We start from the raw sequence: 141,132 nt of genomic DNA on the forward strand, positions 1-141,132 counted from the left end.
TAAACAGATTCATGTGCATGAAGGCGTGAGAATTAAGCTGTGCTACACTAGTTAGACAGAAACTCCTTCCATCCTGCTTGATGATCACAAAACCTCTGAAACAGAAGCTTAAGAAAGACATCAGTAGGAGCTGCTAAAAATACTGAGCCTGAAATTCTATTGCTTTAATAGTTAAAAGACTGGCTGCAGTCACTGAGTGCAAAAGACCGAGAGTATTGTATCTGACATATAACTTTTAGCCTCCTCTGCACTAGAGAACTTCAGGGAGCAGGTCCATCAACAGCACACAGTACATTCATCTCCTTTTAATGGGGCAGGCTGCCCATTTTTTTCCCTCTACACAGGGCTTTCAGTCACAAATGTTATATAAGGATGAACATTAATTACCAAGTGGAAAAAGTCCTACAAAAGAACTCCAAAGAAAAGTGTTCCCAAGCATTCCAGGGAGCCGGTATATTTAAGTGTAGCCTCTAATGAGGAAAGGGGCTCCTTCAAGTCATTTATTCCCAGTTTTGAAGGAATCTGATGTTCAGAATTTACACCTTTCAAAAGAGGAAGATAAAACCAATTTCTTTCTGGCTTATGTGGGTGTGAGATCCATTATTCTGCACCCTCTAGCCATTCCACAGGATCACAGCAGAGATGGATGAGAGAAAAGCCTTGAACTCAGAAAGCACAAGTTGAGCAGGAATTTATTTCTTAAATAATACATTTTTAAGTATGAAAAACGAAAAATACAGATTTGGGGCCTTACGGTCAAACAGAGAGAGCAAACTCTGCAATATGCCACATACTGGCACAGCCACAAGCTCAAAGCAGCTTAAGATAAGCCCAGTTTACGAATACTTTTTAAAAAGCAGATAAAAGCTAATTCCCTGCCAGGAAATTCATCACCAAATTCGTATTGTGAAAGCACTTCTGTGTTGCCTTTTACTTGACTGAGTTTTATGTATCTTCCAGTACAGTTTGAGGTTTCTACTGTTTGCCCTCACTTCTTACGTGCGCATTAGTAGCTGAGTTTCCACTAGAAATCCATTACTCCATAGCTCAAGAATGCAAGCAGGAAAACACTTAATTTCCTCCCATCTTTAATATCTTTAATGCTATTTCATGCCATCTATTTTATGTTATGTCTAGAGGTCTGGGTAATATAAATGACTCATGTATCCCATGCTTAGCAAAGGAGCATGCTTTCTCTGGGTGGATAACCTGAACCATAGCAAAGCTATCTGACCCTTACACCAAACTCTAAAGAGGAATTTCTCTGCACACTCTGCTAGTGTTGGGTGGTCTTTGTACAGGGGGAAGTTTTATAGGCTCAGCTTTGAATCTGAAAATGCACTAGAACAAGCAGTGCTTTGGGAGGAGCCTGGTAGTCTCAGAAAGCTTTTACAGACTTCCCAAGTGACTGAGCAGTAGTTAAGATACAGCCTCGCTCCCATTAAAGCTGTCTCTTTTTTCCTAGTAATGCACCTACTCCACAACAGGCAAATCCTGTGGGGTCCTTCCTTGGCAAGCACAGCTCTGGGCACGGTGAAAGCTGAGTTGGTTCAATCCATCGTGTGGCCGAGCCTGCAGGAAGAAGTATAGTTGTAGAAAGTTTTCTAGAGATGCTTTTTAATAGCATTCCCCTTAAATATGTCCACAGGGGACAATAAGGGGGAGTGGGTTTTGCCTCCCTGTTCAGGTCCTAAAAACTAGGAGAGGTAATGGGATATACAGAAGGCTGAAGCCAGCTAGGCCAGTAGCTTAGGGCTTTTGTCAGCTTCATTCCAGCAGGGACAAATTTCATACTGGAGTTCACAAGAAATGGGCCACGCAACTGCAAATGTCACCTCTTTCTCAGCCAAACACAAACCCCAAACTGCTTCTCAAGGATGAACATGTACATGCTGTATCTCCATAACAAACACCAAGTGCTCCTCTGCATATGCATTAGAGAATGGAGCCAGCTCACTCATCGCCTGATGTGTTACTCTTATACAATTTAATGTACAGCTGACAGGCGCTCAGACACCATAATGATAAGTACAACCAAAAGACCAATGTGAAACAGAAGAGACCTATTTCTTTATGCAACAGTGACTTTGTTACTCATTGGAGCAACCTTTTTATACTAATACTAACCATCCAAGTGTTCATTCTGGATTCGAGGAGCTAACATGAACATAAGCCCTAAAGATTTTACAGTGCTACTGCAGCAAACAGGCAGGGGACAATAAATCCAGCTCTGCAGACTTCCAGAAGGAGCTGGGTCATTCTTCTACAATGGTATTTACAAATGGCACAAAGAGGATGTCTGAAAGCAGGGAAGTTGGGACAATCCCAGGCGCAGCTACAGGTTGGGCAGAGAACAGATTCAGAGCAGCGCTGCAGAGAAGCTTCTTTACACATTGTGTAAATAACTGTAATTGCCTCACAACTCAGTGTGCCACCATGAAAATGGAGCACTTTAGCAAATCCTGTTTCTACACAGTAAGTCTCAGTGCTAGGGCATTTTCGGCCATGGCTGTTTTTAACAGCATAACAAAAATGGACCAAGTCCAGTTAATGCAGAAGTAATGCAGAAGTAATGCAAGCCCAGGAAGCCATCTCATCCCCTTCTGCCTCCACCCCTGACATGTTGAATCAAGGCAGTTTTATGGCAGGAAGGTGCAATAACAGGATTAGTGATTATGGCAAAATCACGAGCCTCAAACCAGTTTCATCTCAGTCTCATCTGTTTCTTTACCTTCGTTCTTCCATTTGCTGCTCTGTATTTCCATTTCTTTAGGTTAATCTTCTTCACTCCTTGCTTTGAAAAGTAGCTCCCATTCCTTCCCTCTTTTCCTCATGCCCTCAATTCCCCAGATTATACTGCCTTTACCTCCCAGCTTTGATTCAGCAGCACTTCATCAGCACTGCCTACCACACTTTGACACACAGGAGGAAGTTATCATGTTGAACACTCACACAAATCATATTCTACATGCTTGTAAATGGCACAGATACCCCTTCTCATGCCTGCCAGGAAGTATATATAGATATTTAAGTTTTATATATATATACAAATATATATATATGTTTATGTATAAATTGGCATATATACCAATCCCCATCTTACCGATTCCCATTGGCATAGCCCAATTGACTCCAGTGCTGCTACCCCACCACCAGCAAGTGGAGGTCATTACTCAAAGCCCACAGGAAGGCAGGTTGGCATCCACACGGCCACCCACCAAGGTGGGATTTGACTGACAGCATTTGATTCCTCGACTCCCATGCACACTTCTCTTAATAACCATGCTGGCTTTGTTTTATGTCAGCTGTGAAGCCAGCTCCACGGTTTGCTTTTGTGCTGGATGGCAGCCATAAGAACCCACTTGACTTTAATTATGTGGTATTTCCCATGTCCAGCACACTGAGGCCATACGTACTTGGGAGTGTTTAGAGTGTTCTCTCCTTTCACTAGAAGTGTTACTTCTGCACAAGGTAACTTTGGGTCTCTGATTCAGTGCTGCACTGCAGGACCTCCCTCCTTTCACTGGCCCTCCAGCACACTGTTGTTTTGTTTCCATTGCCTATGGGATGTTAATGCTAGCTGCCAGCTTGCTGGCACAGGCTGGAGTGGTTCAAGTTTAGCTCAACAGCTGTTGACTCATACGTGAAGTATCAATCCCAGGTCTGGAAAAGCAAAATGCTCTCGTGGAAGGGCTTTTCATTGAGAACAGAGAACACCGCTTCAAGGAGCTGTGCCAGGCCCCTAACAGCAGCACTATGGCCCTGTTGGGTTGCACATCATCAGATCTAAGGGCACTGATTGTTGCTCCAAGCTTAGAAACTGCATGATAACAGGTACTTAGGTCAGGCAGCTGTAGTCTCTGAGACAGGACACCTTGTCTTGTTATCAGCCACCAACTCACCCCAGCTCACCCATAAATCAGAACTGGCATCTTATGCCAAGGGAGAAGATGCAGAGTGCCTGTATCAGCTCCTTGCTGGCCACAACACACTGGGCAGTCTGCATTAGTGTGGGGCTGATTTCAAGGGGATTATCATAATGTGACAGCTCATAAATGTGTCCCCTTCTGCATATGCACTACTGAAATTGCTGCTCGTATTTGGATTTTGCCTTTATCTTTTAGAGTTTCACATACTCTCAAAAAGCACTACTTTGGCTGAAACTACATATCTGGCTACTCCAAGAGGGCAAATGCACCAGCAATTGTTACCCACCCATTTCCCATACCGCTATAGTCCAGCCTAACACATAAAAGAAGATTCTGTTCCCATTGGCTCTCAACAAAGGTGCCATTTGGACAGTGAGGTTTCAGTGAGGTCTCTGGCAGCCCAGCAGCTAACCTGATGTAAGGCAACTTGGTCAATGCAGCAGAGGACTGCAACCTCTCACTTATATCTTAGAGCAAAGCATCTGGTCTTCTCCACTAGCTCATGCTGGACTGAAAATGGCCTTAGCTCTCCTTACAACTTCCTGATGTACCCATAACCTGAGCCCCTCTCACCTCCCCCTAAAGCTGTAAGCAGTAAATCAGACAGTCCTCTGGCCCACCTTTGGCAGGATTTTAACCAGCAACCTATAACTATTTCATTACCAAACCCAGACTTTCAGGCCCTAAAAGACACTGCACTTTACAGGGAGATGCTATGCTGAGAAAATCATCCCTGGTTTTCCACTCAAGTCATTAAGGGAGCAATAGAACAGCTGTATTCATTTATTTAAACTGTTAAACAAGTGAGACAGAAGGAAGCAACTTATACCCATATTTAGAACCATGCAGTCTGCTCCACAGATCAGTTAGGGAGATGAATTTACAGCAGACAATATCATCCTAACAGTGGTTATTTAGCTCCTATTAACAACTAAGAAGTGCTATCGCATCGAAACACGAGACGGAGCTTTCTTTCTAACTTCTCCACTGATTGACACACTAATTCATCAAACAAGCTCGACTCTTCCTGAACTCATCCAGCTGTCTGACATCAGTGTGACCCCCCCCCCTCCTTAGGGGTGACTCTGCCAAGCCAGAATCAGGCTTTTGGAGCTGCCATTCCCTCTTGTGGGGAAAGGAGGAAGTCTTCCAATGAAACAGGGTAACTGTACCTTAAACCTGTGGCAAACAGCCTCCATGAAACACCAGATTTCAAGAGGTGTTATAATAAACAGGCCTGCTCCACCCAATTTCAAAGGTCAGAAGTCCTGCCATGCTGCTTTATTGACTGCTTAGAACCAGGCTGATATATTTAACTGAAAATCGATGGGGAAAATAGAGGACTGCCTGTTTGACTCAGAGTTTCATTCATGGAATAAGTGAGCCTAATGAAGCAATTCAGTATTCAAAGAGAGCTATTAGTGATGAAGGAATGAAGTGGTTTTGTAACAAAGTGATGAGCTCTGAGTGCAGATGGAGGAAATGGTGTTTTGTAAATTCAGAATCCGGGATTTTTTTTCCCCTAATCTTTAAATACTTCATTTATATGCTCTCTGCAATATTTAGCATGATTTAGGGTCTCATTCATGGCCATTTTTTTCCCCCAGATGGGGCACCTGCAAAAATATGCTTGAAGCCAGTGGAAGTACTTGCACACAATTACAGCTCACTTATTCAGATGGGCATGCCTAGTACATCCTCTTGTAAGAGTCAACATTTTTGAGACTTTAGTGCTTCCCCCAACAAAATAAAACAAGTGAAAGAGGCCACGGGCTGGCACAGCTATTATTTGTAGCTCCATCTGGATAGTGATTTCAAGTAATGCTGCATGATGGTCATGTTTTTAGCCTGAGGGTGAGGATCCAGAGAGGGCCTGAGCAAGGCACAAGTCTGTCCTTTCAGCAGGCTTAGATGATGGTGTGAGGATGGGCATTTGAAATGGCTCTAATCAGTAAACTCAAGCCAGCACCAGGCAAAGATCCTTCAGACATCTTCCTTCTGGTTCTTAGAAATACCTGTTGGTGTTCAGACAGCATCAAATTAATTTCAAGTATTTCCTGAACATCCACATCATTGTCACATCTTCATTATCCTTTTTGTTCTTGAATGCCTCAGCTTGCTCTTCTAGAAAACTGATCTGATCCGTTAGCACTGACTCATTACCTGTTTGCTGACTAGGTATTCAGATAATAAACAACACATCCTCTAAGCAGAGATGCCTACAAATACAACACAGCTCAGCAAACACTGGGGATATGCACTGACTGCAAAACACAAAGCTTGTCATCAAAAAATTATTGGTTGGCCTTTTGGGGTCATAAATCTGAGCAGATTTGTCTGTAAATGTGCTAAATAGCAAAGTGTTCCTTGCATCAAGAACCTGGTACAACCACGCTACTGTAGTAATAAAGTCCTTTTGTGCCTATCACACAAGCTGTCCATTTTGATGTCTACAATGAAGGTTGACCAATGCTTTCTATTAGAGGATCCTGCTCCCATTTGGTTGCAGATTCACAGGGCTTCATCTGAATGGAGAGTGCTTGGGGTCCACAGCCAATATGTGAGGAAAGCGCTAGGCATCCTGTCATTCCCAGCTCTGCCACACACCTTGCTAACCTGGCCAAAACCAGGGCACACATCCACTATCTGCTCTACCCACCCCGACTCCAGAAGAGGAGACCTGCAAGAACATGGCACAGCTCTGTTAGACATAAGCCAGCTTGAGTAGGGAAGCAGTTTAACTGGGAGGAAAGACTTTCAGGAGGAGAGAATATTCTTATTCTATCATCATAAAGCTTTGAAAACACACCTTTTCAGACTCAAATCTCCCCTTGTCCTTGGGCAGCTAACAAACTCCAAGCAATGTCTGGCGTAGCCACAATTACTTTCAAGGTCTGGGTATAGGCATCATGCTTTTTCTTCAGAAACATTAGCATAAAAAGCCCCTCCTGTCACTGCTCAGCCCTCATCTCCAGGCTGCAGCCACCACTGTGCTTCACTTCACCATGCTGCTTTGACGCTGGTCTCTGTAGGGAGCACTAAACTGCACTACTGAAGTGCCTGGATTAAGGAGACCCCCTTGTGCCTATGAAATTGGTTCAGAAGACAGGATTTATCTAGGGGATGGGCCTCTGGAAGAAACAGAAGGCAATGGTGAAATACCCCCTGAGCTGTAAAAGAGGAGGCAACACAATTTTGCTTTTCAAGTTTTAGGATCAGACTTCAGCATTTCCCTTTAGGATGATCCTGAGAGAGCAGAAGCAGAGAGATGGTTTTGTGAAATCAAACAAACCAAACCACAAAACCAACCCCACATGCTTTTCTCCTTTGCAACGGGGTATCTGTGCCCCTTTACAGATGCCCGGCACTTCATTCTGTGGCCCAGTGGATGCCCCATCTGGAGCACTGGATGACATATCACATTCTAAGATAAGCATATACAGGCTGTGTGAATTGAAATGATTCTGTTGGGAGGACATTGATTACAACTGCTAAGCAAGTGCGTTTATTGTTTGGGCACAGCTTGGCTCTGCTCGGAGTTTTTTGATCTGCAGCAATTTTGCTTCTGGTGATGACTTGCTTTGATTTTTCTCTTTTTAATCATATCTGTGCAAATGCTGCACAGCTTTGGAGCAAAAGTCCTTTAAAAGAAAAAGAACTGGTTAAAAGACAAAGCAAAGGGTAAGCTTTTCACAGTGGAGAGGGATCATCAGCTGATTTCCTCAGGGTACTGTGCTAATATTCAATCTGCTCATAAATAAAAGGTAAAAGGTGAGAAAGTTTGCTGCTGCTGTTATTCAAGAGAGTAAGAATGAAGGCAGACTGGGAAGAACTGTTAAGAGGCCATACAGCCATACAAGATTTGGTGGCTGGGCAGTAGAATGGCAGATGAATGACAGTGTAGGTGACAAATGCACATAGAGAAAAAAAAATAACAACTTTGCACAGGAATTGAACGAATCAAACCTGACAATTATCAGCCAGGAACAGCGTTTTGGCATGAGGATTGTTAGATCCATAAAACATCAGTAGGAGTCAAAATAGCACAAATAGAAGACAAGAAAATAAAATATGTATTATCAAGAACACCACAGAAAACCTGATTATGTGACTGTATGAAACTGTCTGTGGCTTTTCCACACCTTCAATATAGCGTGTGGTTCTTGTTCCCTCATGGGAAAAAGGCTGTATTAAAACCAAAACCATTCAGAAACAGGCAACTACAATGACCACAGCTACGGAACGGCTTCCACCCAAGGAACAATTTCCTTCTGTTCCCTTTGGTTCAGAAAGAGGTCATCTTAGTGTGTGAACGATATTAGTCAGTAAATCAAGAATGGACAAGACAGGCAGGCATCAGTTATGCACTGTCACTTCTAATACAAACATTAAGGCCATAAAATGAAGCTAGAAGAAGCAAGCCTCAAAGTGAGGTAAAGGAGAAGGTTCTTCATGAGCATGAAAAGTCCTGCCAAAGGATGTTGTTGTTGCAAATAGCTTAGAGGGGTACATGAGAAGATGAGACACTTACCTGGGAGAGAGATCTACTGAGAAGAAAAAGGATGCAAAAGTATAAAGTCAGTGGAAAGTCTTGCATATCTATCCTACACATATCTGCCAATGGCAGAGAATACTGTGGCAGGTGACCTTCATTTTGGACAACTGCTGCTGTGCGCTCTGTTGGGTGACACAATATACTCCGGCTGTTTGCTTTTGGATGAATCAAATGTCTCGTTTTTATACACCCTAACGAATAAAACCTGAAATTATTTCAAGAGCTCCTCTTCCCCACTGTGAGGATGGCAGCACAGACCCAGGAGGGACTTGACCTCATGCTTGGAACGTCTGGCAAACTACTTTGTACGGAGTTGATGATAATGAACCCAGCAGCTCCTTTTCCTGAGAAACAGGAGCTCACCATTCCAGTAGGAAATTCATGGATAAAATGTTCAGCCTTGCAAGAGAAAGCGAGAGAAACAAACTTCAAAATGAAAGGATCCCTATTTAGATATAAAAGCCATCTGAGTCAGTAAGCATGAAGCCTTTTAACTCTTCCACTTTGTGAACCTATGAAGAGGCTTTACCTAACCCTCAACAACTTGGTACTAGAATCACCATGCTGCTTCCTCATGAACCTCATTAAAATCCTTACCCTGCTGAGGAAGCTGAACATACACAGATACGCCACACAGATATTCCAGGGTAAATAACACGGAAAATGACAGATAGAGCAGAGTTAATGTCAGTTTTCCAACTGAGGAAAACCTCTGAGGGCGAAAAGGCTGCTATTGGAAACAAATTCATGACTGAATGTCAGTGAGACAACTTTCACAAGGGTTCTGCAATGCAAAATTAAAGTGAAGATATTGGCAGAGCTGCAGTCGCATAGCACCATATCAGGATACATCAAATGAAATATGTCTTACCTTTTTCAAGCTCTGGCTGTGCCTGGCCTGACAGGGAATTAGTGAGACATTTCTATCTGCTGACTTATTTATTACTGAGACACTCTTGTTATAATCTTTGAAATGTTGTTCACAGTTTTAGCCATTTTCTGACTTAAATTCAGTGACAGTCCTGCAAAAACATTCAGAACCAAATGGCCATAATATGTTCTGCAGACATACAAAATACCCTGAGGAGGGAGTTAATGGGAATGAACATAATAAGACTTTTTGAGGAAAGTAAGATGTGGTATATATTTTATCATAGCTGATTCTAACTCCCTGAAGGTTCTTTATGTGGGAAAAGTTTTTCTGTTTAAGTGGAAGTCGAGCTGAATTTGAAAGGCCATTCTGACTTTGTTATCTCCCTCCAAGAAGAGCATTGATAGAATTGTTCTATGCCATTTTGGTTTGGGGATTTTCTACCTTGACAGGGCTCCTCTAGATGCTGGATAATGTTCATTAGCAGATACTAACGCAGAAAAGAGGAATAGGAGCATTCAGATTTTGAGCCTTTCCTTTCAGGTCTCAGTTTCTGCTTCCGTAACACAACTTTTGTCACTTGTAGGTCAGCATCACTAAGGATTCAATTCAAATCCCAGTGAAATGAGTGGAACAGATCTTCAAATAGAGAATCTCAGGAAAGGCAGAACAGCTGAAAGGGAGTATCCCGTCTACCCACAACTGGAGTCCAACACAGTCTTCCCTTCCAACCCAAGGGAGATGCTAGGAACCCGTAATGCTGTTTCACAAAGACCAAGACCACCCTTTTCAGGGGCACTGTGGTTTCAGACTGGCTTACACAGGGCTAAAACACCACTTTCAATCCAAGCTTAGCACATCTTTAACTCTACCCCTAAAGCCTCTGGGACACTGAAAAGGCAGCCTTGCAACACTCATCTTTTCTTCCTTTTTATAGGGGACAATAACATGCGCAGGTGACAGAACACCACAGGGATCCAAAGCACTTCATGGAGGACAAGTCAATGTGGCCATGCAGTCACACAGCTATACTGTGCAAAGCCACTGGGTATTTTTGCTCAAGACAGCTTGGATGTATCTTTTTAAGCTCATTTGTAACATGCATTACTGACAGCTTCGCTACCTAGCTCATATCTATCACTCTTTTCACAGATGTGCCAATAGCCTGATCCTACAAATTCAGTCTAGAAAAATGCAGGACTCTCAGGGGTGTTTCCTGTGTGTTCTGTCTATCCTTCTACTTGCAGTGCATCAAATGAGCTCTACTATTCATAGCTTCATGTTCTACATCAGTCAAATGGAGAGCTAAGGTAGCTACGCTGGTTTAGCTTGCATGGTTTTGGGCACAGCATACACCTTTTAGGTCAGTCAAAGGTTTTGACATCCCAACCCGTGGTGCTTTATATAGTGAAAATACTGAGGTTCAAAAAAGAAGTATGTGGCTTAGAAACACGGTGAGCAGGCAGCAAGGTAAGTGCTCAGTGCTGCCTACAGACCCAACAGCCTGCATCAGCATCTCCTGCATGCACTATAAAATAAAGCCTGCTTCACCTTGGGCTTACACTGGTCTCTTTCCTACAGGCTTCATCTCTCTAGTTAGGGACCTGAAGAATGTAACCTCTGCATGGTAACATGCTAATTTCAAATGCCACAGGTTGGTATCACTCACCTCTGAGGTGAGGCCATGATTGAAAAGCACGAAGATAGTCCCCACGCTCTCAAATATAATGGGTGCCAGTAGAACCAGTAAGTATCATCATTGTGAGGATGGCAAGAAAAGCTTTCCTCTAAGAACCACAGGGTTTCCCAAATCTTCATGGGGTGTGCATCAAACACCCAGCTGCCTCTTTCTTGGGGGGCATCTAAGCACCTTCCTCTACAAATGCCTTTTTCCATCATAGAATGGCTTGGGTTGGAAAGGACCTTAAGATCATCAAGTTCCAAACCCCTGCAATGGGCATGGACACCTCACACTAGACCATGTCGCCCCAGGCTCCATCCAGCCTGGCCTTGAACACCATCACCCAGCATCCTGACAATCCCAACTCACCTCTGCAAAGCAGTCTCATTCATAACACCTCCAAAGCCCTAGGGCATCCAAACCTAGACACAAGCACATGGGTAGAGAAAGTGACAAGTACTCTGGGCAACCCATTCCAGTGCCTCACCACTCTCACAGTAAAGAACTTCTTCCTTATATCTAACCTGAATTTCCCCTGTTTAAGTTTGAACCCATTCCCCTTGTCCTATCACTACAGTCTTGTTTCCACAGAGTCACAGCAAGAAAGATGCAAAGTTCACAGGACAAGAAAGGAGACTGCAATGGGGAGATATATTCTCTGCACTGGCCTGAACACTCTTGAGGTCTGACTGAACCCAAGCAAATCCCTCCTTTGACCAGTGGATCACTTTGACATTATGACAGAGGTGACATTATATTCCAAGTCTTATATTCCATAGGGTTCTGAGAAGGGCAGCCTCCTTTCACTCTCTGCGTATGCTGCACAACATAAGGCAATACCTGCTGTTAGATTAACCTCTACATGCAAAGCTTACCAACTGTGCTGAGTTCTTTTCTCAGCATGTTCTTGTCCCGGCCAAGCCAGCTGGCACACACAGACTTACGGATACTGAAAGGGTGGGAGGAAGGGGAAAAACTTTGACAGAATTCTTCCCAGTTCTATATTGCAATGAATACACACAAGCTTTAGCTTTGTGTAATAACTGGATCTCAGCAGAAGCAGCACCCTCAGCCCTGCAGGAAGCGTGTTTCATCCAGCTCCAATTAAACTGCTGGGAGTCCATCGCGCACTGAACTCACAGAGCTTCAGGCAAAACTTCTCATGAGGCTGCAAAACAAATCCAACACCTGTCTGATACATTGCAAAACACCCTTATATGGATCTTCTCACTGTCATGACTACCCATCCCTTGTCTCTGTGAGAAGCTGCTGCAATTCTTCTGTGATCAGCTGCCAGTCAGGTGGATGCAACACAAAAACTATCACCATTTTAATACATGTTATTTCTCAAATAACAGACAGCTATGAAGAAACTGAACCTACTCACACATCTGTTGGAGAGCACCTGAAAAAATGGATGATGGGCTGGCTTCTCCTCCCATTGTGGTGGGTGACTGCAGCAGTATAACAAGATTGCTTTGCTCTGCAATGGCAAACCCACACTGCAGCACTCATCCTGTTTCTTTGGCCCACACCACCAGGCAAAGGGTCAAACCAAAGCTGCAGGACACCTAAAACCATGGGACCTCTTTGGAACTTCATGCTGATGTCCCATTGCTATAACTGCAAATACATATGTGTAATCATAAGCCTTTTCTTGGAGATGTACACTTCCAAAAAGTCATGCTGCAATGCAAACGTCTTTTTCTTACTCTCAGTTGCAACCTTCAGTACAACATACGCTGCCAATCTTGGAGATTTAACACAATGTTTTCAAGAGGTCTCTCACTAGATCTCACTAGAGATCTCTGACTAGATCCTCTACCCAGTTATGGTATGAATTAGCAAGGTTCCAAGGGGAAAAGCTAATCCCTTAAAGACCAAGCACTATGCTTCCTGCTTTCATGTTCCAAGCCTCTCAAATGGTTTCACTGCTCTGAAGAAGGAGTGAAGGGTGAAAGCCAAGCGAGCTGGAGTGTATCTGTCTTCAGACCTGGACAATCTCTAATGCACAGCAGACCCAGGGCACAATGCAAGATGCAGAAGGACACTTCCCATCCCCTCCAACAGGTTCAGGCCTGGCATCCTAGAACATACTATATGATAGAACGGTTTGGGTTGGAAGGAACCTTTAAAGTTCATCGAGCTCCAAGCCCCTGCCACGGGCAGGGACACCTTCCACTAGACCAGGTTGTTCCAAGCCCTGTCCAGCCTGGCCTTGAACACTGCCAGGGATGGGGCAGCCACAGCTTCTCTGGGCACCCTGTGCCAGCGCCTCAGCACCCTCAGAGGGAAGAGCTTCTTCCCAATATCTAATCCAAATCTTCCCTCTTTCATTAACATCTGCCCCAGGCATAAATAAAGATACCCAGTGCAGTGGAAATGGCTGGTTTCCTTCTGGTTTAGTGAAGCATTCCAGGAAACTTGTCTATACAGTTTCATCTGTCTTGTAGTAAGTTTCTTTTCACTAATGACTTAACCTATAGATGACAGTAAAAGCTTCATAAGCTCACATAATGCAGGCAGCCAGAGCCTTTCTCCACCCACCAAATGCTAGAGACTGATACAGTCATGGTCCCCTGTCTCCAAGACAGAGATCTTAATAATGGCAATTGCTAACAAACCTCCTGTAAAAAAATGCAAAGCACACAACCTCCAGCTGCACAGCTTCAGCTCTCATACACAGACAGCTTACCTCTTCAGGCTTGTACTGGAAACCTGGAGATCAGGTGCCTTGTGTTCATGCTCCATTACACTAGTGTAAATCAGAGTAAATCAAATCAAGCCCCAGCTGCACAAGTAGCAACACTGCTGCCTCCCTACTCTGCTCCACCTAACAAAGTTGGTTACCACCTGTGAAGCATTAAACATGCACATGGTTACCGGGTTGTTCCGGTATGGAACAGGAGGAGACAGAAGAATTGGTTTCCTGTGATTTATCTGGATGTCTTTCAAGTCTCCCCTCCTCGTTCTTAGATTTTCGCAGTGCTAATTCCTGATGGCAAAGCCTGTTTTCCAGCTTAAGGTGCCAGATGACAGGGTGTTAATTTTGCCTTGCTTACCCTTTGAAAATCATATTACATTCTGCTTCCCATACTGCATTGACTGCTTATAACCTGGCATTTGGCACAGGAGCTGATACCTGCAACAGGATGCTTTCCTGACTGAAGCAAGGACTTTACCCATAGTGCAGACAGCATTAGAAACAGGCCTTGTAAGGAACAGCAGGAACTCTTTGGTAGTCCATAGTAATGCTTGTAAGAAGATACTCAGCACTGAATAAAGAAATGATAATAAAAGATAATTTATGTGGGTGGTTTTTTAAAACCAGCGTATCCATGTGAGCTATAAAATGTGTTAAGGGACTGCAAATAGAATCCAAAGACATAGATGCGAATGCATACACAGTACGGGATGTGTAGGAAGTCTTCTGCACTTCTAGATGGGAAATGTAGGTATTAAACAGCAGAGGCCAGTCAAGACTCTCCAAGTCTTCAGCTTCCCTCCAGGTGAAGAATTTGGCCAGAGGCTGCTCTCACATGAAGGCAGCAAGCATGCTCTGTGTGCTTGGCCTCTGAATTCCAAGTGATAAGACAGTTAAATGGGTTCCTTCGGCTCTGTGAAACGGCTCAAATTAATTAATGTTTCAGTTTGCTTCTAATGCACAATAAGATGCATGCAGTGAGGAGTGAATTAAAGGAAAAAGTGCAAAGGACTAATGATGTTCACAAGGCTGTGCTGAAAAGCAGCAAGAGAAGAGATTATATAAGTGCCAGAATCATCTGAAAGACCTCTATTTTATAAGAGATTTTTTTTTACTCTTAACAGAAAACCCAAACACTGTGATTTGTCAAATAGTACCAATGAGCTACAAAATTCTTCTCAGGTAGCCTCTTGGCCATTAAAAACAGATAGTTGAAACCTAACAGAATTCAAGTTTGTTGGGAAAGAACTTACCACTAGTGCAGTATATCCCAAATACTGAGGTTTAACCTAGTCCAGAAAGCTGAAGTGATATTGCTACCACTAGAAGCAAGACTGGACACCACACATTCTCCCAGCGAATCATCTGTCACAGCTTGTAAAATTGAGGTCACAGCACAGAATCGTATCCTACGCTGGTTTGGGTTGGAAGGGACCTTAAATCTCATCCAGTTCCAACCCCTGCCACAGGCAGGAACACCTTCCACTAGACCAGGTTGCTCCAAGCTCCGTCCAGCCTGCCCTTGAACACTGCCAGGGATGGGGCAGCCACAGCTTCTCTGGGCACCCTGTGCCAGGGCCTCAGCACCCTCACAGGGAAGAGCTTCTGCCTAAGAGCTCATCTCAGTCTCCCCTCTGGCAGGTTAAAGCCATTCCCCTTGGCCTGGCCCTACAGGCCCTTGTCCAAAGCCCCTCTCCAGGTTTCTTGTAGCCCCTTTAGGCACTAGAAACTGCTCTAAGTTCTTCCTGGAGCCTTCTCCAGGCTCCAGACTGAACAACCTCAGTCCTGCATCTTCAAGTCCTATGCTTCTTTACAAGCAAGTTCAATTGCTTTCCATACATTACTGAATGAAGAGGGAAAAAAGCATATAAAAAAAGGGGGAAAGACACAAACACTCCCTCCCCCAGACAGTTGTCTGCGGTTAGACAGTCATGGGGTCTATACTTGCAGTTTCCTGGAGTTTCTCTTCTGGGAATGCACCCCGAGCAGCTCCCAGCACTTGCACTGTGCTAAAGCAGTTCATGGAAGTCACTCATCCCTGTCTCAAAGTTCAGGACCAGCAGCTCACTTCCATCCTCCTCAAGCTGCGCACCTCCCAGCACACAGCCAGCCTGAAATCTTATTTTCTCTTGCTTTCCATGACTGTTTTCCCTGGCTGCCCCTGTTATACCTTTAAACAGCTCCCTGGGTGCCTCTGATACAGCCATCAGCTCCATCACACTCCTTCCGTTTTCCCCAGGATCAGGCCCTTTTGTGCTCAAAGCAGGGAAACGTGTGACACACAATCAGACTGCTGCACTCTTCAGATTTCACTGCAATTTTTGGCAAGTCTTCTGCTTGTATCTCAACTCTATGGCTATCATGACATCAGCTCTCTTCAACCCATTAGCAAGCTTGTCAATAGTGTTGTCACAGCCAATGTGCAATGAAATAGAAATTAAAGTTTATCAGCCTTTCCACTAGCAGCACCTCACTAAGACATAAAAATTCACAATCCCTGTTGTAAGAGCAGCACTAAAAGCGTCCCTTCCATGACCTTGAGGTTTTATCACAAGGCAACAAAACAAACCTTTGGGAAACCTTTGGGGGAAAGGTTAGGAATAAATAACATGTATTTCTAGGGAGGGGGTCTACATGGATCACACACAGACACTCCCCCTGTGCTAATGCCAGCTTAATCTTTAATGTATGCTTTAGTTGCAGCAGAACCCCTTTTTATTATTAATAAAGGCTTATTTTTATTGCTGCATATTCTGCAGCCTCCAGACCACATCCAGGACACTATAAAAACACATCAGAGTACCCTTGACAAACATGTTCTGTGAGATGGTTCCTCTCTGCCCTGAGGCATGACTAAGCTAAATAGTGTGGAAGGAAAGCGTTATTCCCACATTCATTCTGAGTGATGAGGGTCTGAATTCTCCTCCTTATTTCTATGGAAATTGCATATGGAATTATTCATTCTTGGTCACCTAGAAAGCCACTAGCAGAAGCAGAACCCAGATTTAATTCTAATCCCCCTTCCTTTCATGCTCATCTTTTAAGATTCAGATTATATCTATCACAAATATGTGACAAGAACATGCCAAAATAACACAGACTTCTCCCTTCATTAAAGAGAAGGGAAACCAGACACTGAATAGATTCAGCGACTTGCAATACTTCACAAATGCAAGATCCCCTTAGAACTTCCCAAGGGATTTGCCCCCAGGAGCCCTGTGGATGTTCCCCAGAGAGGTCTCTGCGGGGGGGGCTCTGTGGAGCACTGCTAGCTCTCTCCAGTTTGCCATCCTGTGTGGTGGCCACTGTACTTGGTGACACCTCACCAGCCCACAGTGACTGTGTACCAGTGGTGCTGGAGCTTTGTGGCACTGGAAGATACCCTGGTGCTCTGTGCTACCTGCCATGGGGAGCTCTCCTGGCATTTGAAACGAAACAGCATTATCTGGGTAAGCAAAACCCACACTCTGTGGGGTCTTGCCTACCCTTTGTGCTGGTTTTATTGTTGAATGCCAAGATCAGGACCCCACCATCCCCACTTGCCTCCTAGATTAGTTTCACTTGTACTTGAGCATTTTTTATTGCGTATGTGGTTGGTTTAGCCTTTCTTGGGGTACTCTGACCACCTTGCTCTTTAAAGGCACTTCCTTAGGGTTGGCTTTTTCTCTGCTTAAAACCTCTCTAGTATACCAGAACTGCAAGACCACCAGTGGCAAGCTTGGGGAAGTTAGCTATCCCCTTTATCTGGTAAGTCAAAACCACACAAACCCACTTAAATGCACACAGTCTTGTTTTGTTCAGGATCACAAAAATAATAAGTTTTCAATGCCCTCTTCACTCTCCAGGCATTGACTCCACTCTCATGCATTTTTCTGAAGCAGAGAATAAACAGACTTCATGTTTAGTCCTTCACCTTGGCTTGGATGGCCAGCTCAGTACACAGACCCAGTGATTGCTTCCCCTGTTGCCTGGCTTAGGCAAAAGTCTTGGTCAGGAGCTACATCTCTACCAGCACCATGGAGATGCTTCCATCCTCTTTCTAGTGCATGATGCTCCTCCCTCTGGGTTCTTGTAGGTTACAATATGAAACAGCACCATGTAAGCAAATGCACCTTCAAACCACAAGAACCATGTTTCAGTCTTAAATATGTCATTCATCTAAGCAATAAAGCATTTAATATATGCTTGCAATTCTGAATGGAAACACGGGCCTCACTCCACCAAGGCATCTTCATCCTTTATATGATTTAGAGCATACAAATATTCCCTCTTTACATCATCCTATGGGACTAATCCCAAACTGGTCATCAGAAGAAAAATCATCAAGTAGCTGATGATAAAACACACAATTCACCAAAATCAAACCGAGGAGAGTTCAAGCCATCAGGTCCTGCTGAACATGTGCATGAGGAAAGCAATTTGAAACCTGCACTGACGAGCTAAACCTCTGGCACTGAAGATAAAAATAAGTTTTTCCAGCTCTAAGTGCATTGGGTTACATCTGGAAAAACTGAGACTGGAATGTCCTTGAAGCGAAATGCCGAGACCCATCATTCCAATTCCAAACCCAGTTCCTCTTGCAGAGTTAAAGCACAGAGTTGTCTCCTAAATATAGATAATTATTCTCAGGAATAACTGAAAAGTGCACTGTATTGACTGCAAGCAAATAGGAGAAATGCTATTCCAGATTTAAGGGAGACAGGCTCGTAAGAACCATTAAGAGTTCAGATAGTGTTAGCTTCAGGATTCTGCTTCAACTGTTTTTGTTGTTGTTTGAGACAATGAACTCAAGCAACCATTACAGTCTATATAGTAACAACATTATAAAATGCAACAGCATTTCAGACGCGTTCTTCACCATTTTGCCTGGCTCAGACTTGTAGGTACCCAGAACAGAAGAAAGGGATGGTCCTGGTATTAGGACTTCTTGGGATGTTGACCCAGCATACAAGAGACATTCCTTACAGTTTCCTGTCTGCTTGGAGCAGATTTTAAACCTCTTCCCCCACACGTGCGGTTGACCTCAGTTGCCTTGGTTCAAGCTTCCCCTTGGCCCTAAAGCTGAGACAGTTTTTGCCCCTTACCCTTCCAAAGAGTGATATACTGCACTTCACTAGTACAGTGCTTAAGAAAATGCACCGTAATGCCCATGATGAACATTTTCTATCTGTTAGTTTTTATCTTGAAATACAGGAAACCTTTGGATTTGGAAAAGATAGCAAGTGAATTCAGCTACTGCCCAAGAAAAACACCATACGTTACCTATCATCTTTTACTTTCAGTAGCCTCAGAACGCTCCCTCATCACAATTCTCAAGGGATACTGCTCTAGATACATTTCCAGAATGCACACTGGAGACAAGAAAAGCACACTGTGAAAACACATGTGTTCTTTTTATTATCAGAATTGACAAAATCTCACTGTTAGTTTTATAATAGCCCGCTAAAGCCATAAAAACGGGAATGATGGGGGACAGCTGTGTGTCAGTGCTTTGGCGTCAAGTTCACAGTATGGACTATACAAGCAACTGCTCTTGTCTCAAAGCTCACTGCAGAATAATATCCTACAGTTATCTGTCAAGCTGCACATACTTTATAGATACCCTGAAGAAGAGCTTTTCCTCATTCTAATATATTGAACTTGTGTATGGGCCTGCTCAGAAGAAGACTGGGTAATAGCTTCTTCTAGCATCTTCATTTAAGCAAATGCTATTGAGTTTAGGCAACAGACTGATTCTTTACCAGGCACAACATTATCTTTGTAAAAGCACGTAGATCTGATGCTATTTTCAATGTGCTTCCTAGATTAAGGACAGAAAATGCCATCTGCTAATCTGCTTCTGCTGCACACAAAGAGCCACTGCGTGCACTGTGTCTGATGGTTTGAGGTTACAGCCTTTGCTGTTCAGGAGAAGTATGCCACACATACCATAAAGTCAGTTACAGTGGGTTCTTTGTAGTTTATCCCACTGTGCCACTGTCTGCCAGGGGGTTTCCTGCTCACCAACAGCCAGTGAAATGGTTCTCCAGTTACATCTGGTGTGGTGACCTAACCAGCTGTAATGGTTTCACCAGATACTGGTATTTAGCAACACCTTCCAACTGCACAGCTACCTGCTGTGCTGCCAGAAGCAAGTGCTTATGCAATTTACCTCCCTTCTTCTGGGCTCCAGCTTGTCCTTTTGGTCTGGCATGTAAATGGATGAGGAGGTACAAATATTACTCCAGGACATATTCTGATCTTATAGGCCTTTTATTTCTTTATGAGAAATAAATCAAACCACCCGTTTTGAGCTTCTGGTCATCATCAAAAGATGAGAGAGGAAGAAAAAGTAGAATGCAGATATGAATATTTCCATAGTGTAACTAGAGCAGGTACATCTGGAAATGGGATGAGCAGAGAGGGAGGATTGTTCTATTAGTTGCCTATCTCCAGTGATCAGCTGAAAATCAGGACTCTGAACTGTCTCATGCCAACTATTGCAAATCACTACTTTGAAAATCTTGACCTAAAAAGCAAATGTGTCTTTTTAAATAATTAATAGCATTCTCTAAATGGAATTTTCCAGCCCCAAATGAGATGTACAGCTGAGATCCCCTGAGAAGAGGCATTTAGAATGGAAACATTGACACAACTGAAATGATAATGCACTGAGTAGCAATAAAGCTTAGCACATGCTTAGTCATTTCATTCTCCTTATCAAATTGGACCTGGTTCCACAAAACCATCATGGCGCTTGGCTTGTTTGCTTGACCTCAGTTTGAACACCTCTACAGCTTATAAAACAGCACTGCCAGTCCATGTGCTTTTAAAGCCTAACATTAATAAATACCTTAATACATTAATACATAAATACATTAATAAATACTTCATATATATATGAAGAATAAGGCTTGCACCCAGCAAAAAGGGCAGTGTTCTGGTTGCCTTTGTCCTAACTTTGGCACAACTATCTGGGAATCTTCCTCTAGAGCCATCATGTGTATATACACGTATTTATGGAATCAAAAGCACAAAACACCTTTTGGAAGACTGCAAGAGGTCAGACCCAAACCTGAACAGCACCATCACATTTTCTCCAGCCCTATAAACATCTCTGTAGGATCTGTCCTCCCCATAGGTTGGAAGATGGGTAACCTGGACCTTTACTAACTGAGCTTGCTTTTGAAACTGGATCTCCTACCCAAATCCTACTATCTGGGTCAAAGCTGGTCTAGGAAGCCCCTGAAAAGACAGAGGACAGGCTATAAAATGTATAAACCTACTTTTAGGACTGATCAAATTGGAGAGTATAACAAAGAACTGGGAAAAGATCCAGAGACAAGCAAACTACAGGCAACAGCTGACCAAAGCATGTGAAGTCTTAGGATAATATATAGATAAGCATAAGTGAAATATCTGTATCCTTGCAGGCAACAGGATGTTTTCATTCATTTCCATGGTCAGAAGATCATTCCCTGCATTTGTCATGACTTGGACACATGTGAAGAGAAGTGAAGCTGGAGATAAAATTTGGAGAGTAGCAAAAATTCCACCAAAAAAGGACAATTTTCCAGCCAAAGATCCAAACACTCTACCCCAAGCCTTTAACAGCATATATACTTCCTGCATTCAGGAACCAGAGAAGATCCCACCTCACATTAGCCATACTTCCTCATTAAAACATATCTCAACTATCTACCAGACTTACCATCCTGCTTTCAGCTATGGGCTCTTGGGTCAGACACCTTTCCCATGATAAGACATGGTTTCCTTTTTGTGATGAGAACAAGCACATCCTGAGAAACCCACTAATTCATTCATCACATCCAAGATGAAATGTTTTCAACAGACATAGTTCCCCTCAGAAACTTCATGGTCTTCCATGAATACAAAACTAGGTGGCTGCAAAAGTCTGTCTAGTCATCAATCATCCATTCTCTTCCCATTAGACTATATTCTATATTAGACTATATTATTCTATTAGACTATATTATCTTCCCATTAGACTATATGCAAGAATCTTGTATTAGATCAAACAGGAAAAGGAGGAAGGCACTTCTGTATCTTAAGTATGCTTTTATTTCTTTCAGGAAAATAGTCTCCTTCTGAAGGATGATGTTCAGAACTCCAAAGCCTAAAAGCACAGACTCACCCACTCCGATAGAGACCATGAGTTAAGTTATTGACCAACAAAATATCCTTGTTTACAATAACACATTTATTCCATCTAATGCATTGGAACAATAATTCTCAAAGGTGCATCACAGTGGCTGCAGGCAAGAAATTCCTTGAGTGTCAGAGAAACAGGGAAAGATGAGTCAGAAACTTCTACATCAGTGTCATCTTCGATAACAAAATACATGCCCTAATATTTCCCAGTGGCACTCTGAAGACAGTCAATAAGGGGAGGAAAAAAACCAATGCATTTTTACCTTCATAACATCAGTTATTAATATACCATTTAAATTATATTAGTGACACACACTGTGGATAAATAAATAAAGAGAAGATTAGAAAAAGCAAAGCCCAGCAGGTTTTCTGGTGACGTGAGGCCGGGATGTTTTATTCATCTGATGCGGAGAGAGGAGCTTGCAGCTACCCAGGGAGAGCTGTTACAGACACAGGATAGGGGAAGGACAGGATGCGGCTCAGGGAAGCTGTTAAGCAGCAGGGATGCAGGGGGAGGAGTGGATGGGAAAATAGATATTTTTTTCCCCTAACTGTTCAGGTGGATATTTATTAATCAAGGCAAGATCTATTTATTCCAGCCAGGAGGAGAGATGGCAAAATACGGAACACTCAAGATGGTGCAGGCTGCTGTTTCTGCCCGGTGGCAGGCATGTGGTGTCCCTAAGCTATGCTCTTACTTAGAGCAAATGGACAGCAATGGGGCCAGCTGCCTTTCAGTTTTGTTGGACTTTCTGCTGTCTGAGATGCTTCTCTGGTTACATGAGCACAGCAGGGTGGAGGGGGATCCAAGCACAGCATCACCCCCTGTGATGGATCCTGACAGTAATATTACCTTTGCTACAACTGTCCCAAAGGCTCTGGACTTACCCTATAAGCTATGCAGCACTCCACAGAAAGCTGCCACTACAAAGGAGACATGCATCCTTTCCCATGTCATTTATTTTTACACATCTCTCCTGATCTTCTCTAGAATAGAGAGGTACCTCAAATTGAGGGAAACTCAAGACACATTTCTCAGGCTTGTAACGTGCCTGAATAGATGCGAGACCAGAACACTGAACTGATGCATGGTGTTTGCTACAGCATGAGATGCAGGTTTGTGGATAACTGCTACATATATTCCCTGTGGGAAAGATGCTGTTTCATAAACAGAGCACGCTGCAGTGGCAGAAGGCATCACAGCTTCTGTAAAATAACATTTCAGAAACAGTGGGCAACAGAACTTCCCACTGAACTCAAGAGCAGCTGCTAAATCTCAGCCCTTCAGAGAGGCAGGTCACACTGCAAAAGCAGTCATGAACCTTTGGAGATTCAAACACCCCAAGGCACAACCTGAAGAATACAGATGGTAATAATGAAAAGAGAAATAAGCAAGGAAATCTTTGCTGGGAAGGACTGGTAATAGAATGCAATGAGGAGTTCACTGCTGATTACAGCATCAACTAATCTCCCTTGTGAACCAGAGGCAATAATATCTGTAAGACGCAGAAAAAATACCTGTGTCTCTGCTGACCTTATGCTCCACCTCACTGATGTTCCATTTTATTCACGCTAGCCACACACAGGTGTAGCTGCTTGAGGGGACTAATCAGCACCATTTAAAACAAAAAGGAGAAAGAACTGACAGGGGAAGAAAGGAAATGGTCATGCTGCCACCAGCCAGGCATACAATTCATATTCATAACCTCCCTGTCTGAGCAGCCAAGGAACAAATTGTAACAGTAGGAGGCCATGCACTTCTACAGGAATTCTGCAAAAACACGAACTGTACTCCAACTCCTACAGCACCTAAGCTGGACTACAGCACCTTAGATGCAGACAAGAAAGAAATCAGTCAAGTCACCTACTTGATCCAGAGCTGGCAGATTCTGGCTTCATGTATTGCCAGCAGAGAACAGGCAGCTTACCCAGGGCCCCCAGAGGTACAGACGTTGGGTACCCACCTCTCCTCTCTTCCAGGCTGAAAAGACACAGTCTTCTGAGTCACTCCTGTCACAGAAATTATTCCACATCTTTGGTAACACTTTCACACTTGCTGCCCTTCTCTGAACCTTTTCCAGCTTTAATATACCCTTTAGAAATGAGGGGAACAGCACACTGTAATCAAAGTGTGGGTGAATCACAGACCTATACAGTGGCATAGAGACATTTTCAATTTTGTTCTCTATTCCTTTCCCACTCATTGCAAACATTTGATTTGCCTCTTCAGCTGCTGCTCAGATACAGGTATCCCCAAATGAGTGGTATGAAAAGTTCTCTTCTATGCTACTCTTAGAGCTCACCATGGGCAACGCTGCAGAAGAATGTTATTACTTCACAAAAAGGAACGTTTCCAGGTATTTTTCTCCTTCTCTTTGGCTTTGAGTATAAAGAGACAACAGACTTATTAATTAGAGCATTCCAAATGCAACAAGGAAAAATACCAGATGAGCCTCAGCTCTCTAGCCCTGGCATTAAGTTAGAACTTCTGAGGACAGAGGGGTGGTGTGACTAGGCAGCTTGAACTTGCATCACTCATGGAAGTCAAAGCATAAAACTGAGGTGTGGTAGGCCTTCATTCTGTGCACTCCACTGGTTTGCCCCATCCTCTGCCCTTCTCCATGCTGATACCCCCAGTGCCTTACTCTGGACAGCAGAGCTGTGACACAGGTCAGTCACAGCACAGGCAGGGCAGGGCAGAAATGTGGCACATAGGTAGGGACTGATGGGACAAAGGGCAATGAATTTAAGCTGAAACTGGGGAAGTTCAGGTTAGATATAAGGAAGGAATTCTTCCCTGTGAGGGTGCTGAGGCCCTGGCAGAGGGTGCCCAGCAAAGCTGTGGCAGCCCCATCCCTGGCAGTGTTCAAGGCCAGGTTGAACGGGGCTTGAAGCACCCTGATCTAGTGGAATGTGTCCCTGCCTGTGGCAGGGTGCTGGAGCTTTAAGGTCCCATCCAAGTCAAACCATGCTATGATTCTATGAAGAAAATAACAGAAATGGTCACAGTAATGTTCCCAAGCCTCCTGACTGTGTGAAACACTGCAGAGCTATGATCTATCAGCAGCACCACAGAGAAGACTCCATACTGTGCACGGTTAACTATAAATGGGTTTACACCACTTATACTGCTGTCATTCCCCAAAAGTCACAGTCACCAAGGCATGTGACAATTTCCAGACAAGTCAATGCTATGCCGGTACATTTCATTTACAACCTTCCGTCTCAGCATAGTGTGAATTTAGTTTCCTGCAGCTGAGGGATATGATTGAGCAATGATCAATGAGTGCTAAAACCCGGCAATGCAGAAAACAACCTAATAGAAGAGATAAAGAAGCAACTGACAGAATAAACCAGTTACACGCTGAAGCATCTCCCCTTAGTGCATATAGGAGCCAAAAGCAAGAGACAAAGACACACAAAGAAACACTTCTTCATCACCCTTGGGTGATGAAGTCCAGGCAATGATGAGAGCAGCTCCAATAGGACAATGTGAGAAACATCTTGTTTATTTGGATTTCAGCAAAGTAATGAATCCTTTGCAGAAATGGACCTGTTTTGCCACAGCTGACAGGCAATCTTCCTTTAAAAGCCTGATGTTCCAGCATTACCCTGACAGCCTCTGCACTCCCTGCTGCCTGGGCGGTGAGGCTTTGGGAGCCCATTTCCCACCACCCACACAGACATCAGAGGCTGCAGTGCCAGGCACCCAGCAAGGGGCAGGCAAAGGGATTGTCCTGTGGCCTTCCCAAGCTCTATGCTCAGGTGGTCCCATCGTGCACTCTGATGGGATTTACCTCCTTCCGAAGGGAATTCTGAACAGAAAAAAACATCTGCTTTCTGTCCCAAAAAAAAAACCTGCTTTCTGCCCCTGCACCTTAGTCCTGAGTGGCGCTAAATCTTCCCACTTGGTTCTGGTGACAGGACCCAAGTTGTGCTCTGCACTGCAGGTAAATGGCCTGTTCCCTCTGTGTGCTGGTTCCCCATCTGCAAGGCAGGCAAGAAGTATCACACAGAGGTTATTAACTTACTGACTGGCATTCATAGTAATGGAAAGACCAAGGAGTTACTATTACTGTTCTTTAGAGAACCATTGTCCACCTAGCAGCTGAACATGACCAGATTCCAAATGACCTCATCTTCATTACGCTGGGCTCCTTTACACAACACAAGAGTACAGATGCACAATAAGGTAGGAACAGATTTTATTACTTGCAGTTCAGAGTCCCTTTAAACTACTCTGAGTAACATAAAGGGACTTTTCTGTGAAGGAGAATCCAGTCCATCAGTCTTTTTAATGACCATAAGGAGGTGATAAGAAGCTGCAGTGCACTTTACAGATGGCTGGCAGCATGTAATACAAAATAACACACTGCAAACAGACTCACTACTTTGTGAAGTGATCACGTGCTGTAAATTGTCAGTGGAATAATGCTTTTAGCAGTGAACTTTAACATGGGGTTTAGGTTATGCACCAGCTCTCAGCTTTCACATAGGAAACTGTTCCTAACAAATGCAAGATGGTCACTTGGCCTTAACTGAGTAGTCAGATCAGGTGTATAAGGAAAATGTGTTATTTATGGTATTTTAAAATACTATATAGTAACCATTTTGCTGTAGGCCTTCAGCTTTTAACCTGTTCTGGGCATGAATGTGATTAGCAGAGGTACCACAAAAGCCCTGGTACTTCAACAGACAGCTCTCTCCCTTTCATTCAACCCATCTCAACTTGAAAGGGCAAAGCACTGTGGTTTCAGATTGTCCATGTATTTCACCAAGAACGGGAAACACAGTATATCCGCTCGCTTTAGAAATACTTCAACTGCTTCAGATTAACTGGTTATTTCAGGCTTATCTTGAGCAACAGCTCAACTTCAACAGAAAAAAAAAAACAAGTGAAATACACCAGTCAGATAAGATAGGAAAGAAGGGCCCATCTTGTATACTCTCTAAAAGGATTGCTGGTACCTTCATCAAATGCCAGTGAAGCTTCTCCTTGCCTCTGTGTGTTCTCTGCATTGGTTCAGTTATGATCCTCCCTTTCACAAGGAATGCTTCCCTGTTGCCATAACAGAAAGTGACCTTCAAAAATCAACCATGACAAGCCTTTACAGTAACAGGACCTCTGTTTTATCAGCTTAATCAGTAACTATCTTACCTCCTGTGTAGGCCTGTTCATGCTCCAAAGCTGTTATTGGCTGCAGTGAGCCTTCTTAAGGCTCCAGGATTTGGGTTCATGAAAAGCTCTTGAAAAGGGCATCCTTAAGTTAAAAAGCCCCTTACTGATTAATCCCAATGTAAAAAAAAAGAGAGGTATTTTATACTATTTGCTTATTGGAAGCCTCCTTCCAATGGGGTACCACCATACCATAGAATCAGCATCATAACATTTGCTCAGAAAACCTTTTCCATGTGCATGCACTCTCCTCCTGCAATCTGTGTGTTTCATTTGGCACCCTCTGGTGCATGAAGGCACAAAGCAAGCTCTTCTTGCACAAACAGCCACAAAATCTCAGCCAAAACAATTAAGATTGGACCTGCATGATATGAAGTGAGAATGATATGAAGTGGTCTGTAGCTGGTCCTTCAAGCCACAATGAACATTATGGTTTACATTTGATTACAACAATACTGATAAAGGAGTGCTGTGATTCCTGGGAGATTTCTGGTGGTTGACAGACCCACCGGTATAAACAACACCTGTGATCTGAGACAACACATGGCCAAACTGGGCTTTGTTACTTGCACTAAAATAAAACTTCACTGACTATAAAACTCACATTTGACTGGATGTTCACATTTCATCCTCATGGGTGAAACCTGGCAACAGATGAGGGCTGGTATGAGTAGTCCTCTGAGAAAAAACCCTTCTGATCTTCTTAAGTGTGAAACCAGGTTGACAAGTAAGACATCTCTTCCTGAATACGTCAAGTAGTAACATACAATTTTCATAAGTCACTTTGCCATTTGAAATTCTAAATCCTGTTGCCTTTCAGTGAGAATTATCATCAAATTTTCATAAGCACTTAGGAGTTTATATGTACCATTCTCGTAAGTTAAATTATTATGAGCTTAAAATGATGTGCAATGATGTCAGGCCAGAAAACTGAGTTCCTTTACCACTGCTGAGAATGGAGCAAAAGGATCCTAAAGCCATCTCAAGAGCTGTGGAAAAATTCACACAAGAATCTCTTATACTAACCCAATCACTTGAAATATTTTGTCCTCCCAAGTGCCCTGTATAAATCTGACCACACTGGCCAGGTCTTCACAAAGAAATTAACTTAGAACGTAGTAAGACAGATAGCCTTAAAAACCCAATCCTTGCTTTTCCAGCTCCACCTCATCATGCTGATCTATTAGCTCCATACATCATTCTGGCACTGCTCTCTCAGTGACGACTTTGGCAGCAGCAGCAAGGACCTCCAGGGAACCTATTTTCTTTTGATACTGTTATTTTTCAATGTTATAAATGAAGTATTTAATTAGAACAGAAGAACATAGCTCAGAGAACCAGGAGAGAAAGACACACGGATTAAATCCTGGCCCACACTCTAGGTGGCTCAAAGAACTATGAAGCCTCAAGCTGATGATGAAAAATAAAGGTGATGTGGTAGGTCACATTATGAAATGATTTCACAGATTTCACCATGGACAAACTCTAATACATGCCAGGTATTTGCAATTTCCTTTCAAGCCACCTGTCCACTCAGTAGTAGTGGGGGGTAGACCTGAGGTGTACAACTGATCACATCATATAAGCTGTACAAACAACTAAAAGCACCATGGATAGCAGCATCTCCCTCATAGAACGGTTTGGGTTGGAAGGGACCTTGAAAGCTCATCCAGTCCAACTCCCTGGAATGAGCAGGGACATCTTCCACTAGACCAGGTTGCTCAGAACCACATCCAGCCTGGCCTTGAATGTCTCCAGGGATGGCACATCCACCACCTCTGTGGGCAACCTGTGCCAGTGTTTCACCACCCTCATCATAAAGAATTCCCTCCTCACATCCAGCTTGAACTCAGCCACAGCCAAGTGCAAGTTGCCTTTTTATTCCACCAGAGTACATCAGTGACCAGACTGATTGTGTGGTGATCAGTTTATAAAAGTGAAACCTATCTTAAGCCATCGTTTGAGATTAAACCCTGCTTTTGCCTGACACCAGCCCTTCAGCTGTTCAGATAAGACAGCAAATTGGGTCAAAGTATAAATATGCAATAGTGAATTGTAAGTTGTTGATAAGGAGAGTACTTTAGCTTTCAGCCCTACAGAACTGTGTTTCTAGTTCACATGCTGGAAAGAAAATAATCTTCTGATGCAGGTGTGGCTGTAACATACTTATCCTATTTAAATCTGGGAATTAAATGCAGTTTGGTTATCAAGTACAGTAAACAGCAGTGCTCCTCAAGCCTTTCATCTTCCTGCAGATCTGTTTTTGATCACTACATTTCTCTACATCATGATTTCCTCCAATCTGATCTACCAGTGAGACTGATTTCAGCAAGAAATCAAACCAACACTGTGAAAGGTGCCCATGCTGGAAAAAACAACACATATTTCAGAGCATTCTTGGAAGAAAGAATGTGTGTACTTCAACAGACAGCTCTCCAGGGACAGGGAAGAGATACACGCTCTGAACCAACTTGCCACAGATAATAAAACAGGATTCCACTGGACTCATCATTTCAAGCCTGGCTGGAGTTGAATCCATTTAATCAATAGTACACATAGCACCAAAAAACTCAGACAATATATTTAAAACCTGCATGCATTGCTGTTCATTATATTTCAGGTCCTCATTGACATGGTTTAGTGCTGGTCTTGGCAGTCCTGGGGTAATGGTTGGACTTGATGATCTTATAGGTCTTTTCTTGGACTTGATGATCTTATAGGTCTTTTCCAACCTGGCTGATTCTATGATTCTATCATTCAGTTTTAAGAGATCCAGACATAAAATCTAGTGCCTCTTAAAAGCACTGGTCATTCTTGGCTTCCTTGACAGTTTCTGCCCCTCTTTTACCTATTTTTGTGAGCCTCCTTTAACCTCAAGCTCCACACTTTCTCTTTAAAATTAACCTTTCTTAATTCTCTTCAGTTTTGACTGTTTCCTGTCACAAATGTGTGCCAAGTGTAGACTCTCCAATTCTGAGCTAGATGCCTGAACAAAGGCAGGTTTTTCAAGGGCAAACCCTTCAGCAATTACAAGTGCTAGAAGAACCCAACTGCTGTCAAGGCCACTTTTCACATCTTAACCTGTGGCTTGGTTTCACAAAGGAGCTCGTAACATACCACTAAGCTTGTGATATAATTCAGCTTCAACTAGCCATCTCCTTGTCACTTCTTAAAGTCATTTGTCCATAAATCCACGTAATTACAGAATCAGTCAAATAAATGTAACCACATATCAACAGGGTGGAATTTACATTGCTCTATTTCTAATGATAAATCTATCCAAACCTCACTAATCAACCTCGAAGACACAGGTATGGATACGCTGTAAATTCCTGTATGTTCAGAGGACTACAGCAAGCTGGCCTAAGGGGCCAGAAAAAAGATTGCTATCATCCCAGCATCCTTTATTACTTGGTCCCAGAATAATAGACATTGAGGAGGTAAGAAACCTCACAGCCACAGATTCACTACAAAGCCTCAGTGGGGTCTGGACATTTTAGTTACAGCTTGGATTAGTGCCTTCACTAATCTCTCTGTGAAACAGCAATCCATTGTGTCCCCAGCACTCTAAAGAACCACTGTAGCTGCATTTTAAAAATTCAGTTATTCATCCAAGAGTAAGCTACTATAATTCTTCATGAATGTAGGATCAACAGGGTCACCATTTCCATGTCAGAGGCTGAGTTACACACTTTATCATGAGCTTTGTTCTTAAGTCCTTCTGTATTAGCTAATCCTCTAGGCTCTCATTTAAATAACTTCATTAACTTTCTGTAGAAATTAGATTGCGTAATACCAAGTCATAACACCAACTCCAAACAAACACAAGACACTAAAAAGATATATAAGTTATCAATTATTACCTACCTATGTTGGATAGGACCAGGCACATATCTAGATAATATCATCTCATTTATCCAGTTCCTCCCCTTGATAACTCTTGTGTGACAACTTCAAGCTAGAGTCCCAAAGTAAAGTAATACATAAATTACAATCTATAAGGAAAGACATACAATTTCCAGACTAGTATCAACTCCTTATCTGAAAAAGATTAGAGTTATTTGAGAGTACAGATGATTCATGGACAGACATTAAGTTACTTTCAATCCTGTAATTAGAAATCTTCTTTCTTAGACTACTCAATACATCTAAGCAGGAAACTGCTGAGCAGAGATCACAAGCATGTTCCTCCCTCCTACAGTTAAAACTGATGTTTTAGGCACCATTCTCTTCTCCATTATCTTTAATCTTTTGTGCTGAACAAGCTTGGTCTTGGCCTGATTACTTACTCCAGCATGAGCTGTGATACTGTGAACAGGCCATCTTAGATTAGGAGTGACAGAGAACTACATCTCTGCAAATAAAATATGCCTGAGAAGCAGTGGTAGGGCAGAGGAAGGGTTCTGCATGTGCCAGTATTGTGTAAAGTCAGTGTACTACAATCCAAGTGTGCAGTATGGATCTCAAAAAAAAACATCTTCTAGACACAAGATTCAGGAAAGAAGTATTTTTATCCTTCTCCGTGCCAGAACAGGAGACATTTGCACCGTCCCCAATTCAGAACATGAATGACTTCCAGCACACCAGTTCTGTTTATCTCCCCATCTACTTGTATTCCACAGAGAATGAGAAAAACCGTTATCACATGAGACTTCCAAGAATCATTCACAACTATGAAACATTCCACATAGGTGGAATAGAATGATCCTTTATCATCCATGCTGTTGTGTGAATGCATATTGAGATTATATATGCAGTCAAGACAGAATACTTCCTGGACATTCACATTCAGAATCTTGGCTAGGGCCAGGAAACAGAAATCCCTAAGCATCTGAATTTGGATGCAAATTTAATACCACCCTCCAAACTTCCTCAGTGTTCTGGAATGGGAATGATCTGGAATGATTTTGTGTTCCCATTCAGACCTTTTTGAAGCAATAACATTTAAGTGATTGCAGATTTCACCCAAGCTACTTTGTTGTCTTTCTGGACTGTATTTGTATTGCCTTAGCTCACAGTAAGGCTTTGGCTAAGCACATCCTCTTAGCTTTCCCTCTCAGTTATTCATGCTTTGGCTGTACCTTATCAAAGTAGCTAGTCTTGTCCTTCCTTCCTCAACCAGCTTCAAAGGCAGAAAACACTGTGCCTATTCGTAGTGTTTATCCAACCGGGTTTATGTGATAACTTCAGGATAACACATCAAGAGAATCATTTTTAGCTGCAGTGCAGGAAGCTGCTGGGAGCAGATAGGGATGGACAATGCATTTTCTCTCCAGCCACTACCGTAAATCACTCCAACTCCACTTTTGCCCCCTTTCTTTCAGATAGCACTAACTTCTTGCTGCTTAGTTGGATGGCATAGGATAAATACAAATTTCCTTCACTGGAAAATTCTTTTCCACATCATCTTTCCTTGTAACCCCAAACACTTAGCAGGACAAGTTCCTGAATGAAATTCAGACACTCTGACTGTTGTCACCATTTATCCTCCAAACTATGTTTGCACTCAAGAGGCCTCAGATGAAAAGAGCTCTCACTGGGCTCCACACCAAAATCCTTAGAGTGGGATTTAGTTAAAATGAAGGGTGAAATGCATGAGCAAGTTAGGAAGTGATCTGCCACGCAGCCAGTGTGTAGCAGAACCAGGACCCAAACCCAGCTCTCCAGAGCTGTAGTCCCAGCTTCTAACCACTTCCTCATTTACGGCATCCATTTTGGAATAGACCTCACCACATTTTTTCCCACCTCCCAATTTACATTTAAAATCCTTTGCTGCATTTCATTTAAAATCAACCAGTTTACTTGGCAGTTCCAAGCCACGCTTGAACACATATGCAATTAGCAGCTCTTTTATTTCCCTCTGATAGCATAGGCTGCATCTTAAATACAAAGAAAGACCCATGAAAATGTACAGAAAGACAGTTCTGCTTCTCACTCACTTGAGATAGTAGCTCCTGCACATAGCATATAATAAAGACAGCTCTGTATTTCCTGACACTGTGCCATTTGTGTCCTATGGACATACAAAATAGCATGGAAAATTGTGGGTGCATACAGGCATAATTGCGAGCAAACTGTGAATGACAGTTTGATGAGTCATAAAATTGGTGGGGTTTTCCTATCCCCATGCTACCCTTTCCCCATCATTTCTATGCTTTTCATATCTTAGTCATACAATGGTACAAGTCCATTGACTTACCATGCCAGAAGCCAATTGCCTGAAATACTGTAAGAAAGGCCTTGACCAGAGAAATACTAACAAGCTGCCAAATTTATTCTCCCCCTCTACTCCACTTTGGTGAGACTCCTCCCTGCAGTCCTGCACCCAGCTCTGGGGCAACAACACAACAAGGACACAGAGCTGCTGGAGCGAGTCCAGAGGAAGCCACAGAGATGCTGCGAGGGCTGAAGCCAGGCTGAGAGTGCTGGGCTGGTTCAGCCTGGAAAGAGAAGGCTCCAGGGAGACTTTAGAGCAGCTCCCAGTGCCTAAAGCGGCTACAAGAAACCTGGATGGGGGCTTTTAATAAGGGCAGGTAGTGACAGGACACCCAGGAGAAAGTCCTTTTCCTCACCACCACTTTAGTGCAATAAGCTTTGCAGGAATGTCTCCTACCAGCTCAGGGATCCCTTTCCTGGTCACTACTACCTTTTTTGACCAAAACTAACCACAAGAACTGGGTGCTCTCCTGTGCCTGTTGTGCCCAAACAGGCACCTATGCCTCTTTTATTGAACACCTATAGAAAACAAGCTTAAAAAAAAGCATAAAGTCTTACTCATTCTCTGTCCCTTTCCAATAGCAACAGCATCCATTCATTTTCTCTTAGAAATTTGTTTTCCCTGTTTCTAAAACCCTCTATGTCAGCAGTTTATGTAGTCCTGCTGTTAGAAAGCCTTTCCCACTGTCTCATACAGATTTCCTCCAGTGGAGTTTAAGCCCTCTACTCATTGTGCTTGTCTGTACCACACACGGAGCACACCTCCTTCTCCCAGGCAGCCGTTTGATTTTATGAACTCTCACAGCTCCGCACTTATCTTGCCTCTAGATTAAACAAATTAATTCTTCCAACCTTGCCTCAGTGCCTGTGTTCCCCAGATCTCTGATCTCCATCCACTCCAAGTCTCCGTGTGGGGCCCGGAATGAGACAAAATGCTCCAGCTGTGGCCGTACCAGTGCCAAACACAGCACAAAGGTTGTTTCCAGTGGTTCTGTGTGGTATGGTGGTGTTTATGTTTCCTTGCATCACTGTGATGGCCTCAACTGGTGTTCATTCTGCTCTCCACTAGAGACCCTTGAGAGACTGACTGCCAGCTATCTCACAAACAACTTCCACCTTATCATAGGACTCTGTGCCTGTCCTTGAACTGAATCCCACTTAATTCAAATGAGTTGTTCTAATTGTCAAGATCCTTTGGAATGTTAATCCTTCCATCCACATGCTTGCAGCTTTTCCAGCTGAGCATGGCCTAGAAATGCAATGTGCAGCTTATCTAGCTCCTCACACAAGTTACTGCTCTAAGCACCGACATGCAGCAGACCCACCACACCTTCCCAAGGAATCCCACACTTTGCATGCTCCCCATTTGATAGACACTCACATACAGCTACTCTTCAAGACTCACCCCACAATACGACTCTCACTTCATGTCACTGTGTGTCTTTATCTTGTTTATGAAAATGTCATTCAAAATGGTATCCAGAAGCTCTCCTGCAGTGAAGATAGAAGTCGCCTCCTCCTTATTGACATGGTCTGCTATCCTAATGTGGAAGGAAATTAAGACTGTTGCCACAATTTAACACCACTTGGGTGTTTAGTAACACCTCATCACGTTCAAGACGGTTTGTTTTCAACTTTCTGTCCCACTGTTCTGCTAAAAACTGAAGATCCCTACTTCTCCCTCCAGCCCACTGCCTTCACTTTCAAAGCTATTTCCAATGCTGGGCCTCTCTGAAAGCTCACCCATCCTTCAGCAGCTCTGAGAAGCAATTCCTGATGGCTCTTAACCAAGTCAGCCATTCCCCTTTCAACTCTAACTCCTCCAACCTGCTATTCCCCTATGTTAACCTGGGCTGTTATCCCTTCTCTCCAAGGTTACCTATAGCACCTGCCTGAACACAGGTAGATTTTTTGTTAAAACAAAGCTTAGGGACAAACCAAAAAGAAACACAAACCAGTTTTCCCTGGTATCAGCTTGTTGTTCAGCTAGAAGCTTTACTCTGATTTGCCAGCCATCTCTAGACAATACACCACCACCTTTCTTCTTCACCCTGAAGCTTTCTGCTGGTCCAACTCCCACCACACCATAGTTCCATGAACAGCCCCACGGGCTCCCTAATCTGCCTCCTCCCCCTGGGCTGCTTTCTTTCACAGCATCAGCGAGCCATGGGATTTATCCCACTCAATCTCTGCTATGAGTAATTAAGCCATACTTATGATTGCATAGAAAAATGCTCAGGTCCTCCTGCTGGAGGCAACAAGCTTTGAGAGAAAAAAAAATCACTTCTAGAACAAAATCCCTACACAAAGTAGGGTTTTTAGGAGCCAGAACTTAATTCACCTACTTTAATTCCCCTCCAGCATTGCGATTTAAGTCCTATTACTCCAATCCTGATTATACTCAATGAAATCTCCTACAAAAGAGTACATAAACTGCATTCTTCCTTGTTATGTTTCCTTATCTGTAGTGTTTAAGCCATTTCTATTATTTTCTTCACTAAGGAGCAGATTTGTCAAAATTAGTTTAATTACAAAAGTATTTTTAAACAGAATACAAGAAATAGTTTCACATTAAACTTTCTCTCCATTCCATTTTAACCCTGAAAAAGCGAAAGGCTTTCAAAGCCTCCCTGTAACACCCATCTGATGTAACCAACAATCCTGACACCACTGATGACAGAAATGAAATTCTTCACCAAAGCTAAGCAAACAGCCATTAACTTTTAGAAGAAAAAAGAGCTAAAGAAGTTAAATACCTCGGTGTTTGGTGTAACTACCTTTGCCCTCCTTTCCAACAGTTATTTAATCCTCCTTACTTGTGTTCACAGCTGGGTATCAGCCTTCAGGAGCACTTTAGGACACAAGGACAGACACAGTTACTGACCTTGCGTGGAAGGCATTAGTAGCAGGTTCCTTTTAAAAGATAAAGGGATGCTTGCCTTTGGGGCGGCTGGCCTTTAGCTCTCATGGTTTCCCATCAACAGTGATGCTTGCTGTCACCTCAGAAGAGACATAGCACACATCGGAAGACCAAGGTCTCTGTAAAGTACCTTTTCAAAGGTAGTGTCAAAGGTACCTTCCCAATGCCCTTCTGCAAGGCTCAGTGCCACCAACACCCTTGACACAGCACCTCTCCTCTGCTGTACTAAGTAGACCTCCCATGCCTATTCCCTCAGCAAATTTTACTGCTAATAACAGGAAAGAAAAAGTATAAACTAGAACAGGAATGCTGATGGACTGAAGCACAGCAGAGTGAACACAGGCACTGACCCTACAGCCTGTGTGTCCCTGCAGCACCTCCTGGGAGAGCACAGGCTGCTGGTCCTTGCCCCTGAACAGGGAGCTGCAGTGGGGGTCCTATCTGGAGCTGCTGGCAATCAGTCCTTGCACTAACTGTGCTGCAGGGCTCCACGTTAAGAGATGACGGAGCACTCACCAGAGCCTGGAGAGCCTGGACAGCTTTACTTGGCTCCACCTGGTGGGCAAACAAGGTGCTTTGGGGTCACAACCACCCAGCCCCTCTTGACGAGTCACTGCTTTCATGAAAAAAAAAGATTATGAAGTAAGACTGTCTTCATTAACACCAACTTTGTGTCTCCTGTGAAGAACGCAATTCATAAAGAGTAAAATACATCACTGCTGGCTGGGATTACTTCCTGTATGTCTCTTTCTATTTCCACATATTTCAGCTATAGAGTTTACCTTCACAGGTCCCACACAAGTGAAACTGCATTCCTAAAAACCAGTATATATTTACAACCACCACTCTTGGGACTCAAAGTACCCTGGTGATCAAGCAATTCACAAACAGCTCCTAGGCAGAAATGGAGCAAACATGCACTTCCTACAAGACAACTGTCTGCTGTTACTACTGTGCATAATCACAGTGGAGTCCCTGTGCTCAGTTTCTCCATTCACCACCCAGGGGTTTGATTCTGCTTGGAAGAGTGGAAGGAGTTACAAATTGCACCCCCATGGTGTATGTTTCCTCAACAGAGACCTTAACCTACCTCTTCCCCAGCAAGTAAATGAACTGTAATAGGAGCTCGTGACAAAGAATACAGCAACTCCTTGAATTTGTCCTTGTCCTTGCGTCTCAACAAAACCCCCATAAACATTACACAGGAAAAAGATCCACGGCGCAATGAAAGGCAGGAGGTTATAATACGTCTCCATTTAAATTCATGATGGATTTCGTTTGCTCATCCACTGACAGGCTCTGGAGTAATTTTTCATCCTGCGTTCTCAGATTTTTATACCTGAGAAACAATAGAGGTCTGTTAATTGAACTAAGGAACAAGGCAGCCCCAGCTACTTTGTCTGTGCACCCCAGCTAATGATAGAAGCAAAAAGAAAATGCTTAGTTAAGTACCTTTGGCTGCAAACTGGATGCAAACCAGGGCATTAATAGCTCTCTTTAAGACAGACATATGGACTAAAGCCCAAGACTGTATCTCTGTAATTGTGATTACAATAGGTTTCTAGTCACTGAAATATGTGTCCCAGTTTAACAAGGTCCCTGCTGTCATTATATTCTTGCTGAAGTTAAAGCAATAAATAGTTCTGCAGTCTTGATTTCTGATTTGAAAAGAAACAATACCAATAGCATTGCTATGGCTTTTTCAACCTCAGAGTTCCCTTCTGTCTTTATCTTTTTTATTACATTGGAGTTAATTTATTACAAGACAAAGCTATTTCTCCAAGTCACAACCATCCACTTGCAATAGCAATTGTATTTAATTAATTCCAGTATCAACTTATTTCATTTAGTGCTGAGTAAAACTGTTTCCTATCAAGCAAATCTGTTCCTTTTTAGGCCACATTTAGTCATTATCATGACCAAAATGCATTTTGATTTTTTTAATTCTTGAAGATGCAGACTTGGCTCATCTCAGACTTGTTCTAGCAAAACACTGTATAAAGGAAGGTATTATTGCTATTGCACAAGTGATGGGGTAGCTGAGGCACAAAGAGATGAAGTATTTCACCTCTGGAGGTGAAAACAGGAAGCGAACACAGCTCTGTGGCCTATATGCAGTACCATACACCATGATGTGACATCCATCCATCATGTACTGCATTGCTAAAGCTGCTTGCTATACTCACATAAAAGCTGCTCATTTTGCAAAGGCACTGGAAAAAAGAACAGATTCTGTTTCAATTCTGCTACGATTTCTGCTTGAGCTCCCATAGTGGAAACCCTCTGGAAAACAGGGGCTGTGCCTCTGGCTTGCACATTAAATGACATGCAGCTGTTTATTATCCATGGTGTCTATGTATCTCAGAGATGACAGATTTCCTGAATACACAGATATGTACTCATATGTGAGCAGCACTGATGAGCTGCATCATGAAATTTTCCCTGTCTAACCTAATTGCATCTATCCCAGGCAGTAATAACACTAAAGGAATTTCACAGCCCCTGTTCCCTGTTTCATAAAAAGCTCAGCTCTGAGCATAATCCACCAGGGCAATGTTTGAAAGCTACAGTGCACAGATGCAGTCACACAGAAAATTAGAACTGCTCAAATGAAAGAGAAAAGCAGCAGCTCTAGTAGAGAGCTGCGTCAGTACCAGCTCAACAGTGGAAAAGTACCTCAGCTGCTCAGCCTCTTTGCTTTCCTCTCTGGTAGTGACGTCAGGCACGTTAATGAAAGCTCCATTAGCATATCACCTTCTGTGTTCCAGTGTCCAAGTGGAGCAGCTCATGATTCTTTTCTAAGCTTTTAAATAACCACCAAAGCTGAGCCAGAGCTGCTGCTTGGTAGGGAGGACTTAGCTTCATAACATAGCCAGTTCCCAATGCCACACAAACAAACAGATGTGCCAACAGAGGGATAAAAAAACCCAACCCAGAACAGATGCATTTCTCTGAGGAAAGCAACATAAACCAGCTTCAATTCTAACAGCAGTCATTTGGCCCTTATTCCATAATAAAGGTTTTTAATTTCTAATTGAGTTTGAAACTTGCATGTTTGCTCCTCAAAATCAGGGTACAGACTTTGCTGAGCGTTAAGAAAGAAGCACCCTTGCTAATGCCCTGCCAGTATTTCAGCTGACAGTGAATAGCCATGGGACAGAAAGTGCATCCTTGGACTTGATGACCTTAAAGGTCTTTTCCAACCTAGTTGATTCAATGATTCTAGCATTGAAAAGAAAGAAAACCTACAGACAGTTTAACTTCAGAGTGGAGTCTTTGATGGGTAGGGCTCTATGTTCTATGAGTTCAGGGGTCTCTGAGTCCCCATGGCCCCCATTTAGCCATCAGTGTCCAAGAGAGGATAGCAATGTGTGGAACCCCACCATCCTTCTTACTGAACTCCTGCACCCAGCTCTTTGTGCCATGAGCCCAGCTGTGAGTGCTGCCATCCAGGGAGTTATCTGTCAATGCAGCAATGCATCAATAATTGGCACTAGATTTCAGTCCTGATCAAAATTAACAGTGGGGAAGGAGGCAAGATGTGAGGTCAAAGAGGCACCTGCTGAGGCAATATAATATTGACAGAAAAGAGTGAAAAATGAAAGGCCTAAGTCTGGAGCAAGGCATTCTCTATTAATCTCCCTGTACATGGACAAACAGGACCAGAGGCTGCTGCTAGACCTGACAGAAATCTTAAAGGGCACCACTGTCTTGTAGCATTTGGGGGCTAGAAACTGGGAAACCTGTCTCTGTCAATTCAACAGCAATGACAGGAAAGCACAAGCATCTTGCAGCGCTCTAAGCAAGAACTTCAACCCTGACCTAGATAAAGGCTATCTAAAAGAAACAGGAATTCAAGCCTAGCTGGACTGCCTTGGAGTCTCTGTTGAAGTTACAAGGCAAGTTTCAAGGTTCAGTTGGGTTTGTAAAGGGCTGGTGTTGATCATTCTGCCTAAATGGACAGCCTCTATGGAAATCAAACCCCAAACACAACAGAACACAGCAAGAGCAATCCTTCAATTCCCATACACCCTCAAAAAGCTTCTGCCCATTCCCCAGTCCCTTCAGTTACTGAGGTCCTGTCTTACCATAGCAGTGTTAAGACACAAAACAATCTGCAACCATCAGTGAACGCTTCACAAGCAGACAAAACTGCAACTTTTAAAAGGTCATGTTAAATGAGCTCAGGTCACCAACTGATTTTCAGCCCCACAATCCACACTTCTATTCAATAGCTGATCACATTGACAGGTTTTGCAGAAAGGAAGATAAAAATGCTAGCAAGTCAAACTGGCAGATGACGCTGCATTTAGGGCTTTATTAAACATGGCTACAGTGTGTGCAGATGTAATTAAAGCTTGGGCTTTGATTTGGCAAGCAGCCTCTATAAATAGCCTTTCTGTTACTCAGTTCTTTCTCCTCAGGGCTCCATCAAAAAGAAAAGATGTCCTTCAGCTCCTCCCCTACCCCTGGGATGATCACATGCTTTATAGCCCTGCAAACCTTGAAACAGCCAAACACCACAGCAATAATATTTGGGTAACTCGCTGTGGGAAGAAAGGGGATTATCTTCAAGGTGCTTTTCTCTCAGCAGTATCTTCCATTTGCTTGCCTGGGGTGGGGACACCAGGATGAAGGAGCAGGGCCAGAGTGCAGATTAAGAACACGGACTCCGTAGCATGGCTCCTTCCAAGTGAGATCTATCTTCTAAGTGATCTATGGGAAAAGGAGACAATATTGAAAAGCTTTAACACCGGAGTTACTTCTTGCCAGCTGATGTATTTCATCTCCTCATTTCTCAGGGGAGCTATATTTTGCTAATTATGTCTAACGAATTTTTAGGGTAGAATTTTTTCAATAGATTTTACATTCATTCCCACAGCACTGAAGAGAACCTGTTGTGTTGATCTAAGCCCATATTTAAGCTTTGTAGCAAACAGAGAGGGCACAAATAGGTTTAAAAACACCCCACAGATCAACAGAAATAGGTTTTAATTTCAGTTCTGCAAAAAACAAACCTTTGGTTTCTGAAAACTTACTTCCACTACACAATAAAGCAAACCAGAAATAGGAGTTGAGCTGCCCCTTTCAGCATTCAATAAACCCAGAAAACAACAAAATACAGGGAAAGGAATACTAGCTGCATAAACAGCAATAAGTAAAGTTGACACCTAATGCTATTTATTTTAATGCTTGAAATAGCATCCAAAATTAGCAATTTTAAACAATCCCTCTGTAAATTAGAATACAGGAGTGTCTTACAGTATTCTAACACTGGAGAGGATGAAAAACCCAAAATACTCTTTATGAAAAGATCAGTTGGCAAATCAGTTCTAGCAAAAAGGTATTTGAATGGAGCAGCGACAACTGGAGCTGACCTTAGGCAAGGTTTTCTTCCCAAATAGCCTTTAAATCCCTCAGAGGTACTTGGACAAGAGCAAAAGCAACAGCAATAACGCAACTGAGACAAACATCATGAGATCTTCTCCCCAGGGTGATTTAGATGGGTAAAAGAGATTCAGAAGTTCTCTCGCCCACTTTCAAGTCATGAACACCCATACGAAGTGGGAGTGAACTACACCACATCCAAAAGCAATGGTTTGGATTGACCTTCCTTACGCACCAGTGGCTCCAACTAAACTTCCTAAATGGCTCAAGTTTGCCTGTCCCTAAGGTGCCCTACAACAGCACGTTGCCACCTTTACCCTCCCTTATTCTAGTACAGTCAGGAGCTTGCTCCAAGTAAAGTGAAAGGAGAACTGAGCTTCTCCTTTCAAAACTAATGATGTGATTTGCAAGCTGGAATGGAGAAATCCTGCTTTTCCCCTTCCTGGCAGCTGGATAATACATCTGCACACAAAGTAGCTAGGAATCTAGAAGTACTCCTCAAAAAAAAAAAAACCCACTACTTAAAATGACTAATCTAAATCAATAATAAGAACACAATTGATTCTTTATTTGCTCCCAGTGGCTGCCCTTGTCGACTTACAGTATACTGCCTTCCTAAAAACCATAGGGCTCTTTGTTTGCTTCCAGAGAAAACACTTATTTCAGATAATCTTGCCTCCACAAAGTTATTTTTCAATGTTTCAGTCACTGCTATGCCTGCAGGAATGGCTGATTACCCATAAAATGCCTTCTGACAGCTCATATTCATTACTAAATTACCACATGTAAATGTTTCATGTGCACAGGGCAATTACTCTCCTGAATGACTGCCAGCGACATTCCACTGGATCTGAATGAATTTTTCAAGGATTCTAATTGCCATTTAGATGTCCCTATAAGTCTGGGTTTAAAGGGTTTCGTTCCTTTTAGTCGTGGTTATACCTGTGTTCAAGGCAAACGTGCTCCCTCTCACATTTCACATTGCTGCCAATTATTTACATCAGAAACAAAGGAATGTGAAAGTGGAGGTGCTACACAGGCTGCACAGTAGAAATGATTCATAGCCAAAGTCTTGAGCATGAATAATTATCTGTAACCCTCATTTGGAGTTTTTGCTTCAAGTTACATTATTCATAGGGCTTTTGGCAGTGGAAATGAATGAATACCAACTTGACAGACACCTTAAAAAATGCTAAGTTTTTCAAGTAGTTAGGCCAAACCAAACCTTTAATATCTCCAATGAGAGAAAAATGGGAACGTGCACATGGAATATGAGGGGTTTTACCACTGACAGTAAATAAAAAAAAAAAAAACAGATACGAATAGATGTTCAGAAAAGACAGCTGAGTTTTTCATTACACCACTAAGATAGGCTGGAGTTCTGACTTGTCTCCCAGTGGAGTGCCATCGGGAAGTTTCATTAACACAGTCTATTTTTTATGCCAAGGTTGTTCATGAAAGCAATAAATAAGAGCAAAAATAAACTAATCATTGATGAGTTCTCACAATAAACTCCAGCTACATTGATGCTTCTTTTTGTGTCACGTTCTTCATCCCAGTGCTTGCCCACTTCAGAGAAATCTGTTTCTCTATTATTCCTGTTCTCTATCAGCCTGTAGAGAGGCATCAAATCGAATATTCCCTTGAAAAGCAGCTAGATTAATGCTCCTTTATTTCTTTTGTGTAGAAAGTCAAAGATCGGGTTAACAGCAAAGAAAGAAGAATATATGCCCACAATATCTTTTGAAAGCTGTCACGACTTTGGGCTTGAAAGCAAACCCACCTGCTGCATGGACAGCAAATGTGGAGGCAAAGCTGCAAGCAGAGCAGGTTAGAGCAGGCAGGTTAGGACACCATTGGGAATGCTTGCTCAGGTCACCTTATGCTGTGCATGGCAGCCATGTGGGCAGAAGACAGGGGGTATCCCTATTTATCCCAGACAAGACATGAGGCACAGAGGTAGCTGTATCAATGATAGAATTACAGCAGATTCAAGCACAGACATAACTGAGCCAGATGCAGATCCTAAAATGACTCTGAGATAAGCAGTAATTAAAGACAGGAGATCTAAGAAAGGTGTTTGAAGACAGTCCCATGGGAGAGAGATGTTGAAAACTAACCTATAAAAAGGCTTCCGTTTCCTAAATTATATATGAAGCAAATGACCCACCAAAATCCAAGATTCTCAGATTACCTTGCTGGCTTTGCCACTGGCTGACTGCAGAAATGTGGGCAATCCAGTGAACTTTTCCATTTCTCCACTTCCATTTTTAGCAGGGAGGGAATGGGGGAAAACATGTGGTGCATCCACTTCTGTAAAGATTTTGAAAACTGCAGATGAATGAGCTGCAAGTCATTTTTAAGCAATATTAATCTTCTGCAACAACAACCTATTTCACTGAAACCTTCAACAAAGGCCAAAACCTCGGAGGGACGGCTGCCAGCAGTAAGTTATGCTTCGGTATTCAACCATGCAAAGGATCCATGAGGGGTTTTCATCTGCATCTAAACTCTAATTAGCAGCTCTCTTGATAACTTTATTCCAACATTAAATACCAGCCCTTAATACTTCCCCCTGTGTGTTACTGTCCAAAATACACAGCTATGGATGAGGAATTGCTCGGAAAAGGGGATTCCAGCAAAACCTGCCACCTCTGAGAAACACTGATAGTATGAGGTCAAACTTGGATGAAGGGAGTAGTGAAGTGCCAACATTATTCTCTGCTTTCCAGTGGTCCCACTGATCTTGTGTACAGTAACTTAAGGATCTTGTGATCAGTTTCAATACAGCTAAGCTGGGCTCTGGCTTCAGCCTTGCTGGCACGCATAGATACATATAGTACAAATAGTACACAAGTGTATTTCCACACAGCAAAGTGGGTTGTGTTTTCCACTTGTCATGGATTGATTTAAAAGAATTCCAGGTTGCTGTGAAAGCTGCATATGAACAGGAAGAGTCGGGCTTTTCCCCCCCCCCCCCCCATACAACCTACCATTTCCAAAGCTCCTCAATGTTTTGCAAATTGGAGTCCCACCCTAAGAACTGAAAGAGTCTTAAGAAGCTACCTCAATACATCCCCTTGCTTTTCCTCCTCTCCTTTAAATTCCTCACAGATCAGCAATACTGAACAGCTCTCCAAAACTCTGATGGGCTTGTGTCTTGTCTCACCCTGAGAAGAAAGCTCTACATTACAAGGAATGCTGTGTCAGTTAACACCTATTAACAGTCCTAACAGCAAGTAAACCACCAAGTTAGTGAGCCTCCCATCAAGACACAGCTACAGTGGGGTAACTGACAAGCAGAAGCTGTTCCCCTTTCTACTGTCAATAACATTGCCCAGACATTAAAATAAACTGCATTATGGGTTTCTTCAGAACTTCACAATGCCAAGAAAAGATGCCAAGCTTGAACAGCACCCGTCCTTCCTTCTCACTCCATGAGAGAGGACCATTTTTTTCCCATACGGATATAGTGCACCAGGCTGTCACAGGCAAAACAAAGTGAAAAAACCTAAAGCAAGTGGTAGAACTGAGTACTGAAATGTATTTAAGAACCAAAGAGAGAGCTTTTACCCTGCCTGGTTCTCTCACGTGCATTCATTTTCTCTCCTCCAAGCTTTACACATTCACTAAGTCTTGCCTGCACCTCCCCAGAGGAAGATCACTGCTACCCTGAGAAGGTCAGTCAGAACGTTCTTTGCAGTCACCAGCCTCACCCACAATTGGCCAAGGTCCCTGCACATCCCCAGGCATGTGTGTCCATCCAGCTCTCTGACGCAGCTCTCTCCAGCCAGGACCTTCACCACCTTCTTTCCAGGTCCTCTTCTTTTCAAGACCACTTCTTTTTGGGAAGCCACCTTTTTGACTTCCTTATCTTTCCAGCACCCTAAGCCCCTGACTTTCCCAATCTAAACAGTAATGCAGAAGCACCACACTGATTATTAATCAGAGAGTTTGGGACATTAATGCGAGGATTTAGGATGTGTCACTACCTTTTAGTCCACACGTTACCAACACTGACAGCCAGTCCATCTCAATCACAGCTAGCAAGTAGCAGGCTTCTGCTTGCGAGTTCGAAAGTTCAGTTTCAGACACTGAAACACAGAGGCCCAGTGATATGCCAGCTGTGTGCACTCCCAGTTCAAGCTGCTTTTTCACCTCAGACACAGACAGATATGTTACCCACATTGAGACAAACTCAAATCTGCAGATCATTTCCACATTAAGAGCCATCTCTCCCCAGAGACCAACATGGTAACCGGATTAGGTAATGTGTCATCCTCCAGTCTCAGTTAACTCCCCACACGTGCTCTGGAATCAGTTCAAATGAAAGCAAACTGCCTTCATCCAAAACACACTGCAGTCTGCGGATGGATTTCTCTATTGAGAACAACTGGATCAGGCTCTATTGAGAACAACTGGACGGTCTGGGGCTGTCACGCTGCTTGTGCTTTTGTCTAGCCTGCTTGAAATGCAGCCCCAGCAAAGCATTGGCAACGCAGCACAAAACCAGGAGCCCAAATTCATCAGGGTTTTTCATCTCTCAGTAGGAAAGAAGCAATTAAAAATAGCATCAGAATATTTCTGACTGGATTTTTAAACATTTTGAGGCTGGTAAAATGTTTTTGTTTTTTTTTTTCCCCAAAGCTGACAATGGTAATTCTTAATAGCTCAGGGTAGGAAGATTTAATGCCTTATGTAAGACCAAATGATAGTCAGAACAGAAAACCTTTAGGCCTTCTACAGGATCTATTTTGTTCACACTAGATCAGTGGACCTAATAAAGCTTTATCTGCCTCATACCCTGAGGCTATCCAAGCTACAAGAATGCTATCTTCCTAATAACTTAGCATCTTACCAACACTGAGAATCTGACTTCATGGACATGTTTCCTTTTAGAAAGGAGAAATAAACGGAACCATGCTCTGGAAGGCTTAACATGCCATTTACACTTCAGCAAAGGTATTTTGTTCCCATGGAACTCAGAACTACCCAACAATACTAGGTTTATGAGCTAAGTGTACTTTTAAAGTTTTCAAATATGACATCAGATAACACAGCTGGCTTAACTGCTTTTTCCAGAACAGATTAAGAGAGCCAATCTGTTATCAGTGGCAGATACTTCCATTAACATACAAATAACTGCATATTATACATACACTGAGAGAAGAGGCCACTTTACCCTGCAGCTTCCATCTGTCAAGCTACCGAATACTACCGAATACTACTACCGAATACTACCGAATACACTACCGAATACGCAAGCAGTTCAGAAATCTCTCTGAATATAACTTATCTCTGTGAGACTGGGGATATACCATCATTCCTAGCTTGCAGGTATATGGCATTGAGGCAGAGATGACTGTGATCAACCTAAAGACACCTGAGCTCTATATAACTGCTGCAATTTGAACTTCATTCACCTGCACCCCAAGCTGATGATCCTCAGTACTGAACAGTCGCCTCCATGGTTCACTTCGGCAGGCCCTGTTCTCACATTGATGACAACTATTATCCATCACATCATTAGTCCTCTGTCCACTAAATCCTGAAGAAGCAGATTTGAGAGCTAGAAATCCCCCAAACGCAGCTATATACATCATGGACAGTCACAACTAATGGCCTTGACCCTAGGACAAACAAGAGGCAACATTAACAATGCTGAAACAAAATTATCCTCAGTCCAGCAATGCACTGCTGCCTCTGCTTTTTAAATAGCACATCCCTGTCTCTTTAATTACAGCAGGCAGGTTGTGAACAGATGCTTACTGCACCCAGCAGCCCAATGATTCAGGCAAACTTTTAGCCATTAGCAACTCCTTTAGGTAGCTGACTCAGGCAAACAAGATGTGCAGATTCCCCCCAACTGATGAACCACTGGGTTTGCAGCAGCTTGGCTTATTGACCAGCTGCGGGAGATATGAATGTCCTCAGCTGACAAGCCCTCTTCTCAGTTTCATCATCAGTTTGGGTTGAAGAACCAAAATGCCAGCATTCACTGACATCTTGTCTGGAGTTGGGGCAAAATACCCAACATCAGTAGGTGAGGAATTCCGGAAAGAGATGAATCACAGGTTGAAGTTATTGAAATCATGAAAAAGAGAACAGGACTTAGGATACAGATAAATACTGTGGATTTATGCACTGCTTAAAGACATCTCAGTTATGAAGCCTGGCTCTGTAATTACCTCCCAAGGAGGAAACAAAACCCACACAGATTTGCAATGATGAATTCAATTTCTTTCATAATCAGTCCCATAGCCCCCAGCAGTTCCTGCTGTCATGTCCATTTCTAGCTCCTACAAGCACTTGATTAGTGTTTACATCCAGAGCTGATGTGACACAACACACCCACTGGTGTGTGCTGTGAAAGCATCTCCAGTTTCACATCTCCTAGAAAAAAGATCCTCCAAAACCCCTGTGCCACAACATGCAGGTACCTCTTGACAGCCTCTCCAGCACTAAGTAGGAACAGCTCTGGAAACACAGAATTGATCTTGTAATGCTTCACCTCTCAAGTCTGTATCTGTTCCTGCCACAGTTTTTATCCTGCCTTCTCCTACAGCCCCTCTCTCTTACCCATAGACACAACCCTCACTTTGGTAAATGTGAGGCTTTCATAATCCGCTTGCTGATGAATTAAAACAGAAATGGCAGTAAGCACACGAGCCTTTTCCCTTACTTTTAGGATGCCATACAATTTTTCTTCAGCTCTGACTGGTTGGATCTGAACACTGGAAAGATACAGAGAAGCTTTGGGGTTCCTGCTTCAACCCAGCATTGATGTTTAGCGTGGAGGTCCTGGAAGGATGAAGTCGTATTAACTGTCAAAGCTCAAATTCACCAGTGTTTTACAGGGTTTCTAATTCTATCCAAAGGCCCAGACTTCCACAAGACAACCATACAAATGTGTAACAGCTGTCACAGTTTAATTACATTGGTTCTAAAAGTTGCATTCATTGTTGACTTCATGGGTTCAAACTGCAAAAGTAGACTTCCCGCCAATAAGAAGCTGTTCGTGAGAAGCCCTAGCCTGCAAGGTGGTGGACATCTCTGCACACATCAGTCATCTGGGAACAGTCAGAAAAAGGGAACTGAAAAGGGGAACACAACTTGCAGGTAGCCCAGTGTAGAGTGCCACACTGGAATGATTATCCAAGGCAGGAAGCCTCTTCCTCTCAGCGCAGTAAACAGGCTTTAGATAAATCGAGAAGCCACAGTGTGTAGAAACCCCTTTCCTCAAAACACATACTTGCCATCCAACATCATGCTCATTTTGCTATTGCCATCCAACTTGCTCCTAAGGAGGCATTTGGGCATCACTTAATCTAAAGGGTCCATGTAGTAAAGTTGTTGGAGGACAAACATAGGCTCTTGTTGGTGAAAAACAAGGACAGGGCAGGAGGGGAAGTGGGAAGAAACCCCCTTTCCTAAGGGACAATTACTGTGGATTAGTGATGGAAGTAAAAACTGCATTTCTAGTCATCCTCTCCCTGGAAAAAAGGAAGCTCTATATTCTCATCCTATATATGCAAATGCAGAGCCTGGCAGCAACTGCTCGGATCAGCAGACCGTAGCATCACTCTATCCACTTATCTATCATTGCCCAAGTCCCGTGGAACCAGAGCACAGAGTTATCATCAGTGCCCAGCACTAACACAGCATTTCAGCACTCTGAATATTTAACAGGAGAAATGACATAATTATAGTAAAAACTCTATAGATTCTTAGCCTTGCTAAAATAAACAGTACTATAAGTTATCCTATTATAATACAAAGACTTTAAATTTGCTATTTTATTTTAGTGCCATTTTCGCTCCTGAATGATTGCAAGGTCAGGGTGGAAGGGTGGAAAAGAAACTTCTAAGATGCTTAACCTGCAAAGTGCAATTCTATGTAGCAGGAAATCCCTCAGGAATAAGTTACTTTGCCTGCCCTTCATCATAGAATTATAGAATGGTGTGGGTTGGAAAGGACCTTAAGATCACCCAATTCCAATCTCCTGCCATGGGCAGGGACACCTCACACTAGATCATGTCACCCAAGGCTCTGTCCAACCTGGCCTTGAACACCGTCATCAGCATCCTGACAATCCCAACTTGCCTCTCATTCTAAACATCTTCAAGGTCCCCAGGCATTCAAACCCAGACACAAGGACACAGGTAGAGAAAGTGAGAAGAACTAAATGAAAAGCAGCAATAAAAACTAAAGTTTGACTCAATCCTATAAGCAATGTGAATGCTATTAGAGGGGGTTATGGGTTGGTCTTTGCTAACAACCTGCTAGAATAAGCAAAGAGCTTTTTCACACACATACTTGCAGCACATTACAATACCAAGTACCTAGAAAGCTGCTCCTCCAAGGCTCTGTGATTCCTCAGCTTCCACTGGAGTTTCAGCTCTAGCCTTTCACTCAGACATGGCCCTTAGCCACAGACACTCATAGTATTTTTAATGCTCAGGTGTAATTAAATATCTTCACTAATTCAAACTCAGTAAGAATTAATTATTTAGTGTCCTACTGAAGAGTTCTGATTTTGGAATTTCTTTCTGAATTTGGACTCATGAATCACTGAATGTTCCAAATCATTTCAAAGAATAAACATTTAAGATCTTTTTCCACATATATAATATATATTTTCCATGTATAAATTATATTTTCCATGTATAAATAATATATATATAAAATAAAACACACCAGAAACAACCTTGTGCTCAACAGAAAATAACTGCTTGTCTAACAATACCAGGGAAAAAACCTACATTGCCCAGGCAAAATGTGTATGAAAATAAATCTCTTCTAAATGGGGAGATTGACTGCTCTCAGAGTTATACACAACACCCAGCTCAAAGTGGACAAACAGTATGTTACTCACAATCATTTTCTCAGCTAACCCTACTCACCACTCAAGCAGTGAATAGCAGGTTTTCTGCAGATGCACCTTTACCTTCATATCTAATACCCTGCAGGAGAAATGAGCTTTTAATTTTCTTCAGAGTATGGCCATAGTGAAGAGATTTTAAGCTGCATCACACGATCTCAGAGAGGCATCTCAGAGAGGACCATTTATGCCTCAACATTGTATTTCAGTAAATGTCAAGACTCTTTTTCTCCATGGCAGATGCAGTTTCAGATATGGATTCATTGCTTGAATTTAGTTTTATTTGGTTTCTTTTACTGTTCCAAAGAAGTAGTTATTGCAGAAGGATGTCTTGACTATTTTTGGTGGTAACAGTATGTAATTCTGTCATTTTTGGGTTTTTACATTGTACTCACACATCTAAGGTCCAAGTACCATAGAGTAGTGCATTCACAATTGTTACCATCAATTGGTTCTTTCCCCTCCTTCACTTCCTAGGGGAAAGGAGCACACAGATCAGAGTGCACTGCTCGGGAGAGCAATCTTCAAAGTGGCGGAAGAAGCCAGTACTGTTCTCAAATTAGCTGATGCTGTCTAATATGCATTTATTTTATAGCAAGTTCCTGCAACAGTAACAGTCACCATAAAATGAATCTGGGAACAACCTGAAAAGACCATCTAATCCACATTCTGCTCCAAGGAAGGATCAGCTGTACCTTTGTCCTTTTTGACAAATGTTTGCCTAGTGAATTTGTCTTCCACTGGCCCTCACTGCCTCTTCACGCAGTATCTGTCTGCTCCGTTTTCCAGGTTATCTAGTACCTGTCTAAATCTTTCTTACTGCAGGATAAGCCCAATGATGTAGAGAAGATATTGCTCCCTTACGAGTGTCATTATTTCTTCAGTACACGGACAGCTTATGCTCTCACTTCATCCCTTTCTCAACAGATATCTGAATAGCTCTGATTCCCTCAAATTCCCTTTCCACCAACCCTGTGTTTCAGAGCATTCTCCTCATTGTTGAAAAACACCCACAGATCTCCCTCTCCCCGATCTTCCTGTTGTGGTAAACTGGAGTAGGTCCTCATCTCAAACTGTCCATGTTCTTCCCTCTTTCCATACCCATGAGACTAACTCCTGTCATATTTTGGATTTCAAAGCACTTATACATACTGTTGATAAAAAGGGAAAAGCCTCCTCTTTTGTCACATCTCACTTTTCTAAGCAAGCAATGTTCCTTTTTATCCCAATTCACATACAGTTCTCCCAAGAGGTCTCAGACCGGAAGGTAAATCATACTGTTCAGCACATATCACTACTTCCAATTCCTTTTATTTATTCCCTTGCTTCAGTATTGTCTTCATCTAAGAGACCATATGTTCTAGGCATTATTCCCAGCATGTGTCATACTGATAGAAATTTTCCCTTGGGATCTTCAAAAATCCATCTTCTAAAGAGTTTTCATTTTATGTGACTTGGTTCAGAGAAAGGCAAAGGTTTAGAAGTTGTGCCTTGTTAAAACACACCTCCAGTCCATCCTACATAAGCAGTAAGCTCTAAAAAGCCTAATTTACACCCAGGATTTTTGTCTGCCTGTTCAACGTCATTCTAACATTAACACTGCTGTTGAAAGGCAAGTATTGCCAGCAATAGGCTAAGTGGAAACATTAATGTGACAGTTTATTAAGCAATTCCATCCCACAAACCCTAATGTAACAAAAAGCAGCATAAATAAAGGCCTGATCTGGTAAAGTAATACATGGCCTTCACATTGAGACATAGGCCTACTTTAAACTTCTTGGCAGTTTTAGTTCAGGCTGCTAACACTTTGGAGGATAATATACTAGCTAAATGCGTTAATGGTTTAAGTTTGGTTTGTGCTTCCATTGGATTTCCGCTGAAATTCAGCACTGTTGAAAGGTGCTGGATCAATAGTGCTGGTTTTGAGCACATTTATCTTAAACTTTCCCCCATGGTCTTAATGGCTCTCAGATGGGAAACAGGATTCAGCTTAGCTGGTACTCAGCACTTGCTGATTGCTCAACTTGTGAGGACCAATCCTAAGTAAAAAGTAATGTGGAAGATACCAGGCATGAGATAGTGTGCTGAATACAGAGAAAGCTCAAAAGAAATCTTGGAGCTTTAGGCTGGCAGCACTTCCAGCTCTGTGCCCCCTGGCCCAGCTATTCATCTCATTCCCGTGCTGATAGCATAGGCTTTGCTCGCAGGTGGGGAACCAGAGGGGAGAGCAGGGTTAAAACAACCATGTTCATTACGCTTGCACTGCCACAAGGCAGGGGGCTGGATGGGCAGGAATGATGCAGAGGGGTCCAGCTGCTTCCATCAGTAGTCATGCTGGCTTCCTCCCTGGTTAAAGTACCCATGAAATCCTAATGTCCATTTAATGCCTAAAATCAGGCAGGGTGAATCCAGATCTCCCTCAGTTTTCCTCACTTGTACAGTCTGAAAGGGAACTGTGCTGTTCAGCTTGGACAACATTTTCACATGGGGTGAAAGAGAACTGAGTGAGAGAAAGTCTGTGACATTCCTTTTTGCAATCTGGTACAGATGTTCCATATTAAAAACTAATATTTACTGAAATACTTTCAAAGTTGCATCAGAGCTCCTCAGAGTGTGTTAAAAATAAGCACATGCAAAACATTACATTTAGCTGGGAGCCAGATTCCTTCACCACAGCTACAGACAACTATACAACTATATAATGTGATGAGCCAAATCAATCCCCTTCATCTGAACACCTCTGAACTCTGGGACTGGTTTGATTTGAAACTGTATTTGACCAAATGATCGTTACCCTCCAGTGAGTACATGACCACGTACAAAGAGTTCACGGCATGATAAGTTTGTTACACGAAGAAATGTAATAAACTGAAATTTAAATTGAAGAGTCTCAGACACATTTGCCTGTTTGTTCAACAGAGAGAACTCTCAACCTCGGCTCATTTAGAGAGACCCAAGATTCCCCCAATCCAAATTGTCTCAGTAATTCACATCAGAAATGCAATTGTCTCAGTAATTCATCAGAAATCCACTACAGACACCCCTGTGGATGCTGGGTTTCATTCCTGATGAAGAAATTCACTTCTTTCAAAGCATGCCTTCGCTTTCATTATAGAATCACAGAGTGGTTTGGTTTGGAAGGGACCTCAAAGCTCATTCAGTTCCAACCCCCTGCCATGGGTGGGGACACCGTCCACTAGACCAGGTTGCTCCAAGCCCCATCCATCCTGGCCTTGACCACTGCCACGGATGGGGCAGCCACAGCTTCTCTGAGTAACCTGTGCCAGCGCCTCACCACCCTCATAAGAAAGATTTGTTTCCCCTAATAATAATAAGTAACAATAACAATAAACCAGCACATGTGGTTCTGATAAGAATGAGCTATATAGGATGGCTTCAAATTCCTATTTGATTAAGAGACCATCATATGACAAACCCAGCAGAATCAAGTATCTGCCTGAAAAGCAGGGAAAGTGCTTGATTTACAGCACTAAGTGGATGTCTGCCATGTTTTTTGCACACTTTGCTATCTTGGCTGACCTCTCCCAGACTTATTTTCTGCACACCAACAGATTTCACATGTTTTTAAATATGGGGACAACCAGGAATCCATAAATAATCTATCTCCACTGAAATATAACTGCCATGTCTGAGCAGTTCCGGCTTCAGGCTTGGGCTGAAGCAAAAGCCAGACACAGCTGAGGTTTATAGCAGCTCTCCCCATTCTGCAGCTATTGAAATGACTCCACTTGCACTCAGCTGCCCAGATGTAGACAGCTCAAGGTAATGGTACCTAAATGGAAGTATGAAATACTGCCTCTGGTCAGGAAAAGTCAGTGTCATGCATGACAAATTTAGGTAGGTAAAACTGCAGAAGAAATGCATCAAAGTGCGGACATGAACATCTTGTTTCAAAAACCAAACATGAACATGTCACATTTGTGTTTGTCAATAGATGCTTTCAGCATCATTCATGCCCACCATGTAGGAATGGCAAACAACAGCTATGGACTGGAATATCACTTCATTCCTGCTCTCAGGGCCATGTACCCTGCACCCCTTCCACAGTAGTGTAGGGAAAGCAAAGCTCAGAAATACCACTTTCAAAGGGACTACTAATTTTCTGGTTAGCTGCTAAGTATAAAAGGCTGGCTCATTGGCAATCCCTCTGGTCTTTCTTGCCTCTCAAATTGTTTGAGCTGGTATCCTGGATCATAAATCCTAGAAAAAATAGGATTCGCTCTAGTCCTCCAATTTGCAATTGTAGCCTTCAGTCTGAAAAAGGAGAAGTGATAAATAATGAACTTATAAGGAAATTTCCAAAGAGACAACTTCACATTCATAGGTATTTTGGTCTTCACACCATCTCCCCTCATCTATTTCCTTATTCTAAACTTTAGTGGGGGGTTTCTTCTATGCTTCCTGAGCATCTACACTAAGGACACTCTGTGTTGCTTGGGACAGCTCAGAATGTCTATCCTGATCTGAAATCACCAGTCACAGACTGACTGATACTAAAACCTTCTTCCTCTTCCCGAAAATCATCATGTTCTGCCTGATTACAACCACAAGGCACCATCTGAGAGAGTAACTCAGACCAAGCTCCTTGATACTCATTCCAGATTCAACAAATTTGCAACTATTAAGTCCCACCTCTCTCCCCTGTACAACACATGACACGTCAGGCAAGAAAAGCTGCTCAGAATGCTCAACCACTCCCTTCAAACAGCCATGTGAGGGAAGACTTCTCAGTGTGCTGAAAATCTTTAGTGTGTGGTGTGCCCAGAACAACTTCTGACCTTGCTTGAAATATTCCATATAGTCAGCCCACACTCAGGCGATTTATGACTGTCCTAAAAGCTCTTAAAATACTTAGAAAACAGTTAAAAGCAGCCACCAAGGTACCTTCATACGCCAAAGCCTGGTATTCTGTGGGTGTGAGAACCTCAGAACACAGCCAAGACCTTTTGGCACAGAGAAAGAGTCCTGTTACTCTCTTCACTCAAACACAGAGTCCTTGAAACAAGAGATGGGAAAGTCCAAGTTCATCTCCCACTCTAACAAGAAGGATAATTCCCCTGGGCTTATCCACCCATCAGTTTCCAATTACTCAAGCGATGGATTCTTCCACCTCATGTCCTGGGAAAGTGTCTGTTGGTCTAATGAATCCCACAGCTACACCAAACTCCTACTTCCTCAGCTGAAGCTTTCCTTTCCTTTGTCTCATTTCCTACTCCTAAAAGCACTCTCAGAATGTCTTCTCCTTCCGTGAGGAGCTGCTGAGTCCCCTTTTATGCCTTCTAAACACCACATTTACATCACATTTGCATTTCTAACAAATCACATGGCTCTTTCCCACTGTTAATGTTATACTTTGGTCATTTTTAACCTTTCATTGCTCTTACCAATGGCATGATCTCCAAATCCAGCTGGGTGGAACAAAGGGTGGAGAACACTTTGTAAGAAAAAGTAGAAAGGGTCCCCAGACAGTGTGAATTATTCTGCTTTCTGAGAACCCTGTAATGAGAGTATGGTCGCCTATGCCCTAGAACCAGAGAGATGGAGACAGTCAGCGAGCATCTCTCAAACACCTTCCTCTCACAGCTCCATGCTGATGCTCCACATAAGAAAAAGCTGCTCTCAGCACCAGCTGCACTCTCTTGAGTTCTTCCCAGAGCACCAATGGACTGGCCTAAGGGTTCCCTGAGTTGCTCAGGTAGTCTTCTCAGGAGCTCAGAGGCTTTTGGTCCTCAGCTTGCTCCACAACAGCCTTTACACTGGTGTAACTACACCAGCACAGTCCATGGTAGAATCTGAGTACACAATAACAAAAGCATAGAAGTGCCATTACTATAGTATCTAAGCCCTTCCTCACTAGTGCCAAATTTACCCTCCCATGGTTTGTCCTTCCATCCAGGTCCAGAAAGAAACCCGATACAGGAGGCAGTTCTGTTTTGGTAGAGCCAATGGTCCTGTTTCTTTTAATGTGCCCCTTGCCATGGATATGTATGAGCCAAGGAAATGCATGTTGGAGTAGCAAGCAAGCTAGCCTGTAAGAGTTATGCAGAAGATCAGGGATGTCATCAGACGGACAGTTAGGGTAGGCCTGTGAAACTCAGGCCAGGGCCAGACATAGGGAGTGAGTTACAAACCACGTGTTCTTCTATGCTCAGAGGCTGAGTTCACTCTGAGCACTGTCTTTCCTGTGGTGAACCAAGACAACTCATGATAATATATAAATGTCCTAGTACAGACACATCCATCTACTGTACTGAGCTATGGCCAGGTCAGATGGTGCTGACTGCCTGAGTAGTTTGCTGATGCCCTGCGCAGCCACTGGGCACTGAAATGGCTCTTTATGAGATATTTTCCAGGTATTATCTTACTCTTCCACAGACACAAATTATGTCAAGTATTGCAGCAAAACCCCCAATGCTCTAATGTAGTACTCAGCTGAAAAACGACAGAGAACAGCACTTGCCTGGAGTGCATCCTAGAGTCACACAGGGCCACCTCTGCTCTCAGCTCTGCACTTGTAAATGTGGTCAAACTCAGTCTAAGGGTCATATTCACCCATTTGAGAACTCCCAACATTGTAAACCCTTTGTTCTGTAGGACACACCCAAACCCTTCTATGATTCTGTAACAACAGCAACTGCATCCTTTGAAGAAGTTAACTTTTTCTGTCAGGAATAAAACCTAGCATCCACTGGTGTGTCTATGCTGGATTTTCACCCTCACAGGTTAAGAAAGTGCCCTTAAATGGAATTCTGACTTTGAGGTTTAAGTTTAAAAGCAGGCTTATACCACTGCAACAAAAAATGGACATCACAAATACATGAAGTTTATGGAATGAATGTACAGCAATGACTGATGCATTTTATTTTCACATAAGGTATTTCATGTGCTAGGACAAAAAGGATAATACAGACTGAAGCCCCTGAAAGCATCAGTGACGAGGACAAACACCAGCTCAGCTGATGGGGATGAAAAGGTCATGTACAGATCAGACCAAACTAAACCAAATGTTTCCACTGGAGCAATGTAATAATTTTCTTTTTCCTTAGAGCTTACCAGCAATGGGTCTAAAGATCAACTCAAACTCTTGTTTTATTTAAGTGCTTTTTAAAGATATGGAGGAACTGAAAGTACAATGTAATATAAAAGATGTTCATAGAATATTCATTCATGTTGGGTCACGGCCAAACTCAGCTCCAGATTTGGACTCAAACACGCCAAAGTTTAGACATAGTCAGTGTTGTTGTTTCTATTAATTCTAATTATTTCTAACTTCTATTCCACTTCTGGCATCTGGAACTGTACCACCCATTTATACACTGAAACAGTGTGCTGCAGTGTGCAATGGGACTGTGAGTCAGACCTGCAACTGGAACCTGAATTCTGTACTTCCGGACATCAGCTATTTTAAACACTGACATGAGATTGTGCATTTCTAACAGAAAACAAGGACTCAGGACTCAAACATAACTTTATTCTCAGGAGTTGTATAATGAAGCAAAAGCTTTCCCGCAGCCCTGCTACTACTGCCTGCTCATAGCTGTTTTGTGGCCAGCGAAGTAAGAGGGTGTCTGAGCAGGAGAGTATCAGTGCACTGCAAAATGGAGACACCAAAGGAGAGGGAAAGGAAATAAGGCTTCAGGCTTCTCTAATTTAATAAAGACTTTCAGGAAAGTCTGTCTCTCCTCTCCATTTCCCACCTTTTCCTTGCTTTTGGTCAGAGAACCAAAAGGCCCTCTTTTTCTCCATGAGCTTTGTAAGAAGCCTTTGACTGTGAGAGTGGTGAGGCACTTTGTTTTGGTAGAGCCAGTGGTCCTGTTTCTTTTAATGTCCCCCTTTCCATGAATATGTATGAGCCAAGGAAATACAGGCTGACCAAGGAAGTGGTGAATGCTCCATCCCTGGCAGTGTTCAAGGCCAGGTTGCACAGAGCCTTGGGTGATATGGTCTAGTGTGAGGTGTCCCTGCCCATGGCAGGGGGTCGGAACTGGATGATCTTAAGGTCCTTTCCAACCCAAACCATTCTGTGATGCTATGATTAGCTTCATCATGAAGTCTAAACCATCTTTTAAGCCAGGGCTTTTACCCTTGGCCCTGCCAGAGCTATGATGTACACAGCCATGCCCAGCCATGTACCTTACTAGTCTGGACCCTGACTAAACCTCAGTCACGCACTGCCACTAAAGATTTACTTGGCAATCACTGCAGTGTGTCAACACCAGCTACTGTGCTGATGTGCTTCTCAGCTAACCCCATACAATGGGCAAGGTCAAAGAGGATCTCACACTAACAGCAGTGTGGCTCAGGAGCCATCTTTTCATCCATTTTCCCAGGCATTAACTCTCTTGCAATATAATGAGAAAGGAGGAAGAATGCAGCTATTGCAAAAAAAGGCTGGACTTAGTTATATACTGAGCTGTGCAAATGCACAGGAGATTCAAGCATAGCTGGAATGCCTCCACCCTGTTTTTTTCCACCACTGACAGACAGCAAATCTTGCCCCCTAATATATTAATGTGGATTCTGTAACACCAAAATTTATACACTTAACTCTTGCAACACCCCAAAGAAATAATAAAAGCATTGTATAGAACTAATATAGACCCATTTCAGTCTTCCCACACCGCTCCAGCAGTACAACAGCAGCAACAGAGCAGCACAGGGCCTGCACGTATTTGTACAGTGCCACCATCCCTGTCCTTGGCACAAGGGCAGTGTCAGGACTGGGGGTGTGATGGAAGCATTCTGTGCTCCAGAAACAGAAGCAGCTGGGTAAAGCGTCTGCAAGAGCCCCCACGGGGGCTGCTCTAATTTAAACTGGCCCCTGAGCAGCTGAGAAGCTGAGGAATAGAAGCAGAGATGGCCTCAAGCCACTGTTGTACTCTCTCTTCCCGAAACCGCACCTTCTGAAGCACAGCAGAGAAAGAACAGCAGATTGTAAGAGAACCAGGAATGAAGCTGGGCAGAACAAAGCCTCTTCACCCAACAAAGTTCCTTTTACAGACACCAAAACCACCCCCAAAGCTGCAGCCCTGCTGCAAGCTGGCACTGCTTGCTGTGTCACCTAAATAAAGATGAGGAAGAGGGAAATGGCTTGGTTTCTCATCATGTTTATCCCAGCTCTGCTCCTGAATAATGTCATTTCATTTCCATGGCATTGCTTTTGAATTACCCCCAGGAAACCAGGAACAGTCAGCCCCTCTTAGCATATAGAACTGATCACAGTTTGAGTTGTGATCTCGGGATCAGCCCAGATGGAGCAATCACTCTGGGACTTTGACTAGTCAGAGGAAGAGGGTTAAACAGGTAACAACCAAAGAATTCCTCTTACAAGTAATGAACCTTACTCAAGCACAGCACACTGACTGCCCATGTCCGATAGATTAGATTGGTTGTGTAAAGAAAGCTGGTTTTCCTTAATAAATGCTCTCAATAGGAAGAGCTGGAAACGGGGTGAGAGAAGTAAAAAAGCAATTTGACATTTGTCCTGTGACACAGTGCACACGCAGGAGCTGAAGCAGGAAGTTGCAAAGTCTCCTGTACCCCACACAAGCTGTAAGTCTCCTGGATTCTCAGCCCTGCCAGTGAAAGACTTTGGCAAACCCAGAAGGGAGAAAAGTGCTCCCTTCTGCCACTGCTGAAAGGCTGATGATGGAGCACAAGTTCTAGCTTAGCACAGTTAATTCCTCATTTGGACTCACTTCCTATCTTTGAACTGGAAGGAACGGGGTGGCCTCCAGATACAGTTTCAGGTTCAAAGACCCGTAAGGTTCAGGATTTTACTTCTAACCAAATCAAAGTTAGACTTCTGTAAATGTAAGTGTGATGCTCTTGAGCCTTAGGCCTGTAGAACCCTCTGTGACCCACAGCATTTCTGGGAAATATGTATTCTTGGGCCTAACAACTTAAAAACACACAAATAATATGCAAATAAATATAAATGCTTGGTTTATTGGCCAAAATAATGTCCAAAACACCCCATTGCCTCCAGGGAATCTCTTAGCAAGCTACTTAAAGAGTTTCTCTGTCTTGGGGAAAGAGAGGGAGCACACAGGAACCAGCAGATACAAAACCAGCACTGAAGCGGCAGCTGGTGTAGTCCTTACTGCAAAGCACTGTCTCCTACCTAACCTTATCTCTCTGTACATCCTCCCATTACTATCATGAGGGTAACCATATTCCCAGCCTCATGTGGGTGTTGCAAGAGGAAAAGCATCAAAGCTTCTAAGTGCTGTAATCAAGTAAAAAAAGCCTTACCTTAAAAGTCCACAAGAATATGTTCTGAAAGAAGAGTGGGCTTTGTAGGTTTATAACAACAAATACAATGCAACTAAAACAACAATGCCACTTGTAATGGTTTGGACTGGGGGGGTAACTAGTCTTTTGGCAAAGACAAAGGCAAGAGAGCTACATTTTTAGCCTGATAAATCAAAACTAATGAGCCCCTAAATCCTTATGTTTCTCTCAATCAGCACACTATCAGCAGTGACACTATAGCAGCCTTCTCCATCAAAGAGCAGCCCAGGGGCCATCTAATGACACTCCAGTATGAGTGACTCAGAGTTTCTCCATGAAGCAAAGCTTGCCTACATTTTCAGAGCAGATGGTTGAGCTGTGAGACAGTGCATCAGATGGCTCTGAAGTGTTTAATACAATTAAGAATATGCAATCTGGAAATGCCCCAGGCTCAGACAATTTGTCCACACATTTCTATAAAGATTTCAGAAATAAATCTGCACAGGCTTCTTCTGAACAAGTTTCATTATTTCTTAGCCAACAGCAAGGGAATCAGCCAGTAAGGGAAGTAAATAGAACCCCACTTGCTAATGCCTTCTCACCCCTGTAAAGGGCAAGAGGAACAGAATGTCGACTGCTGATAAACATCATGAAATAGGATCAGTTTCTCAATAGCAAACGCTTTGTGTGCATAGTGCTTCTCATCCAATCAACAGAAACATTAATTCTCTCTATGCTCTTCAAAGACTTGAATTATACCTGATGCGCAAATAGGAAACATCCTATGTGAGGCACATCCCTACATACCTTGTCTCCATCCAGGAGATGGTGAGAGAACAGCACATACTGGGTCTGCCTGCATTTTCCTTTTTACTCACCCTCTTCTCCCTTTCTTTGCTTTCCATCTGTACCACCATCAGCCTCAGGAAGCAGTTCCCAAAGCCCTGACAACTTCCCAAGCTCAGGAAGACAGCTTGCCTTTGACACCAGGAGAGACAGGACTCCCAATGAAGGGGACAAGCTCACACTTCCCACTGCAAGTTTGTCACTGGGGAGTGACTGTGAACCACACCAACACATGGTCCTAAGTACCCTTCTTAAGTCATCAGACCAACAAGAGCATCTCAGTACCTGGTAGCAACCATGCCACATGTGACACCTCTGACATGTATTTTGTCTACTGTGGAGAGACTTACTGCCTAAAACATAAGCCCACAGAGACAGAAAAAGGAAAGGAAACAGATGGGGCTGAGGAATGGCTGAGCTGCTATAGGTCAAAGCTAAAAACTAGCACCCATGGGCGACTGCCTGCTTCCAGGTGTGCTTTGTGATCTGTTACAGGGCAGCAGGGAGATGACCACAATGCCATAGCAGGGCAGGTCAAATTAAACCCTGCACTCCAGGTAGGGATTTGTCCTATTTGATCTCCAAATAGAAATACAAGAAGAACTTAAGAGTCCTTCCAGTAACTTGAGGTGCATTGTACAGACAGCATATTACATGTGTTTCCAAAACAAGCAGTGAAAATCCAGGATATTCAATTTAAAGAATCTGGAAAGAACAGATAATAACTGCATGGCTACAACTACAACCTGTGAGTGCTTAGAGTCATATGCTGTGGTTCCATAAGCCAACAGAACCACCAGCTGCTGCCAAAAAACAACTCTCCCACTTCCCATTCCTGTCACTCCTTCCCATTCACACCAGCAGCTGGGAGCTGCACCAAGCTGTATTGGTTCATGCTTGTGCCAGCACCAGTAGCAGGACTGGAGAAGCAGAGATGAGAGTGAAAAGCTGGAAATGATTGTGGCATTGTCATCTCAAATTAAGCTCATCTGCCTTTAAAAGATACATGTGATCTTCCAGCCCTCACACTCACCCTGAGGGCAACAGGTGTGACTCATCCTGCCATAAAGGTGCAGGTTCTTCTGCCAAGACCCATGGGCTCTTCTCTAGGCTGAGCTTCACAGCATAGAACACTTCCTTTTGACCCCGAAGCTCATGAAAGAGGCTGTTGTGCAGCCACACAAGTACCACAATTACCAGTGCTCAACAACCAGAGAGGAAAAACCCATGTGCCTGGGCACACTGAGAACATTATTGAGAACTGTACTGGTTGCACATGCTCAGACGGACAAACTAACACCTTGCAGATGAGCTTCAGCTCCTGCACCACCAATCTCCTGCTGTTTCTTTTCATACATTTTTTCTGCTTGAGGTTTTCCTTTGTGATACACAGAATATCCTCTTCCATTGGGCAAGATTCCTGACGTAGCTAGGGCTGGGTAAATGGCTGTGCACTACACTTCAGGTATGTGACAGCATACCTAAAAGCAAATTAAAACCTCCTACTACATATTTTATTATGTATAATAAATGGAAATTATGCCTGTAAGAATAGGGGGTGGAATTTGATGGTAGAGTACAATCGAAGAGCAAACAGGCCATAGAATGTATTTCAGGGTGGAAAACCCCATCTGCCAAATGTCCTGAAGTCTCACAAACCAGTTCAGTCATATAACCTTACCAAAACAGGATAGCCAAGCCTGAAAGAGCTAGTGAAGGGTACCTTTCAGCCCTAAAAAACCAGGGGAGTGTCGCACATCAAAACAGGAATGATCACATGCATTACTGATTTCACTGTAGTGACAGAACAAGGGGTAACGGGTTAAAACTTAAAACAGGGGAAGTTTAGATTGGATATAAGGAGGAAATTCTTTCCTGTTAGGGTGGTGAGGCACTGCAATAGGTTGCCAAGGGAGGTTGTGAATGCTCCGTCCCTGGCAGTGTTCAAGACCAGGTTGGACGAAGCCTTGGGTGAGATGGTTTAGTGTGAGGTGTCCCTGCCCATGGCAGCGGGGTTGGAACTAGATGATCTAAAGGTCCTTTCCAACCCTAACCATTCTATGATTCTATGATTTAATGTTTTATAGCTCTTTCAGAATGCCAGGAGGATATGACAGAACTTCCAGTGTTTAGGGTGCTGCATTTATTGCCGAGTGCAAGGCAAGTGCACAGGGACACAAGAAGAGCACTTACAGGGACATTGTATGTCTCCTTGCATGATGCTGCAGTGAGCCCACAAGGATGTCACTAGTTGGAAACTTCACCTGCTCAAACAAGTTCCGAGGTATCCCAGATTATATAGTTCAAAACTCAGATTATATAGTTCAAAGATTACATAATACGAGCTCCCTTCCAGTTCCTACACCGCAAATCCACACTTTGCTCAAACTGGCAGATGCAGCAGACACAAGAAATGCAGAAGCCATACCAGCTGAAGCATCACTGTTCCCACCAGAAGACATTCCCATGCTTCTCCTTCAATCAGTGGTGTACTAGGCTGGCAGGTTTAAAGGGGTGAGAAGCGACCTGTTCAACATTATAGCTGAGCAATTATGCCACTCTTCAGAGCTGTCAAGCAGTGTTACATTACAGTTTACATGCAGATTATTTACAAATGAGTTCAAGAGATACTGAACTTCAGTGTTACACTGGCAGTTGCACAAAGCTTGGCAGAGTCTAAGATAAATTCTCCCATTTCTCCAGTACATACTTGTAACCTTATCCTGTTTCACAGGATCTCATCCTGCATGTAACATCTGCCAAAAAACCCTACACACAGCTCCAGGTCCACTCTCAACCTGCTACACTCCCTCTGTCCCCAAGCTCATGAAAAACACTTTCCCTAGACAGCTGCTTCAAAGAAATTAATGTCTACAGATGCTTTGATAAACAGTCTGTTACCAGAAGGATATATCTATCAGGTAGCATAACTGGCGATTCAGAGATAGGATCCCCTGGTACACTTCCATTATGTTTTCTTACTGCTATTACTCAGCTGAACTACTGATGAAAGTCAGTGGGATGATAAGACAAATAGTAAAAGGCAAATAAAGTCATCATGTGTTGTGTTGACAGCAGCCTGCAATAGCTGAGCTTCATTCTGTATGTGACCCAGAGGATTAGTGACACTGTACATTAGCATCCAGGCCCTGGATGGAGCGTCAGAGAAAGGCAGGTGGGATTATACAGGAGAAAGACTTGCTCTGCCCCTGTGAGTACCATGGGGGTCAGAATATCACTTCATTCTGCTCTAAACCTGCAAGGTGGGACATTTTGGCTGACATTCTCTTTCTGATAGCAGCTTTGGACAAATTATTGTGTGTGTGGTTTTAACTCTGATGGTTTCAGAAGCTGTCCTTTCCTGCACAAGAACGACATTTCAACCTCAGCACATAATTCAGATCTCATCATTTCACTGAACACTTACAGATGAAAGCTCTGAAAAAGGTCTCACTTTCATCTGCATGCTCCTGAGGCAAAATGAAAACCAGAGGGGAGCACCTGATGAAGATTCTGCTAATGGGATCGCCTCCAATTTTCCTTATTGGGACTGACCACAGCATATAAATTCAGACATAAAGAATTATTTTTATTAGCAGCATCCCACAAGCCAGATAATTTTTTTCATCCAACAGCAGCTTTGAGAGACAGAAAGGATATTAAACATAAAAAGTCTAGTTTGAAATATGAGCACCTCAAAAGCATGTCCAGATACTGAATTACACAGCTCAAATTGTCATTTAAAGTTATCTTTTTATATGTCACAGACTCTATCCTATTATCATCTAGCCTAGATTAGGACAGGACAGTATAAGGCTTCACAGGGTAAATACACTAGGCAACTTGCTCCAGTTTGCTCCTAGAAGAAAGAAACTCCATGTCCTTCACTTCTATTCTGACCTGCTGTGCAATTTCTATTAATTGCTCCTCCTCCATGAAGTACATTAATTGGATGTACCATAGCTCTGTGTCCAATACAGGCAGTAGGTTAACTCATGATCAGCTGGAAGAGCTTTGCACAGCTCAACCTCTAATGTTAATTGAGTGCAAGATTCCGCAATGCAGCATAATTCATGCTGCCAAGAGTACGAAGTGCCTTCACCTGTGACTGTCATAGGAAAACCTGGAATCTAGGGTACATCCACAGGGACTTGCAAGGCAGACACTGTCACATACACTGATCATCTAACATTTGACAGCTACATCCAAGCATAAGTTCTTTACTGTGAGGGTGTTGAGGCACTGGAATGGGTTGCCCAGGGAAGTGCTGAATGCTCCATTCCTGGCAGTGTTCAAGGCCAGGTTGCACAGGGCCTTGGGTGACATGGTCTAGTGGGAGGTGTCCCTGCCCATGGCAGGGGGTTGGAACTCAATGATCTTAAGGTCCTTTCTAACCCAAACCATTCTGTGATAAGGAGCACTTAAGGCAGAACGGTGAAGGACAAAGTTTTGCGGTGTCCCATGGGTGAGGACTGATATCATGAATGTGGGACTCCTTGCACCAGGCAGTACCCACCAACATGAGTAAAACTAATGATACAGCATTCAAAACAGCTGGGAGGTGGACATGCGCTCCTGGAAACACTGTTCCAGCCTCTGAGGCTTTGTATTTGGGTGCTATTACCAAAATATCTACACATCACCCCAGCCTGGGCCACAACATACTGATCCACAGAAAGAGTATCAGCCTCTGAGGCTCCTTTCCCAAACAACAATTAAAGAAAACATCAGCTTCAAGCTTCATTCTACTGCACCACAGGAGAAATGCTAAAATGAAAACTGGAAGGATGAGCCTGAAGAAGGCATTGAAGGGACTAACCCTAGGTCAGAGGGATGAGAGAAAGGTTTTCAGACTGCTAATTCATCTAAACATCGCTGTGGTCAGGGCCCACGGGCTTTGGGATTTTCATCTACATAACATTCAAATTTATTAGACTGGGGAGTTTTCAGGGTTTGCTTTTTTTTTTTCTCTTGGCAAAGGTGTGTTTGTAAAAGGAGAAGTATTACAATTAAGGCAGAAAATGCAGTCCTCCCCTGCTTTCCCCAGACACACACGGAGCACACTAAATGTACACTGCAACAGCCAATAGCTGGTGCTATTGATGTTTTCTAACCTGTCCCCCAGAAGGTCAGATGGAAAGGGTCATAGCATCATAGACTGGTTTGGTCATAGACCTCTTGTCCTATCGCTACAGTTCCTGATGAAGAGTCCCTCTCCAGCATCCCTATAGGCCCCCTTCAGATACTGATCATTCTGGGGTTTCTTCAGCTAGAGTTTGATTGATCAGCTCCTGCTGCATGAAATTGTTTCTGTAAGTGCTTCTGCAAACAAACTAACAAACAAAGCCCTACTAGACTGTATTTAGTTTAGACATTTAGCATGGCATCTGAACAAGCTAAATCAGCCTGCTGCGAGCACACCTACCTCCAGCACAGTATCTAATGAAAAAAAGCAAGGTTTCTTTTTGTTCACAGTTTTTATCTCCTTTTCCTCAATCCTGGTGACCCTCTATGATAAACATTTATACAACCAGCAGTCTAAAGGGGGTCACTGCAGAGCGAGCAAGCAAGCATAAAATAGAAGAGGCAGAGAGAAATTAACTTAAACCTAGATTCACGTTGCACAATTATCCCTGTAAATTCAGGAGCTCAGAGGAGCCAGCAGTGTGCTGTTACTTCTCACTAAGCACATCTGAGTGATTTACAAGTGACCATCAGTTCAGCTCAAAACAACAACTTAAGTCTTGAAATTACCTTGACTTGCTACTCGCTGCTTTGAATATGAGCTGCAACGCTCCGCTTTCCAGTCTGCAAGTCTCAGTTCCCATAAGGAAAGGCAGTAATCACTGAGATCTTCAGCATGATATTTCTAAAACCATCCTTTTGTTGGGATTGCTGAGGAACATTCACTGGGGAAAGAAAAAAGAGAAATGAACACCAAAGAACAGAAAGTCTCTTTGCATTGATTTATTCTCCAGTCCACATTCTTAAGCACTGCATTATCCATCTTCCATATAAAACGATGTATTTATTACTATCTATTTTCCAGACATCCCACAATATATACCAAGAATTCTCCTTACAGAGAACTCTGAGCCCAAGAACACATCTAAGGGGATGGGTACAAGCAAACCCAAGCTCCTTTGCCTTTCCCTTCCAACTTAGTGGACTAAGAACAATGTGGGTCTCTACTCTTGCTTCGTAGACACGTTCAAGGACTCCAGATGTGTGAGGCGAAAGAATGGTTTAGGACTGGCCATGTGCACTCCATATTAACACAAAAGTATCTGGTGGATTAGAGAATAAACTAGTGCTTCTGTATTACTCTTGCTGCTTCTATTCTCCAGAGGACTTTAAAAGTGTGTATATTTACTCTGGGAAGAATCCAAACAACTTTCATTCACTTGTCCTATAAAACCATAATAGCTGAGTCAGTCTTTAAAAGCGTTTCTCTTTTTAGCTTTGTTTCCTTCATAGAGTACTTATTTATTTACCATAAAAATGGATCAATTTTTATTTACTTGAAAATGTGACCATTTTCTTTCCAGAACTGTTTGGAAGAGCTATTTCCCAACTGTAATCTCTTGTACCATATCAATAGGCACCAATGCCTTCAATCCTGAAGCAGTTCTGCCTCAACTGTAGAACTAAATGAAAATTAGTGTTTTTTCAGGAAAACAACAACAACACAGCACAATCCCACAATTGAGTAATGTCCTAACTGGAAGACTAAGAACTCAGTGACATGGTTTAGTGGTGGTCTTGGCAGTCCTGGGATAATGGTTGGACTTGATGATCTTAAAGGTCTTTTCCAACCCAGTTGATTCTATTTCATAGATAAACTGCTAAATTACTCCCTACTTTGTAAGGTGTGTTTGATAGCCCAGAAAGTATAAAGCAACTGTAAGACCTAACAAACACCAGGCAAAGGATATTCTACATAATCTATATTCAAATTGTCCTGCTGATAAGGAATGTGGTCTTAACACACTGGGTTTCATGCTCTGGGTCACAGAGGATGACCCGAGTCTGTTTTACAGCCTGTATTTCAGTGAAAGGAGTGACTCCCTCCTTCTCAATGGGAGATTACAAGAAAAAGGAAAACCAACCAGTACAATAACAAATTCCTGAAGAGCAGCAAGACTTTATACCACTCAAATGAAGGCACACTAGAAGGCATAGAAAAGGACTATGGACTGGTACAAGGCAGACATTTCAGCACACTTCTGAACACTACTGAAACTGACAACGCTTTAGTATTTTGCTGCTCTGATATCTAAACAGGCTTCAATTCATATAGACAAACTCTTCATAGAATAAGAGCATAAGCTGGGGTTGGCAGAGACCTTTAAGTATCATCTAGTCCAATGAGCAGGGACATCTTCAACTACATCAGGTGGCTATCGCCTTCTTTCAACCCCACTGGATAAAGTTCACATATATACTAATGTAACTTCTACTCTGTTCATCATATATCTGGCAGAAGCACCTCTACACCCTGACCCTAATCACATCCCGACCCAGCCTTTCCACAGGGGTTGAATCAGTTCCACTCCACATTGAAGAACTCATGGGCTTGATAAATCCACTGCCCTTCACCCAGTCCTGGCTGGAGGTTACAAATGAGTCACTTCTAAATTTACTCACGTAATAGCAAAGTAAACAGAGACAAGCATTTCCCAACACACTAAAAGCATTAATACACCAGTTACCTCAGTGATTTAAGATTCACCTTCTGTGCCCTACAGCAAGTTGAGCTATCCTTCCATTAAAGTTCGTTTGGAAGAAGAATTAATACACATGTATAAGCTTTGAAAGAGATCTGTCATGTATGAAGAACAGCTGGTGATATTTATGCCCTACAGAGAGGCTCACTTGGAGTTTGATTACAATAGTCTAATGCTCTGATTTGTGAATTACACTCAGGAACAATTTATCCCCTCATGCAGATGTGAGCTTAACCTCATCAGTCCTGTCTGACATTCTCGGTGGTGCTTTTAAAGCTTTTGGGCACATTTGATCATGGAGTCATCTTGGTAATTCTGCTTGAAGGGATTTGTCAAAGCCATTAAGAGTGCAGGCTGGATGCCAGTGTCTGAAGGATGTAGTATCACCTGTGTTAGCTGGTCAGGACTGTTATATAGTGAGCTAATTTAAAAGAGACAAGCCTCAAACGAAAAGCTTTACACAAAGCTTAATCCAAATCCTTAAGATCCAAAACATTTTCATTCATTCTCTTCCCATTCATTTTCAGCTCTGCATGATGTGTTACATCAGGAAAGCCGAAGACAACAGTCAGTACCCTGAAGAAGGCTGTACTCTCAGTATTTCCAATGTAATCAAAGGCAGGAAAAACGACAAAGGAGACACAAACCCAAACCCCATCCCAAAGATGAACTCTGGGTCCAGGCTTGCTCAGAAGAAGGGAAGTTCAAGGGCCTGCAAATGGATTGGCCCTTCAGAAGCAAAGGAAGGACCTGGAAACAGCCAATTACTCCCCTCTTTGAAAACCTGGCATTACTAGTTGCTATCTTTGTTCACCTCATAAACTGCAGATATTCAGAATTTGGTCAGATTGTACACAGAACCCTCAGCAGTTTGGCAGCTGAAGACAACACACCCAGAGCATGCAGAACTGCCTGTGCAATTCACATTCCAAACCCCAACCAGCAATGGGAACCAAGGGAATGGGTTGCAGAGGAGGGCCTCAATACAACACAACAATTCACAAGTGGGAAAGTACACAGAAACCTTCCATCCAACGTTTCAGCTTGTTCTGTGGCGTATGTTGGTCCAGCCCAGTAAGTGGGAAGACGAATGTGCTCTCCTGAGAGAGAAGAGAGCGGCTGAGCAACACATCTCACCCACAGAACAACTGTTAAGCCTATGTGTAGATAGGACCATGCAAGTCCATCCAGCTTAGACCTAAAATCAGAGAAGGGAATGTGTAAATTCCCATTCTCATTTGGTTTCCAGGGCCTCCCTACCTGGGGCCTGAAGTGCCTGGTCCCAGTCACTGCTCCAGAGCACATTTCTGCTTCAGCAGAGGTACCCCAGACTGCCCATCCTGGGGTGGTGAGGACAGGCCTCCAAACGCCTGGAGCTCAGACCACGAGCACACAGGAAATGGGGGCAGGATACTCTGAACTAACAGCACAGAAGACTAATACATGACCACTTTTGAGCCTCTAACCCACAAACTGTTGTCTCTACCAGCAAACGTACGGCAAAATCAGAAACAGAGCTGGGAACAAACCCATACTTTCAGTTCATTGACCTATCCCAGGAGGAAAAGTATAAATCACCCAGCTCCAGTTATCATGCCCAGCACAACACACAGTTTATGTATTATTTATCATACATGCATCATTCCTACACCTACCTGAAGAGAGCTCCAGAACAAAGAACAATTTATTCCTTGATTAGCATAGAGACTGTCTGCCTTTGGGACTTGGATGTGTTTCACAGGAGAGGGAATGTGAGCACTTGAGGAGGGATTGATAGCTGTGACAGGTGTGTCTTTTGCCTTCCCCAGGAACTGAAACCAGAGCAGAGCCAAGCATTTGTGATCTCTTGGGTAGCTGCACCCTAAGTGAGCCAAATATTCAAACCTTTGCTGAGACAACAGCTTCCCATGGACAGCAGTGCGGACCACAGGGGACACATTCCCATTTCTCTACCTCCCACTGAGTTCCTACAGGAACTTAGTACCTACAGCTTGGAAGAAACCATCACAGAAAGTTTATTTAGAACAAGGATTCTGATGCCTATTAAGCAGCAACAGAGAAATTAACCTGTTTGGGTTTTAATCCCCAGAGGAAGGGAGGTTTTATTCCATTCCAGCCCACTTGCAATCTTTTATTTTTATGCTGATAATACTTTGCATTTATAGAGCATGCTACAAACACACATATCTGCCATTTCTCTTGAAGTCTGGGAAGGAAGTGCTGGACAGCAGTGGAAACAGGGCACAGGGTGAAGTGGCAGAGTCCACAGCAGAGTAAGGATGGGCACTTTGGATCTCCCAGTTCCTCTGCCTCACACTCATTCTTGAATGGTCTGTTTTCCAAGGAACTTAAAAAACTTCCTTGGAAAATGTATATTTTCAGCTTGGTTTTCCTTGGAAAATGTTTCATGTAACCACACTGGTTGCCAGCCCCAAGGAACTTTCGAATCTGCTTACTGGTTTCAGCCAAATTTGAGAGGATTAACAGCCTCAAACTTGGTCCTATATTCCTGCACTTTTGGAAACCAACAGTTGAGCAGAGGCCTTCAGGTTAGTGTCTCCAGAGAAGGAGAACGCAGCTGCTCTACACTCTGCTTGGCAGCACCAATGTACATACACATGTACGTACATACATCAGCATTCAGGTCTAGTGACAAACCGACCAGCACATGCACAGGTCAGCTCTTTCCTTCCTTGTGGACTTCTACAGGGATGCTCTGAAGAACACAGGCCTCCTAAATGTTTTCAACAAGGAGATATATTTTTGATAGTAACACAGATAGACACAACTTATTTAATCCAGGACAACAAAGAAATATTCGAGCTCTTTCCCAGACATGAAAACATCTTTCACTTGCAGCCAATAGTATCTTGATTTTGCAAAGGTCCAAAGGCTCCTTATTATCACAATCAGACACACTTTATTATAACACGTAGCTTCAAATCTGATCTGGATTGGAGAAATAACTCTGAAGCAAACAAAATTAGATTATTTCTTTCTTGTTTCAGGAAGATCAAATCATAAAGCAGTGAAGACAACATCCCTTCTGCTTGGATCCCTCACATTATCAAAACTCCACAAGATGCATGTTAGCTTCATGTGCTAATGCATGTTTGTCCAAAACAGCACTGAGACTACCAAAATCATTCTGAAAGGGACTGAATCTACTGCATGTTTGAACTTTTTCCTCTGCAAAGCACAGTATCAGAGCAAGCGGAGGGTGCACATAAGTATCTCAGGCTAGGATGGAGTAGGAATGCAAGCTCAAACCTGGAATCAGCCTGAATGGCACCTTATCCAGCCTCTGTTACAAATGGCAATGACTAGTGGAAAAGTCACAGCAGGTTATTTGTGCTGATTTTTAATCTAGTTCCAGCTCACGTTTTGTATCCAGTGTTTCAAGGACAAGTGGATCATTCCTGTGCAATTCAAAACCAGTGGTTTTACAAGGATTGATTGAGTCAAAACTTCAGAACAACAGGACATTTCCTCAGGCATACCTCAATCACACAGGACTTACAGCTTCACATGCAGAAGAGAAACCAGGCCTCAATCATATATCAAGAGCCTTCCATGCCTAAAATACCCCAAGGACCAGCTCCAAAATCCACCCAAACTCAGCAGGAAGCATCCCCCTGATTTTGGTGACCTTTAACTCAAAAGAAAACATTGCATTTGTACAAGACAAATTAACCCATCTAACTTGCTAATTAAAATGAATACTTTAAACTCAAGACACCTTTATGTTACTACAGAGTTTCTTTAAAAAAATAAACCCAGCAGTACTGAACCTGTCAAACAAACCCCACAGAACATCCCAATTCATGAGAGGCCTGGAGCTGTGCTGCAAGTCCTTTCTCTTAGAGGCTGACAAGGAAAAGCCCGTTCTGCTGCTCTGTACCTGTGCAGAGGTAACCCCAGGTGCAATGGGCTGCAATGATCAGGGATCAGATGTGAAGAGGGCAGAGGCAGACAGGCCCCAACAACCTGTTAGGAGACACCCAGCACTGCTATTTATTTCATACACTGTAATCCAAAGCTGGTAGCTGGTTTGTGCAACAAAACTGAACCCTGAAAAACACCAGTACAACTGAACTGAGCAGGGAACTGGGTGTCTAGGTGGGCAATGGAGTTTAGAAAAGAGAATGCTGTGGTGTAAGAAAATTTCTAGGGTTAATTCACGAACCAGCTGCCTGAAGAGTCATTCCCTTGGTTTGCTTCCCATGTTAGCATCTGAATGCAAGATATGGCAATAAGATCATGTGGAATATGTATGAGATTAGCTCAGTGCTCTTAAGACGGATGTGGATTCACCGTAACACAGTTGATCCCAGTTCTCAAGTTATTTGTTCAGATTTGAAGTGATGCCGTACATGAAGATATCGAGTACCAGCTCAGTTGTGCAGTGGTTGATGAACCCCCCTAAGTCAGCACAAAATCATTTGTAAGTTAGAATGGGCTATATTCCAGTATCTGAAGGGGGTCTACATGGATGCTGGAGAGGGACTCTTCATCAGGGACTGCAGTGACAGGACAAGGGGTGATGGGTTCAAACTGAAACAGGGGAAGTTCAGGTTAGATGTAAGGAAGAAGTTCTTTACTGTGAGGGTCGTGAGGTATGGACACAGGGCGCCCAGAGAAGTGGCAAATGCTCCATCCCTGGCAGTGTTCAAGGCCAGGTTGGGCAGAGCCTTAGGTGACATGATCTAGTGTGAGGTGTCCCTGCCCATGGCAGAGGGGTTGGAACTGGATGATCTTAAGGTCCTTTCCAACCCTAACTATTATATGACTCTATGACATCTGTGGCCTGACATCAGTTTTACATACAGTTACACACATATTTGTTCAATGGGGCTGGTAAGGTCAGGCAAGGAGCTAGTCAGGAGCAACTAAGTCCTGTTCTAACAGCCTTGGTCCAGACTGAGTGCAAGGCTGTACCTGTTATTCCAGTGAGGTGGTCCATGATATAGCTTTCAAATCCTGCTCCTTCTTAACAACTTTCCTCAGGAAAGGGAAACTTTCCTGCATGCTGCTCCTGACAACCTTCGGTATTCCTTCTACCTTGGCAGCACATCTTGCAAAACTGAACTAAAAAGCCCAATGGGTTGTATCAGCAAGGTAACTGGCAAAGGGCACTTGCTTGCACAGGGGTTTTACTAAACAGTTGCTGTTAGTTCTTCACTTTTACCAGTGGAGAACCAGGTGAAAAGAACATGTGCTGGAGAAAGACTTAGTTTATCAAGGGGGACACACTACACAAGTGTAATCTTACTGCAAATCAGCAGGAATTCTACACAGCATAGAGAAACGTGGATCTCTGCATGTTTGGCCTACCTTTAAAGTTAAATCATCCTACAGATTTTTAGATTTATTCAACCAGTGTATTAAAAATCCACTCTCTCCAGCATCTGAAGGCTGGGTTTTCCTCATCTCTTCACACAGTACTTAGGTTCCACCTCGTGGCTTTCAACAGCAATGAACAGCAGACTGGATAGGCATTTTATTGCCTAAACGCTTCATTTTCAAATCTGTGTGCCTTGTTGCAGAAAGAATCAGTCTTCTTTAGATATATAATTTCTCTTACTATCTCCCCAGAAATTCTCTTGGCCCTCCAATGGGACTTTTCCAGCTACAGATACTTTAAACACCTAAAGCATATGGGTATTAAGTTTAACTAAAGCTTATTGTTGTGCAAATGGCACCACGAGTATGGGCTAGCTAAGAGCATCAGGAGCTTGCAGACAAGCAATAAGCAGTGCTGATGTAGCTGTTAAAGCAGCGGCTGGTCCCTCCGCAGCTCAATACCAGAACTTCGGTGGTATGAACCAAGCGAGACACATCTCACTTAACCACTGACGTCCTCATCATCGACCCCTTTCACAGTCAACTGCGAAACAAGCACTTGTAGACTGTGATTCAGATGAGTTTAAACTTTAGAGGTTTAACTTCAGACAAGATGAATTGCACCCTAGAAGTGTCTCCCTTCCTCTCTTCCATTACAAACAAAAGTTATAGGGCTTGCTGATAGCATGGTGCCTCCACACTGAATCCCACCCAAGGTGTAGGACTTAAGACTGCTACACAGTGTAGCCCACCTTGCAGTGAGATCTAAGCAGGCAGCAGAAAGGCTCTGGAAGCAACCACAGCAGTTACAGAGTACACCCAAGTTAAAAAGCAGCAGCAACAGGTACACCTACTACCACAGAAAGCTTGAATTCGACAATGATCTGTTCTCATAATACATTTCACCCTGTTGCTCAGCACTATGAAAATGACCAGGGTAGGTTTATTTCATAGACAGTTCCGCGCCTGCCTACAGAACAAGCTACACTTGTATTTCAGTTCCCTGAGGCACAACACCCACCACAGACATTTTATCCCTTTAGGAAGGGCTCTAAAGAGTCACCATCTTTAAAGCGAAGGGAGAAAAAAAAAGCAACCAAAGAAATGTGAGTTTATCAGCTGCCACATTAGGGTCAAAAGCAGGTATTTTAAAGTCATTTTAGTGTTTTACACAAACAACAAGACAGAGTTCACCAGAAACCACTCTACTTTGTCCAGAGAGATCACATCTATTTAAAGAGAAGGTGAAATAAGACATAAAACAAGAGGAAGTTGCCCCAGTTCATGATTTGTTGAGTGTGGGCTGGATGAAAGGTCTTTAACTCCTTAATGCAGCTTTTTCTGTCCATTCTCATTTCAAGGAGCCTTCCTCCTGCCCGCACACAGCTGGAGGCTTGCACCCAGCAAATCATGCCTGCTTGGCTAGAACGTGACTGCAGCGTGCAGTGGAACAGCTCTGATTTACGACTGCCTCTCGGTTTCCTCTTAGCTTACCTCTTCACCTAAGCTTTAAGGGGGCTGCATGGGCCAGACTGGCTCTTTCATGCAGAGAAAAGGAGGAAGTCTTTGCTGGTTTCAAACCTTCTTACTCTGTAATGGGAAACTAAGGCTGCACACTGCCTATCCTGCCGTTGGGTTTATACCCCAGTCAACCTACACTTTTCAACCTAATTATACCCATTCTGTAAGTCTTATTCCACAAAACCTGAGCTTTACCAATTTGACCATCATCTCTCCATTTAAAGCCACTTATTTTTAAACACTTGGTGCAAAACCCTACGTTGTACAGCCTTATCTCCCCAAATCCTGACTCCTACCACAGGGAGCAACTGCTGCTAGATGGGGGGAGAACACGGCAGCACTCCTTGAGGCAATCCTCTCATGAGCCTCAACTGGCCACTGAAACACGTCTCAGTGCAGCGGCAGTTTCACCCTCGGGTGAGCTCACCCCTGACAATGGGGGAAAACATACAGGAGACCGGGATTTGGACCCGCACGGGCCTCGGCCACCGGCATGGCTTCTCCCATGGGGGAAACGGGTGTGCGGGAAGCGCCAGGGGCCGGGCTCTGAGCCGGAGGTGCCGCAGGGGAAGCGGCCCTCACAGCCACATGGGGCAGGAGACGTGCTGGAGCCTGCCGCCTGCCCGCCCTCCGCTGCACGGCGGTGACAAAACGCGGCTGGCGTCGCCCCAAGGCGGGCGGGGAGCGGGACGCGGGTCGGGCGGCTCCTGCTGCCCGGCGGGGCGGTGCGCCGCGCCAGCGGCGTTAGTTTCACCGCCGAGGCCTAGTGAGGCACAGGACAACCTGAGCCCGCCGAGGGCCGCCGTGGCACGTTCGTGCCTTAAGAGGGCTGATGAGCCCCACGGGCACCGCCACCCGCAGCCCCCGTGAGGCGGCGGCAGCGGTACAAGCACTGCCACCCGCAGACCCTATGAGACGGCGGCTGCGCCACCGCGACCCGCAGCTCCCGGGAGGCGGCGGCAGCGGTACCAGCACCGCGACCCGCAGACCCCGGGAGGCGGCTCCGGCGAGAGAGGGACACGGGCTGTCGGTAAGCGGGGAAGTGATAGGTGGCTCCATAGCTCAGTGGTTAGAGCACTGGTCTTGTAAACCAGGGGTCGCGAGTTCGATCCTCGCTGGGGCCTATTGAGTTTTTTTCCCTGATTTTATTTATTTTTTCCCTTTTTCCTGCCCTAAGGAAGCGCGACGGATAGAGGGGAGGTGACAGCGGTCACCCGGGGATCCTTCCCCGCCGGCTGAAAGTCTCAGCTGCGATAGGAGGCCGCTGCTTTTTGCATCCCAAAACGCTGCGTCCGGAGGGTGGCGGTACGAGACAAACGTTACCGGACGTTGCTAAACGTTAATGTGCGCTGCAAAAGGGCGGCATATGCTTTGGCTCCCTCTTAGAGCAAGGGCAGGAAGCCAAGCTAGGGCCTGGTTCTGCTATAGAAAGTAATACACCCCTCTGGAAAAGAACGTTTGAGGGCTGTTAGTGCCCTCTTCCAGCATGGATAATGCAACCCCGAATCCTCACTCCCCAAATTCTCCATGCAGCAGCAGCCCGTGGCATGTTAATTCCACAGTGTATGAAGGAGCACCCCTCTAGTTCAGCTCCAAACCCACACTAGGGAAAAGAAGAGGCCTCACCCATCCTCCACGTGCAGACCAAGAGATGCTTTCCAGCATCCTTTGGAACCTGCCCATCACTCATACCTTGGAAAAAACATGGCTTAAAAGGGAGGTAATTTGATTGTCTGCAAGACAACTACTCTTAAAATACACTCCTCACTGTGTTTTAGTTAGAAAAGAAGAAGGTGAGGTCACCGGCATGCCTATTCTTTATTCTCAGATAAAAAGATGCAAGTCCTGAAAGTTGGAGGCACTTGGATTTATTAGGCAGTCATACACAGCCAAATCCTACCAGTGAATGTCCATCACAGACTCTCATAACTACTGACATGAGAAGAGGACATGAGAGCAGGATTTGCAAAGACCTTTAATAGTGGGAGGCTGGTGCTGTTGAGGTTTACTAAGACATACACAGACACTGCTAACACTGACATGGATGGAGCCACCCCTGGGAGCACTGGCACAAGTCAGATGATTCTCTTTTATTTGGTTACTATTCAAAACATTTGTCTCACCATCTTAGAAGTGACTTGCTTTCACTGTGACATCACTGAGCTTCGAGAGCTGCTTCTTAACCTGCGCTCCTTCCCCCTCTCCCATTTTTCCTTCGCAAATGCTGCTTTCTGTGGAAGAAGTTTCTGGGTTCTGGTTAGGTGGGAGCTGCTCTTCTTCGGTGAAGGTGGTGCTGATGTGGTTCTGTCAACATGTGCAACCTTCTTCTGCTTTGGCTTGTGAGGCTTAACCTCAGCTTTGATCTTCTGTCTCTTTTTACCAGACAGAGCTGGTTTCACTGTTGATGCTTTTATTTTGGTGGATGGGGTCTTTTTACCTTTCTGAGGAGCAGCTGCTGGGGTGGCTGCAGTGGGGGTAGAAGACTTCTTCAGAGGCTTGGTTGTTGAAGGTTCATTAAGCAGCTCAAGAACTGTCTCTGAGGAAAGTAATTAACATGGTTCAGCATCCCCATGCTTTAAGGCAAAAGGCTCATTCAAAGATATTAACTTTTATTAGAGCTGCAGTTAGGAGAAACAGCTGACATTCTGAAAGAAGACATACACACTGTATAAACCTCTTCCATCAACAGAGGCCTGGGTTTCTTGGAAATAAAATTTGTTTAATTTTAGAAATGATCAATGAGTATTTAAGGGAAATAAATGCAGGCAGAATATGACAAAAGCTTGCAGACTTTTGGCACACCAAACAATATGAACACTAATATGCTACACTAATATCTGGAAATCCCATACAAGACAACTTCAACCTGCTAAACACTGTGTCTACTCCATAAGATGCAACCCCTGCTCTAGTTGCATTAGACATCATAAGACAGAAAAAGGCCAGGAAAAAGGAAGATTTAGTCCCCTGTATGTAAGGAGCTTATCACAGAGCCAGGCACTCAAAACTTCACAGACCAAGTCCAATGCCTGAATCAAAGCCATCAGTTCCCTTGTGTGCCCGTTTATACTATTGCTCAGCAACACTTTGGGGAGGGGGAAAGATAATCAGAGGCTGGGATTAAAAAAAGCATGGCATGTAGTAGATGACAGAAGCCCACATTACATGTGGTAACCTAACTTCAACATTACTGCTGCTCAGTGCTTTAGTCTTCTTCTAAAGACTTTAGTCACATGCCTCTAAGATGGTTCTGTGTTTTGCTTCTCAGTAAAATCAAAGCCTAGTAACTTACTTGCACGTGGAACAAATGGTATCCATTTACCCTTTGTTTTCACTGGAATGGGCTTGTATTTACATTTCCCTGGTGGAGCTCTCCTTCAAAAACAGAAAGCCATATGCAGATATCAGAGATTGTTAAGGAAGTTTGTTTATTCCAGAGGCACACATAAATCCCCCATTGTCCTTTGCCTCTGCTGGAAGAGGCATGAAAGCATTTTAGGCACCTAGAGTGTAACACGGGTGGAATCAAGAGCCTAACTCAGGGTTGCAAGCCATAAAATCCTTGTCTGATTAGCAGTAGCATGTGGGAGGCTGCACCTTCTCTTGCTTCACCCTTCTGGCCAACTTTCTGCCATCAGGAAAGTTGGTCGGAATGCCTTGATCCAACAGGGATAGCTGGTTTGCTTGTGTGGGGCATAAGGGCTTGCCTGCATGAACTCATAGCCCACCACCAAATTCAGGGGTGCTGATTAGGTGTGTTCAGCTACGTGTCCTGCTGCTGGAGGCACAGCACAATGCTGCTTCTAGAAAACTAGTGGATGCATTGGCTGAACTTCAGACTATGAGTCACTTTGAGTTGTCTCACCAATACTGGCTCATGCATCCCACTTTGAAGTGGAGGGGTCTCATTTCTGCCCATAAGGCTTGTCAGTCACAGCGCTTTCTGCTCACTCAGGGTGCAGCATGAGGATTCCTGTATATGCAATGGAATATTCCCACACAGCCCCACAGATGTTAGCTTGACCTTCAGAGGGTGCTGCTTGGACACAACACAGTGCTGCAGCAAGAGCAGTGGGACAGGAAAGGAGCAGGCTAAAAGGGAGGAAGGAACATCTGCAAAGGAAGTGTATCCACATTCCTCTCCTGCTCTTCCCTGACAACTTCCCACAGCACCCAAAGAGCAGCACATTTTCCCTGAGGTAAAGCTGTCATATGTTAAATGATAGGAAGGGGGGTACAAAGAAGAGTAACAGACCTGTGCTTTTTGTTACCCACCAAGGAAACTGCTGTAGGACAAACGGGAAAAGGCTCTTCCAGTTTGGCATGCTCAACAGCACAAAGCAAAGCATGACTTACAGCATCACGTTTTCTTGTGATTAGCATTCTCCTTCAGACAGGAGCAACAGCCAAGTGGGTGCTCCATACCATTTCAGTTAAAAAGGTTAGCAAAAAGGGTTATTGGCATTGCTTGGGCAAGGGGGAGTGTTCCTCTCTCTCCTCTCTAACTTTTAAAGGACTTTCCTCACTCTAACAGAAGGGATTTGGTGCTAATCCAGGCAGGGGGCATTCTGCTATCTCCAAGGCAAGTTGAAGTGGGGACACAGGGCACTGCTGCCATCAGTTTTCCAGGGAGGTTCCTAGGAAAGTCCAAGTTGCCATTAGGTAGATGGCAGTGGCCCTGCCAGCATTTTGAAGGAAGTTATTGGGTGCCTTGTTGCCCTTGCCAGCATGGTTGCTGAAGTGTAGGCTGGAAGAAGGGAGTGCCTAGGCTCACAGTGAGACAGAATGGAAGACTCTTATAAACAGCATTGAAATGCAAAGGAGAAAGGAAAAATCTCTGCTTATAATACAACAAGAGGAGGCCAGAATACAACCCTGGATCTGGAGGGGTTAGGACCTTGCTCCAGCCTCAGAGGAGCAGTCAGTGCTTTGCACACCCTGGACAAGCTTGCAAAAGTGCTTCAGTGAGCAGACAAGGGTAGAGCTGAGCAGAGCAGCATCCAGGCTAAGGTAAGCAAGGAGAACCAAAGAATGAATTCCAAACAGCCAAGGGAATAAATGCCTGGTCCTGCTCAGGAAGTGAAGGATATGAAGCTCCAAAAGCACAGGGAAGAGCTGGCTCCTTTCCACAAAGGCCTTTGAGCACTGGAGCCATCGCACTCCTGGCAGGAGTCAGTGTGACATAGTGCATTGCTTCACATCAATCCTCAGGTAGGCAGGCTCTAGGAAAGGCTCCCATGGCTGCTTGTGACAGAGAAGGCTGCATTTCTCTCTTTACAGTGGGAAAAGAGAGGATTTATCACCCCAATAGTCTTCAGAGCACATTAAGGAGTGGCAGAGGGACTGCAGAGGGCTTGGGGTTTTTGTTTTGAGGTTTTTGTGACACAGAGGATGCTTTAGATCATAAATTTATTTTCTGTAGTTGAAAATAGTACATTATGGCAGCCCCAGTTAGTGCAGTTCAAAAGCTTCCTGGCAGACAATAAGCTGTTAAAGGCAGGGGTCTCCTCAAGTAGTTGCAGCAAGTAAAAGACCAGATCTCCTATTCCCACTCCCTTAGTACAAGGGCTGATTTAAACATACAGCTTTGGATTTAACTTCCCAAGAAAACAGAAATGGTTTTCCTCATTTTGTTAGTGCCCAAGATCTCAGCAACAGCACAGACATACACATGAGTACTGTAGCTACATTGCAGGGTGATCTGAAATTCATTTAATGCTTTTTAGCAAGGCCCAAAAGCTTGGGGAGGAGAAACACTTGCATAAGCATGTGTATTATTGGAAAAACAGACTTTAGCAGGGATAACTGCTTAATGGGAAAAGAAAACATTTTGCTTGGAAAAACTCTGCTTCAGGCTCCAATTATTATTTGAACGCTGCATAAAGCACTAGGGTTCACTCTGTGAAAACTAAACTATAGACTGCAGATTACTTATGTATATAAAAGTGCATCACAGATATTTGATAACATCCTGAAGGATAAAGACTGTCATTTTTAGAACACGTCTGTGCTATACTTTAGATGTAATTTTGATCCTTATTGTCCCAGACCTTTAAGTTACCTAAATTCTGTCTATTTCTGGGTGCACAAATATGATGAGTGAGGAATAAATTCACTAAAACTGACTGAAGTTGCACCAGGTGTATGATGGATGAATAAAAAACAAGGACTGGATGTGGAGGTCAGTGAGATTATCAGTAGTACTTACTCTTTCTGCTGCAATAGCTGAAGAATGTATAGTGATTATAGAAGAATTCAGCATGGAAAAACATCTTTACTAACCTTGCAGGATCAATAAACCTGTAGAGTGATCCATGTGGTGCATAGGCACTGGGATAAGAAGTAGACAGAAAATACAGCTCACCTAAATGGAAGTGAAAAAAGAAAATTCAGCCTCAGGTTCAAGTGCCCAAGAAAAGAATCACAGTTCTCCATTTCCCTCTTGCCTGGCTCTTCACTAACTCACATGGTCAGAAAATCAGGAAGCTCCTTCAGTCACTCCATCAGTCATGTCTTACATCCAAGAGGTGGGATTTGGTCTCCCTGTGGTCTATGCAAGTGGACTCTCAGAGGCACCAAATGATCTCTTGGCTGCAGCAGGGTTCCACACAGAACCAGCAGCTCTCAACCAAGCAGAGTGCCTGAGAGCAGGACCTCCATTGCCTCATATGAGTGGCCCTCCAAGAGGTTACTTTTCTCTGTATAAATATATATTCTTTAAACCGTGTTTGTACCAAAGCAGCAGCCAGAAGCTACAAATAGAGGGGAAGATCACACATCAAATATTTAACCATCTCAGTCATCCAAAAAAATCCCACAAGAGCCAAACTGGCTAATCCATAGAAGACAGAAGCTTCTTATTCCTGTATGGCTGCTAAGGAGAGCAACTACTCCTCATTGCCTTCCCTTCAGCACCCACTAGAACGATATCCAGGCAAACTATAGTGGATTGCAAAAGAGGCGAAACAGTTGTTGTCTTTGAGGTTACATGTTCTAAAAGAACAACCAGTAGAAGAGATATTTACCATGCACCCATTCCACGTTGTTAGAACAATTAAAAACTGTATGTAGTTCACAAAGAAGCCTGCATCTCCCCGCATCTCTGATGGGGTATGCTGGCCAGGTGATCCAGGATCTTACTACATTCAAATCTCTGCTGAATCATGAAGCATCAGAGCTCACTAAAGCACTTGTGTTCTCAAAACCCTTCCAGCTGCTTTTTGTGTTACGTAGCTCTGTCAGGAGACTGCACAAAAGTGAACCAAGTGTGGTTTGGTACTTTTACCTTGGTGAGAGATCTGGTCATCAAGACCGCAACAATAATCCCATGTACTGAGACATTTCCACTGCATTTTAAAATGAATGGTTTTCCTCATCCCCCCCCCAAAAAAAACCTTGATCAGTCATCCACAGTGTGAAGTGCTGCTGTTGTAAGACTAAGGAATTTATATTAATCAAGTAGGGGAAATTCAGATAAGCTGTAAGAACTCAAGTGAGGATGAGCTGTTACAGTGAAAGAACAAACTGCATTGATGCAGTGTTTTCATTAATGAAATAGCATAAACAAACAACAGTAAAAGGACAGGGAAAGGGTGAAACAGGAGTTCAGACTCCTAAAAGGACCTGGAGTGCTCAGACTGCAAGTTCACATGAGGATCTGTCTGCTGAGCTCTCCATCAAGCCTGTTTGCAATAGCCTCAGAGGGCAGGAGACCTCTCTGAACTGCATACCAAACCTACCTGCAGTGCTGAGTTAGACACAAACCTGTTTGCAGCGCCGGCTTTCCAGTATGTGAGGAGCAACATAATCCTATATATTTGCCCTACAGTAAGAACTGACAGTATAGTTTCCAGTAAAAGTATGGCTAGCACGATGCCTACCTGCTTCATCCTCAGCAAATGAGATGATGAATTTACTGTAAGAACTGACCATTCTAGGGAAAGCACAAGTTCTTGTGCTGCCAATGCAGATATCTTGCTTCTTCCATTTATTTCTCATCTCATCTTCCTGTAAAGCCATAAGTCGACTAGATGAAAAGTAAAACCGTGTTTTATGTTTCCATCATCAAGATTAGTTCCTGTCAAAATTATTACTGAAAAAAGTGAGGTGATTGGCTTTAATGGTTGTCTTTTGGAAAAATAGACATGAACAAAAGCAAACTTATCCTTAGAACTCTAAATTGGACAGAGAGGGACTCTTCAGCAGGGACTGTAGCGACAGGACAAGAGGTGAAGGGTTCAAACTGAAATTGGAAGTTCAGGTTAGATACAAGGAAGAAGTTCTTTACTGTGAGGGCAGTGAGGCACTGGCTTAGGTTGCCCAAAGAAGCAGTGAATGCTCCATCCCTGGCAGTGTTCAAGGCCAGGTTGGAGAGAGCCTTGGGTCTAGTATGGTCTAGTGTGAGGCATCCATGCCCATGGCAGGGGGTTGGAATTGGATGATCTTAAGGTCCTTTCTGACCCAAACTATTCTGTGATTCAATGAAATGTGGTTTCTAACAAACATATTGTTATAACAGTCAAATAGAGAACTTAATCTAATATATAGACATCCAAGAATCTCATTTACTCCAGCTCAGAAGGTTTTGGGGTACTCTGATACCCTTATTTGCCCAGATAAGGCAAATGTGGGTGCAGAATGGGAGCTGCAGAGAAGAAAGTCTCACCCATTCATGAAATCACCAAAGATGTAAAGACCATTCAAGTTGGGCGATTCACATCCTCTGTACACATAACCTCCAGTAACTGACTTCCCCATGCTGCGGCCATATGCAAATATTGGAAGAATGTCATCTGTTAAACATAGAAGAAGAAATGAGAAAATTTATGGATATAAATCCACCATCAAAAAGCAATTGGTCAATGACACTGACAAGCATAAACATTACTAGAAGGGCCGGTACAGATGCACAAACAGTATCCCTAGGGAACTACTGGATCCCCCAACACTGGACACATATAAGATTTGGCTGGACAGGGTGCTGGGACATCAGGTCTAGGTCATGCTTTGGCGAGAAAGGTTGGACCAGATGACCCTTTGAGGTCCCTTCCAACCTGGTGTTCTAGGATTCAAGTTAAAACATCTGTGGGAATACAATAATTTACTCCAGAACAGAAAAGACCCAGGGACTTTAAGGAGCTCCCTTATCAAGACTTGTCCATGATGAGCTTTCATAACACATAGGACCAGGATTCTCTGCATCAAGCCAGCAATGTAGAAAGGCGTCAGCCTGCAGGAAGTCAATATTAGAGGTTTGTTGTTGCACTAATCATTTTAGCAGGGATTACCTTTACAAATTCCAGTATTGTTAGGAAAGGAATAACATCGAACAACTACAAGTTAACATTTTTATAGGTTTGCTGACATTCTCAGCACAGAACACGTGTGACCGCCACTTTATGTCTCATAACTCATGAGACTCATAAAATAAAGGCTTTGACTCTGGCAACGTTAAAATCAGTGTTAGCATCAAACCCTTTCTCGGGTTGAATATCAGATCCCACAAAATTCTAGTCTTGTCCTCACTTATTTCCTGTGGATCAAGTAGTCTCTGATCTTTAATGATGAGAACAAAGATCACAAATGCAATTCATTAACAGCTGTAGATTAACAGCAAAATCTAGTTCAGATTTGTTGGTAAATGAGGATTAGGCCTTTGAAAAAAAACATAGCCATGGCTCATAGCTTCTGAAGAAAACACAGTATTGCTTCCCTCCTTACACCAAATCCACTGCCTTCCTGACTTCACTGGGAAGGCTCTGTCTGCAAAAAGCATGGGCTTTAACCTAAACACCTTGTCCAGTGCAACATATGGAATGGAATCCCCGAATAAGCAGGGCATCATTTTATACCAGCACTACAGGGATGGGGAGAAGGGATTTCTGCTCTTAAGAAGTAAACTATCTCCATTTAAGACACAACTATGGATTATTTAGGTTCACTGGAAGAATGGTGCAATAGCCCACTAAATACATTTGTATAATAAAGTAATCTTCTATGAGACACTTCTTCCTTACCCAAAGAGGAATTGTGGCAAAGCTTTGTGTCGTAGCATTCAAATCCCTCCTTTGCTCTCCAGCCGTAGTTCCCTCCTTTAACAATGATGTCAATTTCTTCAAACCTGTTCTGCCCAACATCTCCACAGAATATCCTCCCTCTTCCCTTCTTTGTGACAGGGTCCCCTCTGTCAACTGCACAGCGCCACATATTCCTGACCCCATATGCATAAACCTCGGGGCGGGCCTTGGGATCAGACACAAATGGATTATCAGGAGGGATGCGATAAGGCTTTCCATCAGGGCTTCTTCCATCCACATCGATTCTCAGGACTTTCCCCAACAAAGTACTCCTGAGAAGAATGACCGAAAAAGAAACCTCAGCATGAGAGCCAACTGAAAACACAATTCCCCTTTTCCAAAGGGAAAGGTCTCTCTCCAAATAAAGCAACCAGTGGCTGGTATGTCTTATAACTGCTCAAGTCCCAGAAGACTCTCTCCTCCCTAAATATAGAATTATAGAATGGGTTGGGTTAGAAAGGACCTTAAGATCATCCAATTCCAACCCCCTGCCATGGGCAGGGATGCCTCACACTAGACCATACTAGACCCAAGGCTCTATCCAGCCTGGCCTTGAACACTGCCAGGGATGGAGCATTCACCACTTCTTTGGGCAACCCATTCCAGCGCCTCACCACCCTCACAGTAAGGAACTTCTTCCTTATATCTAACCTGAACTTTCACTGTTTCAGTTTTAACCCGTTACCCCTTGTCCTGTCATTACAGTCCCTGCTGATGAAGCGTCCCTCTCCAGCATCCTTGTAGCTCCCTTCAGACACTGGAAGCTGCTCTGACATCTTGGATTCCCTCAGCTTTCAAAATGCTGAATGTTAATTGTTGAACTACTGCATTGACCAGACTGGCAGATGCACAAGCACTTTCAGGAAGCACTCATATTCTTCCACATTGTCTCATTTGCAAAACCTTGTACCTTGGTGAACAAGCTCAAAGCTTTTACCTGCCCTCCTACTTACGTGTTCTGAGCATTCCCAAATGTTCCAAAAGGGTCTCCTGCTTTCCCTCCATCCCCTGTGAACAGATACATGTAGCCATCCACTCCAAAGAGCAGCTGCCCACCATTATGATTTGCAGCTGGTTCCTCAAGCTCCAGAAGATTCCTTAAAAAAAGAGGGAGAAATAAGTCCAGATGTAGCTACTGGGAAGGACTGAACATTCAGGCAGGCTGTAGAAATACTGCATTGCTTCTGCAGAAGAAAGCAAGACTTCCCAGCTGTATAGATCTTTGATGGCAGCAGGGGAGTTCTGCTTTCTTATGAGAAGCAGTTGGTGAATTTGAGGGCTTCAGAACCATCTTGTGGTGATTGTGAAACTCAAGAGGAAATAAGTCTGCTATTAACAAACTCTTCCCCATAACTGAGGTTTAGCTTCTTACTGGGGAGATAGGGCAGGTGCACGTGTCAGATTAAATGAACATATAGTACATTTATTTTTAGTGAAGCATCCCTGTTCTCTTACTGTCCAAAAGACTTCTAGAGCAGATGTTAATTCCACAATAGGCTTAAGGCTATAACTGCTCTTTAGAAGCAAAGGTACAAGATGGAGAGAAGACAACCTGGGATCCTAGTTCCTGAATCCTCTTTTCAGTTTCATCCCTAGCTTGCTGTGTGACCTTGAGCCAACCTTGTCTCTGATAGCTTCATGCAGCTGTACCAGGGTAACTGGGAATGTGCAGGTTCTTCAAGTGGAAAGGACAGGGAAAAATACTTTCTCCTGGTGGCATGCAGTAGCATCCAACATGAACTTTACCTTTCTGAGCGTGGATCTGCTTTGTTGGCATCAGATGCCAGAACCTTCAGTTCACTGATCCTGATCTTTTCCACTCTGTTCTTATCCATGTATGAGTAATAGATATAAAACTTGCCATTGTCCTTGTACTTGGGGTGGAAAGCCATCCCCAAAAAGCCCCTCTCATCCCCTAGCCATGGCGTAGCCAGCACTAGACTTCTAACATCCAGAAAGGGCTCCTCCAGCCGACTACCATCAGGTAGGTAGACCCAGATGACTCCCACTTGCTCCGCTATGAACATGCGGTGGGTATGGTCATTTGCGTGCACCATGAGCACTGGGTTCCTCAGGCCGTTGGCAACCTCTGTTAGGCAAAGCTGGAGGCAGCCTTTGTGGTCCTCCACTACTGAGCCCAGGTTGGTGTTGAGGGCTGTGCTCTTCAGCACGTTGGGGAAGCAGTAGTCCTCATCGTGGAGGCGAAGGAGGTTGCAAAAGCGTGTCCTGTTTGTCTCGCAGCATTCCTGGATGTGCCTATCGCTGGTCAGCAGGCTGATGGCAGAGTGGCAGTTGAAATGAAACTCGGAGCAGTAGTCAAAACAAAGCCCTGGGATGTTCCTCAGAGGTGTCCGAGGGTTTTCTGCATCATAGAGATGTGCAGCGTATGGAGAGCATTCCTGAGAAGTAAAAGAAATGGAATACGTGGCTGTGTACACACATCCGGGAGAAGCCAGGATACCTTCATGGAAGCAAACTGGTTACTAAAGTGAAAACTCTGTAAAGCAGAAAACATGAGTCACCCCCGCACATGGTGTTTGCCTGGCAAACACCACCTGCAGCACACAGACCGAGCAGGAGATGGTGGCCATTCCTCAGGATCTACATAAACTCCCAGGATGACATGGCCTTGCCAATCACTGTTGTCTGCTTTCATTTCATTGTGCGTGAAATAACACAATCCTACTGCTTTATAGAGCAGAAGCAGCAGAAGCTGCTAAGATCAAGATGATATTTTTGTGCTGCTTTGTGATTGTTTGTCCCCAAAAAGAGTGTGCATTCAGCAATCACAGGGCTCAGGTTAAAGCAGTTTAACAAGTATGTTACTTCCCCTGCACTAGTTCCTATTCCATGCTGATATTATGGCTTTCAATCAGCTTGAACAAGGTTTAATTGGCCTTTTTGGGTTTTGAAGCCTTTCTTGTAGCAGTTTCCTGAACAGAGAAGCATCCTCTCAGCCATCAGCCAAAGAGCTGTTCTAGTGCATGCAGCAAGGTTTGCACCTATAGCCACACAACTTGTACAGCACCTTCTTAAGAACATTACAGGCAGTATTCAAAGTTCAATATTCAGTTTTTAGGCTAAACCCTAGAATGGTTCAGCTGAAGGTCAGACTCTAACCTGCAAATGCTTAAAACAAGTATAGCTAGAAAAAATAAGTCCAGATCTTGCCTGATGCAAACAGATGCAGCTCTACCAGCAGGGCCAGAATGCTTTAGATGCCTCTTCCAGTGTGTTAGTTTTCAGCAGATACATATCTGGTTTACAGTGAACAGCAGAAAATCCATATTTCAGAACACATCCCTATTTAGTCATCTTCTATTTGTTAAGAAACACACTTGAAGTGCCAAGGTGAGGTGCACTCCATAGCATCCTTTTTGGGTTCTGCAGAATTAGCTGCAGCCCCCAAAACCAGGTTCCTCTGTGGAAGGCTCAGCACCACTCACTGCCCACCAGGAAGGCTGGGAAGTTGTCTGGGTTTATGGTCTGCTGGTTTTGGCACTGAAGGACCACCTAACTCAATAGCTGCTTTGTTACAATGCATTGCTACTGCTCTGATCTCACCCAAAGGTGTGGTAGAATGCTGTTCTTGCTAAATTAGAGCATCAGCTAATAACTGTGGTTTATCAAAAAAGCCTCTTCTTTCTTGAAGCTCATTTTGGTCAAAAGACAAAAGCTGTTACTATTATTTTGTCTACCACTGCTTCTGAGACTAATCTTTGTGTCCCAAGTTCCATGTGAATAACAGCAACAAAAGCACTTGTTACAGCAGCAGTTTATCTGAAGTCCTGCCATACACAGCAGAAAAGCACTTGGCACAGTTATATCCTGATTACCTATCAACATCTGCCTTCTTGTATTTGACATAGCACCAAGGCAGTATGTACTTAGTGACTACCAGGGTACTGTGGAGGTAATAGAACAGAGATATCATTTTCCATCCCTTCAGTCAGAATTTGACTGAGCAAAGCAGCTTCACTAAAGCAAAAAGGTTCGGTGGATCTTTGCTCCTCCACTGATTTAACAGCCAAGTGAAGATTTGCCAGAGAACCCAACCTCATTGTCACCAACCTGAACAGGAAGAGCAACACCCAACACAATCACAAACTCCAAATCCTAACAGCAATCAAACTAAAAGGTATGAAAAGAGCAATAACTTATTGCCTTGAAAAATCCAAAAGAAAATATAAGGGTAGTTTAGGGTTTTTTTGCTACAAAATACCCAACAAATGTTAAATACATTATATCCTGCAGAATGAGCAATGCAGCTATAGTCATTTCCATAGAGGGATTTTTCTACTTGCAACATGTAGAAAACTCTTCATAAAACCAACACTGGTGGTTCTGCCAGGACCTGTAACCTGTCTTTTTTCTGGTTTACTAGCTGCAAAGTAACAACCAACCCTGATGCTGCTTTTTCCAGCCCTGGTGCTGAAAGAGTGTCTCCCTACCCTGAGGAGATGCCACAATCTTGCCACCATCCAAAAAGAGTGGAAATATTTTGGTACACAGACAATATTTTTCGGACTAAGGAAATATTAATTAGAAAAGATTTACATGTTCTTAATAAGATTAAATGTGTCTTTTGGCTGCTGTGTGTTTTGGCATGTAGTAACTCCAGCTCTGCATGACTAACAGTTGTTAAAAAGGCAGGTCGGTTCTGCTCTCTAGCTCCAGGGTGGCTCAGGAAGAACAGTGTCGTTGGTCTTTTCTTACTCCATAATGCCTGTTTCCCTGAGTTTTTTGGACAGTGGAGACAGAGCACTGATGGAAATGCAGTGAGACTGGAGCCTCAGCTGTGTGAAACCACTGCCTGGTAAGGTTTGTTCGACTTTAACCATTTGGAGCATCCTCGCCAGGAACAGAGTCGACATACGTCCTTCACACAGTCCAGGGATCCAAACACTCAGCCTGATAATTCCCAGCTATCTTTTGATCCTGTAGACTTTGTAATCCAGCACCTAGCAGCTAAAAGAAGCAAATAAATATTGATCTGTAACTCCCCTTCATTATGAGAAAGTGAGCAGAGCAGCCTGATTGCCATCATGAGCCACATCAATATCGCTAGGTATCGCCAGATACCACAAAGGGATGTACCTCACACAAAGCACCTTGCAAAATGCATGCCAAGGATTAGGTACCATTACCCTGTCAGCCCACTTTTCCCCTGCTCCCAACACCTCTTCCCACAGCAACACAGCTAGCTGTAAGAGACTATCAGAACCACAACTGACCCCTAAATCAGCCCAAAGCATAGGATACAGATACTGTTTTTCTGTCCTACCTGACAGAGGATATCTTTGATATATGTCCCACACATCTTAAGCCCCCGGGGATCAATGTAATCCATGATGTCCCAGTATTTTGCTGCAATGCTGTTGTCTCTCTCCTGGTCACAGCAGCCAAAATTCTCATAGGCAGAGCAGAATTCCAGATGAAAAGGGGGCTGGAAGGGTGGTCCATAATCCAGACACTGAGGATGCGCCAGCAGACAGCTTATGAGGCACAATAAGGAGAGGTAAAGCAAAACATGTGGGCAAGAAAAGGAAACTCCAGAGCTGCTGCTGCTCCTTCCAGTGCATGGCCAAACATTCACTTCCTTCAGTGCAGGTTTCTTGGGGTCAGATGTATAGAAATCCTGGACCTCTTCATAGTATGGTTCATTCATCCTCAGTGTTTTATTAACTGCCAGCCACAGAGCTTAGCATTCACTCAGGTTTGCTTACATTCTCTCCCTTTTTCTCTCTGAAGTTTACTACTTGGAAGGAGAGAAACCCTCCAGGCTGCCTCTCTGGTATTTCACGCGTCACATAGCTGAACCCTCCCCTCTGGGCATCTCTTAGATGCTTAGAAGCACTCACAGGTCTAATCCTTACCTCTTGGTTTAAACTGGCTGAGAAATCCTTCACCTAGAAATACAAATAACAACAATATGAACTATGATACCTGTATACAGAACACTCTAATCCCTCCCCATTTACAAAACACAAGTGAATAGTATTCAATTGCTAACTACCATTTTACTCAGCTTTTAGGATGCACCAAACCTGGGGCTGGTTTCATATGGACTGATAAAAGGCCGTAAAATACAACCAAGTTAAGGCAGCAGTTAACCTGAAGTACAAGTAACTTCAGGACAAGAAGTTTTACGAAGATACTGCTATTACCCACAAATCCAGATACACATTCACGGTTAAAATAAGAAGAAATTCAGAAAGAGTGAAGGAGTAAACACCCATTTAAGGCACCAGCACAACCTACAGTTGACTCTAATGGTCTGTGTTAACGCTGTACTTAAGCTCATTGATTTTAGTGGGTTTGATCACAGCTGATGTTAAACTGATTTAAGGACGCCTAAGATTCTTGCCCACTTTCCCCTCTGGTGAAGGATGCACGAGCAAGCCCTGCAGTTAGTGAAGCACGTCAGCTCTGTGCACAGGACAACCACGTGTGTACCGAGACAAGGAGGCACAAAAATACAAAATGTAATCAGTTCTAAGTAATGTTAAGTTTGATGGCTTTGTAATGGAAAATAACTGCGGTGCTTGAAGGCAGTTGACATAGGTTCAGGTCCTTAGGACCTTAGTACAAAAGGTGTGAGAAAAGCAGAGTAGAAGGACAGGACCTGGGGATGGGGAGTATCTGGGACTAGCAGATGTCCAGGGTGGGCACAGATAAACTAACTGATAAGTAAAAGGACAGGATGCTTGGGGTGTTAATAAACCCATTAAGCTGGTGTAAGCATCTACTAGGGAGTATCCCGGACTAGCAGATGTCCAGGATGAGAGCAGTTAAACTAACTGGTAAGTAGGAGGCCGGGATGATTGCTATGTCTGTAATGTTAATTAAGCTTGTTGGGAAAAGTAAACGACCCTTAAAGACCACCACATTTTTGCATGCATGCCGGAAACCTTTTGGAAAATGATGTAATATGCTCAGTGACCATGTAAGGATGACCTGTATAGCAATTCGGGGACACACGTTAGGAGGAGCTATCCCCCGTGTCTCCCGGCGCCGCAATAAAGAATACCTGCTTGTCAGCTTGAAACTCTGCTGGCAGGTTTGTTCCTGGAGTTTTCTCCGAATCAGTACACATTGTACCCAGCCTGTATCAGAGAATGACACTTCCCCGACTCTGCTCTCCCACAGTTTAATCACAGACAAGCTCCTTTATCACTTCACCAAAACCAAATGTTTTCCTTTGACAGAGACATCCCTACTTGCAACAAGGCAACAGAGCACTCCTCACCACTCTGCTGCATCACATGAGTTGAGGCTGAGCAGTGACCCAAAGAAGACAAGTATCTTCACTTCGCAGCTGCAGGAGTGCTCTGTCAGCCTGACGCTGCTAGGAAGAGGCTGTAACATGCACACACTCACTGAACAACAGAAGTTACTAGAGAGCAAGGCTTTGTGATCTGTTCTATTGCTTCTGAGACATCAGTGAGGAATGAGGCAATTACAGTCTCTCCTCCCTGCAAATCTTAAATTACAACAACCAATGCACAGATACACATACAGGATCTATCTGTATGTAGCTTAAAGAAGTCGTAACTCCCACTCCTAGTTTCAAAATGCAACCACCAGTGTAACGTGACAGCTGAGACTACTGTGTGTTTATGGAGTCGTTATTGGGAAACACTTGTTCTAAAAACCTCTGGGGTTTTAACATGCTTCTCTTTTGCTGTGGCTCTAATTTACACCACTGCCAATAATCCTGTCTCTGCTTAGGCATCAATGAACTGGAAAAACACCATTCACAAGACTCAGCACTGTCACGAGATAAAGCATTTTAAATCCAAGTATTTAAATCTGTTGAAGCATCAGCTTATCTCAGTTATTGCTCTCATACCTTGCAAACAATCACTGAAGTTAAGACATTAATGTCCTGTAGCAATTATCTTATATTGAAGCCACAACAGGATCAGTGAGGATATTTGCATACTCCTCATTTGTAACTGCAACTTGAGAATTCCCTATACTTTTAATTCCATTAGCATTACAGAGCAATTTGGGGTAATTGACATTACTAGTTACTGGATATTTCTGACCAGGAGGCAAGAACACTCCTTGCTGCACCCCTGATGAGGGCAGAAGAGCCAGCATAGCCTTAAGCACATTCTGACAATGAGAGAACACACAGAGCTTACTGCTTACATTATCCAAGGACTCCTTGCAGTGGGCAGTCTGGTTTTGCTTGGCCAACAAACCACCTCAGCCATTCTTTAAATGCAACAAAAGACCAGGTGGAACTTCGCATTTACCATAGTGGATCAGAACACCAGTAACAGAAATCCCTGAAGAACTGTAAATTCAAACCAGTTCATAGCACATCAATCCTCTGATTCCACAGGGAGTACTCCAAGGGTAAGGTAGACACTTGTTCTGTGCTGACAATGTGCTTACACTGCTCTGAAGGCTGAGGCAAGTCCTCCCAAGGTCTCCAGAATGAGACAGCTGCTCAGAAAACAGAGAACCTGAGAACCTGGTGGGGAAAAGCAAGAGGGACAGAGCACACGCGGTTGGCATGCTTTAAAAAGCAGCCGACACTTCATTAGCTTGCTTTTCTTGAACATCAGTAAAGACACCCTTAAAACAGGAAAGTACAAGAGCATGGAAAATATGACAGGGAGAGCAGAGTAGAGCTGAAGTGATTTGCCATTTTGTCTTCTTGTTACATTAGGTTTTAATGTTAAAAATACCAGAACAAGAGGTGGGAAAACAAAGGGACAACAGACCAGACACCGGGTCTGTGCAGAAAATGTGATTCCCTGAACAAGTTCCTTGCCTCAGCATAAAGTAGAACAGCAAAGAAAAGACATGCTTTTTGTTTCATGGAAGGGGGTTGAAAATCCTCACAGAAGTTTTACACTTCAGAGGATGAAGACCACAATTTGTCAGAAACCCAAACCTAGGGCAGAATTTGGAGCCAAAGCAGAATACTCCGATCCACTCAAGAGTTACCGTATTCCAAGTACAACACACAGGCTTGAAAACCCAGTATGCTCTGAATAGTTTGCATAAGAAAATTCACTCAGGACTTGTGATGTCCACGTTTGTCTCAAGTGTAAGTACTGTGATGTCAGGGAAGAGCAAGCTTCTTGCAGGACATGAAAGCAATGAGCAATGCTAAAGATAGTTACGTGAAAGCTGGGACTGTGCTGCTCTTCTGTTTGCTGACTGTGGTATAGTAGTTCCAGCACCAGGAGAGAACAGGATCCCTGGCAGCAATCCTGCTTTCAGAGGTCACAAGAGAAAGCTGTGAGCACAAAGGATCAGCAGCTTTTACAAAGACATAAAGCTTCTCTTTGTCCTCTTACTCTCCTTACAACATCCTTCTTACCTCCACCTCAATTTCTGCTTTGTTTCACTTTTCTTCCTCAATAGATGGTTTCTGAGCTGCTGCAAGGCAGACATCTCCTACAGGCAGCTTAAGGGACAGAAGGGAAATGACACAAGAGCTCTCAACAAGCAGCAAGGGCTCTAGCATTCCATTTTTATACTATTTGTGTTAGTTTGTATGATAAAAGCTCCTCTGCATGCCCACAAAGGAACACAAAGATACAATGGAAGGGGAAACCCAAATACCACCCTGCTGGGATGCTCCAAGCCCATCACATGAGTGTCATCAGCCCACCAAAGGTCCATCTTTACAGGTTGAGGAGCAGAGCAGGAAGGCAGTGAGACAAATAAGGACTCCAGGGAATGGATACCCTGCCTGGTTACCTCCCAGGGCTATCCCAGGACAGCTTTAGCTGCACTGTCTAGGCAGGAAACCCATCAAGGCGAGTTATTGGGAGCAACAATGTGAATCATCTTTCAGACTCGAGGAAAGCCGTTGCTTCCCAGGGGTGTTGGGCACCTTATAGGATGCTGGCAATAGCATTTTGAAACCTCACAATCGACATGAAATAGTCAAAGCTCTGTTGAAGATCTCCAGGAAAAAGCAACCCCAACTATTATAGAACAAGGCTGTCTTAGGGAGTCAATACTGCAGACACCACAACAGCACAGGGCAGGAACAAGGAATAGTAGCCTTTTTTGGTACAATATACATGTATGGCAAATAGCTCAATGTTTAAGACACTTTGTCTTAAGGCACATTTCATGAGACCCATATTATCCCAGATAAACACTCAGCTTTTAGAAGCAGAGCTGTACTTATTCATATACTACCACACTATTAAAGACAGCTTTATTTGATTTCTAGAAGCAGTTCAAGCAGTTCATCCACCAAAGTTGTACAGACCTGTCATTAAAACAGAAGTAGTATTTGGAAACCATTTTGTTGTTGTTTTCAAGCAACCTGGAACACCAGTTTGCAATAACATGTTAACATTTGCTTTCCAAACACACCAACACTGCGTATTTCACCTCATAGGCAAGACTGTAAGAAGATTCAGTAAGTCTCTTCCACGAGGTAGAGAAGTTTGCAGTAGTTCTGTGCTGTTTACATTTCATACAGAAATATGGGACTAATCTTAAAGAAATTCCCCAACCTTATCAGTTGTTTTATATTCATTTTATTATAAAATAAATAAAACCCAAAGCATTTCTTTACAGAAATATATTAAAGTCTAGTCCTGAGTCAGTAGGTGCTGCCTAGAAGTTCTAGAATGCCAGCTACAGAAGTCAGTTTCACAAAGATGAAGAAGCACAAGAACCTTAAGGACGCCCTCTAATCAAGGTTGTACAGAAGACTCAAAGACCAGATATTCTCATGTAGATAGGATTGTGCTTATGCACAAACTTCTTCAGTATCCGAAACCTTTTCATCTGAGCTTTGCAGCCTTGATGGGATATGTATTTAAAGTACTTGTCATCTAAGGGGAAAAACAGAAAGGCATTGTAAGTTATAGCATGATATAAGCAAATAAAAAATGATTTAATTGTTTAAATAACATGCAAGCATTTCAGAAGTTTTCAATAACAATTTCAATAATGAAAGGTAATAAAATAATCCAACACATGCCCATGGCAGGGGGTTGGAACTAGATGATCTTAAGGTCTTTTCCAGCACAAACCATTATAGGGTCCTATGCACACCAGACTGTAATTGCAGCTTTAAATAACCTATCCTCATTTGACCCAGAAAACATTCTGGCTGTATAGGACAAGGGGTGATGGGTATAAACTGAAACAGGAAAAGCTCAGGTTAGATATAAGGAAGAAGTTCTTTACTGTGAGGGTGGTGAGGCACTCACACAGGTTGCCCAAAGAAGTGGTGAATGCTCCATCCCTGGGCAGTGTTGAGGGCCAAAAGCTGGGCAGAGCCTTGGGTGACATGGTCTAGTGTGAGGTGTCCCTACCCTAACCAGTCTGTGATTCTGTATCACCGTAAGCTGCATCTTACAAAAAATTTTCTTCGCTTTAATTTTTGCTCTTCACATAGATCAGAAAGTAAAACTGACAATGTAAAGCAGCACTGATTTCTTACATGAACTTACTCTGTTGGAGAAGGAAAATAGAAGCTCATGTTGACACCAATAAGCATAGAAACTGCATTAAAGAAAACTACAGCTGGAACAATTAACCATCTGGAAATGAAAACTGGGGGACATTTGATAACAAATTACCAAAAGAAAAAAAAAAAACAACAACCCCCCCCAAAAAACCTTCCAATATGAGAGATTGTTTTACGAAGCCCAGAAGACAAAGTTCCAGAAAAGGTGACAAGCTAGTTGCCTATCAACCAAAAGCTCACACCAGGGAACAAACCATCATCTCCACATCGTACTCTTTCTCTCAGTGTAACAGCTGCTTTTTGGCCCTGATACTCCACTTGGGTTTTGCAGCACTTCAAAAAAATGCTACTCTTTAGTCATGATCTTACCAAACTGCTGGTGGTTTTCACTCAAAACACCACCACCCCTTTCCTCCTGCACTACACCACCTCTATGGTCCTTACCGACCCTAGTATTTGCTGAGACACTGCCAAAGCTGTGTCCAGCAAAGCAAACCCTCACAACATTCACTCAGGATTGTGTTGTGCATGCTTGAAATTGTGGATTGAAGGTAAAACAATATGACAGATAGTATTGTGACTGCTCAACAAAAACAGATAAAACAGAATTCTAAACCAGGATGCAAAATATGCCTCACTGTCAAATATCAAACCACTTTGAATATTTTTCTCATGTTCTTCATGCTTCAAAGACAATCTTTCCTAGAAGGAAGAAACTGCATTTCTTCCAAGAAGTAGATCAGCTGCATGCCATCTGATTAGGGCTAGAACTAGGCATTAGTTCTGTTCCATGCAATGAAAAGGAAAGAACATTTAGTATTACCCTTGCCCAGTAAGATTCCAGCCACCAGAGCTTTTTCATAGGAAAGGCTTTGATTTTCCTGCCAATTCCTTTTTCCCAAGTAACGGCTAAAATGGAAGGCTGGCCACCAGTCCTTTCTGGAGCTCCACTCTTGCTTGAGCCAGTCAAGATGTTTCTCAGACCTGGAAAAAGGTAAAAAAGTTACAGAAAAGCCTAAATTGGGATCAAAAGATGATTAAGAGACACTGGATTTTATAATCAACTTGCTACAAGTGTCATAAATTGCTAGCATAGGCACACAGACCTTATTCTGCACTATACAGAAACAACTGTATTTAATCCTTGGCAGCACTAATAAGGCAGGAGGTGAGCTCCAGCAATCTTCTTAAGACTTGGCAATAACACAGATTATGGTGTGAAATGAAGCCAGTCTTTACTTGTGTGCCAGTTTGTCAGTATTAATGAGAAAGTTTCTTCAAGTTTGTCAACAGATCAGTAGTATGAAGGGGCTGGATTGTTTTTAAGAAAAGGTTTGTGTTACTCTATGCATACTCAAAGACTAACTTATCCTAAATACTTATTTCAAGACCTGTTAGGCAATAAAGACCTTAAACCAAGCGTTTTGAAATAGAAACTACCTATAACAGGGATCAGATTATCTGAAGTTGCCTCTTCAAAAACAAAACTGCAGGCAAAGTTAGAGAATCATACTGGTTTTACTAGCTCTGTGCAACAACACTCCTAGCTGTAACTCACTAGCTTCTAGACCTTAACAGCAGACAAACTGATGATGGCACAAGGGCATGTAGAGATAGGACAAGGGGGAACGGCTTTAACCTGACAAAGGGGAGATTGAGACGAGATCTTGGGAAGAAATCCTTCTCAGTGAGGGTGCTGAGGCGCTAGCACAGGGTGCCCAGAGAAGCTGTGGCTGCCCCATCCCTGGCAGTGTTCAAGGCCAGGCTGGACAGGGCTTGGAGCAACCTGCTCTAGTGGGAGGTGCCCCTGCCTGTGGCAGGTGGTTGGAACTGGATGAGCTTTAAGGTCCCTTCCAACTCAAACCATTTTGTGATTCTACACTGCAGAAGTGGAGGTAGTGAGAAGACAGAAAAATGGGTTAAACTCTGAATTAATTTAATGAAAATATATAGGGCTGAAAAAAACACAACACCCTGTTCACTGGTTAGAATAATGTTCAGACATTGTAGGCCTTCTAGGCACAGACTGCCCAAGATGGCTGCTTCAGAAGCCAGGGGCCATGCCTGTCAGTGTTGGCAAGGACACATCAATCCCCAGGCGTGTTGGTTCAGCTTTTAAGAATACACTGGCTTCATTCTGTAACAGTTATGATCATCACACAACACACCAGTCTGTATGGTACCAGCCATGCCCTCATTGCAGCCCAGCAACTCTCCAACCAGCTTCAAATAATGCACACACAGTAACAGAGCAGAAGGCTCAATAACTTCCCCCCTCCCCAAAAGAGGGAGATTAGTGATGGGAAGAAAATGCTACCCAAACATCTGAGTAACTCCTCCTGCATAAACCCTTAACCTGGTAAAAAAAAACAACCCCAAACCTGAACAGTTTTCAGCCAATCACAATGCTGGAAATTTGGAATTCTCCTCACTAATTTCTAATTCCCAAATCTTTTCTTCTTCCCAATGAAAGCACACTGCAGTCAAGCACTGCGACTGAACTCAGGATAGGGCACATGTCTGCCCTTCACCAGCAGCAAGAGAAAGGCTAGACTGTCACTATATCAATTGCCCAAACACAGAGACTTGACACAGGTTTTAGAACATTGCATCAGAGACACTTACATTACAATTTGTTTCAGCTGCTTTGCCAAACAGCTCCATGCTTTTACATTCTCCTTCGAGCCAGCATAATCCAAGGCTGCAAAAATAACTTTTAGCCCCAGACGACGTTTTTTCCTCTTCTCTGGAAAAAGATCAGGCTGAATAATAAGTTACTTACATCAGGGTGAACTAACTCATCAGTAGCCAACAAATGAAAGTTCTCCATTCTGTTTCTTACTGTCCCTAACATTGAGGGCTCCCACCGTTGCTTTCTCTTCCAAGAAAGAAGGAATACATCCTAGCTCTAGAGCATAACTCATATCAGAGACACTCTGTCCCTATCCCCATACCTGCTGACTCGGAGAGGCACACACAGGACTGCTCACTTATCTCATGCTACCTTGTTTACAACAGTCACCGTTTCCAAAGCTCGCTACCCAGCGCTTCTAATGAAGATGTTCTTCCCATGGGAAGCAAACACAGTGCCTCTGGAATACTTCAAATCCTGAGGTGCCAAAGTTCAGATGTGGGACTGATAAAAAACAGGTATTTCACAGCAGTAGCTACGTATTAGCAGAGTTCTTAAAACAACACTTGAGCTGTATCACAACAGGTAAAAGTGGGAAAAGTTGCATTTATCAGTATAAATTACTTAAAAAAAAATTCAGGTTGATCTCATTAGCTATGAAAAGTTGGCAAATGTGTCATGAGTGAACAGAAAAAGGTAGGTTTCAGCCAGGAGGTTGGTTTTTCCCCTCCCAAAGAAAAAGCAGAGAAGAGAAAACAATCTTCATTCAAAGACCAGTCTGCTGACCTGCTAGAACATACCAGGTCACAAGCAGACAGCTTGGATTACAACTGATCAGCATGCAAAAAAAGTCTCCAACTGGGAAGACTTTTCTACCAGCTTGAAGATAAAACTCCCTTAAAGAGGAGAAAGAGTTTGTTCTTTGATCAGTAAGAAGACCCATCTCAACTCCTTCAGAAGAGAAAGAATCAATACACTGGAGATTCCAAAAAGGGAACAGGACCCTGGCAAGGGCTTGAAAACAGATGATCTTAAGGTCTCTTCCAACCCAAATCATTCTACGATTCTATTTTTGAACTCCTGGATGTGTCTTATGATAGTTTGCTTTGATCAACCTTCAAATGAAAAAGGCATTTGTTTAAATAAGTTTGTAAATGCCTGCTCACACATCAAACTTAAAGGTTCCTGTGACTGGAAAGTTGGGGGTTTGGGTTGGTTTTAATACACAAAGTACTTCAAAAGGCAGAAAGGAAGCTGCAAAATAATTTCAGAACCTTAGTCTAGATTAACATAAAAGAACAAAGATATTTGAAGACTTACTTGATTTTTGAAGCATGAGATTAAAATCTATCATCAGTTCATGAGAAGGAACAGTATCATGCAAGTTCTGAAAAAGAATACCACAGAACCCAGATGCATTATTTTAATGTGAAAACTTTTGCAGACTTCTGCCCACTCAAGAGAAGCACAGGCTCCAATGTTCTGGGGGCTCTAGTGAGGAAAAATAAGCAACTCAGTACCTTAATGCCTTAATATAAAGAATATCTAGGCTCATCTTGAACATCTGTGTCCTTACTCTGACACAATGGATGAAATACCTTGATGACTGTGTGTGACAAATACAAAATGCTCAAGGAACAGCCCAAATCTAAATCCAGTGTCCCCATTTTGGGAAGCAAAAGTATTTCCTTCCTAGGCCTAGCTCTCCTGTATGCTGCTCTGTGCACTGGATCACAGATCAGTTCTTTGATTTGTCACTATCCTGTAGGTGACACAAGATATCACAATTTTTATGCTACAGTTTAAAAGTCTAAACTTTATGAAGCAGTTCTAAAAGCTTTGCCCTAACGAAAGCACCTTAGTGCCATCAAGTGGCAAAACAAGACTGCAAAATATTGTTTGCAAGAAGCTACTAAGATCAATGAGCAAGCACAAGGAAAGCAGGAATTTAAAAGCAACTGCAGAAAAGGTTAATGCAGGAAGAGCTTGTCTGCCAACATCAGCAGACATTGGCTTCTATTTTAGCTTAAATGCACAGCTCAGTGAACAGAAGCAGAGAAACTAATTGCAATGTGTGGAAGAGCAGGCATCTAGTAACTTCCTCGGCATTGTAAAGATCAAGCTGTAACAGAAATCAGTGCATGTTATGTACAAACCTGCTCATACAGACGTCTGGAACCATGTAAACACACACTCTGAGCTTACTCACTGACTTTAAGAAGTTATATAATGTATCAGTTAAAGGCAAAACAAAGACTTGAATTCAAAGACAGCAAAGGATACTGTTCATTATTTGCATCCCTACCACTAACTTTCCTCTAACCCTCTGCTTCCCACAAAGAACTCAAGAGGGTAAATAACATTACAACTGAACCAAACTCTCAGACCAGCATGCAATAGGAGTGACCATGGACTGCATCTACCACAGAATATATACCTTCAGTGCAGAAATGAGTGATTTCTTTGATTCACCTTGTCTCTTCAGGAACTGATAGAGGTAAACATGAGCATTGGGATTAGCAGGAAACTTGGAGTTGTAGGCATAGTCACGTAACACTTGGCGGGCTTCATTATGGTCTCCGTAGAACTCCAGCAACTAAGAGAAGTTAAGTCTGTTGTTAGTTTACCACATACTAGCAATCAAACTCTCATAACCCATTTTGGGCTGCCACAGAACAATCCAATAGCACAACCTGGATTTAAGAGTGCAGCGTATTAGTTAAGACTATGAGTAGTGTATTTTCATTTTACTTGCTACTCTCATCACACATGAATGGAAATTCACACACAGAAGCTGCTACAGGTGAAAATTCCTTGAGCACGTACTTAATTGTCAAAGAATTACCAGCACTTGCTCACTGGAAAGACACTGAAGCAGCCATGTCTTTAAAGAATGCTCAGTGAGAGAACTTGGCAGCACTGAGCAAAATCCTGTAACATGTGCTTAGAGCAGTCAGCACTTACCAACATTTACAAGGAGTAAATAACTTCAAAAATAATTAAAGATTAACTTCTTTTCTTAATTACAAATTCTAAGCAGTTGTTTTCTATCCTAGCATCACAAAAACAAAATATGCAAGCTGTCTGGCTATTACATTTTCTTGGCAATGCACAGATCATCCTTTTTGTACACTGTACAGGCTCTGCAGGAGTAAACCATGCTCTAAATCAAAGCCAGCGAGATACATGTACGCATTTGCTGTCACCCACACACATCTTAATGAAAGTTAGGCAAGGAAGCACAAAAGGAAGGTATCTGTAAAACATGCCCTTACATCCACATAGCATTTCACAAATTGATCCCAGATGCCAGGTATTTTAATAATCTCCTTTAAGTTCACTGCTGCGTTCCGAAAGCAACTGTGCATTTCCTGTTCAACAGACAAGTCTTCAAATCCATCCTCACCTACCAAAACATGAAGAATGACACTGTTAGCTCTGCTAATCCAAAGGGATCTTGAAGTGTGCACCTAAGATCATAACATTTTGCTAAGCAAGGACTACAGTCAGCTTTTAAGAAGAGAGGCCAGTTTCCTCAGTACTGAAACAAGAAATTGTCACTGCTCTTCATTCAAATTTATTATCACCCGATTTCGACTTATGGGACATGACAGGTAGTATGTCAAGACAAGATGCTACCAGCACAAGGTCAATGAACCAAATTCAATACTTAGTTTTCACAGAAACAAGTACAGATCCAAAGTAACTGATAACACACAGTCAGCAGGTATATGTACAATTAGATGCCACACACAAGTAGCAACTCATATGTCTTTAAGAAACTGAAATTCAAACACTAGTTGTGAGGGGTTTTCCTAGCAGTGAATACATTCCTTTGATCATTACTTCAGGTGATGCTGGGTGGATACAAGAAATGTGATTCGGGGGGGGGGGAAGAAAACGCTTCAGAGCAGCATTCCAGGACACTTCAGGAAAGTGCAAGTCTTTGTGCCATTTCGGTACCACCATTTATGATACAGGATTATTTACCATCCAATTCTGAAGTCTAGTAAAGGAAAAGGTGTCACTGCAAGCTATAGTGTCTGCATAGGCAAGCAAGTTCACAGCTCAATGCAATAACACTTACCGTGCTCTAACAAGATGTTCTTCTGCTTAGACCATTTGTAGTAGTCCAATAGTCCCCTGTAAGCCTGAATCAGTTTCATTTCTTTATCCTGAAAGACTGTTTGCTCTCCAAACCTCCAGCTTTCTGCCAGGGACAGGTTTTGGTAAGCTTCATCTATGAATCCATTACAAAGGAGGTGAAAGGCATGCTCTAGGCAAACCTGCAATTCAAACAGACCATAACACAGCATTTCACAGCACAAATGCAATTCTCAGCAATACAGCAAAGATCTACACAGCTGTGCAGGGAAAGGTGAGACTCATTACTGACAAGCATATAAACTGTTGCAAACACGGGTAGTAAAGTATTTTAATTAGAAAAGCATTTCACACTTTTTATCCGAACATTGTCTTTATAAGGAATTTTGGAGAAAAATGCAGGAATAGGAGAATACAAGTGTCACTGGGGGCAGGGAAATGAGCCAAGAACCTAACTAATGCTTCCTGTCTGAAGATGTTGGAGAAACATTAGTAATTAAAAGCATATTTTATATACACATAATTTCTGCTTCACAGATTAAGGTCCACGAGGCAGAAAGTCACCCATCTAGGTGGTAGATAATGATACTTGTCAAGACAGCAGAAAGCAGTGGCCTCTAAAACCTACTTATTAACAAGTGCTGACCTATTTAAGGTGGCCCAGAAATTACTTGAGGGAATCCAGTTACCTTTGCTGATCTTCCATGTGGTTACCCAACTGCAGAACACCTGAAAGAGGGGTGTCCCACCACCCTATCATGCTCATTAGGCACTGGATATAAGTCTAAACCTCTAGTTAACTCTAACACAGAGCTTCAGTTAAAGCTCTTGAACAAATACAACAGAATGAAAGACAGAAGATTCATCCCAAGCAAGAAACAGTCAAGGAAACCAAAACAATACAGGTTTGAATGAGCCACCACAGGGTGTCACCCGTGGGTGACACAGGGTCCACAGTATAAGGCCTATTGTTTTGTACACAGATTAGCTACTTGAAAAGTTAATGGGTAGCAAAAGCAAAAAATTAAGTATAGCTGTTTAGTCAGCATCACAATGACCAAATTAAGGACAAGAAGCTAAGCTTAGCAAGTGTTAAAGTATAATTTGATGTTACTGGGGTACACATGAAAGAATTTAACTGTTTCAAATTCAAAGATTAAAGGATCTAGGCACTTCTAAGGACGGACTACACATCTGTGATCAAACACACAGACCAAATGAGATACGGTTAGGTATAGAATAACCCTTAAAATATCATGCAATTGATAACTCAAATGTGTTCTCTTTTGGTTTTGATGCTATTGTCAGCAATGTATTTCAAAAGAGAGATTCAGAAACTAATAATTAAGTGATCAACCAAACGTGGAAAATCAACATGTCTGTATTAAATACACTCACCTTCAAATACCTTTTTACTCCTGAAACCTTCATCTGTTCCATGAAAGAGTTGAACTCTTTCACGCTGCTATGGGAATGATAGCACAAAATTTCAGTTCCTATTCTCCAAATCATCTATGAATGGGAAGAGAGAGATTCAGAAACAACCTTGGTACAAAACTGGCAAGTCACCACATATACAGTGTTATCATATTTACAGTTACTGTAGCACATGAAAAAGATGCGCATTTGAGTTGCAAATAAAAAATTCTAAGTATTATCTACTGCTGTAGTAACCTACATACTCACCAGTAGGAATTTTACAGTCATTCAGAGGGTGCTTCACAGTTGATCATTACAAATGCAGCTCTCCAGCAAAGCTTATGAGAACTGCAGCTGTCAGAAGGTTCCCCTGATGCTACTAAAGAAGTTATCTTTTCCTTTGATATGATTCCACTGAGACTATACATAATTCTTTGAATTAAGTAATAAAGATTATTTCCAATTAGATGTAATTTCCCATCCACATGCATTCGTATTTTTAAGGTCTGCCTACACAATGTAACCAAATATTACAGCAGACTAGCCATATCCAAGTACTCAGTCTGATCAGGCTCTGATCTCTTTCCTCCTGCTCTTATCTCAGTACCTGCCAGCTGTTTTGCAAGTACTGGAGGAGGTGGTAAAGTCCTAAATAAGCCACTAACTTTCCAACAGATTCTGTCTGATGGCATGCCAATGGCAAACACATTTACTGCTTTTCTGGTTTAGAGGACTCCTTTAAGATGACTTCTCACAGATGTGCTCCTGATGGAGGTAACTTATACCAAGCCAAGTCAGGCTTTTTTTTCCCCTCTCTCAGAAGAGAGATCAGACAGCACTGCAGATTCTTAGTGCCCCTAAAAGTGAGCCCTCAGCAGAACTCTAGCTCCAGCAAGACTGGTTAACCCCACAGCAAAAGCAGGCCTGTGCAGAGGCACACCTGTGGTAAGTTGACAGCATGGTGCCTGGAACACTACTGGGGATGAGGGCTGGAGGACTTCCTGCAACCTGCCATCCATGAGTTTCTACATCAGCACCAGAATAATTGCTTATTCGGGTTTGGAAGCTCCTTTTTTTTTTTTTTTTTTTTTAAGAAAATAGCTTAGTTTATAAAAGTTGCCCAACTTTTCTGGCTTTATTTCTAATACTTTTTAAAACAGAAGAAAATGAGCCTGAGATTAGCTAATTTGGATGTTAGTCCTGAAGTATTATACATGATTTTTGCAAGTATTTCTTCAACTGCAAAAGAACTTTGATAAGGACATTGGCTTACCTCTGATGGACTCATGTATTCTGTGGAATAGTCTTTCTCTAGGGCCTCAATATAGGAGATCAGAAACTCTGCAGCCCTTTCCCACTGCTTCTGTAGCAGGGCATCCTGAATGTAACTTAAACACACTGCCTTGCTCTTCTTGAAGCTTATCTTGTGTTCATGAGAAAATGCTAAACAAACAAACAAATCAACTAAGTCCACAACTGTCACAGCCCTTATTCAGATAACAATGCACCTATCATTTCAGTCTCCCTCTAGTACCATTTTTCTCAGGCACTACAGAAAGTGCTCTTCAGCTATCTGGCTTTTGAATTAAAGACACCTACTAATCTCCAGGGCAGCAAGATTATGGTTAGAGCTGAAAATATAATATGAAAAGGCATTTTCCTCAAGCAGCACACAGCTGCAGACATTTGAAACAGTGAAGAGCCAAATACTACACACTGCTGCCCTACCACAGAAGATCATGGTGTCTTGATAACATCACAGCAGTTTGTTATATTTTGGGGACCACTCTCTTCTGTTACTAATCTTCATCTAAATGTGCTGAAGATTTGCATGCACCCATACAAACAGGCTACTCCAGTACCAAAGGCTAAGCAGTTCCCACTACATAAATGTGGAGAATTCTTCTCATTTGAGTACAAGGCTAGAAAGAAACCACTTCACCTTTTTACACAGATACCAGTTCCAATGTGTGTTATAGCACAAAACTGAAACATCTTTTCCACATCTGTATGCCATGGTCTAATGTGCCCCCTACAATGCTCAAGCCTCAAGAGCCTTCAGCAAAGGACATGCAAGGCTCACTGAATCACCTAGATGCTATAGGCAAAGGATAACTTAAAACACTGGTTTGGAGCAGTTTTATTGCAGTGCATTCTACAAAACTACCTGTAACCAACCTACCTACAGGTTTAGTCTTCATGCCTATTTCTAACCTTAAAGGTTTCAAAGTACTAATAAAATAAACCCCACAGTAAACACCGTAAGATTAAATACAAGGCGCATAGCTAATGCGGGTAAGTCAGAATCCCATACTGGTTTGGGCTGGAAGGGGCCTTAAAGCTCAGCCAGTTCCAACCTCCTGCCACGGACAGGGACACCTTCCTCCAGACCGGGTTGCTTCAAGCCCCGTCCAATCTGGCTTTGAATACCTCTTGCTGGGCAAGTTGCTGAGAAGTGACACGATGTGGATAGGTCTGAGGTAAAGCTTCACTACAAAGCCACTCTGAAACACCTTGTCCAAAGGCTTTGCAGCCACAAAGCTTCTGTCATCAGCCACCTCACGAACCTTTACTTTACTAGCAAGCGTTCATGCCGCCTCCAAGCGCCTCGCATGGGGAACCCTAACCCCTTCCTCAGCGGCAGACCGACGAGTAGCGCGAAGGGCAGGGAGCAGGTCCGCCGCAGCGGAGCGTTCCTCCCTCAGAGCCGGAGCGGGGCGGGCAGAGGACGGGGAGCCGCGGCAGAGCGGGGACAAGCGGGAGCCGTCGGGGCCGCGCTTACCGGGCTGGTAGAAGTGCGGCGACAGGAAGGGCAGGTTCAAGGGCGGCAGCAGGGGGCTCCCGGCCGGCAGGACAGGGCTTTTCCCCACCCTATCCTCCCGCAGGAGACCATTCGCCTCTGGGGCGGCGGCCATCTTTGGCTCGGGAGGCAGACCTCGCCACGACGGGAGCTACCGCAGCCGGACACCAGCAGCCGGCCAATCCCTAGCAGGGCTCGGTTTAACAACGGCCGCCCCGCGCACGCTGGCAGGAGGAGCGTCTCTGCCGCTATAAAGGTGGGGTGGGCAATGCCGCCGCCATGATGGAAGAGGGATACCTCTGCAGGCGCCTGCGCGACGCGAGTGGGAGTGGCGGGCCGGGGGCCTGCGGTAGTGCCGGTGGGGTCAGGCAGGGCCGTGCTGCGGCCGCCGCCGCTTCGTACTTGCCTTTGGTCTCAGCAAAGGCGTCGATCGCCTTCAGAGCAGGCCTTGGGGGAACCTGGTGGGGGTGCTTTCAGGGTCGGTGTGAGCAGAGCGGCTGGTGAAGCCGGGCTCACTTCGGTCTGTGGTGAACTGATGGTGCGCGCGGGTCTGTCTGCACCCGGCTGGAGCGGGGCTGAGGGCGGTAAGGAGGATGCAAGCTTTCCAAGGATAAGAGTGTCAGAGCGGAGGGGCTGGGAGCTCTCCAAGCCGAGGAAGCACAGCGGGGAGCTGGCTTCTTTGCCGCTGGTGTAGGCGAGATGCGCTGGCACTGCTCCGCGTGTGGAATAAGAAGTAGCGAAGGGTGAAGCAGGAGGGATCAGAAACATGGGAGGCTATCTGAGTGTGCTCAGTAGTGCGGCAGAGCTGCTTAATCCTACAGGTAGCATGATCAGAGGGTTACTACAGCTGTGAGTAATGCAGTGGTCACTGGAAGTGGTAGTTAACCAGATCCTGTGATCACTGTTCCCATTAGCTGTGTTGGTACTTTTAATTCGTGACTTAAAACATCATGTTGACAGAAGGAAAGGTTTCTGAACCAAAATCTTGTGCATTGCAGAGCAGCAATATTGTCTCTTCTCCCACCTGGATCTTGGAAGTCTGCCTCAACCACAGAATCTGTTTTGGACCAAACTGTGCTGAACATGTTTCTTTAAATGACTTTTGGCAACTGGCTTTGCCATGGAGTGCTTTGGTATGTGTAAAGTCCAGGGTTTGGAGCAAGAGTTTACAATTGGGTTTGGTGTTTGTTGTTTGGGTTTGGTTTTGGTTTTTTTTTTCAGAATGGCCCTGCTATGTGAGAGTGAGTAAATAATAAACTGGCTCAGATTAAAGGTTCATGTAATCCAGTATCCTGGTTCAACTGTAATCGATAACGAGTGTCAGGGGAATAGTACAAGGCAGAACAGTTCTTTGTAGCATCTAAATATTTAACCTCAGTATCATACTTTGACATTTAATAATCCTATGTGGGGATACTGGAAGTCTCCCTTTTTGTTTTGTTATTAATCCTGTGTTCTTCTAGTATATGATGAGTTCATAACTATTTGTTATTATTAATTGAAAGTTAACTTAGTTAACTTGATGATAAACTGTTACATGTCACCATTTCTTTAACAGCATCACCTTCCTTATCTGTCCTTTATAATTTTGTACCCCATGAGTGTCTCATTGATCAGTGGTGTTCCCCAAGTGTGGTGTCAGTTCCTACGTTTCTGACTTTTTGTTAGGTCAGTGCCCTGATCTCACGGATACCCAGGTCACCACACTTTATTTTTTTAAAGCTCTCGTGTGCTTAGAAGCACGTTTACATTTGCCTTGTTATTTTTATCTTCTTGTAACATGCATGATTGAGAGTCTTTGCTGATTCTTAGGTAAACTTAGCCAAGTGATGGTGCTAATGGATGTCAGTTTCTTTAGTAGATACTTCAGTATAGGGGAGGTGGGAGAACAGTTTTGTAACTGAGGACACACACAAAACGTTGATTCTTCATGTAGAGCAGGACTACTCTCATACTTGAATACACCTGTTTCCAAGACTGGAGTTGAAGACTGAAGGACATTTTGTCTGAAACACCTAAATTGAACTAAGCAAAGCATTTCTTTCCTATGTCACACCCTGGGAAAGCTGGGTTTGTTAGTAAGTGGGTATATTGTTACTATGAAATACTTGAATTGTAGGGGATACTGGACAGTTGCAGTGGTAAACTCGTGTATACATACTGACTGCAAGCTACCTGTTATTGCACAATAAAGGCAGTGACTTACGCAAGCACTATGTGATCTTGTATCTCTTCACATCTCCCTTTCTTGCCTTCATCTTTATGACCATAGACACCGCTACTTTTTATCTTGGTCTTTTAATAAACATAATCTGGATAACATGATACTAATATGAGTCGGCTGTAGGAAATGGTGGCATATCCAAGGGACATGGGTTGGTGAGGTATGAGAGCTGTTCATTGCAGCACTGAGGAAGATACCCGTTTTTACCATGATGCTTTTTCATCATATGATTAAAATGAAACCCTCTAGATGGGGGTTGAAATGAAATGCTTATGTATATTTCAGAAGTTATGTAGCAGTAACCAACTTTGGATCCTGGGCCCTGTATGATTGGGCTGTGGAAATGAGAGTATGTAGCACAGAAATCAATAATCATGAAGATGCAAGAACAACACAAGCAGTGCTTCTAATGCAGTTAGCAGTGGTGATAGCTAACTCTTGTGGTAGATCATTAAAAGGGCTCTTTAAAACAAAACCTGAGCTGTCTGCAGCTGTCCTTTAACATACATGAAAAAGCAGGATCCTTCACCTTGACTATCAGCTCTGCCAAGTGACTGTTGGTTTTGGGAGCAGCTCCAGCATTTGCCCTTTGGAGGGTGGAAAAAGTTAAATTTTGGCCATTTGATAAACCAGCAAGAAGACTCCTATGTTACCTACCCCTTCTTGGCTGCACCTTTTATTCTCTTTGTCTGGTCAGTGCCTGTGCTGCATAAGTAACATGGGTCTGAAAAAGAGAACGGAGGAGAAGTTTTGTCTAGTTTTGTCCTGTGTGTGACCATTTTCTGCCATTTCAGATCTCTGAAGCAATATAGGTAAAGTGGATGTGGAGAAGAGGTAACTGTAAGTGCAGTCATGCTTGCAAAGAGCAGTTCTTTTGCTTTGCAGACATTAAAACAGCAGCAAGTGGGAGCTGAGGGTTCAGCGGAGCAAGAGCAGGCCTGTTGGATGCTGGGTTTTCTTAGCTGGGTGCGCAGCCCTTCGTTTGCCTCTGCTTTCCTTGGTGCTCGGCGGGTGAGTGAGGCCGTACACCCACCTTACTACTGGTTTACCTGGGCATGGTGGGGAGAGATGACATCTTGCTTGGTAGCATCCGTCCTCTCACGGGGAGATCTGAACTTCTTGGTGTGGCTGCTGGAGCGCAGTGAGGTGGGTGTTTGGGTCTGTAGCATCCTCACCCTTGCGTGTGGTGAGGGGTATGCAATGACACCTTTTCTGCACCGCTGGGCTATTCTTGTTACCTCAGCGACCCTCTGCTAGAGAAAGCCGCCATGAAAGAGCAAGAGCGAAAGGCAGGACCTTTCCCCTCACCGCTCCGGGCGGGGACGGACCCTGTGCAATACCACAGCTGGGCGCAGTCGGCGGGGGTCCGGTTTCCCCCGGGAGGCAGGGAGGGGAGAGGGGAGGGTCCGTGCGCTGCCCTCCTCCCTCCGCGGCGGCGGGGCCGGCTTTGGCCCGTCCCTCCCCCGCCACATCGCCCTCCCGCCGGCGCTGCTGACGTGTCTGCTCCCTCCCCGCCGCCGGCGCCCGCCAACATGGCCGCAGCCGCGCCGCCGGACCCCCGGCTGCTGCTCGCCCTACTGCTGCTCCTGCCTTACACCGCCGCCGCCGGGCCCGGCCTGGGCCGCCGCTTCGCCGAGCGGAAGCGCTGCGCCGACCCCGAGTGCAGCAGTGAGTGGGGGCAGCGGGGCCGCGCCGCAGCCGGGGAGGGCTGAGGGGGTGTCCCGGGGAGGGCGGAGACCCCGGCTGGGGTGCGGGTAACCGTTGCCCGGTCCCCGGCGCTCGGCCCGGCCGCCGCCGCCGGGAAGCTGTTACGGGAATAGATGCAGAAGCCGCATGCTTCGTGGAGGCGCTTCCCAAAGCTCCCCCCCACCCCGGCTTTGGCACGGAAGTTGGGGAGAATCGGGGAGATGGAAAGGCGCCTCGTCCCTCTTTCTCCTTCAGACCAAGTTTTCAGCTCCCCTCAGCTCCTTCGGGCTTTTTATTCTTCTCTGCAGACCCCTTCTGTAATAAACCCGCTCTGTGGGTGGTGGTGATGCCTTCCAGGGGTCATTTCAGGGCTGGTTCTCTAGGACACCGATGTCATCTTTCACCCCGTCTAATTTAATATTAATAATTAGCTTCATAATGTGCTTCTGCAGTGTAATTCTCAAGTGCTTTGTCAAACGCTTGCCTTGATCAGTGAGTTTGCCTTATTCTTTGAATAATCTCTTATTTGTTTTTAATAATTTCCTATTTTAGTTATACTTTAAGTTCTTATCTCTTCACCTAATCTGGAAAATAGGAAAACACTGCGTGTGGGGAGGTCTGGTTTTCTGCCGCTTAGCAAAGACCCTTTTCACTAAATGGTTTTCTTCTTGCTGTTATTTTGAAGTAATACTGTTCTTTTTCGCGTTCTTATGCAGTGTTAATGTGCCGAGGGAAGGCAATGCAGGATTTTAAAGGTCCAGATTGTCGCTTTGTAAATTTTAAGAAGGGAGAAGCCGTTTATGTATATTACAAACTCATAGGAGAATCAACCGAGCTTTGGGCTGGAAGTGTAAGTACTGTAAAGCATTTGTTCTACTTGCTCTTCTTGGTGTTTACTGGTCATCTTTTTGTCCTTCCTTTTGCCTTGTAGGGAAATGCGTAAGGTTTTGAACATAGCTAAATAGCATAATGAATGCCATTTTGTCTTGAGACTCGTGTGAAATGGGATGTGGTTCGATAAAACCTAAAGCGTTAAGTGCTGTGGAAAATGGGCAATGCTAATGTGTGCTAAAAACTGTTAGAAAACTGCCTTTGTACTGAAAAACTCCATTGCAACGCTGTAAGTGTTGGCCCATAAGCCTGCCTGAAAGCTGAGCCTCCCTTCCCTTGTGTTTACCCGTGACGCGGTCTCATCCTGTGTGCTGTAATACTGCTAAAGATTGTTCCATGTACATGTTTTAATTGTGCTTCTCAGTATCGAGGTGCTGTCTTCCCCTTTTTGTCTGAGCTGGAAGCAGAGTTGGAGGGAAAAGCAGTGAAACTAAAAAGAATGAAGGAAAAATAGGGTTTAAAAAGGGCTGTTTCTCAGCTGTGGTGTAGCAGCTTGCAGAGTTGTGGCCTTGTCTGAGTCGTCTTCCTTGGGCAATCTGAGAGGCTGCTACTAATGGGAAAGGAGTGTCCCCATCCTTGCAGCTATTTCATAGAAAACTCCTCTTAGCTTTCATGATAAGGACCTTGTTTGCTTGACAGAAGTAGAACTGAGATTCCCTGGAGGAAGAGAAGTTTTTGTGGGCTTCCCTTGAAAATGCTCACGGTCTGGAGGTTGCTTAGACTTAGTGCCTGTTGCCCCCTCTCCATGCTTTCCTAACATACCTTTTTGTATCAGAATCATTTGTGTCAACCTCATTTCTTACTCTGGGCTTCTACAGGGGGTAGACAACTGCCCACAGCTGGGCTGCTCAAAGCCACACCAGGGTGTTGACTGTGGGACTAGTGGTTTAGTGAAAAGCAGGATGTATCACTTTCTCCAACCTGTTCAGGCTGGGTGTGGACAGCCAAACTCTCAGCAGGAGCTCAATCCTATTAGAATGATACAGGAGAGAGCAGAAAACTGCAGCACGTGGTTAAAGAAGAAATTATAATTGTATCATGCTGGTAATTCCCTTCTGACATGAACTGTACCATAAATAATCTGGTTAATTAGCCAGTGCAGGTTTCCAGGGCTGCCAGTTCTTGAGACGCAGAGTAGCAGCATGGGCCAATTTTGCATCTTCTAACAAGGTGTAATAGAGGCTGCAAGATCAGACAGCAGCTTTCAGGTAATTGCTGAGTTAATATTCACTTTAACTCTTCACTGATAGGGAAGCTCACGCAACAATTAGGTGTGTCTCCAGTTTAAAAGGATGTTTGCTTTGATTTTAAAAAGTAAAAGCTGAAGTTGCAGAATTGCCAAGCTCTTGTTTGTTGTTGGTTTTTAATTGCGTTACAGTGTTTTCTGTGTTCTTTTTAGGGCAGTGATGACAGACTGTTTCCTTTCAGTTGGTGGCTATAATGTATTTCTTTTCTCCCTGGTTTGATTGACTACTTCTGTTAATCAATAATGCTGCAACAACCAGCGTGCAGACGCTGCAGCAGGGTCAGAGGTGCTTTCCCTGGCATGTGTGACCCTGTCTCTGACTTGCAGATAGTGCTGGAGTCTCTCTCGTGCAGCGTGACTTCCCATGCCACATTCGGCCAGGCAACTTGATTTATGCAGACCAGGCGTGCCTGCGGCGAGCAGCCTTGGAGCTGGGGGAGGCTGCTGCTTGCTAATTAAAACCAGGTTACTGGTGAGGTCTGTGATCAGATAGATCACAGTGGAAGGCATGTTACCTTCTGCCACAGCACTTTTTGTGTTCATGCCTGTCATTTGATCCCATGTATCTGTCCTGCTGTTTTTTCCTTTTCCCAAAGTTTTAGGGGAAAGCATTAGGAAAGTATTTTAGTAGAAAGTATGAGATCAAGGGATAACTGGTATTCTCATCTTCAGAGGCTAGGGGAATATGTGTATGAGAAACTTCAACTACTGCAGCCTGGGGCTTATTTCAAACAAGCTGGAAATGCAGACTAATCCTGAAATCGATTTTGAGGAGCAATGCGAAATACAGTAGAATATTGGACCTGAAGGGGGATAATATCATAAGAAAGGAGCCTTTTGCCAAGGCTGAAAGAATCTATAGCAGTTGGGTGTGGGATTTATTTGCCTTTCCTTTTCTAATTCACTCCACCCTTCTCAAGCCATTGTTGAGTATTTTATGATCCCAGTCTTGTACACTTCATTGCTTGTGGAACTCCCATTGAGCTCAGTGAGCATTTAGCATGTGAAAAACCTCTGGAACCCAGCTATAATGTCTACTCTATACATTATATGGCATGTAGTTTTAGCAGAGCTGTCTAAACCTCATTAATAAAGCAAAGCCAAATGCTTGGTCACTATTCTCTGACCATTATTTAACAGTGACTTTATGCTATGAATTTCATGGATACTTCAGTTCCAGGAAAATACTTGATTCATGACACTCCCCCTCCCGACTGAATGGTGAAGAACATTGTGTACTCTCATTGTCCAGTGCACTGTGTCCTGCTCTAAAATCAGTCTCCTCTTCAGCATCCCACTCTCATTGCTTATACCGTCAATTTGTGTTATGTAGACTTGCCTCCCATGCATTTCTCCTGCACTCTGCCCTCATCTTTAGCAGGGTCCAGAACTCCAAAACTACTTCAGATAATTCCAAGTAAACCCTGCTGCTTTTTAACAAAATGCTTCAGCAGTTACGGCAGCCATAAGATGAAATAACCATCTTCTGCAAAGGGCCGATCTTTATCCCTTTGACTCAAGCTTGGGAAAGCTGTCTGGCTTTGCATTACAAGAAGTGGACTTGGCTGCAGATTGTGGCTTTTTTGGAGTAGTTTTTGTTTTCAAACCTTGCACATAAGGTAATAAGAAGGAAGTTGAAGGCTAAATTTAAGGGAAAATGGGAAGACAGAATACGTCTGGAGGACCCAGAGGATGAGGGAATTTTTTTCCTGTTGTTTCTGGTTTTCTTAGCAACTCAGGAGTTCAGCAAGGGTAGACCAACCCAACTCTTCTTTCACCAATGTTCTGCAATTTGAGGTACCCGTGATGGCTGATTTAGGGATGTGGGCTATAAGCTTAAAAACATTTGAACATCTTCTTTCCCAGCTGTCTGTTTTCTGTCTCCTGTCTCTGAGGTAGGTGGTGTGAGGGTCTGGCTTCTTGGTGGTGGTAGGTGAATGTTCTCTTAACCTGTGGGCACTGATGGGGATGGGTGCTGTATGTGCAGCTATGTGGTTCATCCACCCAGAGCATTTTAGCTGGAAACAGGGTGGAAATGAAGGGTGCACTTTGTGTTTGCCTTATTTACTTGGCATTCATAATGCCTTTCCTCTATCATGTCCATAGCAGATGAAGAATGTTTCCTTTATTTGCACAATGAGGCATTTTTTCCCTTACAAGAGAGGACTTGTAAGGAGAGGACCAGATGAGATTTTGGGCATGCAGGTCCCATACGGCTCATAAACCCCGTAAGTGGTGAACTGGGTCACTTCAGAGGACTTGTATGGTCAGCAGCTTGGATTATGCTAAATGAGTTTCAAATTGTGGTGCCTAATTATAATGGTAGTCACGGAGTTTAGGGTGTAAGGAGACAACTTTGAATCTTCCGCTTTTGTTTACAGAAAGGTCATTAAAACCAGAACAGAAGTTTCTTAGAGAGAAGCAGGCCAATATAGAATAGAACTATAGTATACCCCAAAAGGACTAGCTTTTGATTTGGCTAGTCTGGTTTAATTTCCCATTCCCAGTAATAACCCCACAGACATTCTGTGTTTGCCAGAAGGCAATAGATTGATTTATTTTCCCAATATATGTGTAACTATGGAGATATCAACTATGGAAGGTTGATATCTCAAGATTTGAATGAGAAATAGTTAAGGAAGGAAGCCCTTTAATGCATTAGTGCTTACTTTGCTTGCGTAACAAAACCCCAAAAGTTTTAATACATATTACTTCCCTCCTTATTTTTTCTGTTATGCTATTGTAAATCCAGTAAACTTCATCCCAGGTTAACCTATTTCAGTGATTCCAGTGTAACAAAGCATACATTGATATATCCCTGATTGTTGTGACATGACTGGTTTCCTTTTGAATTTGGTCTTCAGCTGAGTGCTCTTACTGAAGAAGAGTAACAATTCCTGAGGAAATCACCAACACTTTTTATTCCCCCCCCACCAATATTTTGGTTGTCTAGGAAAGTCTGTACCTCTTGAGGTGTGTTCACCAGGCTCTAACTGCCTGGATTATCTAATCTGCATAGTGACAGCATTCTATTAATATTGGCTTCTAGACAGCCCTTGTCAGAACTCTCAAGTGAGAGCATTACTATGTAGATCATATCTGGTGAGTGATCAGAGAGATTCATTTCTTCCACCATTTTTGCCTTGGTTTAGCACATTGACTTGCTTGAAAATAGCCATCTGTGACTGATTTTCGTGTGTATTAGTCACTGAAGAGCAGCAATGCGTTTGCAGAAGGAGTCTATTTTCCACTCAGGCTGTAAAATAGAGGATTACCTCAGGTGCAATTCTGCATTTTCCTAAAAAATTAAGATTTTTTTTTTTTTCTTAAGATGCAAAGTGTGCATATTTCAGGCTATAATATTGTGCAGTCAAAGATCCTCTTTGCTTGTGAAAATTACTTGAGGCATGTGTGGTGCCAGTGAGAGTGCTCTGTAGCAGTTAAAGCACATAAGCCCGAGCTCCTGGGCTTCACTCGCAGCTCCTAATAACCTGTTACAAGTCAGGCTTTAAAGAAATGAACAGTAAAACTAACCAACTTCGCAAGGATGTTGGGAAACGTAAATATAAAACCTCAATGCAAGCTCTTGCATGAATAAGGTATTGCTCATCTTTTTGTTTTATTTGCTGTGTTAAACTTCATTTAGAAATAGTTGAGTTTGATGTGTTTGCTACTAGTGACTGCAATGAGGATTTTAACATAGTCACATGATTTTGAAAGATTCTTCACTGCTTTTTGTTTGCTTGTGTTTGCTTTCTGGCAGGTTGGAAGTGATTTTGGATATTTTCCAAAGGATTTACTTGAAATAAATCATAATTATTCCAATGAAGAGCTAGAATTACCAACAGATGTAAGTCTTATTTGTTATTTTTAATTGGGCTTCTTCCTATTTCTTACCTTGGCAATAATATAATTATTAATATAATTAATAAAAATCCCTGAGGAGGAGAACGGGAACATGTCATCCATAGTTACCTTTTGTTAGTAAGCAGCTGCGTATGTGCAGAGATGCACATGTGTCAGGGATGGGATGTTTGTGCAGCAGCATATGTGTAAGCATCAGCCCAAAATGTGGGCATTGATATTTCTTTTCTTGAATATTCTGGTTTTCTTCTAATAAAATCTGCTTGGATTGAGCTCTAGAGATGCTCCTAGCTACTCACATATAGGCTCTCTGGGATGTATTCAGGATTGTTTCTTTACCCAAACTTTGGAAGTTTAAAGTACTATCAGAAACAAACAAAACCTGATACACTAGCCCTTTGATTCTAGTCCTTCAACCTTTACACACATAAAAGGCTCTCACACTCTAATAGAGAGTAACTTCAGAGTTGTTTGAGTAACGCCAGTTTGTGGATGCAGCTTCAGACCCTGATGAAATTGTGCTTGGTGCCTTGTGCTGCTGTGTAATTTTCAGAGCCTGTGTGACAGGCAGCTCCTGCTTGGAGGACCTGGGCGTTTAAGAAGGGACCAGCTAAAATAAATTGTAACAAACAAGTTAAACGTTTGCTTGCTTCTCTTCTCTGGCACTTGCAATAGACTTGTTCTCAATTTAAGATAGATACGATGAGTCAAATATGTTGCTTCCTTCCAGTTTGTTCCTTGCCAGGACTTTGATGGGCTAAGGGATAGCTTTTTATTTAGGTTTTTCAAGAGTTCTTGGGCAAAACTTCCACTATTTTGCAGCAGCAAAATTTCCAAGATAGTTTTGGTTAATTCTGCATGATGAATAGAATTTCCTTTGCTGCTGCATCTCTCTCTTACCCAACCAAATTGATTTGCTGTCATCACTGTAATAAAGCAAATAATATTTGTGACTACATACTGTTTTCCATTTCAGGAAACAGACTTTGTTTGCTTTGATGGCGGAAGGGATGATTTTGATAATTACAATGTGGATGAGCTTTTGAAGTCATTGCAAGAGACGATAGCAAATGAAGAGGAAACTGAATCAAGTGATCTAGGGACAAATCCAGCTGAAGTAACTGAAAGGGATGGGGAGATGGATCAGGTTGATTCAGTAAAGTCCTTTGATGCTTTGGAGACAGACAATCTTGAGCTAAGCACAGAAGACGAAGAAGCTCCTTCCATAACAGAGGAATTAGACAGTTCTCTTACAGAAGGACCTGAAAATACTGGGGGAGACTCCAGTGTCAATAGTCACAAAGAAAACTCTCAGGGAGATCAAATTGCACACGAGCACTTGAAAGGAATGCTACATGGGAAACTAAAAGGGCTAGAAAGTGAAAATACCAAAAACACTAGTATTCCTCAGGGTGAAACCAGTCAACTTGACAAAGAGAGTGAAGACGTCAATGCCTACACGCTTTTAAACAGAGAGCTCTCTGTGAACTTGAAAACAAAATTTGGCTCAACTGCTGATGCTATTGTATCAGATGATGAAGTGACTGGCCTTGTTACGCCTCTGGAAGATGATTTTAATGAAGATTTGAGCATTAATGCTCATGATGCAGAGAAGGAACCGGACTTTGCAGATCAGTCTGATGAAATTCCTTTGCTGTCTTTTATGGCAGAGGAAGAAATTCCATCCCGGGTGGATTTAGAAGATTATGAAAATGATGACATTGAGTCACAAAATCATGAACCTGATGAAGATGCAAAAGGTGCTGCAGAGCTAAATAACCAAAGAGACAATGAGGAAGAACCTGATTCAGATGCATTTGTTCATAAGGATGCCTTCAGTACGAGCAAGAGTTTGGGTGATGGTATAATCACGGACAGGTCTGAATCCAAACAAACAGAAGAGAAGCAGGATGAGGTAATGCTAATAAGTAAAAGAGAAGCACCAGCAATAACTCAACGTGAGGATCTCTCCAAAGAACTCCATAGAAGGGAACCTGTAGGTACAGGTGATCTGGGCTCAAAAGAAAAACCAAACAAAACTGAGCAGTTTGAAGAGCAGCTCAAAGTTGATGATACTGAGTCACATACTGAAGAGCTGAAGAGTACAGCTGTGCCTGATCCTCATGTTTTGCCTAGTCCAGGAGATGTTGTGGAGTCTAAATCATTTGTTAAAAGCAACAAAGATGCTTTAAAACCACCTGTTGGTGATATCAGCAAAAGTCCAGGAAGAGTGCTACTTGCTCAAACAGAGGAAGATGAGAACAGGTTTGAAGATGACAACTTGGAAGAGGTCTTGGAAAACAATTTAAAGCACAGAAAGTTATGGGAGAAAACAGAGGAGAAAGGAAGAGCTGAGGACAAGCCTTCTGTTGATGTTCCAGCCAAACCAGTGGAAGAGGTAAAAAATGCATCTCAAAATGACTTAAGAGATGCTGACCTCTTGAAGAAGCAACTGGAGCATGGAGTGCCTGCTGTGGAGAAAGAGCTTCTAAGACATGAAGAAGATTTGAAACAAACAGAGGAGACTGATCATGAAAATCAAAAATCCATCTCTCTTAACAAAGATCCTGAAGTGAAAAGGAGAAACATGAAAGAAACCTCTGCAGGGGAGGGGGATCCAAGCCGTAGAGGAGCTGTTGAGCAACCTAGGCCACAGGAAAATGAGATTGAGTATTCAGAGGCAGGTGTGGAAGAAGAGCTTTCAAGAAAACTTGGCAAGACAACAGTACTTGAAGAAAGCATTGAGAGACGTTCCCCTGAATCACACTCAAAAAGCACTGCACAGAATACTAATACAGAGAATCTTGCTCAGCAAAGAACTGCTCGTACTGGGAGTGCAGATACAGACACAAATCTTGGCACAAATTTAGCAAAAGAAAGAACACTGAGATCAAAATTGCCATCTGAAGAGCCAGGTGCTGAAGATGACCCTGACCTGAAACAAGTAGTGGAAGAGCTATTAGAAGATGAGAATGCTGCAAGTGCAAAGCTGTCACAAGCAAGGGCTGCACATGTACAGGGTAATATGCTAAATATTAAAGGTACAAATCCTGAATTACAAGTGGCAAGTGAAGCTGTCTTGGGAACCACAAGCCCTACTTATGAAACAGGAGAGGAAATTAAACCATTTTCTATGGAGGCTAAAAAACATACCAGCATGCAAGATACCAGCAAGACTGTGAAGGGAGAGGTTGACATACCAGTGAGTGAAGATGCTAAACTGGATGAGATGGAACATGTCATGGACAATGATGATGATGAGTTTTTTGAAGCTAAGGAACCATCAGCTGGGGAAGAGCTTAATTTTCCATCTCCTGACATAGAAGACAACAATGACTTTAGCCAAAGAAAAAGTCATCTCCCAGAGGACATTTCACAGAAAGAAGAGATGCAAAATTCAGAGCATACAAGAAATGACCACCATCAGTCTGTGCATTTCTACAGCCCTGCTGACAGCTCAGCAGCCCCCAGTGACACTGCAACAGACTTCAGTGAGTCTGTGAAGCGGCTCACAATAATGAGAGATTTCCTTGATGAAAAGCGCATAACACGTCTACAAAAGTACCTCGGGCTCCAGCACGTGGTGAGGATAGAAGCCATGTTTCAGGACATGAAGATAGAGATGGAGCTGGCTCAGAAGGCAAGCCATAATAATGAAGATATAGAAAAAACTTTGGACCAGATACTTGAGTTTTCGGAAACGAGCATTATGGATTTTGTAGGAAAAGTTCTGGATTCCAGAGTGGCAGAAAATAAAGAGGAGGTGGTGAAAGAGATGGATTTGTATGATGAGGAGAGTGCACTGATGGATGATATTCAAGAATTAATATATTCTTTAAGGAGTAAATACTCATCTGCTAGTGAGAGTGTCCCACTTGCATCTATTCCAGAAGTGGAAGATGATCAGCTGCACATCCAAGGTAGGATGTTAAGCTGGCTAATAAATAGATGAAATGGCAGTAAAACCCTATCCCAGACAACACTGAGTAACCCAGAGAAGCTTTAAGAAGAGGGTGAGGGAGAATTCAAAGAGGCCCTGTGCAGCCTGCTGGGAATGTGCTTATTTTTAATGTGTATTTTTGGCATTGTGATGGGTGGCCCAGGGATAAATCCTGAGAGAACATGTTGAGCTTAGCATGTCTGTTATTATGGGCCAGGTTCTGTGTAAGGTAAGTATATAGATGTGGGTGGAAGAAGACTTTCAGGTCACGTCTGTACCTCCTCTCAAGAAATAGGGATTCACATATACTGATGTGCTGAATTTTCTGGAGGGTGTAGAGCAGTCTTTATTTTTTTCCTTCCAAACTAGTTAGCACCTAATTATGAAAGATTCAGTGATTAATGCAAAGTTCAGGCACTAAATCCATGCACCTCAGATCTCAGATGTCCCTATCATATTTTGCCCCCATTCGTAAAAGAATGCATATACTGAACAAACAGGTCTTTTGATGGGGAAGAACCAGTGGTAGAGTCTGCTGCAAACTTGCTTGTTTTTCTAATTAATGCGCAGGGTGGTGAGATACACTCTTAGAAAGGCTCCTTTTCTAGTAGTAGATGTTAAATATATGATTTATGATAAAGTCATGTATGATGACAGTATTTCACCTTACAGTATCTCATAGCAAGGTCAGTGGTTGATACCTTCCATAAATTCCATATAAACATTTAATTAGATGTGACTAAAAGTTGACTGGGAGTACACTGGGAGCAATACACAAGCTGAAGTGTTTAAAAAGTGCCAGGAAAGCCTTGTCAAATGCAGTATTTCACTGGAGACAGCTGTGGATAAGAAACACACATTAGCTCAGTCCTTAATTCATGTCTCCCTGTCTGTCACAGATGGTGCAGAAGAGACTAGGTATGATGGTGTTTCCATCAGAAACCCAAATGCCATTGATGAGAACAATCAGGAATTTCAGCAGCTTGAGGATAAGAGGCCAGAACAGCTTACTGAGGAGAAGGAGGAGAATGCTGTTAATGTTCTACCTGAGCATGAAGAGTCCAACTTCTCAGAAGCAGCTGAAGAAGGGAATGATAGTGAAGGAACATCACTGCTGCAAGATACTTCCTTTGGGTCAAATGATTCAGGAGAGGCTACCAGGGAAGATATCACTGCAGGTAACCTTTTGGAATTGGGCTGTTTTGTTCTGCTTTTAAGGAGGAGCGTGGTGGAATGACCTTTAGGCAAATACTAAGGTTTTTCACTAATATTTTTATTGTACGCTGCTGTAATCCTACTGGTTTCCACTAACCTGTGACAGTCCTCTAGTGGCAGTATTGTAGTGTTACCACTCATCTCAGCAGAGCAGTTTTTTCTGCTGCCTTTTTGCACTATAGAAATCAGAGAAGTTCTCCTGTAAGTGCCACAGTCAGAACTCTGAGCTGGGGCTGCTGGACTGTCAGGATGGTAGGAGTCAAAGAGCAGAAATCTCTGGCAGCATACCACCAGCTCAGGTTTTCTCCTACTTGCAGGTGGACTGACAGTCTATTAGGCTATATAATCATGTGCTCTCATTCATTTTAACCTGTGACTCTAAGCTGTATTTCTAGGGAAGAGGGACTGTAGTTTCTCTTTATCAGTTCAATAATTTCTGGCCTGCTTTTTGTGGAAGTAGGAGAAATGTTTGACTCTGTTTTGCTAGGCCTTCTCCCCCCTGGAACAAGTGTGCCAACTCATCAGTATGCTAAGGAGGGAAACAGCTCTGTTTTGGCATGAAACTACCTTTGACTCCATTCTCAGTGCTAAGCCCAGCTTTGCTATTCTACATTCACCTCTGATTATACTTAATATATCCATCTTAACAGAGCATATAGAAGAACTTCAGGCACATTTTGCTTAACTTTTTGAGGTACTATATCATCCCCATAGCCAAGTGCTTTTGATCAGCTTCTGAAGGAAACTCTAGTTTGAATGCAGAGATACCTATGGATTTTAAATGGCTGGTGGATTACTTACGTGGTTAAGCAGTCGGATATCCTGCGGTATTTTAGGCCATCTTACATTCCTTCCTAAATGGTTGTTGAATGCTGTTTGCCAGGAATTCCTGTACTACTGCTGAGAAGACGCAAGGTGGATGTTTGTAGAACTGCTGTTCCACAGTGTACCAACACGCTGGTTATTTTTAGCTGCTAACTTGAAATAACGGCAACAGTAGCAGTAAGAGCAGGCAGGCTGCGGATTAGGGTAGACGTAAAGACAGTTTAAAGCTCGTGCTGTACTAACAGCTCTGTAAGCTTACTAGAAGATGTAGATTTATTGATCAGAACGTGTGTGCTTTTCTGTTGCTGACTTGCTGCTGAAGGAGCTGTACATGCTCTGACGCAGGCTTGGCAAAGTCACTGTGTACTTGTGTCCGTCGTTCCTAAATCAGGCTCTGGAGCATCTACCACGTTTTCTAAGGATTTTTGCCTGTTTTTTCACTGGCCTTCAGCACCATAACTTGAAATCTCGACTCGGAGACCGCGGGGTGGGTGACATACAGAAGCGGGTGGCCGTGTCAGCGCCTCACGCTGAGGCGTGAGGTAACACATGTCTCTCTGTCCCCGCAGACCCCGAGGAAGCCACCGGGCTGCCCCTAGGACGCGGGTCGGAGGCGGCCGCCGCCTCACAGGAGGGAGCCACGTTCGGAGCGGGCCCGGCCGTCCGGGAGCTGCTGCGCCGGGTGAGTGTGGCGGAGGCGGCGGCGGCTGCGCATGCGTGCGGCGCGCGGCGATGACGTGTGTGGCGGGGCGGTGTGTGTGTGTGTATGTGCGGGGTCAGTCCGGGCTGACGTGTGACAGACACCGGCGGCTGCATCGCGCCGCCATGGACCAGGTGCGCGGGGCGGGCGGGCGGGGGGAGGGAGTCGTGGCGCGCCGGCCGTTGGGAGCCGTTAACGGACGTTGCGAACCGTTAACGGCCGCTGGGTCAGACGTGACGAGCGGCGGAAGCGCCCCGAGTGACAGCACAACACCCCCCCCCCCCGACACTCTGCCCCCTGAGGGAGACGGGTCGAGGCGGGAATTGCGCCGCCACACCGAGGGGTTCGATGTGGGGGCAGTCCCGGGGGAGCGGAGGTGTCTGCCGGCAGAGACACGGGCAGGGACGGCTGCCTGGCCTCCGCCGCGCTCTGGGGACCGGGGGGCCTGACAAAGCCCCCTTTGCGCGGAAAAGGCTGTGTGCCATCGTTTCAGTGTCACGTTCAGCCCGTGGCGGCTTTCTGCAGGGCTCGTACAGCTTGTGTTGCGAGTGTATGTATCAGTCCTGTAAGATGTTCCAAGGTGCTCACACCTTTTCCAGGCGTTCGGTGCTCTCTGGCCCTCAGAATCGTATGACGAGGCACATAACATATGACCCTGTGACCAGGGTGGCAGCTGGGAAGAGATCTGAGCCGTTGTTGCAACATCTTTATGTAAAGCTGTTTGTTTTCCTATATTTTTCCGTCCTCACAGCTTTATTTGGAATCTGATCCAAATAACTACTAGTGCTGTGTAACAGAATGTGTGTATAGACTTATTCTGGTGTAGCTGTTCCTTGTCAGCAGGTTGTTACTGTCAGGTGTCTTCCACATACTCAGACTTTACAGTTGAAGTGCAGGCATCAATCTGCTCTGTGGTTTTTTTCAGTTTCAGTTCCAGTTTACATTAAAAAGTGCCAGAAGGATCTAGGTAGTTCTCTGGTTTTATGAAGGGAATAAAAGCCTTTGGCTTATGCTTATTTTGCCTGAGTATTTAACAAAAACATATTCATAGTTGCCAATGCTGTTGGTTTTCAGCTGGTTGCTACCCTGCCTGAGGAAATTCGTCCTGGGCCAGATTTCCATGGACTTCCATGGGAGCCTATTATTATCACTGCCTTAGTGGGAATTGCCACACTTGCTATAATTTTCTGGAGAACCTGCCTTTCAGTGAGTACACTTTATGCTTGCAAGCCTGCTGATATTTCACTTGCTGAGTGATCTTTTGTATGGTTCAACTGTTTCTGAATTACCAGGGTTGAAGCAGTATGTAGTCTTTCATGTTTTAGACCATTCTGCTGTTTATAGCATGAACATGAACTAAATGCTGGGCTTGGTGACTAAAGTAAGTTGTATCTTCCTTCAAGTTAAGAAGCAATTCCTCTAAGCTATTAATCGAAGATTGCTTAGTAAGAGGCAGTTTCAAAAGCAGATTGGGGAGTATGATGTAAATAAAGGAGGATGAGTTAAGGGTCATCGTATCTTTGAAATGCCTTCCATGTGCTTGAGCCTGTTGCTGGCTATGTCCTGTCTCCAAAACAAGCAGTTAATCCTCTCCCCTTCATGTTGTCCAGCTTGCAGGCGCTGCGTTTAGAAACCCAAAACCTGCTTCTAATTCCCACTGGAGAGCGCCTTTCCCACTCTTTTCCTCACTCTGCATTTGTCCTCCCCTTTCCTACAAAGATAATTTTCTGTGCAAGAAAAATACTGTCACCAGGTCTCAAGTATAGCAGTGCGTCTCCTTGGGAACTGATGGATTAAAATCAAACAGGGCAGTTTATTCCACAGCTGGTGAGTTCTGGAAGGCTGTGGAATACTTTATCAAAAAAATTTAAATATTATCTGTAACAATATTGGTATTTTTTTCCTTGCTTAGTTTTAACATTGAATATACCAGGTCAGTTTCAAATGCAAAATAACATTAATAAAATGACATAAAAAGAAAGCTTCTGAAACTCTTCAAGGGTGTTGATTTCAAGATAAGCAACTCTCATGAACCGGGGTGCAGGTGTGTTTTGTGTTTGCAAGTTCATGACTGGTTTATGCAAAATGGCTTCATATTCTTTATTGCAAATTGGATGTGGGCAGTTACTGCTACCCTTCTAGTGATGGTTACAGATGTTTACCAGGGCTCTAGGACAGGGCATTAACCTAGAAGCTTCTATTAGGAAACAGCTTAAGCTTGTTTCCAGCATTATTCAATGATCTTCTTGGCAGTGAGGGATATGTTTTCCATATGCTGCTTTAACCTGTGTATAAGTGGTGAATTTTTTAGCTTGCCACTTTTTTATTGCTAATTTTGTTTTTCTTTTCCTCTTCTGTAGGTAAAGAGTAGAATATATCAAGGTAAGTTTCTCTGCTTTTCAGTATACTTTATACTTAATGCATGTAAAAGTTTTGAAGTTTGTTTTAGACAACCAAGTATTCATTTTCACTCCCTTTCAAAGAGAATGCTCAGTCTAAGGTTACTGTGTAGGCTAGGCTAGTAGGTACTGAATCTGAAGATTTCAGATTTGGTTTTGGTAATGCCTTTATTAGGAGAAAAAATGGAGCTTGCACCTGCAAATTAAAGGACAAGGAAAAGCTCCACCTTGTTCAATGTAAATGTGGTCTGTACTGGTATGATGGTGGTAGGGCAGTTTGGTTTGGTCTTCTGACTAGAAGTGGATCTGACTTTGCTTGTTGCTTCTCACAAAAAGCATTAGCTAGTTTCTCTTGCCTTTTTGGATTGAGGGGACCCTGAAACTGACTGCTGTGCAGTTGCAAAGAGACCTTCTAAATGTAGACCTAAATACAAGGTACACCTGTGGCTAGCACATCCTTTCTTACAAGAACATTTCTTCAGCTTCAAGTAAATAAAACTGAATTCTACTTCTCCATTCAGTATACTTTAAGGTAGGGTGTTTGCCGAGATTAATAGTCGAATACAAAATGAAAATACAAAAGAATTGTCTTCACGTGAACTCTGCCTCTTTCTTCCTCACAAACCATACTATTTATCAGTCACTCCTCTCTAGTTTAACTGTAGTTATACAACAGTTTCCTTCTATACAATTAATGCAAAATTGGTGAGCTGGAAAAAGTCCATCTTGGATCTTTAAGATGATTTCTATACTGCAAAAGAATTACTGTCATTGGAGGGCAAAAAGAGTTGGTATTGGTGGTGTAGAAATTACTTACCAGCATGCCCCCAAAAAAGTGAGGAACATGGGTCTCGTCCTCTTTCCCCTCCTCAACCTCCCCAGATATTCTTCTGTATGATACTGTATAGAAACTACTAAATCTAAGGGCAAACAGATGTTCTTAAAGCATGATAAAGGTGATGTTATTTTTAAAGTCTTTATCTAAAAGAGAGGAATATTAACTGTGACAAAAATGCTTTTAAAAGGTAGATTATGTTTGGCATCCCAAAGACAAAATCTACTCTCCACTCTTCACTACAGCAGTGAAACTGGGAGACCAAGTTAATGCAGGGATTCCTGTCCCCGTTAAACTGCTGAGGACTGCCTGGTACCTCAGCAGTTGTTGGCCCTTCTCCGCAGAGCAGGAAGAGCTGGGGATCTTCTGGCCCAGGAGACCTTATGTGGGAGGGGAAGGAGGAGCAGCAGTTGCCATTGCATCCTGTGGGATGCGGTTGAAACAACCAGTGTTTCCCGTTTGTGCTGCAGGATTTGCTGTGTAGCAAATGGGACTTGGGGTGTTCAAATGCGGGGGTAGTTTAGGACTTGAAAAAGCACAGTTGGATGTTCTTTAAATTAGTTTACAATAAAGTAATTTAAGTATGTTAATGCTTTTTGTTGAATCCTAAGGGTTGGTTGACAACTTGTTTAGGCTGAGAAAAAATGCATGCCTAAAGAACTGTTGCTCAGTCACAGCCCTTTTGAAGTCTGTTAGAAAGTGGTGCATTTCCTTGAGGCTTAATGATGCCATCTGCTAGCTGAGGCTTTTTTCTGTTCCCAGTAGGTCTTCCAGAGCTTTCATCCCATTATCTTTGCTGACCAAACGTGTGGTTTCAATAGAGCAAAAAGAGGCGGTTGTTAGGGAAGGTGTTGCGTCTCCCTGAGTGTCACAGCAGCAGTCTGAGACGGCTCTGACATCCTTGCTGGCAGTTCTCCCCTTGGGCATACCCCATCCGTGTGTAGCCAGCACCTTACTCTGCTCCACTGTGTGTTCTGTGACCAGCTTCTGTGAAGTGGATGCAAGAGCTGTATGCTTTGCATCACTCTTCAGTGCTTTACTGTTTCAGTCATAACTTGCACTGAAAGTTGAAGATGGTCAGAGTGCTGCAGAAGGGCCTGACTGCCATGGAATTGACACTATCCTGGTTTATGTTTTAGTTCTTACTCGGAAATGTTCCCTAAAGTGGTGGTAATGATAGCTCTGATTTTCTTCTATTTCCCCTCACCCAGGATATAAAGTACAGTTACTGTAAGCTTTCTTTTTCTTCCTAGTGACTGAAAAGCAACTTGCTGAAAAGATTAAAAACCTCCTGCAAGAAAAAACAGAAATCTTACAAAAGATATCAGAATATGATCAAAAGGTATTGTTCTAGGTTATCATGCCTTGCTCCCTAATTTTCTGTTACTGGTTTAATGACACAGTCCATGCAACAGTTAGTACATTTTTCTTTTCTGTTCATACTATTATGTTGATGATCTCCTCAGTTCTGTTTGGTTGTTTTTCTGCTCAGATAAAGGAAGCAAAGGAGTCTGTGAAGGTAGCCCAAGAACAAAAAGATGTTCTCTCTGATGAAACTGCAGGGCTTAAGGTAAGGAACAATTAACTGCCTGTGTGCCAAAAGCAAGAACATCAGTAAAATAACTTGCTTTAGCTGGTGGTTTTATCTTTTTTTTTCTTTGTTAGGATACTGTCAAAGAACTGGAAGAAGCAAATCGTCAGTTAGATGACAAAGTAAAAAATCTGCACTCAATGCTTGAAACGGAGAGAAAAAAGAATGAAAAGAAACAGAACAAGGTAAGATCAGTCACACTTGTGTCTTGTATTGTCCTTAACTTGACGTCCCCTAAAAGCCAGTCACAACCTCATGAGTAAACAGGTAGAGGTAGAGCAAACAGGGTGAACCACCTCAAAACGAGAACTGAAATGAAATTTCAGGTTCATCCCAAGCTCAAGGGGGAGAATCAGTTGATTTTTTTGTTGTTGTTGTATTGTTTGTTTGGGTTTTGTTAATTTTTGCTTTTGTGTTTTTTTTTTTTGGGTGGGGGTGGGATGATAGTTGGCTTTTGTGTTTTTTAAGATCTGATGTACTTGTGTGGTTACCTGCTTTCACACACAAACAGATATGTTCAAGTAATGGGCTAGTGGGCTAGTCTAATACTTCCTAGCTGGAGCCAGAAAGCTCCTTAACAATAGGAGCTGCAGGTTTCAGGTTGGTAAGAGATGTTTAGATATTTTCCTGCACTGAGAGGAAGCATCTAGATCTGTTGTAAGTGTGAAGGTCTCTAAGCTGTCCTTCATTCTTGTTGGCCAAGGGTATATATGTGGGTTTTTTTCCCCCTTCTTTTTAAAGCCTGATTTTCTGCTATTAACGATAAGCTTTAATAGGTTCTTTGGTCTTGTTTTGATCAAAGGTTGTTGCTAATGACAGGAACACGTGTTATTTCATTCTAGACTGTGCAGGTGTACAGGGAGCTTTCCCAACCATGAACAGGCAGATGCGCAAGGGGGAAGCTGGTTCTAATGTGCTGTTCCTTACCTTGCTGATAAGGCAGCAGTACGTTGCTGCTCGTTTAACAGCTGGTTTAAATGGGAATTTGGTGGTGTTTTGACTTTCCATTTATGCTTCCAAATCACTCAGGCTAAGGCATATATCAGATTAAAGTCATTTTCTTATATAGATCTTGGAAACTCAGAAGTCCTTGGAGAAACTACAAGACACTATCAGTGTACATTCTGCAGAGCTTTCAGAGGTAAGGCATTATCTACACCCTCTCAACAGTCACAAGTTCTTGTACTAGGAAAATTTATATCTAGGATGTAACAGAAAACATTCGATTGGCAGATTCCACATTGTTTGTGCGTATATACCTGTTTTGCGTTTTATCAGGTGACACATAACTCTTGTTCCATTGCAGTTTGACTTTTTGTCTTTTTGTTCCTTTTTGTTTCATATGTAGGTGCAGATAGCCCTTAATGAAGCTAAACTAAGTGAAGAAAAGGTGAAATCTGAGCTTCATCATGTGCAGGAAGAGAATGCCAGGCTGAAAAAGAGCAAGGAGCAAGTAAGTTATGCCCAAGCCAGGCAACTTCATTCATCTTTTGAATTAAGTATTTTGGCTTTATTCCTACTTTTCTTGAGTGTAGCTTCAGTGTGTCCTTCTTTTCTTAATTCTGTATTGCATATTATCAAGATAAACCTTAAGCCCCTTGTGCCTGCCTGCACAGCTTTTTGTACAGGCGAGTCACATGTCTTTAGCATGAAGGCATTGCCAGTTCCAGTGATTCAGTTTTTGTCAGCAGCTTCACAGACATTATGTGGTCAGGAGATAGCTACTTGGGATCAGGACTGAAGGAAGTTGTGGTAAAGGATTGCCAAAAAGCAATTCTGAAGCTAAGCTAAACAGGGGAGGCCTTTATCCCTGAAATGTCATCACAGTTCTTTTACATATAATTGTAAATATCTGTCTGTTTTCTTTCTCTGTATGAGAAGTAGATGGCTTGTTAGAGAATGTAGTTTAATTACCTCTGGACTGCAGCTAATTCTTTATATTTTGAAGTGTATGTGAGCACTTTGGTTCTGATGTTAGGATATTAGCTGAGAAAACATAAAATTTGCAAAATTACCTAATAATATAAACTGCAGAAAGATTTTGAGCATCCAGTTCTACCAGTGGGCTAGTGATGAATGTGGAAACTGTGAAGTTTACTCTTTCTGTCACCTGTGGTGGTCGATTGTCAGTAGAGCTGATGTACACCCTGTGCTAAAAATAGAACAAGTAATCATCTTGCCTTGGTGCTTCACACAGCTGCTAAAAGAAGCTGAAGGTTGGAGTGAGAGGCATACTGAGCTCAGTGAGCAGATCAAACTGTATCAGAAATCTCAGAAGGACATAGAAGAAGCACTTGCCTACAAGGAAAATGAAATTGAGGTAGGTTCTCTATCATATGCTTGCTTTAAATATTACACATCATAAATTACTTTGAAATACTTTACAAAACACAGAGTGATTCTTCTTCAGTGAAACTTTGCTTTCATTACTAGGTTTTAACCAACTGCATTATGCAGCTGAAGCAGCTAGACACGGGTTCAGCATCCGAAGCCAAGAAGGATGGCGAAGGGCATGAATGGAGCACAGGAGAGGACCTGGCCAATGGAGAGTTGCCAGGTACAGTCACTCTACCTCCTGGCTGATATGCCCAGTGGCTAAAGCATATGCAGTGGTATGCTCATGTCATTTCATACAGTGAACAAGGGGAATCCATATTTATAGCTGCCTATGAGTTAAGAGACTGCCAGCTTCAATCGTCAAACACAAAATGTATATATATGCGGGCTCCAAATTCCCATGTTTTGATTTTAGATACTATCTTCAGTAGCAAGTAGTGCATCCAAATTAATATTAGTATAGTGGCTAGAAGTAGTGACAAGAAGTAATCTTCTGAATGCTTTTTGGAGTAAATCTAATAGTTCTGTTGTGCTGGCTGTGGAATAGCAATCATGCATTGTTCCCCATGGTTTTGGGTTTGGGTTGGGTTTTTTACCAAGTAAGGAGACCTAACCCAGATTAAAGTGTGGGGATTGTTATTTTTGACAGCTGCACACTCCAGGGAATTGGGGATAAAAAACAGGGAACACAAATATATTTTTCTCTTCTAGATAATGAGAGTGAGAAGATGAAGACTCAGATTAAGCAGATGATGGATGTATCCAGGGTATGCTGCACAAGATACCTCATAGAATCATAGAATGGTTTGAATTGGAAAGGGTCTTAAGATCATCCAGTTCCAACTACCTGCCATGGTTAGGGACATCTCACACTGGACCATGTCACCCAGGGCTCTGTCCAGCCTGGCCTTGAACACTGCGCAGGGGTGGAGCATTTACCACTTCTTTGAGCAGCCTGTGCCAGTGCCTCACCACCCTCACAAAGAAGAACTTCTTCCTGATATCCAATCTAAACTTCCCCTGTTTAAGTTTAAACCCATCACCCCTTCATCCTATCACTGCAGTCCCTGATGAAGAGTCCCTCCCCAGCATCCTTGTAGGCCCCCTTCAGGTACTGGGAGCTGCTATGAGGTCTCCACACAGCTTCTCTTCTCCAGGCTGAACAGCCCCAACTTTCTCAGCCTGTCTTCGTATGGGAGGTGCTCCAGTCCCCTGATCATCCTCATGGCCTCCTCTGGACTTGCTCCAACTGCTCCATGTCCTTATGTTGAGGACACAAGAACTGCACACAGTGCTCCAAATGTGGTCTCTCGAGAGCAGAGTATTATCTAATAAATGTAGCCATGTTGCTGCTATGCCTAAGATGGTAACTTTCAGCTCCTCTTTTCAGGTAAAAACTATGTTATCCATAGTTGAAGAAGACAGAAATCTTCTGCAATCCAAACTGAGTGATGAAGTAACAGCAAGACATGAGCTGGAAGGTAGGCTTAGCAAAAGAATTGTTTAAGATGAAACGTTGTTTGTGGTTTAAAAAGAAACGGAGCATTTATGGGGCATATTGGTTCTCATTGCAGCTTCTTTCACCTTCCTCACTTACCTTTGCTTCTCCAACAGAGCAAATAAAAAAATTAGAACATGACTCCTGTTCGCTCCAGTCGGCCAAAACTCGGCTAGAAAATGAATGCAAAACACTACAGCAGAAAGTGGAGATTCTTGGGGAGCTTTACCAGCAGAAGGAGATGGCACTCCAGAAGTAAGCCTTTGAGTACTGTTCCACTATCCAAATGCTCTTTGCTCAGAATGATCAAACTACTTGAAGTTGTATTTGGAATGAAAGGTGCTGGCTACTGTTTCAGCATGGTTGAAGGTAGTACTCCTTTGTTTTCCAGTGTTCCATGCAATATTGCCTTCTGCTGTTCTGGAGAAGGGGGGACGTGTGGCTTGGTCTGCAAATTCTGTGCTTTGTCCAGAAGAGTATAGTGGCCATTGAGATTTGTTTCAGTTACTCTGACCTCAGTTCAGTGCAGTCTAATTCTCATCCTGCAGAAGAATTAGTATTTTAGCTGTGGGAGCTTTGTGCATTCTTAAAGGGATTAACGAAGGCTGAGTTTGTGGTGCAGCCGAGATGAATGAATTGCTAGCAGTGAAGAACTAGTTGTGTATCTGTGTTCATTCCTTATTTATTTACTTAGTGAAATATCTGTAATACTGTCTGAATTTTGGGGGGAAAATTGAGAACAGATTCAGGGACATTTTCAGCTGAATTCCGTAGGAAGGCTGAAATTGTGGTGGAGAAGCAACTGAAAGTTCTAGGGTTCAGGTGTATAGGTTGGTGGAAGCATAGGGTTGGAACAAGCTAAGTAGTGAAACTTCCTGACCTAATAACTTCAGGATCCAGATGTAGTAAACACATAGTGGAGTGGTATAGAGTAGCCCATCTTTCAAGGAAAACTTCCTCTTGACCTCTCTGAAGAGTTTTTATAGCTTTCAAAACTCTTACGAAGTTACACTGCCTGTTACTGCTTCTTGGCTAGAATGATTCTATGTATGTTCATGTAGACAAGGAATGGTTATTAGCAATAGTTAACTTCCTACTAGGTTAATGGTTTCAGTTATGTGGTTCTAACTCTTGTAAGTTAGGATCACATAAGAATCCCTTAAACACTTCAAGAAACGTATGAAAAATTACAAAGGTAGTGAACTGAGGAGTTACAAAAAGACTGTGGAAATGTGTTGTATAATACATTGCCAGAGAGAGAACTTAGAAGTAAGCTTCTTTCCACATGTTTGATGACTGTTGAATGTGTGTATCACCTGACTCCTAAATTTCTCCCTTTTTACTACACATTCGTTTCTTTGTCTCCCTTGGTTGGATGTTAGTTCTGTGTATTTCCTTGTTTGTACCTTTGTAAAGGTGGATTACCAGCTGTAGGACTGGGAAGTAAACTACAGGATGAAAAGAGATGAACTGTCTTGCAGTTGTTAGGTTCTGGCAAAGCTTGGTTGCTGACAGAACTTGCCAGTCAACTCTGCCTCCTTAGTTTTCAGGTGTTACACATAGTGGGTTTGTCTGTTGGTTTCAGAAGACAGTATTTCTGTCTCTTAAAAAGCCTCAAACCTCTTTTTATTCTGTTTGTAGTGTCACTCATTTTTATACATTCTGCTTATCACTGTTGTTAGCAGGGGAATACTTTGGTTTTGAGATGTAGTAGATGTAGGATAGTGGAATAGATGGTGCTTTGTTTTGTTTTTCCATGCAGAAAACTAACTCAGGAAGAATATGAGCGTCAGGAGAAGGAGCAGAAGCTGTCTGCTGCTGATGAAAAAGCAGTGCTGGCCATCGAGGAAGTAAAAGTTTACAAGTAACTTCAGTTTCTAAAGGCTCCTTGTTTTCCTTTATTTCAGCTGTTGAAGAAAACTCATTTAAAGCTTTCTCCTTCCTCTCTTTTTCCCCTTTGTACAGGCAAAGGATTCAAGATATGGAAGAAGAATTGCAAAAAACAGAGAGATCTTACAAAAACCAGGTAAACTTCTTGCTTGCTGGCTATTGTATCGCCTTTTACTGCCTTGTTCCAGTGCTCTGTAGTGAGTTACTGGAAATACTAGGAGTTGCACAAAATAAACCAAACCACTTCTTACCTTCTCAGATTGCTGCCCATGAGAAAAAGGCACATGACAATTGGGTAAGAACGTTATTCCTTTTCCAACCCAGACCGCTTATATTTGACTCCAGGTTGGTGCAGTTAATGCAGTTGGCAAAACTTTTCCTAACAGCTTATTGCCCGCTCTGCTGAGAGAGCTCTGGCTGAAGAAAAGAGAGAAGCTGCCAACCTGAGGCAAAAGTAAGTACAGTACAGACCATTGTTACTGCTCTTTGAACCTGCTGTCTGTTGCTTGGGAGAGAAGGAGCTCCAACAGTGTGAGGTGCTCAGGCAGCCTGCTTGCTCAGAGTGTGTAATGCATCTTTGAGTTACTACTTTTAAACTGTTAGGGTTAAAGTAAGATTTCTTGGTGAAAGCTGTACCATTTTACAGGGCAGTTTGCCTTGTTACATGATAACAAATATAACTTGAGTAATAAAAGCTTTATTTTTTTTTTAATTAGATTAATAGAGGTAAACCAAAAAATCGTCATGCTTCAAAGACCTTTAATTGTAAAGCCAACTCCAGGCAGACCTGACCGCCAGGTCCCACCACGGCGAGGTAAATCCTGCTTTTTCTCCCAAAACTTTGGTCTTTGAACCAGAATATCCTAGAAAAATAGGGCTTTGATATAGTGTAGAAAATGAAATCAAGTGGTTTTAATTCTTTGGCATAGGGCCCTTAAGCAGAGATGGCTCTTTTGGCCCATCACCCGTGAGTGGAGGAAATCCATCACCCACACAGATGATCGAAGTTCCTGCCCGGCCCCTTTCTGCTCCTCGCAGGGAAGGCTCAAGAGGTGAATTTGGTAAGCAGTGAGGCTTCCCTGCTGTGATAGCTGTCTTTTGTGCTACAGACCCAGGAAAAGCAGAAATAGCTCAGGCATATATTGATTAGGTCCTTTTTTCCCTTAAGGTACAGTGGTAGATGGTCCCCCTGCTCCACGAAGGCCACCAGAGTTAGCTGGAAGGATGTCTGTTCCGGGTAAGTTACATGGGACTTGCATCCAACTCAACTTATTCACTAGTCTTTCACTTTCTAAATGTAAATTAAAAGCTCCTTACCCCAAGTGTGGCAGGACATGCATTGTGTCTCTCTTTGCAGACCTTGGGCCTGCTGTAGCATCCCTCATCAGCAGTGGGCCAAGAACCTCCTCCCCTTCCTCAGCAATGGATGGATTGGTAAGCTGAAACCACCCTGACCTTCAGGAAGTGTTTCTAAGACATGATTTGCTGTACTTCCTGCTTCTTCTTTAACTGTATCATCTTCTGTCTTGTCCATATCCTGTCACTATCCTTATTTGCTGTCCAAAAAACCCCAAAAGCAATCCTCTCCCAAAGAGTCTGAAGCCCCCTGGGCAGCTGCTGATTCACCTTCATCTCTTGAACCAGCTACAGTGAGTATTCAGAGGCTGCACATGGTGTTACTCTGCTTTGATGGAGAGGAATAACAGGCTTGGTGTTCTGAGCTGCTAAATAACAGAATGCTCTACAAAACTAACCCAGGGCTTACACTTCTGTCTCAAAAGTTTTCTCTAATGAGTGTAAACTCATGGTTTTCATGGAATTATGGAAATGAAATCTTTCTTGTTAAGGACTGCAGGCAAACACTTTGGAGTGACTACACCAATAATCCGAAGCAGCTGACTTAACTGTGTTATTTAAGCACAATTCCATATGTAATTCCAGGTGCCAGGCCCTTTTCCGAAGGGGTGTCTGCTGAGGACCCTTCAAAAGGGATCAAATTTTTCTTTAGGACAACTTGAGCTAAAGAAAACCTGTCATCTCAGACGGTACACTAGGCACTCCTAGGTAGCGCAAGCAGTGCTCTTGGTGAAGGGACAATGGTGCAGCAACTTTCCCTGTTTAATGTGTTGTGGGGGTGTGCAGTTTTCTTCTTTCTCTCTCTTCCATCTCTTGTCCTTTGGGTGAGTGGTTTTGGTGTGCAGCACTGTCCATGCTTCTCTGGTGCAGTAACACACTCAGGTATAACCTCATCTCACACAGGCTAATGCCAGTACCAAAGGCCCACCTTCTTTCCCTGCGACACCTATCATGACCTCCCCAGCGATGGGACCTCCACCTCCACCGCCTGTTCGCTATGGACCGCCGCCGGCTCCCCTCCGTGGGCACTTTGGGCCTCGCCCTCTCCCTGTGCCCTTAGGTACGGTCACATTGCTGTGTGCTGAAACTCAAGCCCACTGTGCTCCTTGGGAGCCTTCTGCAGAGCTGAGACCTGCCATCCTCATGCTTCATGGGGTCTGCTGCCTTGCCCAGTAAGCTGGGACAAGCGAGCTTTTCCAGGCTCCTTAGTGCTAAGGTATTCCTTGTTGAGTCTAAAGGAGAAACCAGCAGCCAACAGTTGCTGGAATATAATTCACGGCCTGTGAAGTCTGCATGTGACGGCGACCCATTCCAGAGCTGCTCTGGAAAATGAAGAAATGAGGAATGAGTCTGGAGCTTCACTGCTTAGGTTAAAGATTTTTGTTTAACTCTGTCTTTTCCTTCCCTTCCAGTTCGTGGTGCTCCCTTGCCACCTCCAGCTGCAAGAGATTTCTTACCTGGCCCACCCTTAGGGATGAGAGATCTGCCTCCTGGCCCACTCCTGCCGCCTCCGGACCCCAGGGGCTACGGACGTGGGCACCCTCCTTTTCGACCCCTAGGTCCTCCTGGCCCACGAGATTATCCTCCAGGCCCACGGCTCCCCCCGCCTGGCTCCAGAGACTATGCACCTTCTCCCAGCAGAGACTTGCCTCCCTCGGGAGCCAGGGACTGCCCTGCAGCCCCAAAGGACTATGCACAGCCTCCAGCGCAGAACCCCTGACGCAGCGCCCGGGCAGCAGCTCAGCAGAACGGGACTCGGAGCGCACTTCCTGCAGTCAGGATTTTAGGAAATGGCTCTCTGGTCAAGGCCATTTGTCTCATTTCAGTATATTTTGGCTTTTGCAGGATTAATTTTTATCCAGTTGCTACAGACATGTGCATTTATGATCACCTTAAACTCATCCATCCTCTTGGCCTGCAAGAACCTTTTTGTGATGGACTTGAACCTCCTCTAAACGTGCAATAGAAAGGAAGTACCTGTGTGGCTAGTTTTAATTAAATGTAGCCTCTGTAACCAGTTGGTGAATGAACTAATTCTGTGACAAAATGTAAATCAAATCATTTCCTGTGGAAATAATTTTTTAAGTAAAATGCTATCCTACCTGCCTTCTCCACCACATCATTGAGCTGCAGTTGGGGTAGGCCAGGGGTTTACATCAGGACTGTGAGGTCTGTTTGGGCTTTTTTAAGAGGGGAAAAAAAGATGCCTGGTCTGAGCTCAGAAGCACAGATGACACTGTAGGCAAAGGAAGGTCATAATAAAAAGCAAAATTCCTTTTGCTAAACCCTGAAGGCTTTCGTTCAGTGCCGGTTTTTGTCCAGGAATGATATTAGTTCAGTAATGGAACCAGGGATTTGAATCAAGACTGAACAACGGCCGCTGCTGTGAGGCTATAATGACTGTGTTACACTCGCCCCAAACTGGTCTTGCTTCAGGTGAATGAGGACAATGGGGGGGGCATCTCTCCCTCCTCAGCTGAAGGGCAGTGCAGAGCTGCAAATCTTTACCATGTTGTGGAGCGAGTTTGGAAGTGCAGCCAAATGCTCCAGGGTTCCGGACACTACGAAATTTCATGGTGGCTTTTGGCTTTCATGACTGGCTTGCAGCATTAAGCATGGTTTGACAGATAAGTTTTCCTTTTAACTTAGTATTTAAGCTCAATTCAGTTTCCTTAGCAGTAAGTCTGTACTTTTACAGCCTTTTTACTTACAGAGAGCTACTTCTGTTTTCTTTCCTTTTTTAAGTGGAGTGTGTATGAGCTGTATTCAGCTGTAGTGCTTTAAATGGGTTTGCATACACAAAATAGCTTTAACAGCACACCCTGTGTTTGTAGATGCTCAAAAAGTCCCTGAATGTTAGTTGATACAAGGCTTATCTAACTCTGAGGTTTTTCAGAAGTGCTCTGTACTGAAGTAAGCTTTAGGGAAGAAAAAAAAAAGGGGAAAACCAACTTGGAATAATAACCAACACCGCTGAAAGGCTGTCACAGCTTTACTGCCAGAGCACAAGCAGCCTTTAACCTCACCATCTCGGTGTTGCATTCTTACAGTACAAGTACTAAGCTTTAGATTTGAGGTGAAAGACGAGGTAGAAGGTCACTGCAGCATAAAGCAATGCAGGAGGTGGTGGTGGGAGCAGGAAGTAGTCTTGTTGGTAAAAGAAAGGTCATGGAAAAAAGCGCTAAGGATAGAAGCAGCTTTAAAAATGGTATTTCACACTCTACAGCCATCGGTTCACAATTAGTTAAATACAAAGCTCTACTTGTGTATTTAACAGAAATACTTCAGTTGCCATTTGCTATAACAGGAGTTAATACATACATCTACAAGCTGGGAAGAGGTGAGCAGCTGGAACAAGGGGTTTGCAATTCAAGCGCAAGTGTTCTGTTTCTGTGGTGGCTCCTTGCCCAGGACCAAGCTGGGTGATGTTCAGTGTCCCCTCCCTTGCCTACCCCAGGTGCTGTGGCTCCTGGGGACACAGGACCTGCCGGCCAGGAGCAGCACCAGCAGACATGGAGGAACAGCAGAGCCAGATGGAGCCGCAGCATCAACCCTTACTGAGAAGATGGCCTGAACACACTGCAGGGACACTCCATGCTGCAGCTTCTTTGAAGGTCAGAGAGACCTAAAACCAGGGAACACTTCAGCTGCTGATCAAGCTGGGATTTATTTGCCACCACAGCCCAATGCTCCTCTCCATCTTTTTGCAGGGTTCAAAGGATGATCTTACTTTTTTAGGAAGGTAGGTATCCTCCTTTTGTCCGGTATCCACAACTCTGCATTCAGAGGTACTTCCATAACTCGGAGCGATAGCATTTCAGGGCTTGATATTCAATGTATCTGATGTAACACCATTGGGGTATTGTAAAAGACCCGTAAACAGGAAAATTCAATTGCACTTTTTGCCCCCTTCCAGCCAGTAGTGGGATTTGAGGAAGTGTTGCTGACTTGTGTCATCACACCGAACTAACATCAGC

The 141,132-nt window shown here is 43.4% G+C and overlaps 3 protein-coding genes, 1 long non-coding RNA gene and 1 other non-coding gene across 8 annotated transcripts; 2 read left to right on the top strand and 3 right to left on the bottom strand.

The window, feature by feature from the left end:
- Positions 1-12,940: 12,940 nt before the first annotated feature.
- Positions 12,941-62,724, bottom strand: LOC133280493 (uncharacterized). The gene is made up of 3 exons (XR_009747185.1): positions 62,606-62,724; positions 40,831-40,919; positions 12,941-13,122 (listed from the first exon to the last, which is right to left on the bottom strand). It is a non-coding gene; the product is annotated as an uncharacterized LOC133280493 (long non-coding RNA).
- A 14,490-nt stretch (positions 62,725-77,214) lies between these two features.
- TRNAT-UGU (transfer RNA threonine (anticodon UGU)) lies at positions 77,215-77,287 on the top strand. Its single transcript has one exon. It is a non-coding gene; the product is annotated as a tRNA-Thr (tRNA).
- Positions 77,288-78,120: 833 nt separating this feature from the next.
- Positions 78,121-92,643, bottom strand: HHIPL2 (HHIP like 2). Its single transcript, XM_061475126.1, has 9 exons — positions 91,524-92,643; positions 87,986-88,638; positions 87,193-87,336; positions 86,180-86,511; positions 84,829-84,955; positions 84,044-84,189; positions 82,446-82,527; positions 79,456-79,538; positions 78,121-78,699 (listed from the first exon to the last, which is right to left on the bottom strand). The coding sequence occupies exons 1-9, from the start codon at positions 91,905-91,907 to the stop codon at positions 78,308-78,310; spliced, it is 2,343 nt and encodes a 780-aa protein (XP_061331110.1). The 5' UTR covers positions 91,908-92,643; the 3' UTR covers positions 78,121-78,307.
- Positions 92,644-96,739: 4,096 nt separating this feature from the next.
- TAF1A (TATA-box binding protein associated factor, RNA polymerase I subunit A) lies at positions 96,740-112,099 on the bottom strand. 2 transcript variants are annotated; one of them, XM_061475484.1, is made up of 10 exons: positions 108,641-108,773; positions 107,132-107,301; positions 105,838-105,951; positions 104,423-104,621; positions 103,611-103,741; positions 102,773-102,931; positions 101,656-101,722; positions 100,329-100,449; positions 98,527-98,687; positions 96,740-97,062 (listed from the first exon to the last, which is right to left on the bottom strand). In XM_061475484.1, the coding sequence occupies exons 1-10, from the start codon at positions 108,771-108,773 to the stop codon at positions 96,941-96,943; spliced, it is 1,377 nt and encodes a 458-aa protein (XP_061331468.1). In that variant the 3' UTR covers positions 96,740-96,940. The 2 variants fall into 2 exon arrangements, with proteins under 2 accessions (XP_061331468.1, XP_061331469.1); XM_061475485.1 differs by lacking the exons at positions 107,132-107,301; positions 108,641-108,773 and adding an exon at positions 111,932-112,099.
- Positions 112,100-112,330: 231 nt separating this feature from the next.
- MIA3 (MIA SH3 domain ER export factor 3) lies at positions 112,331-139,447 on the top strand. 3 transcript variants are annotated; one of them, XM_061475475.1, is made up of 29 exons: positions 112,335-112,550; positions 113,285-113,418; positions 118,469-118,555; positions 119,546-122,489; positions 123,409-123,687; positions 125,119-125,231; positions 126,324-126,455; positions 127,610-127,631; positions 129,737-129,825; positions 129,976-130,053; positions 130,149-130,259; positions 131,144-131,215; positions 131,423-131,527; positions 132,272-132,394; positions 132,508-132,631; positions 133,123-133,178; positions 133,802-133,892; positions 134,026-134,164; positions 135,672-135,773; positions 135,875-135,935; positions 136,059-136,094; positions 136,186-136,253; positions 136,516-136,613; positions 136,729-136,860; positions 136,968-137,036; positions 137,157-137,233; positions 137,377-137,448; positions 138,059-138,215; positions 138,568-139,447. In XM_061475475.1, exons 1-29 carry the CDS (start codon positions 112,415-112,417, stop codon positions 138,873-138,875), a joined length of 6,015 nt encoding a protein of 2,004 aa, XP_061331459.1. In that variant the 5' UTR covers positions 112,335-112,414; the 3' UTR covers positions 138,876-139,447. The 3 variants fall into 3 exon arrangements, with proteins under 3 accessions (XP_061331461.1, XP_061331459.1, XP_061331460.1); XM_061475476.1 differs by lacking the exon at positions 137,377-137,448 and having other exon boundaries at positions 112,337-112,550; XM_061475477.1 differs by lacking the exons at positions 137,377-137,448; positions 138,059-138,215 and having other exon boundaries at positions 112,331-112,550; positions 138,568-138,764.
- The last annotated feature ends 1,685 nt before the right edge of the window (positions 139,448-141,132 follow it).

Source organism: Pezoporus flaviventris, unplaced genomic scaffold (genome assembly GCF_033815535.1).
Source record: "Pezoporus flaviventris isolate CSIRO_AGI_PZ_B2104156 unplaced genomic scaffold, CSIRO_AGI_Pfla_v1 ptg000083l, whole genome shotgun sequence".
NCBI classification, from domain to species: Eukaryota; Metazoa; Chordata; class Aves; order Psittaciformes; family Psittacidae; genus Pezoporus; species Pezoporus flaviventris.

Bases quoted from the DNA above. Each gene is read 5' to 3' on its own strand.
- HHIPL2 (XM_061475126.1), bottom strand. From the start codon at position 91,907: ATGAATGAACCATACTATGAAGAGGTCCAGGATTTCTATACATCTGAC. The intron at 88,639-91,523 runs GTAGGACAGAAA...TTTACTTCTCAG, and splicing joins TCAAAGATATCCTCTGTCAG to GAATGCTCTCCATACGCTGC. The intron at 78,700-79,455 runs GTAAGTTACTAG...TACTTTCCTCAG, and splicing joins ACCATTTGTTCCACGTGCAA to AGACAGTTCTTGAGCTGCTT.
- TAF1A (XM_061475484.1), bottom strand. From the start codon at position 108,773: ATGGCCGCCGCCCCAGAGGCGAATGGTCTCCTGCGGGAGGATAGGGTG. The intron at 102,932-103,610 runs GTAAGGGCATGT...AACTTCTCTTAG, and splicing joins TTGTGAAATGCTATGTGGAT to TTGCTGGAGTTCTACGGAGA. The intron at 97,063-98,526 runs GTAATACTAAAT...TTTTCCCCTTAG, and splicing joins TGGAATCTTACTGGGCAAGG to ATGACAAGTACTTTAAATAC.
- MIA3 (XM_061475475.1), top strand. From the start codon at position 112,415: ATGGCCGCAGCCGCGCCGCCGGACCCCCGGCTGCTGCTCGCCCTACTG. The intron at 130,260-131,143 runs GTAAGATCAGTC...TTTCTTATATAG, and splicing joins ATGAAAAGAAACAGAACAAG to ATCTTGGAAACTCAGAAGTC. The intron at 133,179-133,801 runs GTATGCTGCACA...TCCTCTTTTCAG, and splicing joins AGATGATGGATGTATCCAGG to GTAAAAACTATGTTATCCAT.